Source organism: Loxodonta africana, chromosome 9, assembly GCF_030014295.1.
Source record: "Loxodonta africana isolate mLoxAfr1 chromosome 9, mLoxAfr1.hap2, whole genome shotgun sequence".
NCBI classification, from domain to species: domain Eukaryota; kingdom Metazoa; phylum Chordata; class Mammalia; order Proboscidea; family Elephantidae; genus Loxodonta; species Loxodonta africana.
This window is the reverse complement of record NC_087350.1, coordinates 122,435,087-122,573,273: the sequence shown is the minus strand read 5'-3', so window position 1 is coordinate 122,573,273 and position 138,187 is coordinate 122,435,087. Positions and strand designations below refer to the sequence as shown.

The 138,187-nt window shown below is 55.0% G+C and overlaps 7 protein-coding genes across 11 annotated transcripts; 6 read left to right on the top strand and 1 right to left on the bottom strand.

The window, feature by feature from the left end:
• Positions 1-39,101: 39,101 nt before the first annotated feature.
• Positions 39,102-41,587, top strand: TMEM141 (transmembrane protein 141). Its single transcript, XM_010602236.3, has 5 exons — positions 39,102-39,210; positions 39,506-39,572; positions 39,796-39,879; positions 40,331-40,438; positions 40,763-41,587. Exons 1-5 carry the CDS (start codon positions 39,157-39,159, stop codon positions 40,774-40,776), a joined length of 327 nt encoding a protein of 108 aa, XP_010600538.1. The 5' UTR covers positions 39,102-39,156; the 3' UTR covers positions 40,777-41,587.
• Positions 41,588-50,337: 8,750 nt separating this feature from the next.
• Positions 50,338-57,533, top strand: CCDC183 (coiled-coil domain containing 183). The gene is made up of 14 exons (XM_003423041.3): positions 50,338-50,896; positions 51,300-51,421; positions 51,876-51,953; positions 52,129-52,296; positions 52,664-52,768; positions 53,034-53,156; positions 54,007-54,132; positions 54,245-54,299; positions 55,291-55,391; positions 56,069-56,229; positions 56,536-56,704; positions 56,788-56,898; positions 56,979-57,075; positions 57,315-57,533. The coding sequence occupies exons 1-14, from the start codon at positions 50,641-50,643 to the stop codon at positions 57,431-57,433; spliced, it is 1,791 nt and encodes a 596-aa protein (XP_003423089.2). The 5' UTR covers positions 50,338-50,640; the 3' UTR covers positions 57,434-57,533.
• A 455-nt stretch (positions 57,534-57,988) lies between these two features.
• Positions 57,989-90,063, top strand: RABL6 (RAB, member RAS oncogene family like 6). Of its 5 annotated transcripts, none has more exons than XM_064290721.1 (15): positions 57,989-58,185; positions 71,093-71,227; positions 74,306-74,353; positions 77,036-77,088; positions 78,273-78,364; positions 81,058-81,198; positions 81,597-81,702; positions 83,091-83,194; positions 84,874-85,202; positions 85,466-85,610; positions 86,791-87,006; positions 87,211-87,499; positions 88,003-88,174; positions 89,067-89,122; positions 89,242-90,063. In XM_064290721.1, the coding sequence occupies exons 1-15, from the start codon at positions 58,056-58,058 to the stop codon at positions 89,428-89,430; spliced, it is 2,205 nt and encodes a 734-aa protein (XP_064146791.1). In that variant the 5' UTR covers positions 57,989-58,055; the 3' UTR covers positions 89,431-90,063. The 5 variants fall into 5 exon arrangements, with proteins under 5 accessions (XP_064146791.1, XP_003423099.2, XP_010600537.2 ...); XM_003423051.4 differs by having other exon boundaries at positions 89,239-90,063; XM_010602235.3 differs by lacking the exon at positions 74,306-74,353 and having other exon boundaries at positions 89,239-90,063.
• A 3,457-nt stretch (positions 90,064-93,520) lies between these two features.
• AJM1 (apical junction component 1 homolog) lies at positions 93,521-96,681 on the top strand. Its single transcript, XM_064290720.1, has one exon. The coding sequence runs from the start codon at positions 93,733-93,735 to the stop codon at positions 96,679-96,681; it is 2,949 nt and encodes a 982-aa protein (XP_064146790.1). The 5' UTR covers positions 93,521-93,732.
• Positions 96,682-99,568: 2,887 nt separating this feature from the next.
• On the top strand, positions 99,569-101,252 carry PHPT1 (phosphohistidine phosphatase 1). Its single transcript, XM_003423040.4, has 3 exons — positions 99,569-99,803; positions 100,299-100,423; positions 100,976-101,252. Exons 1-3 carry the CDS (start codon positions 99,644-99,646, stop codon positions 101,066-101,068), a joined length of 378 nt encoding a protein of 125 aa, XP_003423088.2. The 5' UTR covers positions 99,569-99,643; the 3' UTR covers positions 101,069-101,252.
• A 721-nt stretch (positions 101,253-101,973) lies between these two features.
• Positions 101,974-111,170, top strand: MAMDC4 (MAM domain containing 4). The gene is made up of 28 exons (XM_064290870.1): positions 101,974-102,139; positions 102,526-102,672; positions 102,783-103,073; positions 103,262-103,390; positions 103,468-103,641; positions 103,717-103,842; positions 104,021-104,332; positions 104,515-104,640; positions 104,861-104,998; positions 105,123-105,211; positions 105,298-105,471; positions 105,856-105,940; positions 106,013-106,159; positions 106,328-106,429; positions 106,558-106,689; positions 107,288-107,404; positions 107,488-107,622; positions 107,703-107,833; positions 108,140-108,359; positions 108,439-108,576; positions 108,700-108,818; positions 108,892-108,982; positions 109,083-109,229; positions 109,453-109,587; positions 109,685-109,812; positions 109,915-110,023; positions 110,476-110,660; positions 110,774-111,170. The coding sequence occupies exons 1-28, from the start codon at positions 101,974-101,976 to the stop codon at positions 110,816-110,818; spliced, it is 4,038 nt and encodes a 1,345-aa protein (XP_064146940.1). The 3' UTR covers positions 110,819-111,170.
• A 1,379-nt stretch (positions 111,171-112,549) lies between these two features.
• Positions 112,550-116,934, bottom strand: EDF1 (endothelial differentiation related factor 1). Its single transcript, XM_064290719.1, has 5 exons — positions 116,786-116,934; positions 114,533-114,584; positions 113,896-114,056; positions 113,493-113,586; positions 112,550-112,779 (listed from the first exon to the last, which is right to left on the bottom strand). The coding sequence occupies exons 1-5, from the start codon at positions 116,861-116,863 to the stop codon at positions 112,718-112,720; spliced, it is 447 nt and encodes a 148-aa protein (XP_064146789.1). The 5' UTR covers positions 116,864-116,934; the 3' UTR covers positions 112,550-112,717.
• Between the last annotated feature and the right edge of the window lie 21,253 nt (positions 116,935-138,187).

Below are 138,187 nucleotides of genomic sequence, written 5' to 3'. Positions count from 1 at the left end.
CAGACTCACCGTGCCCCCAAGGCCCCAATCTGAGCTCTGCTTGTACAGTACCCATTTCCCATACCTTGTTTTCTCCCCACTAATCTTTATAATCTTACCTTGGGAGCCAGGTGGGAAACAAAATCACAAAGCTCCCAAGCTAAATTCACACAGCAGGTTTTTCGAGACTTCCAGCTTCTTTCATCCTGCAACGAATCTTTGACTGTACCCCAGTTGATTCACATCAATTCTAGTATTCCCGATGGCCCCAATAAGAATCTATTCTTATGTGCTCCACCACGGTATACCCCTTTATGCGGAGGGAGACCCTACCCCAGCAGTAAAGTCCCAGTCCCTAGGCCGTCACCTTATACCTGGGCCATTCAGTGCTTAACAGGAGTTCACTTCTAATGACAGTGTACTCTAGGATTCCAGACTTTCCCAGCCAAAGTTCATCCATTGTTTGCCCAACACACCATGAAGATCCCCCGAAAGAAAAGGGACGTGTTTTCAGTAGATCCTACATCCCTAAGGCTGACAGGGATGGAAAGTAACCCCATCCTAGAGGAAAACATGTTTGGGTTGTGGTTTGTGAAAACAATTATTCCAAGTTTAAGAATGTACCACATAGAGGTGGCCACTAGAAACTTGTCAGACTTTATCCACCTGCTATCCTTCCGAACTGAAAAGGCACTGAAAGCCCAACAAACGTCTTTAAACTCCTTGGCAGACGTGGTCTTAGATCATAGGATAGCCTTCGATTTCTTACTGGCCAAATTGGGAGGAGTGTGTGCTGTGATTAACAAAAGCTGTTGTGCCTGAATAAACACCACTGGAGAGGTAGAGGTAGGACTGGATGCTATCCACAAGGTAACCAAATGGACTGACCCAATACCTAGGCAAGGGAACACATGGGATTGTTCACTAACCTTTCCCCCACCTTGGGATCCTGGTCGACCCCTTTAATAACTTTGGGAGTAATAGTCACTTTGGTCTGCGTTTGTGCTCCCTGTCTAACAAAAGTGGTTGCCGGGGTGCCACCAGTACCCTCAAGGCTAGAGAGGTTTTTGCCCTGGTAGACCAGACTACTTCTTCCCCAGATGTGTGTCATTTAATCCAATGAGATATTGCCCAATTTCATCTTTTCAAACCACCATCTGTGTGTGAATCCCAGTAAATGTCAGGCTTCTCTCCCCAACTGACGCCCCCACCCAGCAGGAAATAGCTAGAGAGACATGGTGCCTTGTTTCCCAAGATTGAGAAATCTACAACAAAAAGGGGAGACTGATACAGGCTGCTCAGCCATACCTTGAACAGTACCTGAGCCTTTTTTTACTTTCTTTCTTTCTTCTTCTTTCTCTTCTTTCCCTTCCCTAGCCCATCTCTGTCTCCAAGTAAGATCCTGCTGTTAGCTCTTCCAAGAGGTTAAGTGTTAACCAATGTTTCCTCTAGGACCATGGAAAACAAGTGATATTGATCTAAGTCTGTCAAACAAGATGAAGGATGGTGCCAGCCACCCCCCTACCCAGCCGATGGGATAATGGCAGGAAAAGATCAACATGTTTGAGATACAACCACTGAAACCAAACAGAAGAAAGAGAATGGGGATGTGCCAGCAGTCAGGGCCCCTGACCCTTTTGGGCGTGCCTGGGCTGGCTGTGGTGTTCAGCCTGGTCCCACCCCACCCTGGCCTGTGCCCCCAGCCACAGTGCCCTTGCTCTGTGTTTGCCCTCCTCCCTACCTGGCACAGCTGACCCCTGTGGGTGGGGCCAGGGTCACCCACTCTCAGTTTTCGTGGCAGTCTTGAGTCCCCAGGTGGCCTGGGCAGGCTATAGGCAGGGCTTTGGGGTCTACACTCACCCTAGGGCAGGTAGGCTCCTGCTCAGACCAGGTTCACCTTCACCAGGCTGACCTGAAATGGGGGGTCCTGAGGTGACCAGGGGCAGAGCAGACTGTGAATGGCACCCCCAAAACGATATGTCCATGTCCTGACCCCCGGAACATGTGAATGGGCCTTATTTGGAAAAAGGGTTCCTGCGGATGTGATGAAGGTGAGGAACTCCGGTGAGGTCATCCAGGTTTAGCTGTTGTTAGTTGCCGTCGAGTTGATTCTGACTCAGGACGACCCCATGTGTGCACAGCAGAACTGCTCCATAGGGTGTTCAAGGCTGTGACCCTTTGGAAGCAGGTCGCCAGGCCTGTCTTCCGACACCTCTGGGTGGGTAGTCAAGCACTTAACTGTTTGCACCACCCAGGGACTTACTGAAGTCCCTGACTAAATCCATGGCAAGTGTCCTTACAGGAGACAGAAGAGGAGACACAGAGAAGACGTGGCACCGTGTGAAGACAGAGCAGAGATTAGAGAAATGCGGCCACAAGCCACGGAACAACTGGGGCTGCCAGAAGCTGGAAGAGACAAGGAAGGATCCTGCCTAGCGCCTGCGAAGAGCGCCACCCTGCGGACACTCGGGTCTCAGACTTGTGGCTCCACAGCCGGGAGAGGCATTCCTGTGGTTTTAAGCCCCCCTTTGCAGTACTTTGTTGCCGGGACTGCAGGACATCCACACCGCTATTGTCCTATATTCTCCGCATGATTTCTGAATAACCCTTGGTCCCTTGGCTGCGCCCCTTCTGTGTACCCCTCACCTGCCCTCCAGGTAGACAAATGCAACAGCAGGTTTGGCAGTGGGGATTTATTCAGAGCTGAGCAGGCCCACCAAGGGCACAGGCGGCCCCTCCAGCTGGGGAAGCTCAAGGAGAGGCCAGGTAGGCAGCGGTCTTGGGGGTGGTGTTCTCCTAGATCAGCTCCTGTGGCAGGAAGGGGGCTCAGGCCCTGCGTATGACTCTGTGGGGCAGGGGTTAGGGTCCAGGCTTAGGATTGGGAGTCCTAGCTCTGTGGCTTCAGGCAAACCCTGAGCCTCAGTTCCATTATCTGCAAAATGGGGCTACAGTCCACCTCTCGGGGCTGTGTTGAGGTAGCATGAGGTTCTGCAGGTAATGGGTTAGCCCGGCCGCAGGGACCCCATGACCCTCCCCACAGGGCCTGTGCCCCACCAAGCCCAACCTGGACGGGCCACCCCTTCTCTCCCTCCGTGTGCTCCAGCCAGACCCTCGGGCTCCTCACCAAACCACAGAGCAGACGCACCCCTGGCTTCACCCCGTCTGTTTTGTTGCTTGTCCCATTTACAGGAAGGGGCAAAGGCTCCCCCCCGTCACCCCAGGACTGGGCTTGGTAGGTGGAGACTAGCCAGGGAGAGGAAGCGGACATCCGTGCAGACCCAAGCCGGACACTCATCTCCTTCAGCAGCTGAGCACACCTTCCTGCAGGGGGTGAGGGGAGCAGCTTGAGGGGCAGCCAGGAGAATCTCACCACAGGCCCAAGGCCAGAAGCCTCACCTTGCCGGGCCACCAGGTACAGCCCAGTGTTAGCTGTCAGCTCTCGGAACTTCCAGATGCTGGGCTGGTTCTAGTCCTGGAGGCTGCGACCTGTGAGCAGAGGCAGCTGGGCCTACGGGCAGCAGGCGGGAGGCCCAGGGAGGCAGGCAGGCAGCAGGGCCGTGGTGTCCCACCCCCGGCCAGCTTACTGAAGTACTTGAGCACCTCGAAGTTGCTGCCCCGCCAGTGCAGGGACACCCTCAGGATGGCATAGCGCTTGTAGTCTGTGTCCAGCACCTGGAGCTCCCTGCGGCCTGGGGCAAGCAAGCAAGAGGAAACATCTGCAGGAGCAGGCCTGTGGGTGTCCCCCACCCTCATCTGCCTGAGCCCAGGCCCTCCCATGATGCCCAGGGGATGATGAGAACCTAGGGCCAGGTCTGCAGGTACTAAGCACACCCAGCGCAGTTGCAATACTCGGGAGGTACCCCCTGGGCTGGGGCAGAGCTGGGACCCCCCATGATGCTCTGGTGAGTGGGGCTCCAGCTGCCCTTGAAGGACGACCTGTGTAGTGGGGGGAGAGGAGGACTTGGGACATCAGTGCAGGGAACAGCGAGGTCAAGCATAGCTCCTGTGCAGGGCCAGGGGTAGGACAGGCAGCAGCTCTTACCAGGAAAAATAAATTTCCCTGAAACATCCATTTCTGAGCCCACAATTTTTTCAGTCTCACAGCTTCCTCAGCTGAAAGGCAGCAAAAGCACATTAGGAAGGAGACAGCCTACACCTCACCCTGCAACTCCTGGGGCTGCTTCTCTGGGGAAGGACGCTGTCCCCACCCCCAGGAAAGCCTGGGGGTCGTGAGGTGCAGGGCAGGCCATTCCCCACGTGCCTCCCAGGGGGCTCCGTCTCCTGCAGGGAGCCACCAGCCCTTAGCCGTCTTACTCTTACAGAATGATGGGGCTGCATGGATTTCTTCTGTAGGAAGAAAATGTCACTTCTTATTTTTTTCTTGCAGAACTACAAGACTGGATGTCTGGTTTTCTCGGGGTCTCAAGACTGTGGGCGGTGGGTGCAGGAAGGGCCGGTCCTCCACTCTGGTTTACAAAACCTGAGCACCGACATTATCCATCCATCTCCCTGACAACAGAGCGGGCCCCACTGCCCCATCCACCAGGAGGAGGGGGTGTTGGGATGTGACGTCACTAAAGGATGGCAGCTGGCTGCACCTGGACAGACACCTGCCCACGCCTGGACACCAGGCACACCTGGACACTTGCCCATACCCAGGCACCTGGTTGCAAACTCCATTCCTCTTGGCAGGCACACTGGCAGCATCAGGTGGAGCCCAAGCCCCAGGCACCCCAGCCCCTTACTTGTTGTACACGACCTTCACAGTCAGATTGGCTCCATTCAAGGTCAGGAACAAGCCCTCCAGCCTCTTTGGGGTGTGGAGCGCCAGGTTGTGGTCGGAGGCCACACCTACTTCCCGCCAGAAACCTACAATCTAGAAGGCAAGGCGGGAGCAGCCTCAGAGACACCCCCCAACCTGGCTCCCTGGGGCGGTTCACAGACCCCCACCTACAGGGATCTGCTGGCTTTTGCAAGCTGGCAGTTGCCACAAGGCTTGGTGGCAAAGAACAAGAGCATCTGGGAAACTTCTGGTGGCACAAGGAGACCCCCAGCACAGACGGTGCAACCCCCACCCACCAGGGACCCTGGAGCTCCAGCCTCTCAGAAGAGCCGTCCCCGCTCTAGCCCATAGGATGTGTGGAAAGGGCTGTGGGGACAATCTGGGTCTCCTTGGGGTCAAGACGTGGAAGAGAAGGGTGGAGGATGGGCCTCAGAAGGGGAGGCTGGACAGGCTGAGATGGGCAGGAAGGGGGCATCGTCTCCAGCCTGTGCCCTGCAGGAGGGCCTCCACTCTGTCCTGCCCTCAGAGTCCCATTGTCTGCAGCCCAGGCCTTCTCTTTGAAACTTTTAAGAACAGATCGATTGTGCAAGAGAAGAGTCAGTGTCCCACACCTGTGTCATCCCTGGCCTGGCTCACGCACCTGGCCTGGCAGTAGGCACAGGCTGAGTGGAAGGTGCATGGGCACAGAGTCAACCTGACGGGAGCTTCCAGGTGCCCTCCTCCCCAGGTGCCCTCCTCTCCAGGTATCCTCCACCCAGGTACCCTCCTCCCTAGGTGCCCTCCACCCACGTGCCCTCCTTCCCAGGTGCCCTCCACACCATGGCAGCTCTGCTGGTCCTCAAAGTGCACTGGGATGGGGGAGGAAGCATAGGAGGAAGCCCATCCAGCCCAGGGGCAGGGGCACCCGGCAGACCAGCCAGCCTGCCTCCAGGGACCCTTGGTGAGGGCTGAACCCCGGTCCCTCTGGGTTTCATGCTCACAGCCTGCAGGGAGGCGCCAGGTAGGTGTGAGCTCAGCAACCTCACCAGAACCCTTAGCTGCCTGCCCTCTTCAGCTGACCTGGCCAGAGGGCTGGAGAGAGAGAGAAGAGGTGGACACCATAGCCTTGGCATTGTCCTCCCAGCTGAGAGAGAGGCGCTACCTTCTGGCTGTCCAGGTCTGGCTGCACGGCCATCCTCGCTTGCACCTGGAGCCCCAGGAAGACAACAACCAGGACGGCGCTCTGCAGCCCAGCCGGCACGCCCCCTGTGCTTCCTCGAAGCAGCATGGGACCAGGGTCTGAGTTCTCAATGCCTCCTGCCCGCAGCCCTGGGTTATATTTTGGAGACAGCATTGTGCAATCAACGTCACGGCGTTACTGGGCAAAATTGGGACCAACCAATTCTGCATGGACACCCACCTGGGGGGGCACCAACCGTCTCTGCAGACACCTACTCTCACCTGGGGCCATTAGCCTCGTGACACCCACACCCTCCCCGGGGAGATAGCCAGGGTGACACTGGGTGGCAGTAGACCTTGCAGTAAGGCCTGCCTGAGGGACCTGGTGGCCTGGGAGCAGGAGGGTGAGGAAGACCAGGCAGGAGCCAGGGCTGATTCCGGGACTGTGCTTGTCGCGGGGACCACTGGCCCAGGTGGGTCCCACTGCCTCTGGGGAGTGGCAACAGCCACTGTGTAGCCTCTTCCTCCTCCCTCCCCTTCTCCTCCACCTCTGCCTGATATGCACACTCACATACTCACCCAGCACACTCACAGATATACACACTCACACGCGCAGACATACACGTACGTGCTCACACACACAGATATGCACACTCAGCACACTCACACTCACACAAGAAACACTCAAGCCAGTCAGGTTGTGTTGCCACTGTCACGTGTGTCTCCTGTAGCGGTGGGCTGAGGGGACACAACAGACGTCATTCAGGCTTCCTGCTGAACCCTAAAGTCGGCAGTAACAGGCTGATAAAAACGAAGGCTGTCAGTCCTCCTTTACACCCTGTCGGTCTCCTGCACACCCCGTGTACACAGCCTGCTTGTTAGCTCTCGCTGGTTTAAAGCCATCCACATGGGACGAGGCCCCGATGCCTACGCCCAGCTTGGCCAGGGCTCGGAGCATGACCTCGTATCTGTCCATAGAGGGACTATGCCAAGCCTGCCCCCTTGCCCCCCTGCGCACTGAGCACTCAGTTTACACCCCAGAACTCCCAGAAGGACCAGACATCGTCCGGACAACTGAGCAGACGCTTTGAGGGGGGCCTAGCCCTGCACCAGCTGAGGCAGCCCAGTGGGAGGAGGTCCCTGCCCTCTGGCAGAAAACTTGAGCCAGGGGCACCCCAGTTGGGGGCTGTGGACCGATGGCGAACCTCGAGCTGCACCTTGAAGGAGGAGCAGGAGGGAGGGTGTTCGTGCAAAGGGAACAGCATTCGAGAGGCACTGGAGCGGGGAGCTGGGGGGCGCTGGGGCTAGGAGAAGGCCCACAAGATGGTATAAGCTAGGGCCTTACGCAGACCCAGCACCAGGTCCTTCTGCCTTGTGCAGTCTGTGTCCTCTCCCACACGGAGCTGGGCTGTATGGAGTCCCCATGCCCAGGCCCCCTGCCAAGCCCCTGTGCTTTATCTGCTCAAGCCCCCCAGCAGCCCTGCGGTGGGGACCTGCTGAGAAGCTGGCCTCAGAGAGGCCCCATCCTACCCACATCTGGCAGCTGGGAGGGGGCAGGGCTGAGACTCAAACCCAGGGCACTGCCACCAGCACCTGCCCTTTAGCCCCCAAGCCTCTTCCCCGCCCGTGCCCCAGGACCCCCACCCCACCAGCGTCCACTGTCCCTGCCGACTCCGGGCCAACTACGTGGTTCGTGGGCCCAGGGCAAAATGAAACAAGACTCCTTGCCCAAAATGATCATGAATTTCAAGACAGCAACCAAAACCAAACCCACTGCCATTGAGTCAAATCCCGACTCATGGTGACCCTGGAGGACAGAGAAGAACTGCCCTGTTGAGTTTCCAAGATTATAATCTTTACAGCAGCAGCCTGCCACATCTTTCTCCCAGGGAGCAGCTGGTGGGTTGGGAGTAGCTGGTGGGTGCAAACTGCCAACCTTTTGCTTAGCAGCTGGGCACTTAACCACTCTGCCACCAGGGCTCCTTCAAGATGGCAACAACAGGCATTAAACCAAGTGGCATGCTGGGTGACCTCTCAGCCGACCTTGGCCCTCTGACCCCTCCAGACCTTCATGGGGCAGCCCCTGTCCAGCTTAGATGGTGGACTTCACCAGAGGCGTCTCGGGCCACAGGGACTGGACCAGTGTGGCCAGGGAGTTCCTGGTCAAGAAGCTGTGTTTTCAGTGGGAACAGGCCCAAAAGCCTTGGTGGGAGCCAGGATTGCACAGGGGTCTTGAGTGCCGGCCCCAGGGCCATGAGCAGGGGTGGAACAGACCCTGTGGCCAAGAAGGCTGACTCAGCAGAGGGGTCCAAGGGTGCTCCACAGCACCCTTGCCAAAAGATCAGCACCCCAGCCCTGTGAAAACCCACCCTGAAATAGCTCTAGGCTTTGGTCACCAGAGGCCCTGGTCGCCACCTCTGTCCCCCACTTTCTGTGACTGTGTGCTCACCGGGAGCCTCGGGGGACAGACAGAATGGGGGTGGAGTAGAAGCAGAGGGGCTGGGGGGCCACAGACCTGGCAGAACCCAGCCTCAGGGTGACCATCCAAGGCCCCTCAGGGTTCTGTTGGGCAGGAGAAGGAGGGCAGGAAGCTTGTTGACACAGGTGTCTGGGAGACGAGGCGGAATGAGGACAATACCCCTCAGGGCTGACTGCTCCTGGCCCGGCCCCATCTCCAGAGCCATGACCCCAGGCCTCCCGCGCCTTCCTGCTCCACCACACTGGCCCTTTGAAGTGTGACCACCGAAACCACAGGCCTCAGAGCTCTGGGGGGCTGTGGCAGGCACAGTGTCATGGACAAGGCCACTGCAACGTTGCCTTCACCGCATGTTGAGAGGGAGTTCAGACCCCAGGCCCTGCAGCCAGACCACAGGCGTGTGAACCCCAGCCGCGGGTACCCCACTTCTCTGTGTCTAGTGTCCCGATCTGAGAAAGGGGGGCAGCCCCAGGGGCAGAGCTGGAAGGGTGAGGGCTCAGTGTGCTGGCCACCACCATGACTGAGTTCGGGGCTCCAGAGGCCTAAAAGAACCAAATGTCACTGAGTAGATTCCAACTCATAGCCACCCTACGGGACAGAGCAGAACTGCCCCACAGGGTTTCCAAGGAGCAGCTGGTGGATTCAAACTGCCAACCTTCCAATTAGGAGCCAAGCTCGTAACCACTTTGCCACCAGGGCTCCCCCAGACGTCTAAACAGTGTGCTATAACCTGTGGGTCCTGGGAGGTGAAACCGTGTGAGTCACCACCTGACCCCGTGACCCCACTCCTGGGTCCCAGGAGACCTGAAAACAGGGACAAAGACAGACACGTGGGCACCAGGGTCCAGCAGCTCTGCTCACTATGTCCAAGAGGTGGAGACAACCCGAGTGTCCATCAGCAGGTGGGTGGAGAAACACAATGTGGGCCATCCATTAATGGGCTGTAACTCAGCCGTGAAGAGAAATGACATCCTGGTTCCTGCCACACGTGGGTGAACCTTGAAGACACCATGCCGAGTGAAAGGAGCCAGATGCAAAAGGACACATGTCATGTGACCCGACTTATAGGAAATACCCAGACAGTCAAATCCATAGATTCAAAAGTTATTCGTGGTGACCAGGGGCTGGAAGGAGGGATGGGAGTTTTGCCCAAGGGGCACTGAGTTTCTGTTTCGGGTGGTGGAAAGTTCTGGAAACGGAGAGTGATGAAAGTTGCACAACATTGTGAGTGTGCTCAACGCCTCTGAATTGTACACTTAAAAACAGTTACAATTGTGAGGATGGTATAGGACTGGGCAATGTTTCATTTTGTTGTACACAGGGTCGCCATGAGTCGGAACAGACTCGATGGCACCTAACAACAACAACAAACATTTCACCAGAAACAATTAATTAGTTAATTAAAACACACACTGCACACCCCACGGCCGTATGATGCCAGCCTCCTCTGCCCCTTGCACCAGGGTCCCCACGGAGGGCCATGCCTAGGGCCCATCTTCATTCCACAGGCACCGTGGCCATGGGGACCAGTCACCACCTTCAGTCAGGACCCCACACGTGCCCATCTTGGCTGGAGCCCCCACAACCAGACTCCCCTTCACAACCTGCCTGCCTCGGTCTCCCCTGGAGGTGTGGACAGCACTGCCATCTGTAAGTCATGGGGCCACGATGGGGCCAGTGTGGACGCCTCCAAAGAACCGAGGAGCCTCAGGCTGCAGAATCTGTTTACTGGGTGGAAGGGAGGGGCCCAAGGAGAAGTTCCAGGGGGGATGGACGGAGGAGGGGAAGAAGGGATTGTCCAAGTCTTGGCAGCCCCAGGGGTGAGTCTCACATCCTGGGGGACCCCTTCTTATCCAGGGTAACAAAGGCTGCTGCCCAGACTCTCCCTGTGCAGACAGAAGGCCGTGGTTACCCCCATCACTCCACAAATGCTTCTCAGGCACCCTGACCTGCTCGTTCTGCTGCCTCTCACACTTCACACCTCACCCACAAGTCCACCTCTGCCCCCAAAATGTCGCCAAACGCACGAGTGGATCAGAACAGTGGCGGGAGGTGTCTGTGAAGGGGTGGGAGGGGGCTGGGTGGTAGGGGAAGGAGGGTAAGAGAAGAGAAGAGAATGGGGAGGAGAAGCAGGCGGCTGGGGCGGGGGCAGGGGAGCAGGGACAGAGACCCAGGCAGGGAGGGGAGCCTCAAGGAGGGGGCCAAGGGAGAGTTGTGCTACCTACCTGGGAAGGGCCCAAGTGCGGCCTGAAGGGTCAGGGTGCCTCCTTGTCCCCTGGGGAGCAGGCATCTGTGGAAAGAAGGGGGCTGTGAGATGCTGAGCTATTCGGTACTGCCCACCCGCCTGCTGGAGTGCTAGGGGGCCAAGGGCCATGGAACAGTGAGGCCAAGACACCCTCCCGCACCTCAATCCCAAACTCTCTCTCGGGGGGGCAGCTCCTGGGCAACCTGCAGCAGGGACAGGCGGGCTGAGCAGGTACCCGACTGGGGCAGCGTGACTGCCATGTCCTCGGGGAGCCCCACGGTAGGGTAGAAGTCCTGGAAGGCCTTCATGGCCTCAGAGCTCACGTCCTGGGTCCGGCCTGGGGCAGAGCAGACCACTGTGAACCAGGAGCCCACAGGGCGAGGAGTCCACGGGGGTCGAACTCACAAAGGGCCAACGCCAGGGCTGGGCAGGCTGTGCAGTGCACGAAGCCTTTACTAACCCCACAAAGGCATCCAGGAGGCTGGGGGCCTGGCAGGCACCCAAAGAGCATATTCCCCTGGGCGCCCCTTAAACCTCCTTCATGCAGCTCCCACGCCATTCTGTCCACCAGGAGGAGCCCCTGGCCCTCTCAGCAGAGCCCTCCCTGCTTAGAATTCAGGGTCCCAGGCCTGCGTTTTTCTCAACTTTACTTTCTAACCTTTCTTTTGAATTTATTTTTACTTCCATGTTTTTAATTTCTAAGAACTTTCTTTTTAATTCTCTGAATATTACTGTTTATAGTATCACATTGTTATTTTGGGGTTAGTTTCTTTCCTTAACTTTTATCCCTTCGAAGGCAGGTTCTTTATCAAATATACTCGGTCTTTTTGTACGTACTTTTTTTTTTTTTTTTTAGATTCCTCCTTGTTTTTTCAAACCTCACTTATCTCTTTAATCATTTCAGACATACTGACTTCATGTCCTATGAAATGTAATCCCAATGTCTGGAGTCCTTTCAGGTCTGTGTCTGTGGTATCTGTCATGTCCTGCTCCCATACGTGGTGTTTCGTTTCTTGTGTATTTTCTAATTTTTTACTGGCAGCTCAAGTTTCTGGGAACTTTGTTGGGGAATGCTTAGAGGCACAGCTTGACATTGCATTCAACAGATCAGAGTTGTGTTTGCTTCTGCCAGCTGCCTGGAGCACCACCAACCTAGGGCACTGTCAGCAAACCCTCCATTTGAGCGTTTCGATCACATAGGTGACTTTGGGGGCAGACCCACATGAAGGTCAGCTTGTGCTGACAAATGCTAAGGGAAACTGTCCCTCTCCGCCAGCACGGAGTCCAACGTGGCAAGTGTCCTTCGTGTCTCCTGCGCGGTGTCTGTCTCTTGTTGACCCTTGCACCGAGGGCGTGGCTGGAACTCATGCAGGGATCTCATGCTGGACGCCCCTTTTCTCGACTGGCCTCTCAGATTTCCCCTGCTCCTCCTCCGCCGCTGCCCCCACTGCTGTCTTCCAGTGGAAGCACAGACTCACCGGGGTCCCACAAACACCCTCTGGGAGAAAGGTGGCTCCTGCTTGCCGCCTTCCCAGTAACCACAAGAGCTGAGCCACACGTTCACTCCCCCTCGGCCACCACCTCCGTATTTTGAGGTTTCAAACCTATAGAACACGCTCAAGCAGAGCGAGACGAACAACCGCGTATTCCTCACCCAAGTTCACAAACGGTGCGATGCACTGATCGTTTTCTAAATGTTTTATTGGCTTTTCAGCCGTTTTTAGAGGGAGGGACGTTCAGGTTATCTGCTTCATCGCACTGACTGTAACAGAAGCTGACTGTTGTAAGAGCCATCCCTAGCCTGGCGTCCTGGTTCTCACACATTAAAAGCATCCTGATCTAAGAGGAACTTCTACTGCTGGTTTATGTTAATTTTGTCCCTAAAGAGAACTTTTATCACCCCATAAACTTGGTATTTCCCTTCTCTTGTGCTGCTAGGCCTTTAGGACACTGACGACAGCTCAGCGAAGGTGGGACTCCTCGTCTCCTCATTACTTTAAAAGGGTGGCTTCCTATGTTTCTTCATCACACACAGATTTTGGTTGTTGTTGTTGTTGTTAGGTGCCGTTGAGTCAGTTCCGACTCATAGCGACCCTATGCACAACAGAATGAAACACTGCCCGGTTCTGAGCCATCCTTACGATCATTATGTTTGAGCTCATTGTTGCAGCCACTGTGTCAATCCACCTCGTTGAGGGTCTTCCTCTTTTCCGCTGACCCTGTACTCTGCCAAGCATAATGTCCTTCTCTAGGGACTGATCCCTCCTGACAACACGTCCAAAGTACGTAAGACGCAGTCTCGCCATCCTTGCTTCTAAGGAGCATTCTGGTTGTACTTCTTCTAAGACAGATTTGTTCGTTCTTTTGGCAGTCCATGGTATATTCAATATTCTTCACCAACACCACAATTCAAAAGCGTCAACTCTTCTTCGGTCTTCCTTATTCATCGTCCAGCTTTCACATGCGTATGATGTGATTGAAAATACCATGGCTTGGGTCAGGCGCACCTTCAAGGTGACGTCTTTGCTCTTCGACACTTTAAAGAGGTCCTTTGCAGCAGATTTACTCAATGCAATGTGTCTCTTGATTTCTTGACCGCTGCTTCCATGGCTTTTGATTGTTGATCCAAGTAAAATGAAATCCTTGACAACTTCAATCTTTTCTCCATTTATCATGATGTTGCTCATTGGTCCAGTTGTGAGGATTTTTGTTTTCTTTATGTTGAGGTGCAATCCATCCTGAAGGCTGTGGTCTTTGATCTTCATTAATAAGTGCTTCAAGTCCTCTTCACTTACAGCAAGCAAGGCTGTGTCGTCTGCATAACACACGTTATTAATGAGTCTTCCTCCAATCCTGATGCCCCGTTCTTCATATAGTCCAGCTTCTCTTATTATTTGTTCAGCATACAGATTGAATAAGTGTGGTGAAAGAATACAACCCTGACGCACACCTTGCCTGACTTCAAACCAATCAGTATCCCCTTTTTCTGTTCCAACAACTGCCTCTTGATCTATGCAAAGGTTCCTCATGAGCACAATTAAGGGTTCTGGAATTCCCATTCTTTGCAATGTTATCCATAATTGGTTATCATCCACACAGTCGAATGCCTTTGCATAATCAATAAAACACAGGTAAACATCCTTCTGGTAGTCTCTGCTTTCAGCCAGGATCCATCTGACATCAGCAGTGATATCCCTAGTCCCACGTCCTCTTCTGAAACCGCCCTGAATTTCTGGCAGTTCCCTGTCGATATACTGCTACAGCCATTTTTGAACGATCTTCAGCAAAATTTTGCTTGTGTGTGATATTAGTGATATCGTTTGATAATTTCCACATTCGGTTGGATCACCTTTCTTGGGAATAGGCATAAATATAGATCTCTTCCAGTCAGTTGGCCAGGAAGCTCTCTTCCATATTTCTTGGCATAGACGAGTGAGCGCCTCCAGCATTCCATCTGTTTGTTGAAACATCTCAGTTGATACTCCATCAATTCCTGGAGCCTTGTTTTTCGCCAGTGCCTTCAGAACAGCTCGGACTTCTTCCTTCAGTACCATCGGTTCCTGATCATATGCCACCTCTTGAAATGGTTGAACATCGACTAATTCTTTTTGGTATAATGACTCTGTGTATTCCTTCCATCTTCTTTTGATGCTTCCTGTGTCGTTTAATGTATTTCCCATAGAATCTTTCACTATTGCAACTTGTGGCTTGAATTTTTTCTTCAGTTCTTTCGCCTTCAGAAACACCAAGTGTGTTCTTCCCTTTTGGTTTCTATCTCCAGCTCTTTGCACGTGTCATTATAATACTCTACTTTGTCTTCTTGAGATGCCCTTTGAAATCTTCTGTTCAGTTCTTTTACTTCATCATTTCCTCCTTTTGCTTTAGCTGCTCGACTTTCGAGAGCAAGCTTCAGAGTCTCCTCTGACATCCATCTTGGTCTTTTCTTTCTTTCCTGTCTTTTCAATGACCTCTTGCTTTCTTCATGGGTGATGTCCTTGATGTCATTCCACAACTCGTCTGGTCTGTGGTTGCTAGTGTTCAATGCATCAAATCTATTCTTGAGGATTGTCTCTAAATTCAGGTGGGATATACTCAAGGTCATATTTTGGCTCTCGTGGACTTGCTCTGATTTTCTTCAGTTTCAGCTTGAACTTGCATATGAGCTCTTGATGGTCTGTTCCACAGTCGGCCCTGGCCTTGTTTTGACTGACGATATTGGGCTTTTCCATTGTCTCTTTCCACGGATATACTCAATTTGATTTCTGTGCATTCCATCTGCCAAGGTCCATGTGTATAGTCACCGTTTATGCTCGTGAAAGAAAGTATTTGCAATGAAGAAGTTGTTGGTCTTGCCAAATTCTATCATTCGATCTCCAGCATTGTTTCTATCACCAAGGCCATATTTTCCAACTACTGATCCTTCTTTGTTTCCAACTTTCACATTACAATCACCAGTAATTATCAGTACATCTTGATTGCAAGTTCGATCGATTTCAGACTGTAGCACCTGATAAAAATCTCCTATTTCTTCATCTTTGGCCCTAGTGGTTGGTGCGTAACTTTGAATACTGGTTGTATTAACTGGCCTTCATTGTAGGCGTATGGATATTATTCTATCACTGACAGCGTTGTACTCAGGATAGATCTTGAAATGTTCTTTTTGACGATGAATGCAACACCATTCCTCTTCAAGTTGTCATTCCCAGCATAGTAGACTGCATGATTTTCCGATTCAAAATGGCCAATACCAGTCCATTTCAGTTCACTAATGCCTAGGATATTGATGTTTATGCATTCCATTTCATTTTTAACGATTTCCTAGATTCATAATTTGTACATTCCAGGTTCCGATTATTAACGGATGTTTGCAGCTGTTTCTTCTCATTTTGAGTCGTGCCACATCAGCAAATGAAGGTCCCGAAAGCTTGACTCCATCCACCTCATTAATGTCGACTCTACTTTGAGGAGGCAGCTCTTCCCCAGTCATCTTTTGAGTGCCTTCCAACCTGGGGGGCTCATCTTCCAGCACTTATGTTCTACTGCTATTCATAAGTTTTTCACTGGCTAATGATTTTCAGAAGTAGACTGCTAGGTCCTTCTTCCTAGCCTGTATTAGTCTGGAAGCTCAGCTGAAACCTGTCCTCCATGGGTGACCCTGCTGGTATCTGAATACCAGTGGCATAGCTTCTAGCATCACAGCAACACGCAAGTCCCCACAGTACAACAAACTGACAGACACGTGGCGGGTGGGGAGGAGAGGAGCCTAAAATTGTTGTTAAACTCATTGCCACACAGAGTAGAACTGCCCCATAGAGTTTCCAAGGTGACAATCTCTAAGGAAGCAGGTGGCCAAGTCTTCTTCACGCAGAACCACTGGATGGGTTCAAATCACCAACCTTTTGGTTAGCAGCCAAGCACTTAGCCACTGTGCCACCAGGGCTCCTGATACAGCTCCACGCCTGTAGAAAGGCTAAATTAAAAAAAAAAAAATGCTGACAACACCAAGTGCTGACAAGGATGTGGAGCAACTGGAGCTCACAGGCATTCCTGGGGGGTGGGGGGTGCAAAGTGGTACAACACTTTGGAAAACAGTTTGGCAGGTTCTCATAAAATTCATCACTCAATGGCCATATGATTCAACAGTCCCCCTCCTAGGTATTTAGCTAAGAGAAATGGCAGCTTCTGTTTACCCAACGCTCTGCGTGTGAACGTTTACACTGACTTTATTCATAATCACTAAAGCTGGAAGAGCCCAAACGCCCTGCAGAGGTGGAGGGTGAACAAGCTGTGGTCCGTCCCTGTGGTAGACTCTGCTCAGCAGTAAGAGGGCACAGGTCGGCACTGATGCACACAACAGCACAGCGGATCTCAAAGGCACTACGCGGAGTGACAAGCCAGGTTCAGAAGGCTCCGTGCTGTGTGGTTCTGTCTCTACTACATTCTGGAATGAGCACAACTCCAGGGACAGAAGACAGCGAGTGGCGGCCAGGGGCTGGGGCTGAGGGGACTTTTGGAGGGGCAGAATTGTTCCATGTCTTGATTGTGGTGGTGGTTACGTGGCTGAGTGCGTCTGTCTAAACATGTAGAACTATACACCAAAAAGAGTGAATTTTAATATATGTAAATTATACCTCAATATTTAAAAAAGCTTAAAATATATAGAGATTGAGAGAGAGAGAAAATAGACGATTGATAATAGGTAGGTTCATAGAAAAGTAGGTAGACAGGTAGACAGACAGACAGGTAGGTAGGTAGATAGAAAAAGTAAGTCTTCCCCCAGAAAGCCGTCTCTTGGATTTAGGGGCTGGGCACCCTGAGTGAGCACCAGATTCCCAGGCTCTGAGGCAGAAGGACTCAGGCCAGCTCCTGGAACCAGGGGCCAAGTCCAGATGATGCTGCCCCACCCAGGGCTCCAGGAGAGGACAAGGGCCAGTGGGCCCCTGGGTCCGAGCAGCTCTGTCCTTGCTCCGTCTCATCCCCAGCCTGGGGGCTCTGGCCACCACTGACCAGTGGCAGGTAGGACTGGGCGTCCCTGTCTCGGGGCCCCACCACCCCGCCTGGCCACCAGTTGGGCTCCCAGCAGCCACATCCAGGACACTGGGGGGCCGAGCCAGGCACTTAGAGGATTATGGCCTGGCCACCCCTTATCGCCAGTTGCATAAGTGTGCTGGTGAGCTGGCGCCGGGGAGGCACTGTGGCTGGGGGAGCAGGAGGGTGAGGAGCAGGACAGAAGCCACCACCTCCAATGACAAGACTGGTGGGCAGAGAGTGGTGCTCCAGGAGAAAAGACATGGGTCAGCAAGGACAAAAGGACAGACTATTGCAGCCCGCAGGGGCAGAGGCCCCAATCCAATCTTCGGCAAGCACTGGCTGAGCCATGAGCCAGGCGCCTGGGGGTGCAGGGTGGCCCCCACTGAGCCAAATGCCCCACTTCCAGGCTTCCCTGGCCTTGGCTGGGGGAAGCTCCACCAGGAGCCTACAATGTGGCCTGTAGTCTCGCTGGTCTCCCTGCTCCCTGTTGGTCCCCCAAGAAGAGACTCCATGCGGTGCCCTGAGGGAACCCGAAAAGATTTCTAACTGCTAGCATGTTCCCAAATCCTCATTATGCCTAGTGAAAGCCCAGCACCAACCCCACCCCTGCCAGTGGTCCCAGGCCCTGTGTAGGGACCCGGCTGGCCCTCCCACTTCCTGCTGGCAGCCTACGAGCGTCCACCCTCTGGTCGCTTCCTCCCCCAGCACCTAAATGCCACCGACTCCAAGAAGCCTTCCCCAAACTACGTACACCCAAGCCCCACCCCCCATCCCCCTGTCTGTTTCCTTGCTAGAATTGAACGTAATCCGTAATTGTGTCTCCTGGGCTTGTTTAAAGATCCTGGGTGCGAACAGTTTGCACTCGAAAACCACCCTAAATGTTGGTGATTCACACCCACTCAGAGGCACCTTGGGAGACAAGCCTGTCAATCTGCTTCCTAAAGGTCACAGGCTCGGGAACCGCATGGAGCCATTGTGCTCTCTCACATGGGGTCACCACGAGTCAGAATCGACTCTGCAGCAGCAGGTTTGGTGTTCTTGGTTTGGGATTTGTTCGGGGCCCACTCCCCACACAGACAGTCTAGCTCCACGAGAGCAGAGGCTGTGCATAGCCTGTTCACGTCTGCTTCCTCAGCCTAACACGGGCCTGGCACGGGCTGAACCTCTGACTGTATGCGTGCTTGAGTGTGTGTGTACGTGCGTGAGTGAAGCCACGCTGGCCTGCAGGCTGCTGAAGCCTGTTCCCTACAGAGCGCCCCGTCTGTTCCCGGGTGCAGGAGGCGTCCAGGCAGGGCTGCGCTTCCACCCAGTGCCCAGCCCAGGGAGCGCCGCCAGGACCGCGCAGGTGGGGTGTGGGTAGTGCTCGCATCACACCAGCAGCCTCGGCTCCCCGCAGGACAGGGCAGGCAGGATGCACCCGGCAAGGTGTGAGCCCGTGAGGGGTGAGTGTGAGTGTACCCACTGTGGTACCCAGGCTAGATGTGTGGGAGGCTCAAGGGCAGGGCTCGGGTCTCGCATGTGGCCCCTGGTGGGACAAGGGCCCAAACCCAGAGCTCACAGAGATTTTGGACAGCTACTGCTCCACCACCCAAGGGGGCATCAGGACAGGCTCCCGTCCACCGAGCGGCGGTCGAAAACTGCAAGTGGCTTTAAGCAGCTCTGAGGCAGATCTCCGTCTCAACCTCCCACCGGTTCAGAGAAGACTCAGGTGTGGCACCCTGAGAGGGAGAGACGTCTTCTCAGGATACATTAAGTATCTTGTCTTGGTTCCAGCTGCCACCTAAAGGTTTCCCGGTGATCCTCAGGTGGCCCCTCAGGGCCTCCAGGGGCCTCAGCAGTGGGTGACTGTCCCTCTCTGCATCTCCACTCTATTCCAGGCCTCCAGGGACTCTCCAAGAGGTCACCTGGACTGGCCGTGTCCCCACCCAAGGGTCCCTGCTGTCTCTGTGCAGCTCTCCTCTGTGCTCCAAACCCGTCCCTCCCCTTCACCCTCCACCTGGGAGTGGCCTCACTGCCTCTCTGGGCTCAGCTCTGGCCCTGTGGTTCCCTACACCAGCCCACATCTGTGTGAGCAGCTTCCTCACAAACTCTCCCACATTATCCTAATCCCAGTCCCTTCCATTCCTACTGAGCCCTGACTGAGTGACTGGTCACAGGAATCGCTGGGTCCCTGGTGGAAATCAGCTCAACAACTTTGTATTCTAGTGACAATCCGAAATGCCACAGCATTTCAATTTTTAAATTTTTTAATGAGGTAAAAGATGGTTCTAATTTCACATGACAAAGCACACTTGGAATAAAAGCCAAAAAATTCTGCAAGTCAAAACAGACAAGTCACAAGACATTAACACTAGTAAAAAATAATGACTAGCAAGAGCGTAATATTCCATAAACAGAACATGGAAGAATCTAGAGAAAATGGGGATAGTCATGGATCACCTGGGAATCCAGCACATGATAACGGAAACCCTAGAGGCAGAGAGAAAAGGTTGATTATTCACAGAAGAAGCCATCACTGTTAGGAACCATGTAGAAAAATGTACATAGCTGGATCCCTGCCTCACTCCTTGTTGTTGCTGTTATTGTTAGGTGCCATTGAGTCCATTCCAACTCAGAGAGACCCTACGTGCAACAGAACAAAACACTGCCCAGTCCTGCACCGTCCTCAAAATTGTTATTATGCTTCAGCCCATTGTTGCAGCCACTATGACAATCCATCTCATTCATGGTCTTCCTCTTTTTCGCTAACCCTCTACTAAGTATGATGTCCTTCTGCAGGGACTGTTCCCTCTTGATAACATGTCCAAAGTATGTGAGACAAAGTCTCGCCATCCTCACTTCCAAGGAGCACTCTGGCTGCACTTTTTCCAAGACAGATTTGTTCATTCTTCTGGCAGTCCATGGTATTCAACATTCAACATTCTTCGCCAACACCATAATTCAAAGGCATCAATTCTTCTTCAGTCTTCCTTACTCATTGTCCAGCATTCACGTGCTGTCGTGGATTGAATTGTGTCCCCCCAAAATATCTGTCAACTTAGCTAGGTCATGATTCCCTTGTATGATTTTATGATTGTCTACCATTTTTATCTTCTGACGTGATTTCCCTATATGTTTTAAATCCTATCACCATGATGTAATAAGATGGATTAGCAGCAGTTATGTCGATTAGGTCTACAAGATTAGGTAGTGTCTTAAGCCAATCTCTTTTGAGATATAAAAGAGAGAAGCAAACAGAGAGACATGGGGACCTCATATCACCAAGAAAGCAGCACCGGGAACAAAGAGCGTTCTTTGGACCTGAGGTTCCTGCGCTGAGATGCTCCCAGGCCAAGGGAAGACTGATAACAAGGACCTTCCTCCAGAGCCGACAGAGAAAGTCTTCCCCTGGAGCTGACGCCCTGAATTAGGACTTATAGCCTACTAGGCAGTGAGAGAATAAATTTCTGTTTGTAAAAGCCATCCACTTGGGGTATTTCTGTCACAGCAGCACTAGATGACTAAAAGACATGCATGTGAGGTAACTGAAAAAACCATGGCTTGAGTCAGGTACACCTTAGTCTTCATGGTGATCTATTTGCTTTTCAACACTTTAAAGAGGTCCTTTGCAGCAGATTTGCCCAATGCAACTTGTCATTTGATTTCTTGACTGCAGCTTTGATGGGCGTTGATTGTGAACCCAAGTAAATGAAATCTGTGACAACTTCAGTCTTTTCTCCACTTATCATGATCTTGCTCATTGGTTCAGTCGTGATGATTTGCCTTTTCTTCGTGTTGAGGCGTAGTCCATACCCAAGGCTGTGGTCTTTAATCTTCATCAGTAAGTGCTTCAAGTCCTCTTCACTTTCAGCAAGGTTGTGTCATCTGCATATCTCAGGTTGTTAATGAGTCTTCATCCAATCCTGATGCCTCACTCCTTGTATCTAAATGAATTCCAGACCTATCAAAGACCTCCACCTAAAAAATAAAATTGAAACAATGCTGGTAGAAAACAAAGATTTTTTTTTTTAATTTGCCATGCACCAAGCCTTTCTAAGAAAATTAGAAAAGGTAAAACAGATAAAGATACCTTTCCACAGGAAAATTTAGAATTTACTTTTAGTAACAACAACAAAAAATGTATAAGAAAAATTACCTGAAACTAAAGCAAGGCAGACAAAGGGCTGGTTTCTGCATAAAATCCCGAAGGGACTCTCTCTCAGAGCTAATTTCAGGGGGAATGAGTCTGAACTCAGGCTCCCAGAAATTTCTCCCACCTCCCTTTCCCAGTTCTGTGTTCCTTCCCTGCCCAGCACTGCCCTGGCCACTGCTAGGGAAATACAATGAAAACCAAAATCTACTCCCAACCCACATTTGTGGAAAATCTGTCCACAAAAATAGAAGGGAAAGCAAATAGTTTTCTTCTCCCATAAGCATGAAAGCAGAATGTGATACATCACAGGCGATCTGCTAAAAAGATTGTAAAGGCAGAAAGAATCCTCACCCTTCATATCGTCGGGCAGCTAGGACCCAACTCATACCTGCACTTCAGGTAAACAATAACTAGCCCTCAACAAGAGGACCTGACAGCACCATTTGTCAACCATTGTTCATCCTAAACTCACCTGGCTATTGGGGTAGTCACTAGTGTTCATTAACTGCCTTTATCCAAAAGAAAAACAAACCCCTCCTATACACCTCAACATACAGAAAACAAAAACCCTCACAACTAAGCCAATAAGCAACATCAAGATAAACACAGAAAATAGCGCAGTTGTCAAGGATTTCATTTTACTTGGATCCACAATCAACACCCATGGATGCAGCAGTCAAGAAATCAAACGATGCATTACATTGGGCAAATCTGCTACAAAAGACCTCTTTAAAGTGTTGAAAAGCAAAGATATCACTTTAAGGACTGAGGTGCATCCAACCCAAGCCATGATGTTTTTAATCACCTCATATACATGCAAAAACGGGGCAAGGAATAAGGAAGACTGAGGAAGAATTGATAGCTTTGAATTATGGTGTTGGCAAAGACTGTTAAATATACCACGGACCACCCGAAGAACAAAGAAATTGGTCTTGGAAGAAGTACAACCAGAATGCTCCTTAGAAGCAAGGATGGCAAGACTTTGTCTCACATACTTTGGACTTGTTATCAGGAGGGACTAGTACCCGGAGAAGGACATCATGTTTGTAAAGTAGAGGGTCATAGAAAAAAAGGAAGACCCTCAACGACATGGATTGACACAGTGGCTGCAGTAATGTACTCAAGCATAACAATGATTGTGAAGATGGCACGAGACCAGTCAGTGTCTCATTCTGTTGTCCACAGGGTTGCTGTGAGTCAGGACCAACTCAATGGCACCTAACAACAACACATCTTTACGACAGGAGGCAGTTTTACAGCTTGGAGTCACCTGAAGTTAGGCTCTTACCTCCCCCTCCACAGAAGCTGAGAAACAAAAGGGCTGTCTTGCTCATTGATTACATTTTTTAACCCTAATCCTAGCCCTAAACATGACTCTAGAGTTAACGCTAACACTAACCCAAAACCTTAAACTAAAACGTAACCTAACACTAACCCTAACCCTTACAGTAACTCTAAACCTAACACTAATGTTAACCTAACCCTAACCCTAAAGTTAACCTTAACACTAACCCTAACCACTAAGCCTAACCTCGCCTTAAATTGAACCCCAACACTAATCATAACCATAACCCCTAAACCTAAAAAATACCCCTAAGCTATTTCTAACACTAACCCTTTCCTTAAGCAAACCACCCAACCCTAACCCTAACACTAACCAAGCTTTTACTGTAACCTAGCAGTGACCCTTACCATAAACTTCACCTTAAACCCTAACCCTAAACCTGATTTTTTAAATAATACTTTACTGTGTCCACCCAACCCCATGACAGAGGCCAGATCCAGAGTGAATGCACAGGAATACCTGCGGGAGGCAGGAAGGGCTGGCCTGAAGGACCCCAATAAAGAGAGGAAGCCAACCTGAGACCGCACCCCCAGGGCCAGTGCCCAGGAGCTCTGCAGGGCCAGCAGCCTCAGGGTCCCTCCTAGAAGGTCCTCTCCCCACTCAGTGGTGGGTCCTCTCCTGACTTCACCTGTGCGAAGGGGCAAACAGCAGCGGCCACCCCTTGCACTGGTTCTCACCCCTTTCTCCCACCTTCTGGATTGCAGGGCGGGGGAGCCTAACCTGCAAACAGCCCCTCCCGCCATGGAGTCCCACGCATCCCCACCTGCTGCCACAAGGTGGTGCACAGAGCAGCTGCCCTGCTGCCCGCACTAGGGGTCCCCAGCAGAAGGGTCCCCCCTGCTGAGAGCAGAGAGGCCCTGGAAGAGGCAGGGGCCAGCCCAGAAACCCTTCCCATCCCCAGTGCCCAGGAAGAGAAGCCAAGGCTGCAGGAAAACGGAGAAGCCATGGTTCCGTTTGCCTGGTCCTGGGCATGAGGGACCCTGCCTTCAGGGAGCCCTGGTCTGGTGGTGATGGGGAAGCTCTGGAGGGCGTAGACGGGGCGCCTACCCCAACTTGGCTCCAGAGAAGCTTCTTCCAGCAGATGGCATGTCGGGTGGGGTTCTGAAGGCCATGGGGATCCCTCCCTGGGTAAGGAAATGTGGGAGGCCTTATGCAAATCAAGGAGTCCGGAAACGGCGAGACCCCACCTCAGCCAGGACCTCCAGCAGCTGGTTGGGAGTGGCAGACATGGAGGCTGGCAGAAGGCGGGCTCGGGTCTGCTTCCACTCATTTCATGCAGTGCTTGAGAGCTAGGGCAATCTAGGGCTGCTCACCAAAAGGTCAGCGGTTCACATCCACCAGCTGCTCCTTGGAAACCCTATGGGTTAGTTCTATTCTGTCCTATAAGGTCGCTATGAGTTGGAATCCACTCAAGGGCAATGGGTTTGGTTGGTTTTGGTCTCCCCACCCAGGGCTCCTCTGCAGGGAAGTTGTCCCCAAGGCCCGTCTTCCAGAGATTCTAGTTGAAGCTCTCAAGGGTCACAGCAACTCCAGGTCCCCTGGAAGGCTGCTCACCCTCCCCAAATAAGGTTTCCACTGCAGCCCCTGGATGCTCTGCAGAGATGGGGCGGGGCCGTGGGGAACCTGAGCAGGCACCTCGGTTTCCAGAAGTTCTCTGGGAGGCCTGAGGCTCACCCACGGACTTTCTCCCTGGTTTGGGACACACCCCTCCCCTCTGCTTCTTCATATGTAAAGCAGGGACTGATCTTGAATACCTCCCCTCTGCCCTCACCAGGCTGTTGAGCCCTAGACAGAACACCATCTGGGCTCCCGGAACTGCCAGGGGTAGTTGTGGCTCTTGATCTGGGTCCAGCTTTTGGAACAGGAAGTGACTGAAGAAGAGATTCTGGGAGGAATGACACTGCAATGTGAAGGCCAGTGTGCATGTAATGACCCCCCAGGGGGAAGAGTACTGCAATATGAAGGCCAGTGTGATGTAATGACCCCCCAGGAGGAAGAGTACTGCAATATGAAGGCCAGTGTGCATGTAATGACCCCCCAGGAAGAATGATGCAATTTTGAAGACTTGGGCACACAGTCCAACTTGCTTGATACTTGGAAACCAGAAGCATCATCATGGCCACACTTAGAGTGAGGGCAGATGGAGTCCTAGCCACGATCTGGCTCTCGGTGGGTCCACTGACTGCTCAGATCCACTCAGTGGTCATTTCCCAATGCCCAAGTGCATGCCTGGGATACACATATTTGGTAGTTAGTGAACATCCACGTTGGGTCCTTAGCCTATGGAGCAAAAGCTACTCTCATGGGAAAGGTAAAATTGCCCTGCCCACCCATTCCAGTCAAGATACTAAATCGAAAATAATCATTGCATCGCAGAGGGTGTGGTGGTTATCTGTGCCCTCTTAAAGATCTAAATCATGCAAGGGTGGTGCCATGGATTGAATTGTGTCCCCCTAAAATGTCTGTCAACTTGGCCAGGCCACAATTTCCAGTATTGTATGGTTGTCCACCATTTTGTGATCTGATGTAATTGTCCTATGGGTTGTAAATCCTAATCTCTGCCTGTGATTAATGAGGCAAGATCAGGTTATGTTAAGGAGGATTAGGTGGGATGCAACAATGTTACTCAGGTCATAGCCCTGATTCAATGTAAGGGGAGTTTTCCGGAGGTATGGCCTGCATCACCTTTTATCTTACAAGACATTAGAGGAGAGAGAAGTGAGCAAAGACATAGGGACCTCATACCACCAAGAAAGAAGCACCAGGAGCAGAGCGCATCCTCTGGACCAGGGGTCCCTGCACTAAGAAACTCCTAGACCCAGGGGAAGATTGATGACAAGGACCTTCCCTGAAAGCCAACAGAGAGGGGAAAACTTCCCTTGGACTGGCACTCTGAATTCGGACTTCTAGCCACCTAGACTGTGAGAGAATAGATTTGTTTGTTAAAGCCACCAGCTCGTGGTATTTTCATTACAGCAACACAGGATATCTAAGGCAGGTGGTGATCCCTGTCATCTCCCCAGTTAATTCTCTGGTCTGAGCCCTGCTAATGCCAGGTGCCTTGCAGAGACAGACAGTTCACTACTGCATACCCAACCACGTGATCTCTTCAATGCCAGATACTGGGTCAGATGTGATCTCTGCTACAGCAGATCCATGCAGCCTTATATGTGGTATCCAACATGGCCACTGAGCCGGCAGGTATGTTCTTTTCTATCCCTAGCTGCAAACATCCATTAATAATTGAAACCTGGAACGTACGAAATATGAATCTAAGAAAATTGGAAATCGTCAAAAATGAAATAGAACTCATAAACATCAATATTCTAGGCATTAGTGAGCTGAAATGGACTGGTATTGGCCATTTTGAATCAGACGGTCAAACAGTCTACTATGCCAGGAATGACAACTTGAAAAGGAATGGTGTTGCATTCATCGTCAAAAAGAACATTTCAAGATCTATCCTGAAGTACAATGCTGTCAGTGATAGGTTAATATCCATACAAGTACAAGGAAGACCAGTTGATACAACTATTTTTCAAATTTGTGCATCAGCCACTAAGGCTAAAGATGAAGAAACTGAAGATTTTCTTGGCTTCTGCAGTCTGAAATTGATTGAACATGCAAACAGGATGCATTGAAAATTACTGGGGATTGGAATGCAAAAGTTGGAAACAAAGAAGAAGGATTGGTAGTTGGAAAATATGGCCTTGGTGATAGAAACAATGCTGGAGATCGGATGATAGAATTTTGCAAGACCAATGACTTCTTCATTGCAAATATCTTTTTTCACCAACAGAAACAGCAACTATACACATGGGCCTCACCAAATGGGACACACCAGAATCAAATCGACTACATCTGTGGAAAAAGATGATGGAAAAGCTCAATATCATCAGTCAGAACAAGGCCAAGGGCCAACTGTGGAACAGACCATCAATTGCTCATATGCAAGTTCAAGGTGAAACTGAAGAAAATCAGAGCAAGTCCTCGAGAGGCAAAATACTACCTTGAGTATATCCCACCTGAATTTAGAGATCATCTCAAGAATATATTTGACCTGTTGAACACTAATGACCGAAGACGAGACAAGTTGTGGGATGACATCATACGTGAAGAAAGCAAGAGGTTATTGAAAAGACAGGAAAGAAAGAAAAGACCAAGATGGATGTCAGAGGAGACTCTGAAACTTGCTCCTGAACATTGAGCAGCTAAAGCAAAAGGAAGAAATGATGAAGTAAAAGAATTGAACCCAAGATTTCAAAGGGTGGCTTGAAGAGGCAAAGTAAAGTATTATAATGGCATGTGCAAAGAGCTGGAGATGGAAAACCAAAAGGAAAGAACACACTCAGCATCTCTCAAGCTAAAAGAACTGAAGAAAAAATTCAGACCTCGAGTTGCAATAGTAAAGGATTCTATGGGGAAAATATTGAACGACACAGGAAGCATCAAAAGAAGATGAAAGGAATACACTGAGTCATTATACCAAAAAGAATTAGTCGATGTTCAACCATTTCAAGAGGCAGCATATGATCAGGAACCGATGGTGCTGAAGGAAGAAGTCCAAGCTCCACTGAACACATTGACAAAAAAAAAAAGCTCCAGGAAACGACAGAACACCAACTGAGATGTTTGAACAAACCGATGCTGCAGTGCTGGAGGTGCTCACTTGTCTACACCAAGAAATATGGAAGACAGCTTCCTGGCCAACTGACTGGAAGAGATCCATATTTATACCTGTTCCCTAGAAAGGTGATCCAACCGAATGTGGAAATTATGGAGCAATATCATTAATATCACACACGAGCAAAATTCTGCTGCAGATCATTCAAAAAGCAGCTGCAGCAGTATATCCACGGGGAACAGCCAGAAATTCAGGCCAGGTTCAGAAGAGGACGTGGAACCAGGGATATCATTGCTGATGTCACATGGATTCTGGCTGAAAGCAGAGAACACCAGAAGGATGCTTACCTGTGTTTTATTGACTATGCAAAGGCATTTGACTGTGTGGATCATAACCAATTATGGAAAACACTGGGAAGAATGGGAATTCCAGAACACTTAATTGTGCTTATGGGAAATCTGTACATAGATCAAGAGGCCGTTGTTTGGACAGAACAAGGAGTGGTTTAAAGTCAGGAAAGGTATGCGTCAGGGTTGAATCGTTTCACCACACTTATTCAATCTGTATGCTGAGCAAATAATACGAGAACCTGGACAATATGAAGAAGAATGGGGCATCAGGATTGGAGGAAGACTCATTAACAACCTGCATTATGCAGATGACACACCCTTGGTTGCTCAAAGTGAAGAGGACTTGAAGCACTTACTAATGAAGATCAAAGACCACAGCCTTCAGTATGGATTACACCTCAACATAAAGAAAACAAAAATCAATCCTCACAACTGGACCAATGAACAACATCATGATAAATGGAGAAAAGGTTGAAGTTATCAAGGTTTTCATTTTACTCAGATCCACAATCAACACCATAGAAGCAGCAGTCAAGAAATCAAAAGACACATTGCATTGGGCAAATCTGCAGCAAAGGACCTCTTTAAAGTGTTGAAAAGCAGAGATGTCACCCTGAAGACTAAAGTGCACCTGACCCAAGCCGCGGCATTTTCAATCACATCATATGCATGTGAAAGCTGGATAATGAATAAAGAAGGCCGAAGAAGAGATGATGCCTTTGAATTGTGGTGTTGGCGAAGTATATTGAATATACCACGGACTGCCAAAAAAACGAACAAATCTGTCTTAGGAGAAGTACAGCCAAAATGCTCCTTAGGAGCAAGGATGGCGAGACTGCGTCTTACATACTTTGGACATGTTGTCAGGAGGGATCAGTCCCTGGAGAAGGACATCATGCTTGGTAAAGTACAGGGTCAGTGGGATGACCCTCAACAAGATGTATTGACACAGTGGCTGCAACAATGGGATGAAGCATAACAACAATTGGAAGGATGGCGCAGGACTGAGCAGTGTTTCGTTCTGTTCTGCATAGGGTGGCTAGGAGCCGGAACCAACTCGACAGCACCTAACAACAGCAACAACAATCAATAAAGAGGATTTGAAAGTTTGCGTTTACATAGAAAGACAATAGTACACAGTTACAGATTTGCCCCAAATGGCCCCAGCTCCCATGTCGTCCACCACTGTTGTGCCAGCACCCCTCCCTCAGCTCACACCTATGGATCTACAGGGGAATCCCCCAATTCAGAAGGGAAAAGCTGTCTCATAAATGGTCAGGTCCATATGTGGGGGCAAGCCACACATGGACAGCAGCTGCAACACAGACACATTCAGGGGTGCCCCTGACAGACTGCAGAGGAGACGTCTTCCCAGTGAGCAAAGGTCTGGCTCTGCACTTGGTCAACCACTTTGTGTGGAAGAAATGGCCAGATGAGGCTCCCCAGGGTGTTGGGAACCCTTGACCTTTCCTCCCAGGCTGGCAGGCCTACCCTCTCACCCTCTTAGCTTTGGGTCTCAAGGCTCCCACCTTTCCTGGACTCCTCAGGGCTGGGATGGGGGCCTATCTCCCCTGCAAACATCCAAGAGACAAATGCCATCTCAACTCACTCCAATTCGTCTCCTGCCATCCCCCTGGATCCCTCCAGCCCCGCCTTCTCCTCGGGGCACAGCTCTGTCTCCCACCCAGGAATACACCAGTGAAAGGGAGTTTCTGAGCCCCAACTCTCCCCACTCCATTTATGGGTGGGAGCACAGCTTTGATGCCCAGCTCCAACAGGGCCTGCACTGTAACCAGGCTGGGCCCACGTCTGGGTATGGGGCCTAGGTATGGTGACCATGGGAGCCCTACCCTTCCACTTTGGGCACTGTATGCCCCCAGAGAGTTGTGCTGTGCTGACCACACGCACTGCAGCTCTGTTGCCAAGTGTGCCTGGAAGGTCTGGTTCACCCAGGGCACCCATCTAGGAGCCAGGGTAGAGCTCAAATCTAGAGCCTCAGCTAAGGGTTTCCTGATACCCAGCAGAGGCTCCTACTTCCCCATGGGGTGGGGTGTGATCCTGAAGGAAGCTGCCGCTTGACTCTGCCATACAGGGCTTGTTTTCGGATTCCAAACAGGAAGGGCAGGCCAGCATTGGCAGGAATCTTGGTTTAAGGAAGGAAGGCTACAGATGAGTGGTGGGGTCCCAAGGGAGGGAAGTGAGCCTCGGGGCTGAGGACATGGTGGGGGACAGAAACACAGCTGGGGTCCACAGCTGCACCCTTCCTGCTGTAGGGGCAGGGTGGTGCCCACAGACTGGAAGTGGGCTGCCCACGTGGGGAGTGGGCAATGAGAGAAAGGCCCTTGGGATGAAAAGGGAGCATTAGAGGCCCCTTACCTGTCCCTGTGATAAAATGAACAAACCTGTGTGGTCGTATGCATTTTCCAGCTCCTCTATGATGTCATGTCTTATTTTCAAAAATAAATCTTTATTTTTATAAGTGACAGATTGGGGCAATGGGGAGGTCTGCCCAAGGCTCTGGGTCAGGCTGGCAGATGGGTGGGGAGACAGGTGCAGTGGGCACAGGCGTGGACACAGGTGTGCTGACACAGGTGCAGTAGGCAAGGCAGAGTGGGCAGTGGTGTGCTGACACAGGCACGGTAGGAACAGGTGCTGTGGGAGCAGCTGTAATGGGTACAGGTACGGCAGGCACAGGTGTGCTGACTCAGGTGCAGCAGACAGAGGCGTGGTGGGCACAGGTATACTGACACAGGAGCGGTAGGCACAGGTGCAGTGGCCACAGGCACAGTGGGCACAGGTGTGCTGACACAGGTACAGTGAGCACAGGTGCACTGCTGTCTTAGTCACCTAGTGCTGCTATAACAGAAATAGCACAAGTGGATGTCTGTAACAAAGAGAAATCTATTGTCTCACAGCCTAGTAGGTTAAAGTCCAAATTCAGGGCGTCAGCTCCAGGTGAAGCTTTCTCTCTCTGTCGGCCTTCTCATCAATCTTCCCCAGGACTAGAAGTTTCTTCACGCAGGGACCCCAGGTCCAAAGGACGCGCTCTGCTCCTGGAGCTTTCTTTCTTGGTGGTAGGAGGTCCCCCGTCTCTCTGCTTGCTTATATCTTTTATATCTCAAGAGATTGCCTCAAGACACAATCCAATCCTGCAGGTTGAGTCCTGCCTCACTAACACAACTGCCACCCGTCCTCCTTCATTAACATCATAAACCCAGTGCCATCGAGTTGATTCCGACTCAGCAACCCTATAGGACAGGGTAGAACTGTCCCTCAGAGTTTCCAAGGAGCGCCTGGTGGATTCGAACTGCCGACCCTTTGATTAGCAGCCGTAGCACTTAACCACTACGCCACCAGGGTTTCCCATTAACATCACAGAGGCAGGATTTACAACATGTAGGAAGATCACACAATACCAGGAATCATGACTCAGCCCAATTGATAACACACATTTTTGGGGGGACATAATTCAATCCGTGACAAGTGAGCACAGGTGCAGTGGGCACAGGTGTGCTGACACAGGTGTGCTGGCACAGGTGTGCTGGGCACAGGTGTGAGCCCTGTGGGTCAGGACTCACTCAGCACATGTGGGATGAGGTAAGGGTCTCGTGTGAAGGCCATCACCCTCCTATAACAGGCCGGTCCCTGTCAGCCTCTGGGTCAGCTGGCCAGGGGCCTGGAGTGCTGGAAGCTCCTTCAAGTTGATCAGAAGCCCCCAGGCCCACAGTCTTCTCCTCTGCATCGAGAAACCCCCCACGCTCTGAGCTTCATTTAAGCCCTTGCAGGCCCTGTGGGGCCAGGACCCCAGAGCTGACACTGATGGGCAGGGCCCAAGGTCCACCTGGCCGCAGCACCCTCCCTCTCCCCTGTAATCTCCGACACAGAAACCTTAGGCCCCTCCAAGCTTCCTGCCCAAGCAGCCTGGGCTCCTTCCAAGCAGATGGGTTCTGATGGGCTCCCTGTCCAGGGGGCTGGGAATGCCCAATCCCAGCATTCTGGAACCTTCTACCTCGGGCAGCACCAGGAGGCACAGGAGCTGCAGGAGCTGCCCGAATCAGGGTGAAGGTACCGGCTCCCCTGTGTGTGGCTGGCCTGGGCTGACACGACCCATCTGCTGGGCAGACATGGCCACACCTGGATGCCCAGCACCAGCTCCTCCAACCGCCCGTGAGACAGGCTACGCTGTTACTCTGCTGACAGATGGGGAATCGGAGACCCAGGCCTCCTGCCCTGAGCACTGACAGTCCCAGCCAAGGTCAGCACATGTGCAAGTGATTCTGGGAGAGAGCCGGTGGGGCGGGTGGGGGTGCCCACCTGTCAGAAGGGGGCGCTGAGGTGGAGGAAGTGGCATGTGGGCCACGTTTCTGGGAAGAAAGGCTTGCAGTGGGGGCAGACAGGCCAGATGCAGCCCACCTTGCCCCCTCTGAGCAGGGTGACATGCCTCATCAGGGAGCCAGGGTGCCAGGGAGGGTGAAGATCTGGTACAGAGAGTGGGGCACATGCAGGTGGTCTGCCCTGTGTACCCTCACAGCTCACCTCATCCTCTTCTCCCCTCTGGCCCTGGGTGAGAGGGGCCTGTGGGGCTGCAAGGCTTGTTCCGGGGAGAGGGCCGCTGGAGGTGGAAGAACGTGTTCAGGCTGGGTGACCACAACGGGAGGGTCACTCAGGCCACCCAGGAGCTGGGGGCGGGGAGGCTGAGCAGCAGGGTGAGCAGAGCCCCAGGGACCACCACGCAGCGTGCCCCTGACTACGCCTTGCCAGTAGGACTTTTTCTGGAAGCCATATACCCTGGGAGCATTGATGGGCAGCTTTGTGAGGGCCTCCTGCCCTATGCAAAAGCTCCTAGCAATGGCTGGCAGCACTACAATCTTGGCCCAGGCCTCTGTCCGGCACAGCCGGCTGGGTGGGAGCTGTCATTGTCCCAGAGCAAGGAGCAAGTTGAGGCTGAGGGAACAGAGAGCCTGCAAAGGCCATACAGCTGGTGGGCAGGGTGCCAGGGCTACGGGGCCTGGCCCAGAAAACCTGGAGCTCTGCTGACCACTCCACACATACACAGACACACACACACGCACGCACGCACGCACACAAATGCACACACCCACATAGGCACATACAGATACCCACACAAATGTGAACATGCCTGTACATATGTGCACATGCCCACATGTACATATGTGCATACACACAAGTGCACACTCACACAGGCACACATGTGCACAGACATGTATGCACACACACACCCTCCAGCCCGAGCAGTGGGAGGCAGCACCGGGAAGGACGAGAGGCTGGTCCTGGTGGAAACCTCCTGGGCTGTGGGCTGACACAAGACAACCTTCATAAAGTGGTGGGGGGCAACCTGCAGCCCCACCTTTGTGTGAAGAGGTGAAGATGGTGGATGTGGGGGCCCAGGATAAGGGCGTCGTCCTCCAAGGCTGCCCTGCTCTTCCTGGCCCGCTGGTGTGAAATGTGGGCAAACCCTCCCCCTCCACTCGCCCTGAGGCTTCACCTGTCCACTTGAACTAGGTGATGGGCTGCGGGTCCCTGCGCCCTGGTTAGCCCTCCCTACCCCACCCAGTGGGCAGGGTCAAGTGGGTGCTTGTGTTTACAGGAAAGCGAGGTGCCGCAGGCAGCCCAGGAAGATGGGGCCAGCCAGGCCCCCGTCAGTCTGTCTGCCGGTCTGCCCATGTGTCCCAGGGCCTGGCGGGAGGTGGGGGAGCAGAGCTGGCTGTCCCTCGCACCCCATCTTCCAGCCCCTCCTCCACCCAGGCCCGGCCAGCTCTGTCCCTCCGTGTCCCAATAATCAGGGTGCATGGGCGCCCTCCCACCACCCCTGCACACACTCATGAACACATGCATGCACACACAGTACACTCCCACACGTGTGCACACGTACACACATGAAGATGCATGCACACACGCACATGTGCACACCATCACACTCACACAGACACATTTACTTCCTCGCACACACACACATACAACTCACCCATGTTCTGCAGAGGAGAGGAGGTGGAGGCGGCCCCTTCCCAGGAGCTAGGTGCCCCCTCCTGGCAGGGCCTGCACCGGGAGAGCCCCCTTCTGCCCACATGAGCGCCAGGGGCTATGGGCAACCCTGGAGTCAGAGGGGAGCCTTTGGCCAAGGCCACCCCCTGGGGTACAGAGGGGCCAGGAGAGACAGCTCAGGGGACAGGTCTCAGGTAGAGGTATTGTCTGCTTCAAAGGGAGCCTTGAGGACAGAGAAGGAGATGGTCTCTGGACCCCCCCACCTAGTCCATGTGAAGGGGTCTCCCAGCAACACAACCCAGAACTTCTAAGGCTCCAGAGGCACAGACAGGAAGGGGCTGCAGCCCAGCCCCGCCCAGGCCTCCTCCCATGTCAGTTCTGGGGCCTATGGCCTAGAGGGGGCCATGTGTCCCTGGCAGACAGGGGGGTGTGATTGTTAAGGTTGTGTGTCAACTTGGCTGGGCCATGATCCTCAGTGGTCAGCAGTTCTGATGTAATCTGGCAGTTATATGATGATGTGATCACCTCCATGATGAGATTTGATATAATGTGATCACTTCCATGATGGGATCTGTTATAAGCAGCCACTCAGTTGAAAGGGAGTTTCCTTGGGAGTGTGGCCAGTGTCCTAAATAGGTGGACTTTCTGGCAAGGCTTGTGGGCTTTTGCTCACTCTGGATTCTGCGGCTGGCTCCTGTTCACCTGACCTCCAGTTCTTGGGACTTGAGCTAGGAGCTTACCTGCCATCTTGGTGTCAATCTTGGCATTCATCAGTCTTTGAAGCCTGTGAGCCAAAGCCTTGTTGTCTGACCTGTCGATCTTGAGTTTGTCAGTCCCTGCAGCTATGTGAATCAGGAGAAGCCTCCAGCATGATTCCTGACCCAGGGACTTGGGATGTTCCAGCCTCCACAACCTTGTGAGCCATTTCCTTGATATGAGTATATATATTTATACACTTTACTGCTTTTGCTTCTCTACAGAACCCAGCCTAATATGAGGGGGAGGTGCCACATGACCAGACTAGCACCATGTTCTCTGCAGGGGAGAACAGTGGCAAGGGCGATGCAGCATGCTGGGTGAGTACCACTCCAACCCGGGACCCCTGGAAGGCCACAAGTTCGTTTCCTCATGGGGGCCCCAGGGACTTGGGCTGTGAAACAGGAGAGCAGGAAGGACCCATGGCCAAGGAGGCCCTGAAGGGAGCACTCAGTCCAGCCCAATCCGCAGCTCTGGAGGGGATCCCTGGAGCAGGCAGTGGCAGGGGGAGAACAGGTGCTGACAGGGCCAAGCAACCAGTGTGGGGGTGGGTGGTGCACTCATCATGCAAGGGAGGGCTATAGGGCTGTCTTGGGCTGGGTTCCCTGTTGTCGTTAGGTGCCATCAAGTCAGTTCTGACTCACAGCAACCCTATGTACAACAGGGTGAAACACTGCCTGGTCCCGCACCATCCTTACAATCGTTGTTATGCTTGAGCCCATTGTTGCAGCCACCATGTCAATTCATCTCGTTGAGGGTCTTCCTCTTTTGTGGTGACCCTCTACTTTACTGGGTTTTTTTTTTTTTTTTTTTTTTGGTTGGGCTACTTTACCAAACATGATGTCCTTCTCTAGATAAGGAAAACCAATGAAGCACATATATGTATATATACAGAGATTATCTCAAGGAAATGGCTCACGCAGTTGTGTTGTTGTTAGGTGCCGTCAAGTCAGTTCTGAGTCATAGCAACCCTATGCACAACAGAACTAAACACTGCTCAGTCCCGAGCCATCCTTACAATCGTTGTAGTGCTTGAGCTCATTGTTGCAGTCACTGTGTCAATCCACCTTGTTGAGTTGTAGAGTAGTAGAGGCTGACAAGGCCCAAGTTTGTGGGTCCGGCGTCAGGCTGGAGGCTTCTCTTGACTCAGGTAGCTGTAAGGGCTGACAAACCCAAGGTCAGCAGGTAAGACAGCAGGCTGCTGGCTCACAGGCCATGAAGACTGATGACTGTCAAGATCAACAGGCAATACACCAGACCACTGACTCAACTGCCAAGAACTGGAGGTCAGATGATGACGAGCCAGATGCAGGATCCAGAACAAGCAAGCGAGCTTTGCCAGAGCGTCCATATATATTGGATGCAGGCCACATCCCTGAGGAAACTCCCCTTACAACTGATTGGCTGATCATAATCAGAGCACCTCATGGAGGATGATTACATCATTGTGTAACTGCCAAATTACATCATTACATAACTACCAAACCACTGAAAATCATGGCCCCGCCAAACTGACACACAACCTTAACCTTCCCAGGGGCATTCATGCCATGGTGCCATCTGCGGCTGTGGAGGGTCGGACAGAGAGAAAGTCACCAGCTCTCCTGCCCAGGTGAGAAGGAACTGCAGAATGTGATGTGTCAGAAAGGTGAATTACCCCAGCTCCCCACCTGAACCCCAGGGCTCAGCCCACCCTGGCCTCTACTTTTGCCCCACATGACTGTTAGCTGGAGGCTGGACCCTTAGGGCCAGGTGCAGGGGGACCCTTTCCCAAGCTAGCGCACCCCAGGCCCTCCCTGCCACAGGGCCCTGCAGCTGCAAGGATGTGCTGGCGTGCACAGTACCCTGACTGGCTGGCACACCATCCGCCTCCCTGACTGCTGGCTGTAAGAAGTTCTTGGGCATGGGCGCTGATGGCAGCAGCTAGACGGTGAGGGCGCCTCGAAGCCAAGGGCGGGAGGGCTTCCTGTGGCCCCGCTTGGTGGAGCCAAGGTAGGGGAGTGGCCAAGAAAACGGGGACCTGGCAGCAGGGCGTATGCTGTCCCCCTGCAGCCTCACCTGGAGCAGCAAGCCCCCAGCAGCTCTATGGCCAGCAGGGCCTCGCCCCTGCCCCAGACGCTGCCCTAGCCTGTGCCCCAAGCCACTGTCCCCCACCAGGTAGGGTGCCCAGGACCACTCCCTGGGATCAACAGGTTCAGGGACGGCACGTACTTCTCCTCCGCCTACCTGGCCCCTAGCTCAGAGCCGGTTCCAAGCAGGGGCATAATATGCCCAGTACAAATTTGCTAAAAGAAATTAATCGCGGCCTCCATGGTCGTTTTCAAGAGATTTAATTCCTTGCTGTGGTACTTAAACAAATGAGTATTGTGTCTGTGTGCAAGCCCCCTCCCATGATAAGAACGGTTGCTGTTGTTAGGTGCCGTCGAGTTGGCTCCAACGCATAGCGACCCTATGCACAACAGAACGAAACACTGCCCGGTCCTGAGCCAACCTTACAATCGTTGTTATGCTTGAGCTCACTGTTGCAGCCACTGTGTCAATCCACCTTGTTGAAGGTCTTCCTCTTTTCCGCTGACCCTGTACTCTGCCAAGCATGATGTCCTTCTCCAGGGACTGATCCCTCCTGACAACACGTCCAAAGTGTGTGAGACGCAGTCTCGCCATCCTTGCTTCTAAAGAGCATTCCGGCTGTACTTCTTCTAAGACAGATTTGTTCGTTCTTTTGGCAGTCCACGGTATATTCAATATTCTTCGCCAGCACCACAATTCAAAGGCGTCAATTCTTCTTCAGTCTTCCTTATTCATTGCCCAGCTTTCACATGCATATGATGCGTTTGAAAATATCATGGCTTGGGTCAGGCGCACCTTAGTCTTCAAGGTGACACCTTTGCTCTTCAACAGTTTAAAGAGGTCCTTTGCAGCAGGTTTAGCCAATGCAACGCGTTTTTTGATATCTTGACTGCTGCTTCCATGGCCATTGATTATGGATCCAAGTAAAATGAAATCCTAGACAACTTCAATTTTTTCTCCCTTGATCATGACGTTGTTTATTGGCCCAGTTGTGAGCATTTTTTTCTTTATGTTGAGGTGTAATCCATACTGAAGGCTGTGGTCCTTGATCTTCATTAATAAGCACTTCGAGTCCTCTTCACTTTCAGCAAGCAAGGTTGTGTCATCTGCATAACGCAAGTTGTTAATGAGTCTTCCTCCAATCCTGATGTCCCGTTCTTCTTTATATAATCCAGTTTCTCATGTTATTTGCTCAGCACACAGATTGAATAGGTATGGTGAAAGAATACAACCCTGACACACATCTTTCCTGACTTTAAACCCATCAGTCTCCTTGTTCTGTTCGAACACCTGCCTCTTGATCTATGTAAAGGTTCCTCATGAGCACAATTAAGTGTTCTGGAATTCCCATTCTTCCCAGTGTTATCCATAGTTTGTTATGATCCACACAGTCGAATGCCTTTGCATAGTCAATAAAACACAGGTAAACATCCTTCTGGTATTCTCTGCTTTCAGCCAGGATCCATCTGATATCAGCAATGATATCCTTGGTTCCACGTCCTCTTCTGAAACCAGCCTGAATTTCTGGCAGTTCCCTGTCGATATACTGTTGCAGCCGTATTTGAATGATCTTCAGTAAGATTTTGCTTGTAGGTGATATTAATGATATTGTTCTATAATTTCCACATTTGGTTGGATCACCTTTCTTGGGAATAGGCATAAATATGGATCTCTTCCAGTCAGTTGGCCAGGAAGCTGTCTTCCATATTTCTTGGCATAGACGAGTGAGCACCTCCAGCGCTGCATCTGTTTGTTGAAACATCTCAGTTGATATTCCATCAATTCCTGGAGCCTTACTTTTCGGCAGTGCCTTCAGAGCAGCTTGGACTTCTTCCTTCAGTACCGTCGGTTCCTGATCATATGCCACCTCTTGAAATGGCTGAATATCGACCCATTCTTTTTGGTAGAATGACTTTGTGTATTCCGTCCACCTTCTTTTGATGCTTCCTGCTTCATTTAACATTTTCCCCACGGGATCCTTCACTATTGCAACTCGAGGCTTGAATTTTTTCATCAGTTCTGTCAGTTTGCCCTACTGTGGGTGCTTGTGTGTTACTGTGAAGCTGAAAGCTATGCCTCTGCATTCAGGTAATAAAGCTAAGTGCCTCCTTTTCTGGGAAGAGTGGAATGGGGCGGTAACTGAGGCCGCCCCACCCATAGGCTCCGCCCCTCAGCTCAGGCCCCGCCCCCTCTCATCCCACCCATCTACAGGGTCGGGACCATACCAGGCTCTGCCCCCTCCTCCCTTCTCCGACCTCTCCGTTGACACTGTGCAGGCTCCGCCCCGGCTCCGCCCCCTCCCTTCTCCGACCTCTCCGTTGACACTGCGCAGGCTCCGCCCCGGCTCCGCCCCCTCCTCCCTTCTCCGACCTCTCCGTTGACACTGCGCAGGCTCCGCCCAGGCTCCGCCCCCTCTTCCCTTCTCCGACTTCTCCGTTGACACTGCGCAGGCTCCGCCCCGGCTCCGCCCCCTCCCTTCTCCGACCTCTCCATTGACACTGCGCAGGCTCCGCCCCGGCTCCGCCCCCTCCCTTCTCCGACCTCTCCGTTGACACTGCGCAGGCTCCGCCCCGGCTCCGCCCCCTCCCTTCTCCGACCTCTCCATTGACACTGCGCAGGCTCCGCCCCGGCTCCGCCCTCCCGCCGCCCCAGCCCTCTCCGCTGGCTTTACGCTGGCCCTCCTGCTCCCCGCGCGCCGCCAGCCATGGTGACTCTGGGGCTGTCCAGGGTGGACGACGCCGTGGCCGCCAAGCACCCGGTGAGAGAGCCGAGCTAGCCCACGGGCCCCGGGCCTCAGACGCTGAGCTGGGCGGGAGGCTGGGTGTGCGGGCGGTGGGGTGCCCCCGTCGGGGAGGAGGGAGGGAAGGGAAACCCTCTTGCTGTAGGGTCGGGTGTCCTTGGTGGGTATAGGGGGAGGGGAAGGTATCCCAGCCCCCAAGGTGTCACTGCGGCAAGTCCTCGCCCCCCACGGCCAGAACGTGCCCAAAGGAGGGACAAGGGGCGGTGAAGGAAGAGGGATCGGGGACCTGAGCCTTCCCCCTCCACACCCCCAGGGACTCGGGGAGTATGCTGTGTGCCAGTCAAAGGCCTTCGTAAAGGGCGTTCTCACCTTTGTCACAGGTACGCTGGGTCCAGGTGTCGGGGGAGTGGAGCGGCCTCGCCCTCCTGCCTTACCCTGACTTCCCAGGAGGTGGCGCCAAGTCACCTGGCCGCAGGGTGGAACCGGGTTGTACGGGGGGCCGACGGGTGCCCTCAGACCGCACCAGGGTCCCGAGCACCAGGGTCCCGAGCACCAGGGTCCCGAGCCGGAAGCGGCTGGCTGACGGGGCCTTGGTCTTGGCAGGCACCGGTGCAGCCTTCGGCCTGCAGATGCTTATACACAGGAAGTTTGCGTGCCCCTTGCGGTGGACCGTGCTGGTGGCCGTGGGTGGGTACCCGACGGCCGGTGCCTGGGGCCCCTGGACGGCACCCGACTTGCCAGTGGTGACTCTGGCTCTTCAGCGGGGGTGGGTTCTCCTCGGGGTGGAGGGCTGTTGTTGGGGCATCCCTACCCTCCAGGGATGGGTCCCCAGTCTTAGTGCTTGAGCCCACCCACCACTGTCTGCAGAAGTAGTCTGTGCCCAGGCTGAGGCCTCCAGCCTGCCTGCCCCCAACTGTCCCCACTCCTACTGTCTCCACCTGCCCCTACCTGCTCCCAGCTGTCTCTATTTGCCCCCACCCGACCCCACCTGCTCCCACCTACCCCCACCTGCTCCCACCTGTTCCCAATTGCTCCCATCTATCTCTATGTGCCCCCACCTGCTCTCAGCTACCCCTACTTGCTGCCGCCTGTTCTCACCTGTCTCTACTTGTCTCCACCTGCCCCCAACCTCTCTCAGTCACAGGCTCAGTGGCCAGCTACGGGGTGACACGAGTGGAGACCCAGAAATGCAGCAACCTCTGGCTCTTCCTGGAGACAGGGCAGCTCCCCAAAGATGCAGGCACAGGTGAGATGGCCGGGGGAGTGGGGATTAGCACCTGAGGCTCCGGTGCCCAGGAGCCCCAAGCTGGACCTTGCCCCTTAATGGACAACAGAGTAGAAGGAGGCAGACCCAGAGGGGGTGGGGTACAGAGTACAGGCAGGGTCACGTAGCCATTACGGACACCCCAAGAAGACCAGCTGGGGGGTGGGGCTCTGTGTCAAGCACCAACAGGACTGATTCAGACCTGGGTCCGCTTTCTGCTTTTCTTCTTGCCACAGAAAAATTGGTACTGGGACCCCTAACTCTGGGGTCCATGTGATCCCAGCTGCCTCCCTGTGTCTTTTACAGATCAGCACAGCTAGGAGAGACCCAGTGGGGGTTCAGAAGGTCCAGAGAGAGAATCCAGGAACACAGCCCTCAGCACCTCCTGCTGCCCCAGCCTGGCCCTCCCTACCTCGCACAGACCCTCACCATGCCCTATGGGCCCCACGAATGTCCCCTGCACACACACGTGGCCAGGTCCCACACACCTGTGAAGACTCCTGTGGCTCAAGCCGGGTTCCTGCCCAGGAGATCAGACCAGAAAGGGCTGTCCCCTGGGGTGGTGTTGGCCTCCAGAAACATGGTCGACATCTTGAGCCAAGACTACCGTGGCCTGTGGTGCTTCTGGGGGCAGCAGCTCTGGGGAGCGGTGAGGGGGCCTTCTGCAGTCTCCTGTGCCTCTGGTACCCCCATCTGGCTCCTGCATCCCCAGGAAGTCAGAAGTGACAGCTGGTGTTGGGGGTTTCAGGGCCAGTAAACAGCTTCTCTATTTTCCAGCCTGAGCTCTAAACCAGCAGAGAAACAAAAGAGTAAGATTACGACGCCGTTGCTATTGCAGGGTATCTGTCTTAGTCATCTAGTGCTGTTCTAACAGAAATACCACAAGTGGATAGCTTTAACAAAGAGAATTTATTCTCTCACAATCTAGGAGGCTAGAAGTCTGAATTCAGGGTGCCAGCTCCAGGGGAAGACTATCTCTGTCTGTCAGCTCTGGGGGAAGGTCCTTGTCATCAATCTTCCCTGGTCAGGGAGCTTTTCAGCACAGGAGCTCCAGTCGAAAGGTTGTGCTGTTCTCCTAACCCTTGTTTCTCGGTGGTATGAAGTTCCCATGTCTCTCTGCTTGCTTTTTTCTCTTCTATCTCAAAAGAGATTGGCTTAAGAGACAATGTAATCTTGTAGATTGAGTCCTGCCTCATTAATATAACTGCTGCTAATCCCACCCCATTAACATCATACATACGTATGACGCGAATATGTTTTACATGTGGCAAGGGCAGAATTTTGGGGGCCAAAGAGTGGAATGTCATGAATTGAATTGTGTCTCCCAAAAATGTCAACTTGGCTGAGCCGTGATTCTCAATATTGTGTGATTGTCCACCATCTTGTCACCTGATATGATTTTCTTATGTGTTGTGGATCCTACCTCTATGGTGTTAATGAGACAGGATTAGAGTTATGTTAATGAGTTAGGACTCAACCTGATTAGATTGCGTCTTAAGCCAGTCTCTTGAGATACAGAAGAGAGAAATGAGCGGAGAGACACCAGACCTCATACAACCAAGAAAGCAAGTCCGGAGCAGAGCACATCCTTTGGACCTAGGGTTCCTGCATGGAAAAGCTTCTAGACCGGGGGAAGATTGATGACAAGGACCTTCCCCCAGAGCCAACAGAGAAAAATCCCTCCCCTGGAGCTGGCACCCTGAATTCAGACATCTAGCCTACTAGACTATGAAAGAATAAATTTCTGTTTGTTAAAGCGATCCACACGTGGTGTTTCTGTCATAGCAACACTGGGTAACTAAGACACATACGTGTAGATACCCATTGACGTTGAGTTGATTCCAGCTCACAGTGACCCTATAGGACAGAGTAGAACTGTCCCACGGAGTTTCCAGGAGCAGTTGGTGGATTTGAATTGTCAGCCTTTTGGTTAGCAGCCCATTGCTTAACAACTGTGCCACCAGTGCTAGTAGGATTTACAGCACATGGGAAAATCACATCAAATGACAAAATACTGGGAATCGCGGACTAGCTAAGTTGACACATATTTTTTGGCGGAATACAATTCAATCCATAGGCTGAGTTCTCTAGAGAAGCAAAACCAGTGAAGTGTATAGAGAGAGAGAGAGAAAGAGATTCATGTCAGGAAATGGCTCACATGGTTGTAGAGGCTGTAGAGTCCCAAGTTCATGGGTCAGGCATCAGGCTGGAGGCTTCTCCTGACTCACGTAACCGCAGGGGCTGATGAACCCAAGATCCACAGGTTAGATGGCAGGATGCTGACTCAAGTCCCAAGAACTGAAGGTCAGATGATGGTAAGCCAGATGCAGGATTCAAAGCAAAGCAAAAGCCAGTGAGTGAGCTTTGCCAGAAAGTCTGTGTGTTGAATACATGCCACATCCCCAAGGAAACACCCTTTCGGTTCATTGGCCGCTGATAGCATATCTCATCATGGAGGTGATTATATCAGATCTCATCGTGGAGATGATTACTTCATTACATAACTGCCAAACCACTGAGAATCATGGCCCAGCCAAGCTGACGCACAACCTTAACCATCACAGAATTGGACACTCCCACCTGCTCAGGTAGCCCTGTTGGACACTGAGGCCTTTCTGCATGGCGGTCTGTGTCTGTAAAGGTGGCATGGAGGAGCAGAGCAGAATGTATGTAGCCCCACCTATAGCCTGGTTTCCAAGAGACAAGGGAGAAGGAGTGGCTGGGCTAACCCACCTGGTTATTATTCCAAACTCACCAATCAGATTAAGGCACTTCTCTCCAGGGGAGGGGCGGGTGAGGAGCACAGAGAAACCAAAAAACCTGTTCATGTGCTGCCATGCTGACCCCCTGTGTGGGCCAGTTTTTCAATGGTTGTGACCTTGGAGAAGTAAAAAAGTAAACTTTTTGCTCAAGCCCGTCTAAGTGGATTCCAATGGCTAACCCTTTTTTTTTTCCTTTTTTCTTTTTGTGTGCTTTAAGTGAAAGCTTACAGCTCAAGTTAACTTCTCACACAAAAATTTCTACACATATTGTTTTGTGACGTTAGTTGCAATCCCTGCAATGTGACAGCACTGTCCACCTTCCACCCTGGGTTCCCTGTGTCCATTCAGCCAGTTCCTGTCCCTTCATGCCTTCTCATCCTGTCTCCGGACAGGAGCCACCCATTTGGTCTCCTGTATCTGATTGAACCAAGAAACACACTTCTCACAAGCATTATTTTCGTTTTGTTTTCCTGTCTAATCCTTGTCTGAAGAGTGGGCTCCATGAATGGTTTTAGTTCTGGGTTAACAGAGTGTCCAGGGGCCATAGTTTCAGGGGTTCCTCCAATGTTTGTCAGACCATGAAGTCTGGTCTTTTTACATGAATTTGAGTTCTGCTCCACACTTTTCTCCTGCTCCGTCTAGGATTCTCTGTTGTGTTCCCTGTCAGGGCCCAACCACCAACCTCTTGGTTAGTAGCCAAGTGCTTAACTGCACCACCCAGGGATGCCAACAGAGCCAGCCTTTTGGAGCTCTGCATATAAAATGCAAACTCAAGAGCCGGCAAGACTACCCCGCCTCACCTACACCCTACAAGAGGAAGAGGCAGAGATTGTACAAAATCTTGGCAAACCCAATGTCCCTTACAGCTGATGTCTACAGGCACACACAGCTCAGGCCCGTGCTGCTCCAGCCCCTGCTTTGTCCCTATTCCTGTCCCTCAAAAGAATATTTATTGGGGCACCAGGGAATCTGTTGAAAGAAGTGCAACATGAGAGAAAGTCCACTATAACAGTGGCTTAACCAAGCTAGGGTTTTATTTTTCTTTCATGTAGAAGACCAAGTGGGCAGTCGAGGGCAGATGCGCGTTCAGGAACTCAGGCTCCATTTAGCGTGTTCTCCACTGTCACATCGTCCAAGATGGCTGCAGCAGCTGTCACATGGTCACTTCTGATGCAAGGAAGCCTAGGAAATACGGCCCTGTATCCCCCCAAAACAAGTATTATAAATCCTAACTCCTATGTCTGTGGTTGAAGGAGCCCTGGTGACGCAGTGGTTAAGCACTCACCACTAACCAAAAGGCTGGCAGTTCAAATCCACCAGCAGCTCCATGGGAGAAAGATGTGGCAGTCCACTTTCATGAAGATTACCAAACCCTTAGATGGGCAGTATCACAACAGACCCAACTGAAATTAAAAGAATCATAACAGAATACTATGAAAACTCGTACTCCCAACAAATTTGAAAACCTACAGGAAACAAGCAAATTTCTAGACATGTACTACCTACCTAAACTAACACAATTAGGTAGAACAACTAAATAAACCTATAACAAGAAGAGATGGAAAACGTAATAGAAAAAAGCCCTGGCCCTGACAGCTTCACTGGAGAATTCTATCAAACCTTCAGAGAAGAGTTAACGCCACTACTACTAAAGGTATTCCAGAGCATGGAAAAGGACAGAATACTCCCAAACTCATCCTATGAAGCCGGCATAACCCTGATACCAAAACCAGAAAAAACACCAAAAAAAAAAAAAAATTGCAGACCAATATCCCTCATGAACATAGATGCAAAAATCTTCAACAAAATTCTAGCCAATAGAATTCAACAACATATCAAAAAAATGATTCACCATGACCAAGTGGGATTCATACCAGGTATGCAGGGATGGTTCAAAATTAGAAAAACAATGTAATCCATCACATAAATAAAACCAAAGACAAGAACCAATTGATCTTATCAACTGAGGCAGAAAAGGCATTTGACAAAGTCCAGCACCCATTCATGAAGATTGTTGTTGTTGTTAGGTGCCGTTGAGTTGGTTCCAACTCCTGGTAACCCTACATACCACAGAAGGAAACACTGCCCGGTCCTACACCAGCCTCACAATCATTGTTATGCTTGAGCCCGTTGCAGCTGCTGTGTCAATCCATCTCGTTGAGGGTCTTCCTCTTTTTCGTTGACCCTGTACTTTACGAAGCATGATGTGCTTCTCCAGGGACTGATCCCTCCTGACAACACGTCCAAAGTATATAAGATGCAGTCTAACCATCCGTGCTTCTAAGGAGCATTCTGGTTGTATTTCTTCCAAGATGGATTTGTTCGTTCTCCTGGTAGTCCATGCTATATTCAATATTCTTTGCCAACACCACAATTCAAAGGCATCAATTCTTCTTCGGTCTTCCTTATTCACTGTCCAGGTTTCACATGCATATGATACAATTGAAAATACCATGGCTTGGGTCAGGTGCACCTTAGTCTTCAAGGTGACATCTTTGCTTTTTTTCAATACTTTAAAGAGGTCTTTGCAGCAGTTTTGCCCATTGGAATGTGTTTTTTGATTTCTTGAATGCTGCTTCCATGGACATTGATTGTGGATGCAAGTAAAATGAAATCATTGACAACTGCAATCCTTCCTCCGTTTATCATGAAGTAGCTTTTTGGTCCAGTGGTGAGGATTTTATGTTGAGGTGTAATCCATACTGAAGGCTGTGGTCTTTGATCTTCATTAGTAAGTGCTTCAGGTCCTCTTCACTTTCAGCAAGCAAGGTTGTATTATCTGCATAACGCAAGTTGTTAATGAGTCTTCCTCCAATCCTGATGCCCCATTCTTCTTCATATAATCCAGGTTCCTGGATTATTTGCTTAGCATACAGATTGAACAGGTATGGTGAAAGAATACAACCCTGACGCACACCTTTCCTGACTTTAAATCACTCCTTGTTCTGTCCGAACAACTGCCTCTTGATCTATGTACAGATTCCTCATGAGCACAATTAAGTGCTCTGGAATTTCCATTCTTCACAATGTTATCCATAATTGGTTATCATCCACACAGTCGAATGCCTTTGCATAGTCAATAAAACACAGGTAAACATCCTTCTGGTATTCTCTGCTTTCAGCCAGGATCCATCTGACATCAGCAATGATATCACTGGTCCCATGTCCTCTTCTGAAACCGGCCTGAATTTCTGGCAGTTCCCTGTTGATACACTGCTGCAGCTGCTTTTGAATGATCTTCAGCAAAACTTTGCATGTGTGTGATATTACTGACATTGTTCAATAACTTCCGCATTCAGTTGGATCACCTTTCTTGAGAATAGGCATAAATAGGGATGGCTTCCAGTCAGCTGACCAGGTAGCTGTCTTCCAAATTTCTAGACATAGACAAGTGAGCACCTCCAGTGCTGCATCTGTTTGTTGAAACATCTGAATTGATACTCCATCAATTCCTGGAGCCTTGTTTTTTGCCAATGCCTTCAGTGCAGCTTGGACTTCTTCCTTCAGTACCATCGGTTCCTGATCATATGCCACCTCTTGAAATGGTTGAATGTCGACCAGTTCTTTTTGGTATAATGACTGTGTGTATTTCTTCCATCTTGTTTTCATGCTTCCTGTGTCGTTTAATATATTTCCCGTAGAATCCTTCACTATTGCAACTTGTGGCTTGCATTTTTTCTTCAGTTCTTTCACCTTCAGAAACGCCGAGTGTGTTCTTCCCTTTTGGTTTTCCATCTCCAGCTCTTTGCAAATGTCATTATAATACTTTACTTTGTCTTCTCGAGCCACCCTTTGAAATCTTCTGTTCATTTCTTTTACTTCATCATTTCTTCCTTTTGCTTTAGCTGCTAGATGTTCGATAGCAAGTTTCAGAGTCTCCTCTGACATCCATTTTGGTCTTTTCTTTCTTTCCTGTCTTTTCAATGACCTCTTCCTTTCTTCATGTGGTTGAAGGAGTATGGTGTCCTTGATGTCATTCCACAACTCGTCTGGCCTTCAGTCATTAGGGCTCAACGCTTCAAATCTATTCTTGAGATTGTCTCTAAATTCAGGTGGGATATACTCCAGGTCATATTTTGGCTCTTGTGGACTTGCTCTAATTTTCTTCAGTTTCAACTTGAATTTGCGTAAGAGCAATTGATGGTCTGTTCCACAGTTGGCCCCTGGCCTTGTTCTGACTGATGACATTGAGCTTTTCCACCACCTCTTTCCACAGAAGTAGTCGATTTGATTCCTGTGTATTCCTTCTGGCGAGGTCCATGTGTATAGTCACCGTTTATGTTGGTGAAAAAAGATATTTGCAATGAAGAAGTCATCGGTCATGCAAAATTCTATCATTCCATCCCTGGCATTGTTTCTATCACCAAGGCCATATTTTCCAACTACTGATCCTTCTTCTTTGTTTCCAACTTTCATATTTCAATCACCAGTAATTATCAATGCACCCAGATTGCAAGTTTGATCAATTTCAGACTGCAGAAGCTGAAAAATATCTTCAATTTCTTCATCTTTGGCTTTAGTGGTTGGTGCTTAAATTTGAATAGTAGTCGTATTAACTGGTCTTCCTTTTAAAAGTATGGATATTATCCTATCACTGACAGCGTTGTACCTCAGGCTAGATCTTGAAACGTTCTTTTTGAGGATGAATGCAACACCATTCCTCTTCGAGTTGTCATTTCCAGCATAGTAGACTATGTGATTGTCCAATTCAAAATGGTCAATACCAGTCCATTTCAGCTCACTAATGCCTAGGATATCGATGTTTATGCATTCCATTTCATTTTTGACGATTTCTAATTTCCCTATATTCATACTTCGTACATTCCAGGTTCTGATTATTAATGGATGTTTGCAGCTGTTTCTTCTCATTTTGAGTCATGCCACATCAGCAAATGAAGGTCCCGAAAGCTTTACTCCATCCACATCATTAAGGTCGACTCTACTTTGAGGAGGCAGCTCTTCCCCAGTCATCTTCTGAGAGCCTTCCAACCTGGGGGGCTCATCTTCAAGGACTATATCAGACAATGTTCTGCTGCTATTTATAAGGTTTTCACTGGCTAATGCTTTTCAGAAGTAGACTGCCGGGTCCTTCTTCCTAGTCTGTCTTAGTCTGGAAGCTCAGCTAAAACCTGTCCTCCATGGGTGACCCTGCTGGTATCTGAATACCAGTGGCATAGCTTCCAGCATCACAGTAACACTCAGGCCCCCATAGTACCACAAACTGACAGACACATGGGGGATGAAGATTACCAAACCCAAACAAACCAAACCCACTGCCATAAAGTTGATTCCAACTCATAGTAACCCACAGGGCAGAGTAGAACTGCCCCATAGTATTTCCAAGGCTGTAATCTTTACAGCAACATCTTTCTTCCACAGAATGGCTGGTGGGCTCAAACCATCCACCTTTAGGTTAGCAGTGGAGCACTTTAACCACTGCACCACGAGGGCTTCTTCCATAAAGATTATTACAACCTTGGAAATCCTATGGAGCTGTTCGGGGCTTGAACTGGGTTGTTCCAGTTCGAACACCTGCTGAGAATTTGTATTTCTAACAAGCAAGCATGGTGAGACTTGGTCTCGTGTATTTGGACTCGTTATCAGAAGGGACCAGTCCCGGGAAAAGGACACCATGATTGGTAAAGTAGAAGGCCAGAAAAAGAGAAGAAGACCCTCAAAAAAGTGCATTGACATATTGGCTGCAACAACGGGCTCAAGCATAGCAACAATTGTGAAGATGGCACAGGACTGGGCACTGTTTTGTGGTGGTGTACATGGGGTTGCTATGAGCTGGGACCGACTCCATGGCATCTAACAACAATAACAACATGTTTATGTTGGCAGTATTAGTGTAGTGTGTCTTAAATCAGTCTCTTCGGAGATATAAAAAGAGCAGGTTGCGAAAGCGAGGAAGCAAGCTAGGAGAGATGGGGAAGAGAGACACCAAGCCATAGGAAGGTGCCTGAGGAACAGAAGCTCTAAAGAGGCGAGGACCTTCTCTGAGAACCAACAGAGAGAGAAAGCCGTCTCCTAGAGCTGGCATCCTGTATTCAGACTTCTAGCCTCCTAAACCATGAGAAAACAAATTTCTGTTTATTAAAGCCACCCACCTGTGGTGCTTTTGTTGTAACAGCGCTAGATAACTAAGACACTAACGTTCAGGGGTTCTGTATCTGAGGAAGGGGACAATGGGTATTGAGGGACAGTGAACAGACTGCCTCAGCCTCACACCAATCTATCCTGGGGAGGACAAGAGAGGAGGAGGTGGGCTGACCACACCCAGGGCAGAGTCTTCACAACGCAGGAGGGTAGAGCCTGGGCTTGGATTGTTGGACCAGACTGGACTTTTTTTTTAAATAGACTTTAATTTTTACAGCATTTTTAGGTTTACAGAAAAATTGCACAGAAAGCACAGAGTCCCCATATAAGCACGGTTCCTGCCATTATTAACATCTGGTATTCATTTGTCACAGCTGGTGAACCAACACTGATACGTTCTCATTGACAAATGCCCATAGTTGACATCAGGCTCATTCTGCCTGTACAGGACTGTGGGTGGTGATGAATACACAATGTCTTATACCTGCCATTACAGTGTCACATAGTGTCACTGTCCTAGAAGCACCCTGGGCTCCACTTGCTCATCCCTTGGCTCCCACCCCTGGAGCCCCTGGCAATCACTGTCTCTTTAGCTTTGCCTTTTCCAGAGTGTCCAGTGCTTGGACTCACACAGTGTGTAGCCTTTTCAGACTGGCTCCTTTCACTTAGCAATGTGCATTGAAGCTTCCTCCGGGTCTTTTTATGGCCTGAGAGCACATTTTTTGTATCGCTGAATGAACTGACTTTTTAAAAATGGAAAATGACCAGAAAAGTAAGGGACTTGTGCATGAGGTCACTAAAAGGCAAGGCGGGTGCTGTAACAGCACACCATTGAAGGCCATGATTGGGGAAAAATAACCCCAACCATGTATGCCCCTAAAGTCCCAGGAAGCTGGAAGTGCACGGAGATGAGGAAAACACTCTTCTGGAGTAAGTGCCATCTGAACCAAGGCCCAGGAGCCCCAGGGAGGCAGGGGGACAGGGCGGGCTGCCGGTAGCTGGCAGAGGTCAGGATGGGGAAGGGGTAGGGTATTGAGGCACAGGCTGGGGTCTCATGAGCCAGGTCACCCAGGGCTTCTGAGTTTGAACATGGGGGTGGGCAATGGAGAGTCCCTGAGGCAATTACGGTTGGAATAGTTAGGAATTTCTGTCTTGCCGATTTGTGGAGGAGAGCCTGGAGCTGTGGTGGGGGCGGGGCAGGGAGGCACAGGGGTGCGGATGTGAGGTGCGGTGCCAAATCATCACACGAATCACCCCCATGTGGAAGTAAGAGGCACCTCAACCGAGGCAGAGCTCCTGAGCAGTCTGTACAGTGTCCTGGGTATGACCCCAGGTGTGACTCCTGGGAGCAGAGGGTGGGGGTGGGGCAAGGCAGGCCTGGCATTCCAGGTTCCCTGGGCGTGGAGGACCCGGCACACATCACAATGGGCTGGAGAGGCCCGGGATTATCTGAGCCAGCAGAGCGGAGGGTGGGCGTGCAGAGAGCACTTGAGGACCCCGGGAGCCGCCATGAAGATGTATAAGGAAGGGGATATGGAGGAACAGATCCAGGAGCTGAAGACCATCACACGGCTCCAGGGTAGGCCAGCTGCTGGAATTGCCCGCTGGCTGCTGCCCCAGGCGCAGGACTTTCCATTGTAAAGCTGGGACGGCCCGGGACAAGTGGGGCTAGTGGGTTACCCTAGCGCCCTCCCCAAAACAGGGCAGGGGGTGATCAAAGGGCCCTGCCATGTACAGGCTCTGGGGAGTACTGGGGGTTCAGGCGGGCCTGTGAGTTTAAGAGCGTTACGGTCCCAAAGGCAGAGAGGACAGGAAGGCAAGCACCTGCTTCTGCAGAGAGGATGACATCCTGACCCCCCCCCCAGGCCAAGTCCTCCCAGGACACCCAATTGCTGGGTAGTGCCCCTAGTCCCAGTCGTCTCCACACCTGGGAGTCCCTTGCCAGGCCCTTAGCCCACACCCTGTCCTCTCCCTGCCCCCAGAGCAGTGCCGGGCGCTGCAGATTCAGTCCGTCAAAGAGAAGACGGTCAAGAACAAGGCAACCATGGCGCTCCTACGTGACAACATCCGCCACGGAGCCCAAGAGTGGGCTCTGGCCAAGAAGGTGCTGACCCCTCACACCCCATTGGCTGGGGTGGGGCAGGCACGTGCAGAAGCAGCCGCCCATACACACACACAGGGACGGCAGCACCTCATTTCTGGAGCCAGGGCATCTCGGGGAGAGGCTCCTTAGCATTGGTCCCGGGGCTCCAGTCACTCCCCGGACGACCCAGCATCCGTTAGGGCAGGCTGGCCGAGAAGCAGTCCCGTCCTGGGCCACCCCCTACAGCAGGGCCCCTCTGGCTCTGTGGTCAGGAGGGGAGGCCTGGGCCCTCCTCTCCGGCCGTCAGCTCTGAGCCGGAATGGCCGGGATGGGATCCTGTAGCTGTCTGCTCCCTGCGGCCCCCGGAGCAGAGGTTTAGCCGCTGGGCTGGCAGAGAACAGACGAGCCCCTGGGCAACAGGCGCAGGGGTGCGACGCAGAGGGCCCTCCCTGGCTCAGCCGCCGCCTTTCCGCAGTACGACCACTGGACCATCTCCAAGGCCTGCGGGACCGACCTGCCCGTGCGGCTGGCTCACTGCCGCTGCACCATGGAGGCAAGGAGACAGGAAGGGGAGCCCTCAGCCCTGCGCATTCCGTGCCTTCCGCCCCCCGCAGTGGGGGTGCGGGGCAGCCCCCGACCTCAGGGATCCCTGACGCCCCGCGGCTTCTTCAGCCGGGGCCCTCAGCGAGCGCCGCGCACCATGAGCGGCCGTGCCCTCCTCGACCCAGGTGGCGCGGGAGAAGCTGTGCAAGTACGTCTTCGACCGCGTGAACGTACACAACGTGCTGGTCCACCTGGTGCGGCGGCGCGGGCAGAAGCTGGAGAGCATGCGGCTGGAGCTCGCCAGTCTGGAGGGCCAGCCCGACGCCACCAAGGAGGAGCTGCGGCTGCTGCAGGTGCGCCCGCGAGGGTGGGGCGGGGCTCCGGAGCAGGGGCGGGGCTCCACGCGCAGGGGCGGGGCTCCGCGGGAGGGGAGGGGCTCCATGAGCAGGGGCGGGGCTCCGCGGGAGGGCGGGGCTCCGGAGCAGGGGCGGGGCTCCACGCGCAGGGGCGGGGCACCTGGAAGGGCGGGGCTCCGTGGGGCTGGACGGGTACGACCCCCTGGGAAGAGCGCCGAGGTCGAACGCCCTGTGGCTCAGTTTCCTGCTCCTCCCTGGTAAGTGCCCCCCGAGCATGCTGCCCCGCGCCCTCGGCACCCCCATCGTGCTCCCCCGCGCCCTCGGCCCCTGGAGCGTGCTCCCTCGTACCCTCCGGCCTCCCCAGATCATCCGCCAGCTGGAGAACAACATTGAAAAGACCATGATCAAAATCACCACAAGCCAGAACATCCACCTGCTGTATGTGGGCCTGCTGGAATATCTGAAGAAAGTGAGCCCCCCTTACCGGCCACGCAGCCCTCCTCTGCACCCCAAATCCCAGGGAGCCCCTCTGGCCATGAGAAGTGGGGGTCTCAGGCCCCAGGCCTCCAGCCCTTGTCCAGGGAGCACCGCCTAATTGGAGTCCCCACCACTATCCTCAACGCTCACACAGTCTGGGGGAGGAGGGTAGGGGGCAGGCCAGGTCCCCTGAGTGTGGGATGGTAGAACTGCAGGAGGGCCAGCTCTGTGCCCACCTACCTGGCCTTTCACCATAGGAGCTGGCAGAATACCCCACACAGCTGGACAAACTGCAAAACCTTGTGGTCAGATACTGCTCGGAGCTATCAGACATGACAGTTCTGTCCCGAGATGCCATGATGATCACGGACGAGGTCAAGGTGAGCTACAGGTCCTAGTGCTGGAGGCCTCCAGGGTCATCCCAGATCTGTCCAGCATGGGGGAAATGTAGCGGCTGCCCCTCAGCCTCTGCTCAGGCACCCCCGCTCCCCATAACCTGGACAGAGGATTCTACTGGGATCACACAGGAGACATCACACAGGAGACACGAGGCAGGGGTAGGGTGGAGAGAATGGGTCTGGCTGGGGATGGGGTCCCTCACTCACCCACTGTGTGCCAAGGCCCCTGCAGGGCTCCGCGGAGACGGCAGCGACCGAGGCAGGCACGGTCCCTGTTGACATGTCCTGGGGCTGCCGTAACAAAAAATACCACAAGCACGTGGCTTTAAAGGACAAAAATTTATTTTTTCACAGTTCTATAAGTTTCACGTCCAAATCGGGGTCTCAGCTGTGTCGGTTCATTCTGTGGGTACCTCTTCCAGTTTCTGGTGTCTCCAGCAACCCTTGGTGTTCCTTTGCTCATAGGTGCTTCTGTGTCTTCCCCTGCGTGTGTCTGTTCTGCTGTTTTTATAGGACACCACTCAGAAGCGATTAGGTTTAGGACCCACCTTATTCCAGTATGACTTAATTAACATAAAAAAAGAAAACCCCTATTTTTAAGCAGTGTCATATTCACAGGTACAGGGTTAGGACTTCAACACATAGTTGGGAAGAGGGGGACACAATTCAATCCGTAGCAGCCAGTGTTTCATGAGTGTATGAGCGTTTTAGGAAGAAACAGTTGGCTGACAGTGAAGATGAGGTCTGACAGCTGGCTGCTGGACTTTGTGCCCTGGGAGTCCACTGGTCACCTTGGTGGGACAGACCACCCCACACTTCCCTCTGTCCCCAGATGAACATGAGCCAAGCAGAGGCATCCTTCATCGAAGAGCGGAGGGCACGGGAGAACCGGCTCAACCAGCAGAAGAAGCTGATTGACAAGATCCACACCAAGGAGACCAGTGAGAAATACCGGCGGGTGAGGCCCAGCCCCTCACCCCATGCAGCCAGGGAGTGAGCAGACTCAGCTCAGGGCACCCCTGGGTCCACTCCCCTGTGGGGACTGCTGCTCACTCTCCTTTCCCCTGCAGGGCCGGCGGGACCTGGATTTCCCCTCCAACTTGATGAGCACAGAGGGCCTGAAAGGTGAGTACTTGGCTCTGCCCATCCCACGAGCATCTGGAGAGGTCACCCAGCCACATCCCCCAGAAGGCCAGGTGTAAGCCATGGTCACCAGCAAGGGAGACAGATAAGCCCCTGCTTCTCCCTGGCTGCACCCAAAGAGGCCAGAGCCAAATGGCCACACACACACTGGGATGCGACTGCTCCCAGGCTCTGGGCCACATGTGGCTGAGCTTCAGGCATATGTAGATACTGTCCACCAGCTCCCCAGGGCCCGGTCACCCAGTGAGTCCTCAGAAAGGATGAGTTCCTTGGGCCCCGGGCCTGTCTCCAAGCAAGAAGCACCAAGCTGACCTGGGGCATTCCTGAAGGACTGGACCGAGGACAGGTGTCTTAGCCAAGGTTCTCTAGAGAGACAGAATCAGTGAGATGGATGAATAGGCAGACAGACAGATAGATACATAGACAAAGACTGATTGATTTTAAGGAATTGGCTCACACGATTATGATTGTGGGAATTCTGGCAAGTCCAAAATCCGTAAGACCAGGCAACAGGCTGGAGACTTCTGCAGGCTTGTGTCACAAACCCATGGGTCAAGTGACAGAAAGAGTGAACAGAGAAATTCTACCAAAGTACCTATTTACAGTCTGGAGGCAGAACACACCCTGAGGAAACTCCCTTTTTGCTCTAAAGGCTTCAGCTGACTGGATGAGGCCCACCCACATTGTAGAGGGTCATCTGCTTTACTTGAGCCCAGATGATTAAATCACACATAACTGCTACAGAACAGCCACTAGACTAGCGCTTGCCCAAACAACTGTGCACCAGAGTCCAACCACGTGGACACATAAAACACCATCACAAGGAGGGCAGGTCACCTGGCTCCTAGGTTCCAGGACCTTGGGGTGTCCTCCCTGGAAACCCAAGCACGTATGGAAGCTTCTGGGGGCCTGGCGCCTGTGCCCTTGCAACATCCCTGCACACCAGCTGCCCATTGCACTCTGCTCTGCCCAGTGAAGCGAAAGGAGACCTCCAAAGCTGACATTGAATACCAAGCGGATGTGACCACGATGGTGGAGCGTGTGAAGAGTGCCGTGCGCTGCTCCCACCTCTGGGTAAGGCCCTGGCTCTCCCTGGGTGGGGTGAAGGGCCAGTGAGGTCTGGCCCAGCCCCAGGCCCCGGCCGATTGGGTCTGCAGGTCCTCTGAAATGGGCACAGAAAGCTGCACCCTCTGGGCCTCTCTGGCATGCAGGAAACGGCCAGTGGGGCAGTTCAGCATAGAGGCTACCCCGGGACATGTTTGGGGCACCTGAGCACCATTCCAGGGCCACGCAGAGCTTGCTCAGTGGAGGCTCCAAGCACCGAGGGCCCAGCCTTTCTCTCCCACTCTGGCCTTGTCCCAAACTGCTGGAATCACAGGAGCAGCTGCCTCTCCATCCCTCCCCGCCCCTCTTATTTTTGTCGAGTCTGGGTTATCACCCTTACACCCTGAGTTTCCATTGCCGGCCCTGACGTGAGCTTGTCCATGCTCGGACAAGCGACCCAAAGCACCTGGATGTCTCAACGTAGTCTCCTCATCTGCGAGAGGCCATCTGCCCTCTCTGAGGTGTTAGGAGCCTCTCGTGCAGTGGCACATGGGAGGCACCCTGCCAGGGGCTGACCCCAGCAAGCCCTGGGTGCGCGGCAATGGGTGACCCCGTGACCCAGCCTGGAGCACAGAGGCAGCCCTGGCACTGGAGAGGGCCATGCCTCCTCAGCTCATTCCTGCTTCTCTCCCCGCTGGACTGGCCAGGACATCGCTGGCCGGTTCCTGGCACAGAGGAACACGGAGGAGAACCTGGAGCTGCAGATGGAGGACTGTGAGGAGAGGCGGAAGCAGCTGGAAGCCTTGATGAAGAAGCTGGAGCTGGAGCAGGCGATGCTCAAGTTCCGCCAGATGCCGGGCTCTGTCAGGTACCCCAGGGAGGTGTCCCGAGGGTGAGGGCTGACTGCTAGCACCCGCGGACAGCCCCTGTGGCCAGGGACCAGATGCCGGGCTCCGTCACGTACCCCAGGGAGGTGTCCCAGGGGTGAGGGCTGACTGCTAGCACCCGCGGACAGCCCCTGTGGCCAGGGACCAGGCTTGCTCCTTGCGAGCCTGTGAGCACCCTGTGAGGGAAGCCCAGCCAGGGACCCGCACTGGCCTACACTGGGGCTCCTGAGCCCCTAAATGTAGCACGGCATTCACCCTCAGCTCCTGCACCCCCACCGTCCTCACAGCTTTGCGTCCCTTGAGAATAAGATGAAGGACATGCTCAAAGAGGAGGAAGATCGGCTCCAGCTGGCCCTCAGCAACGTTAGCAAGAGCCAGAAGCTCCTGCTGACCATCCAGACTGGCGTCGACAACCTCTACATTCGGCTCATCGGCATCGCCACGCCACCTGGCCAGGTGCCTGCCTGGGGAGGAGCCACCCCCACCGAGAGGGTCGTGGAGTGGGCCCAGCGGGCATCAGACCCTCCTCTTGCCCACAGAAAGAAGCTGTGGTCTCCAACCCCCTAGATGTGTACAGCAAGCTGGCGTATTGCGAGAGGAAGCTCATGTACCTGGTGGACAGAGTGCAGATGCTGACCAAGACTGAGGAGGTAGCCTGTCTGGGAGGTGAGCCTCGAGCCCACCACCCGCTGTGGACCTACAAAGCTGAGGGAGTTCTGCATGCCTGCAGGTTGGCACGAAGGTGAGGGACATCCTGGAGTCCTCCACGCTGAAGGAGAAGCAGAACACCAAGATCAGCTTTGAGGACCTGGAGGAGGATGTGATAGGTATGGGCCGGCCAGAGCGAGGCCAGGGTGGGGGGCTCGCGGCCGGGGGCGGGTTTGGCTGCCTGCAGTCTGGCCGGAGCGTGGACCAGGCTGGAGCGGGACGAGACCCCGGGTCACAGCGGCACAGGCTTTGGTGGTGGCCTCGCCCTGTCCCGCGGGGCAGCGGTGGTGGGAGGGGGCGCCAGGGCCCGGGAGGGGCTTCGGGGTGCCGGCTTCCCGCGCTGCCCCTTCCCTCCTAGAAACCTTCCAGTTCGCCGACGTGGACCACAGCTACGTCCCCTCGCGGGCCGAGATCAAGAGGCAGGGCCAGCGGCTGATAGAAGGGAAGCTCAAGATGGCCAAGAAAAAGAAGAAGTAGCCCCTTCCCCTCTCCCGCGCCCTCCACCCCTTCGCCTGCGTTTTATTATCCAAATAAACGTTTTTCCAGGACGGACGGGGGTCGATGGGTGAGACGAGACTCTCAGAGAAAATAAGAATTGGGGAGACACAGGTCTTGGGGTCACGCTGGGAAGTTCTACGGGGAGCTGTGTGTCTGGGCCAGGGCTGGGGGCGAGGGCGAAGTGGGTGGTGTCGGGGCTGAGACGCGGACGGGAGTGTCCGGGGCGGCTGGAAGCTCGGGGGGCAAACGGCCTGCAGGGGTGCGGCGACGCCCCCCAGCCCCCCCCCGCCCCCCCACGCCCCCCTGCACCCGGGGCGCATGCGCGCTTCGTCCCGCGCGTGGCCCTCGCGGCGCCCCGTAGCCGTCGCCTCCCTGCGGCCCCCGCGCCAGCGCCAAGATGGCGGCGCCGACGAGCGGGGAGCGGCCTCGCCGGAGGCCGCGGGGCCCGGAGCCGAGCCGCCGCGCCTGAGGCCGCCCTCCGCCGCCGGGAGCCCAGCCCAGCCCAGCCGGCCGCCGGGCCATGGTGCGCGCCGCCCCACGCCGCCGCCGCCGCTGCTGAGCTCGCCGGCAGCGCCCGGGCTCGGGCGTCCGAGCGGGGAGGATGTTCTCCGCCCTGAAGAAGCTGGTGGGGTCGGAGCAGGCTCCGAGCCGGGACAAGAACATCCCCGCCGGGCTGCAGTCCATGAACCAGGCGCTGCAGAGGCGCTTCGCCAAGGGGGTGCAGTACAACAGTGAGTGCGGGGCAGGGCCGGGGCGCCCGCGCCCGCGGCCCCCGAGACGAGCTGTAGAGACCCGAGCCGGGCGTGCGGGGAGAGCGGGGGCTGTGCAGACCCGGAGCCCGTTGAGCCTCCGGTGGCCCTCGTTCAGACCCGGCCAGTCCGTAGACGCTGGTCCGCGGGGCGCCCCACGAGCGCTGGAGAGTTAGTATGAAAAAGAAAAAAAGAAAGATGTCGTTTGAGGGGGCGTAGGGGTCGCGCTGTGCCCCGGGAAGCCAGCAGGACCAGCAGGCGCGGTGCCTTCTAACTCTGCCGAACCTGGAAAGGCTGGCCCTGCCCTGGTCGCCGCCCAGGCGCCAGAAAGTGTCGGAAACGCTGGTTCTTGGTCTGCGGCGAGAGGTAACCGCGCCTCCTCGCCTCGGGAGGTTTTGGCAGACTTTGTTTTTGAGATTCGCTGAGCCCTTACCCTGGTCGCTGTGAGTCGGAATCGACTCGACGGCACCGGGTTCGGTGCCCTGTGCCAGGGCTCTGCAGGCAGGAACCCTCAGGGACGAGAAGGGATGCCCCGCCGGGGTCCTCGAGGACCCGACGAGCCTGGAGGGGCTGCCCCTCGTCTCCTGGCGCTCTCCTCTGCACGGTGACTGCTTCCTGAGCAATGCTCACACGGTAGGAAACCCGTTTGTTTAGTTTTAAACAGTGAAATTCGTGGAAGGAGATCTCAGGAAGTGCTGGAGCTCCCTGCTGGCCTGCGGTTCTCCGATCTTGCCTTGTCTGAGAAGGGATCGTTACGTAACGGCAGAGGGGAGCTGTTTCGGCTCTGACAGAAGGGGTGCTGGGGTTCTGAGCCGGTGAACTGTGTCACCACCTGGAAGAGGTGCCCTAAAACCCAGGCGGCTGAGGTCGTCTGAGCTAAGGGGTTTCTCTTTGTTGACGTGGCATTGAGTCTGAAGACAGATAACAGCTTTGCCACAGTTCTTGCCTTCTTGGAGCAGCATTTGTAAGGGATATATTTAGAAAAGCCCCAGAAGGCATGAGATTCTTGCTTGTTATCGTGGGAGACATCTCTTCCGGCCGGGAAGGAGGAGTTACTCACAGACGCCCAGAGAGCCAGGCTGTTCCCATCCAGATGGTATAAATTATGTAAATCCCAGCTCCCAGACACTGACCGTGCTCTTGACCTCTTTTGAGTTTTCTGTCTCCCTTGCTCTTTCCTAGCAGTATTTAAAGGCTTTATGCTGCCCTCTGCTTTGAAATTGTTTCCCTGGTGCTGCTGAGAGATTTTGGACTCTTTCCCCTGCTTTGTGCACTTGAACGGGGCCCTCAGAAATGGGTCAGGAAGCCTTGTGTGCGTGTCAGACAGCTTGTCTCTGCCGTGCTGTGCTTGGAGTTCTGAACACGTTTCTTACACGTTCAGAGAAGAGACTATTAAGTTAAAATGCTCAATTACACAAATCTTTACAATCTATGTTTGGATTCCTTATTTTATTTAATGTTATCACTTTTAATAATATCTGAGTGGTGCAAACGGCTAAGCACGTAGCTACTAACCCAAAGGTTGTCCATTCAAACCCGCCCAGAGGCAACTCAGAAGACGCCTAGCAATCTGCTTCCAAAAGGCCACAGCCTTGAAAACCCTGTGGAGCAGTTCTACTCTCTGCACACGTGGAGTCGCCCTGAGTCAGAGTCAGCTTGACAGCGACTGACAACAACTTTTAATGTTGTTTAAAACTTAATTACAGTCTCTTGGAAGTTAGACCTGGAGACCGTTCACCTCATCCCAGGTGGGCTGGGACTGAAAGGGCAGCGGAGTTGTCCCAGAGTAGAGGACCACATCTGGAGTGCTTAGGGCAGGTCATGACCTCCCAGAAGCCAGCGAAGGGTGCTGAGATGGAGAGAAACCTAGATTTGGCACCTATGTTACATCTTAGAGGGATGTTGTCCCAAGAGTTGAATAATAAGCAGTTTTGAAACTTTTTGGTTTCCTGTATTAGTCTGTAGACAAGAAAGTTCCTAGCATTTGTTTTCCCAAATATCTTACTTAGAGGAACAAACCCGCAATATACCAAGTATAGATTCAGGAATTTTATAGCTAAGAGTTGTATTAACTGTTACTCTGGGGGTGGGGGTGTAACTCGTTTTCCTGTAGATTGGCTGTGTTAACAGGAGCAACTCCTGTCACAAACGCAGAGTCCAAGCACACCTGTTACATTTAGAATAAAAAATGTGGCGAGTGGGCCTGTCCCTCCCTGCTGTGCCCGGACGTGGCTTCCCAGGTGGGGACGTTTTAGCCAGAACAGCCTGTTGCAGAAGGGAATGCCTCGCTCACGGACTGCTCAGTAGACTCGCTCAGGACCAGGGTGCTCGCGGACTGCTCAGTAGACTCACTCAGGACCAGGGTGTGGCCACAGAAAGCTCCTCCAGACATGGGACAACAGGGTCCTTTCTGGTTAGAGAGCAGTGTTACGGTTTTAAACCGGGAACTTTTGAACGGCCAATGTCAGTGTGAAACAGCCTTCCCTGTAGGAAACAAGCAGATGTGTCCAGCCAGTGACTCAACCTGCCCCGGCTGGCCCGCTGGCAAATCCCCAAGCCTTCACTGCCTGGACGTGCCACATCTTTGTGGGTTTTCCTTCTTTTGCGTTTGTTCGCTCTGCAAATACTTACTGAGTGCTCATCATTGAAAAACCAAACAAAAGTCTCTGCCCCTGTGGTGCTTACATCCTGGTGATGGGGCGTAGACAGTGAGCAATAAAGATGATAAAGGAGAGGATTTATGGTCTGTTTGAGGTATTATGTGCTACATGGGATAAGGGCTTGGGCGTGCTCAGGGAAGGCAGAGGGATTGCAGTTGTGAGTGGAGGATCAGGGTGGACCTCGCTGAGCAGCAGCAGAGCAGAGACTAGAAGGACATGAGGACGTATGCAGCTAGGCTCTCTGGGGAGGGCTCCTTGTGGGTACAGAGTGGCGGGAACGTGTGCCCACGAGAAGGTGGAAAGGTCGGAGTGGACTGAGGTAAGGAGAGAGCAGGAGGCAAAGTCACGGAGGTGGGGGTGACGGGGGGCCATGGAGGGCTTTGAACAGAGGAGCTGTGTGACCTGACCACGCTGACTGCCGGGCTGAGGACAGGCTGCCGGGGTAGGGAGAGCAGTGAAGAGCCTGCAGCGGCGACTCCTGACCCTGCCTGAGAGGCTGGGCACGGGGGCGCATAACCTGTTGCTGTCGAGTTGATTCCGACTCATAGCGAACCCTACAGGACAGAGTAGAACTGCCCCACGGGGTTTCCAAGGAGCAGCTGGTGGATTCGAACCTTATGGTTAGCAGCCTGAGCTCTTAACCACTGCGCCACCAGGCAATATGTTGATGCAGGTATTAGGAACGAAGAAGTGAAAAACAGTCAACCTGAGAGTACAACTTCAAGAAAAGGGCAACAGAATAAACACAAAGAAACCAGAAGAAAAGAAAGAAGCTGAAATAGATGATTAAAGAATCAGTTGAGGTGTTCGACAAAACACGTGGTGTGTACGTGTGTAAATGACTAATAAAGTAATAAATGCAAACCCCGAATGGATTCTGGTGGTCCCTCAAGAACAGACACCCTGACACCAAAGCAGATGAGGATGGTCCGGGGAGGAAGGAGGCAACAGTCCAGGCTCATCTGTGAGCATAGATGGAAAATCTCATCAAAGATGAGCAGATGGAATCAAGCTACTTATTAAAATGTTAATTATAACAGTAAAAATACATGACTGTAATGGGACCAAGTTGGAATACCCCAAGAATGCAAGAACTGTAACATGCTTGTATGATTTACCAAAAGGTGAGAGGAGAAAACACACTGTCATCTCAATAGGTGCATTACAAAGTCAGATAAAATTCAGGACCCAATTCAGGATTTTTAGGGGGAAGAAAGCACACAAACTTATGAACAAACTAGGAATAGAAGAGAATTTATCTGTTAAAAGTTATCTACCAAAATCTGAAAAGCATTAGCCAGTGAAAACCTTATGAATAGCAGCGGAACATTGTCTGATATAGTGCTGGAAGATGAGCCCCCCAGGTTGGAAGGCACTCAAAGGATGACTGGGGAAGAGCTGCCTCCTCAAAGTAGAGTCGACCTTAATGACGTGGGTGGAGTAGAGCTTTCGGGACCTTCATTCGCTGATGTGGCACGACTGAAAATGAGAAGAAGCAGCTGCAAACGTTCATTAATAATTGGAACCTGGAAGTACGAAGTATGAATCTAGGAAAATTAGAAATCGTTAAAAATGAAATGGAACACATGGACATCGATATCCTAGGCATTAGTGAGCTGAAATGGACTGGTATTGGCCATTTTGAATTGGACAGTCGTATAGTCTACTATGCTGGCAATGACAACTTGAAGAGGAATGGTGTTACATTCATCATCAAAAAGAACGTTTCGAGATCTGTCCTGAAGTACAGCGCTGGCAGTGATAGGATGATATCCATATGCCTAAAAGGAAGAACAGTTAATACGACTATTATTCAAATTTTCGCACCAACCACTAGGGCCAAAGATGAAGAAATAGGAGATTTTTACCAGCTGCTGCAGTCTGAAATTGATCGAACATGCAATCAAGATACATTGATAATTACTGGTGATTGGAATGTGAAAGTTGGAAACAAAGAAGGACCAGTACTTGGAAAATATGGCCTTGGTAATAAAACAGTGCTGGAGATCGAATGATAAGAGTTTTGCAAGACCAACAACTTCGTCATTGCAAATACCTTCTTTCACCAGGATAAATGGCGACTGTACACGTGGACCTCACCAGACAGAACACACAGAAATCAAATTGACTACATCTGTGGAGACAACGGAAAAACTCAATATCATCAGTCAGAACAAGGCCAGTGGCCGACTGTGGAACAAACCATCAATTGCTCATATGCAAGTTCAAGCTGAAACTGAAGAAAATCAGAGCAAGTCCACGAGAGCCAAAATATGACCTGGAGTATATCCCACCTGAATTTAGAGACCATCTAAAGAATGGATTTGACACATTGAACACTAGTGACCGAAGACCAGACGAGTTGTGGAATGACATCAAGGACATCACCCATGCAGAAAGCAAGAGGTCATTGAAAAGACAGGAAGGAAAGAAAAGACCAAGATGGATGTCAGAGGAGGCTCTGAAACTTGCTTTTGAACACTGAGCAGCTAAAGCAAAAGGAAGAGTTGATGAAGTAAAAGAACTGAACAGAAGATTTCAAAGGGTTTCTCGAGAAGACAAAGTATTATAATGACATGTGTAAAGAGCTGGAGATGGAAAACCAAAAGGGGGGAACACACTCGGCATTTCTCAAGCTGAAAGAACTGAAGAAAAAATGCAGGCCTCGAGTTGCAATAGTGAAAGATTCTATGGGGAAAATATTAAATGATGTAGGAAGCATCAAAAGAAGATGGAAGGAATACACAGAGTCATTATACCAAAAAGAATTAGTCGATGTTCAACCATTTCAAGAGGTGGCATATGATCAGGAACCGATGGTACTGAAGGAAGAAGTCCAAGCTGCTCTGAAGGCATTGGCGAAAAACAAGGCTCCAGGAATTGATGGAATATCAACTGAGACGTTTCAACAAACAGATGCAGCGCTGGAGGTGCTCACTCATCTATGCCAAGAAATATGGAAGACAGCTTCCTGGCCAACTGACTGGAAGAGATCTATATTTATGCCTACTCCCAAGAAAGGTGATCCAACCGAATGTGGAAGTTACATAACAATATCATTAATATCACACGCAAGCAAAATTTTGCTGAAGATCATTCAAAAACAGGGAACTGCTAGAAATTCAGGGCGGTTTCAGAAGAGGACGTGGAACCAGGGATATCATTGCTGATGTCAGATGGATCCTAGCTGAAAGCAGAGAATAGTAGAAGGATGTTTACCTGTGTTTTATTGACTCTGCAAAGGCATTCGACTGTGTGGATGATAACCAATTATGGATAACATTGTGAAGAATGGGAATTCCAGAACACTTAATTGTGCTCATGAGGAACCTTTACATAGATCAAGAGGCAGGCATTCGGACAGAACAAGGGGATACTCATTGGTTTAAAGTCAGGAAAGGTGTGCGCCAGGGTTGTATCCTTTCACCATGCCTATTCAATCTGTATGCTGAGCAATTAATCCAAGAAACTGGACTATATGAAGAAGAATGGGGGATCAGGATTGGAGGAAGACCCATTAACAACCTGCGTTATGCAGATGATACAACCTTGTTCGCTGAAAGTGAAGAGGACTTGAAGCACTTACTAATGAAGATCGAAGACCGCAGCCTTCAGTATGGATTGCACCTCAACATAAAGAAAACAAAAATCCTCACAACTGGACCAATGAGCAACATCATGATAAACAGAGAAAGGATTGAAGTTGTCAAGGATTTCATTTTACTTGGATCCACAATCAACAGCCATGGAAGCAGCAGTCAAGAAATCAAGAGACGCATTGCATTGGGCGAATCTGCTGCAAAGGACCTCTTTAAAGTGTCGAAGAGCAAAGATGTCACCTTGAAGACTAAGGTGCGCCTGACCCAAGCCATGGTATTTTCAATCGCATCATATGCTTGTGAAAGCTCAACAGTGAATAAGAAAGACCGAAGAAGAATTGATGCCTTTGAATTGTGGTGTTGGCGAAGAATATTGAATATACCATGGACTGTCAAAAGGACGAACAAATCTGTTTTAGAAGAAGTACAACCAGAATGCTCCTTAGAAGCAAGGATGGCGAGACTGCGTCTTACGTATTTTGGACGTGTTGTCAGGAGGGATCAGTCCCTAGAGAAGGACATTATGCTTGGCAGAGTACAGGGTCAGCGGAAAAGAGGAAGACCCTCAACGAGGTGGATTGACACAGTGGCTGCAACATTGAGCTCAAGCATAACAACGATTGTAAGGATGGCGCAGGACCAGGCAGTGTTCCGTTCTGTTGTGCATGGGGTCGCTATGAGTTAGAACCGACTCATCGGCACCTAACAACAACAACAACCAAAATCTGTGTGTGATGAAGAAACATAAGAAGCCACCCTTTTAAAGTAAGGAGGAGACGAGGAGTCCCACCTTCGCTGAGCTGTCGTCAGTGTCCTAAAGGCCTAGCAGCACAAGAGAAGGGAAATACCAAGTTTATGGGGTGATACAAGTTCTCTTTAGGGACAAAATTAACATAAACCAGCAGTAGAAGTTCTCTCTTAGATCAGGATGCTTTCAATGTGTGAGAACCAGAACGCCAGGCTAGGGATGGCTCTTACAATAACAGCTTCTGTTACAGTCAGTGCGATGAAGCAGATAACCTGAACATCCCTCCCTCTAAAAATGGCTGAAAAGCCAATAAAACATTTAGAAAACGATCAGTGCATCGCACGGTTTGTGAACGTGGGTGAGGAATACGCGGTTGTTCGTCTCGCTCTGCTTGAGCGTGTTCTATAGGTTTGAAACCTCAAAATACGGAGGTGGTGGCGGAGGGGGAGTGAACGTGTGGCTCAGCTCTTGTGGTTACTGGGAAGGCGGCAAGCAGGAGCCACCTTTCTCCCAGAGGGTGTTTGTGGGACCCCGGTGAGTCTGTGCTTCCACTGGAAGACAGCAGTGGGGGCAGCGGCGGAGGAGGAGCAGGGGAAATCTGAGAGGCCAGTCGAGAAAAGGGGCGTCCAGCATGAGATCCCTGCATGAGTTCCAGCCACGCCCTCGGTGCAAGGGTCAACAAGAGACAGACACCACCCAGGAGACACGAAGGACACTTGCCACGTTGGACTCCGTGCTGGCGGAGAGGGACAGTTTCCCTCAGCATTTGTCAGCACAAGCTGACCTTCATGTGGGTCTGCCCCCAAAGTCACCTATGTGATCGAAACGCTCAAATGGAGGGTTTGCTGACAGTGCCCTAGGTTGGTGGTGCTCCAGGCAGCTGGCAGAAGCAAACACAACTCTGATCTGTTGAATGCAATGTCAAGCTGTGCCTCTAAGCATTCCCCAACAAAGTTCCCAGAAACTTGAGCTGCCAGTAAAAAATTAGAAAATACACAAGAAACGAAACACCACGTATGGGAGCAGGACATGACAGATACCACAGACACAGACCTGAAAGGACTCCAGACATTGGGATTACATTTCATAGGACATGAAGTCAGTATGTCTGAAATGATTAAAGAGATAAGTGAGGTTTGAAAAAACAAGCAGGAATCTAAAAAAAAAAAAAAAAGTACGTACAAAAAGACCAAGTATATTTGATAAAGAACCTGCCTCCGAAGGGATAAAAGTTAAGGAAAGAAACTAACCCCGAAATAAGAATGTGATACTATAAACAGTAATATTCAGAGAATTAAAAAAAAAGTTCTTAGAAATTAAAAACATGGAAGTAAAAATAATTTCAAAAGAAAGATTGGAAAGTATAGTTGAGAAAAACTCTGGGAAAGGGCACCAAGATGATAGACAATGAGAGGAAAAAGTTGGAGGACCAGTCTGGATGGTCTCCTATTCAAATGATGAACATTCAAGAAGAAGAGAAAAGAGAAAAATATCCATGAAAATTCAGGAGAAATTCCCAGAACTAAAGGACAGGCATTTTTAGATTGTGAGAGCCCACCAGCAGCCAGTGCCATGGAGTGGTGGCAAGTGGGTGAGGAGGGGATGGCACATATCCAGGTCCATTGTGGTGGCACCTTGGAACACCAAAGCGGGGCGAGGGACAGGGCCCAGGACGGCGTCAGTGCCTCGACAGCCATACTGCGTGCTGGCGGCAGCGGGCCAGCGCCGTCTAGATTCTGAAGGAGGAAGACCTCCAGCCCGAGATGCAGACGTAGCCGAGCGCAGTCAGGCGTGAGGGCAGTGTGAAGATGTTTTCAGTTGTGCAGGCTCTCAAATTTTTTACCACACTTCTCCCTTTTTCAGGAAGATATGAAAGGATTTGCTTGTCGAAAATGATGAAAAACTCAAGGGAGAGGAGTGCGAGGTTTAGATTCCTCATCAGAGGCAGGTGCAGGGGCTCCTGGCTAATGGTGGCACTCATCCTCACCCTCACCCTCACCTGGATCACCCCAGAGTGGCAGATCAGAGAGGCCTTTTCAGGAAAGGGAAATTGATGGGAAATCACTGCTTCTTGACAGCTTTAGAGAGTTAGACTAGTCAGCAACAGAGCTGGCGTTGAATTGGTGAAAAATTAGCAAGGCAAAAATAAGACATTTATTACCTCCAGGGAAGTAGTGTGCAGGAAAGGAAGAGCAGTCATGTTACATGTAGATCATTTGTGTCCAGCATCACAGAGGCGCAAAACGGCGTGCAGCGACCCTTACTCCAGCCAGGACTGTGACGGGGACAGGGTGGGGCGGCACATGTGGGCAAGCATGGGACAGAGGGTAGCATTCTGGCATCCTCAGGAAGTTCATAGCAGTTGCCTCAAACTGGAAAATGGAGAAGTACCAACCTAAGAATTTTATTTGGAGGCGTGGAAACAGATACCCTAGTAATTAATAAAGTCAGAGTAGTTGTCTTTGGGGAGGAAACCAGCTTTTATCACCTGCCAAACGTTGAGGGCCCGTGTGATAAAGTGCATGTAGAACTCTGACAACAGTAAAACTTAAAAACCTGGCAGTCTAGAATGGGGCTTTCGAGAATGAAAGCATTTACAGAGGAAGAAAAACAGTTTAAAACTGGCAGATCCTCATGAAGGAATGTTCAGGAAGACGACCCTTCCAGGAAGGTATAAAATACAAGAGGAACAGTGAGCACATGTAGTGGGAGGTGTTGGCTTAAACAGAACAAGGTCTAATTTGTGTGAATAAAAAATACAACTGGGCCAGAACTAAGATGCTGGCAGAATTTAAAGCCTTCTGAAGAGTTTATGTTACATGTAAAGAACACCTTCAGCGTGCCTGTTATGATATCCCACCCAAGATCTGACAAGTGTGGACAGTAGAAGGAGGCAAATGGACTCGGGAAGAGTCAGCTGAAAAAAGCACAAGGAAGGGAGTAAGTAGGCAGGAAAGAGGAGGCCAGCACCAAGCAAGGTGGCAAGAATGCATTCCAGAATACCAGCAACCACAAAAATACGCAGAGACTCAGGCTTGACTGAAGACCCAGCTGACAGGCTGTCCACAGGACACACCACAACACGGGAACACAGGAGGGCTGGAAATAAAACGGTTGACAAAGACACATCAGGAGAGTTCTAACTGAAACAGAGTCAACCTGGCTGTGTTAATGGTGGACAGAATGGACCCTGGGGCTAAAAGCATTAGGAGAGGAGGATTACTAAGAGTGATTTTTAATGTTGGTTTCAGTAAGTAGGAGGGCAGCTCTGACTGCATGGCACCTAGCAGTGTGTTCTGGTCCACATGCCGGAAAAATATCAGGTCTACGGGAAGAAACCGACAGCTGCAGCGTTAGGGTAGAGAACCTTAACCCGGGTCATCGAGGGCTAAGCCGCAAGAATTCAGCACAGACGAAGGAACTAGGATGACCACCCTAACCAGCATGAGCTGATTTACACGGAGCAGGTGTGTGCAAAACAGTTCAAAAACATACATTTTCTCAACCCCACGTAGAAAATGAGTGAAGTTGGCCATAAAGCGTGTTTCCATAAACTTCCAGGAATTGGTGCCCTGCCACATTCTCTAGAAGTCAGTAACAAAAAGGCAGTCAAAAATTTTAAAATCTTACGTTTGGAAATTAAATAGCATACCTTTAAAGAAGAAATATTGGAAATGAAGATATACTTAGAATTGGATAACAAAAATCCCACATATTAAAACTTGTGGATTCCTGACAAAGCAACCCTGTGGGGAAATTTATAGCTAATGAATGCTCACCTTAGCAAAAAAGAAAAGCTGTAAGTAATAAGGCAACTTAAGACGCCTTTAGAAGAAGAGTGGAATAAACCCAAAGAAAGCAGGAGAGACCATAGAGCCAAGAGCAGGAAGTGGCTCTTTGAGAAGAGCAGGAAGTGGCTCTTTGAGAAGAGCAGGAGGTGGCTCTTTGAGAAGAGCAGTGAAGCTGACACATCCAACAAGAAGTGAGACAAGGCCACGTGTACAACCAAACTTTAAGAACATTTAAATGAACATAACTGCAGTTGCTCCAGAGATCAGAAGGATTGGAGAATGTTTTAAACAACTTTATGCCAGTAAGTTTGGAAAAATTAGACGTAATGATAAATTCTTAGAAAAAATAAAACTTGCCCAAACTTACTGAAAGCCTAAAGTTCTGTAACCATGAAATAAATGGAATCGGTAGGTAAAGATCTCACAAAGAAGCCACCAGGTATTTTCTCTGGTAAGTTCTACCAGACATTCAAGGAGTAAGAAAATCCAGTCTTAAGGAGCCTGGGAAGACAAGTCCTTCTGGAAAAGAGAAAAACAGAAAAGGAACACTTGCCAACTCATTGTCACCTTGATCCTAACCAAGCAGGGATCATTTAAAGGAAAATCTTGGCCAGGCTCACCCTTGAGTTGAGACGCAAAATACTGAAGCCTGAGCACCTCGAGTCCAGCAGTGTTCCTGGGCTGCTGTCTCCCAGGAAGATAGGGTGGGCTCGGCACGAGTCCAGCAGTGTTCCTGGGCTGCTGTCTCCCAGGAAGATAGGGTGGGCTCGGCACGAGTCCAGCAGTGTTCCTGGGCTGCTGTCTCCCAGGAAGACAGGGTGGGCTCGGCACTAGAAACCCATTAGTATCATCTGCTTCACGAAATCAGAGGGGGAAACCGTATGACCAGTTAATATCCATTTGTGGAAACAACAAAAACTTAGCTAATCAAGAGTTGACAGGACTTCCTTAGTGTGGTGAAAGACTAAAGACATCTCCGGAATCCACAGGGCAAACCTTGGTGCTCCTTGGTGAACGTGCCCTTTTAAGCTCAGCAGTGGTAGGTAGTAGGTGCTGTTACCGTTTATGGTTAGATATTGTACCTGAGGCCCTAACCAGTGCCTCATGACAGACAGTAAAAGGATAAGGACTGGGAAGAACCAGATGTCCCATTGTTTGCGGACAGTATGACATCTGCATAGACAGCCTTGGACCTGGCTGGGGCAAGTAAAACTGGACAACTGACTGGGAAGCTGTTTGGTAATATCCAGGTAACCTTTAAGGCTCACACAGCTTATGGCCTGGTGCTTCTGCTCCTAAGCATACGCGCTAGGGAAAGGCTTACACCTGTGTAAACATGTACAGGAAATTCTCAGCAGATAACAAAAACCTGGAAACATCACACATCCAGCAACAGCAGTATAGATAAACAATGCTTCAAGCTGCTGTGGCCTCGGCCCTGACTCGTGGTGACCCCACGCACAACAAAACAACACACTGCCTGGTCCTGTACCATCCCCGTGATTGTTTGCAGATTGGACCGTTGGGACCCATAGGATTTTCACTGGCTAATTTTTGGAAGTAGATAGCCAGGCTTTTCTTCCTTGTCTGTCTTAGTCTGGAAGTTTGACTAAAACTTGTCCATCGTGAGTGATCCTACAGGTATTTGAAATACCGGTGGCGTAGCTTCCAGCATCACAGCAACACACCAGCCACCACAGCACAACACTGACAGACAGATGGGGGCCAAGGGTAAGAGCAGACCACTTAAAATCTGGGGCTCTGCCCCGGGTGTGGTGGAGCCTGGACCCTGGGGGGCACTCACCCCAGGGAACCCTGAGCAACTTGGCCTCCATCAGCACAGGAAGAAGTGCCTCGTGCCCTGTAAACGGCTAGCTTTTCCGGTGCTTCCTGTCTGCTCAGGTGGACCCTGTGCTGCATGATAGCTTGTCCTGGGTCGCTGGGAGTACATGTGGGCGAGGGCAGCCTTGGCATGTCTGTGCCTCCCCACTTCCCAGCACTTAGTAATTGTTGAGAGTCACGTGTGACGGGAGGACAGACTAAACCTTGTGACATTGGCTTGTCTTTTCTTTCTGGCTCTGCCTGCCCCAGTGAAGATCGTGATCCGTGGAGACCGCAACACAGGCAAGACGGCCCTGTGGCACCGGCTGCAGGGGAAGAAGTTCGTGGAGGAATACATCCCCACCCAGGAGATCCAGGTCACCAGCATCCACTGGAACTATAAGAGTAAGGCGGGCGTTTGCTGGGAGGGGTCTCCTCCCACAGGACGAGGCTTGGCCCTGTTACCCTTTCTCTGCATGGCCCCTTGGAGGATCCCCTGACCCAGTGTCTGGGGAATAAGCTTATCTGGGTGAAACCTGTATGTGGGGGGTGTCCCCAGAGACTTGGGGAGCTAGTGAAGGGTCCTGCCGAAATCCAGGGACTCGGGGCTGTGAGGGGGTCCTGCTGAAAGCAGGGACTTGGGGGACTGATGAGGGGTCCTTCTGAAAGCCAGGCACTCGGGAGGCTGACGAGGGGACCTTGCTCAAAGCCAGGGACTTGGGGGGCTGGCGTGGGGGCCCTGCAGAAAGCCGGGGACTCGGGGGGCTGGTAAGGGGGTTTTGCTGAAAGCTGCAGACTCGGGGGGCTGGTGAGGGGCTTTTGCTGAAAGCCAGGGATGTGGTGGGCTGGCGTGGGGGCCCGGCTCTAAGCCATGTCTAAAGCAGCTTGCGCACTGGTTTGGGATTCATAAGAGGCCTGCTCAAGGGTCGGAGCCTCAAGGTGGTGGCCCAGCCACTGCTGAGAGCCAGACACTGAGGGAGCCATGGCGTGCAGTGCGTGGGGCCGAGGGCCAGAGGCAGGCCGGAGCAAAGGCCTCTGGGGCAAGACCCCTCGGCGTACGCAGAGGCCTCTTCAGGTGACAGGCCCTGCTGCAGCTGGCTGGACACAGGTGCCCACCACCTGCTCCTTGCAACCTCAGTGCCCTCGTCTGTTGATGAGTTAGATGTCCTCCCAGGATTGTTGGGAGTGGTTTTGTCGGTCGGCTGATTAGACAACTCCCTGTACTCCCTGCAGGTAGCATGGAGGCCCGGGCAGGTGTAGGGTGGATGCTAAGGTTCTAGACTGGGCATGTCATCCAGGCAGGCACAGGGCAAACCATCAGGCTCTCCGCCGGGCATGTCATCCAGGCAGGCGCAGGGCGGGCCATCAGGCTCTCCACCAGCCATGTCATCCAGGCAGGCACAGGGCGGGCCATCAGGCTCTGAGACGGGCATGTTGTCCGGGCAGGTGCAGGGCAGACCATCAGGCTTTCCGCCGGGCATGTCGTCCGGGCAGGCGCAGGGCAGACCATCAGGCTCTCCGCCGGGCATGTCGTCCAGGCAGGCGCAGGGCAGACCATCACGCTCTAGGACGGACGTGTCGCCAGGCAGGTGCAGAGTGGACCACCAGGCCCTGGGCCAGGCATGTCCAGGCAGGCTTGTAGTGGGCCATGGATGGTGGCAGGGAGGCCCTGGTACTGCTATCCATTCAGCCTGCTTGGAGGCAGAGGAGCTGCTTTGCATCTTAAGGAATCCTGACAACAAAAGTACTTTCAGCCATTTTAAATCTTCTTTTCATTAAGAAAATGAAATGACATCTAGCATGTTACCAGTGGGACACGTGGGGACGTTTTTGAAGGCCAGTTCCAGTTCCCTTTAGCAACATCCATCTTTGTGTGATCACCCACAAGATCATCCATGTGTGAACACCTCGTGTCAACATCCTGTGTGACCACCCACATGTGAATGCCCATGTGTGAACCTCTGCATGTGACTGCGTGTGGACGCTGACGTGAATGGCCACATGTGAACACCCACGTGATTCTGTGAATGCTGACATGTGAATGCCCATGCGTGAACGTGTGTGAACATCCCATGTGAATGCCCATGTGTTACCATCTGTGTGTGAATGTTGACGTGAGAATGTCTGCAAATGACCATCCTGTGTGACTGCCTGTATGTGAACATCTGCGTGTGACTGTTATGTGTGACTGCCCATGTGTGAACATCTGTGCATGACTGCCCATGTGTGAACGCCTGTGTGAAAGTCTGTGTGTGACTGCCCGTGTGTGAACGTCTGTGTGTGACTGCCCATGTGTGAACGTCTGTGTGTGACTGCCTGTGTATGAACGCCTGTGTGAACATCTGTGTGTGACTGCCCGTGTGTGAACATCTGTGTGTGAAAGCCTGTGTGAACGTCTGTGTGTGACTGTGTGTGAATGCCTGTGTGAACATCTGTGTGAGCGTCTGTGTGTGACTGCCTGTGTGTGAATGCTTGTGTGAACATCTGTGAATGCCCGTGTGTGAACGGCTGTGTGTGACTATCCCACGTGAACACCTGTGTGTGACCATCCCATGTGAATGCCTGTGTATGAATGCTCGCATGTGTCTGCGTGTGAATGTTTGTGTGTAAACGTCCTTGCGTGAACATCCCACGTGAACATCCGTGTGTGAATGTCACCATATGAGTCCTCAGCCTCCACGTAATTTGGCGTCACCTCTGTGCCTGTCACGGGGCTCTGCTGGCTCCCTGAGGAGCCAGGGAGTGGTGCCGGGCTGGCAGGGACCCCGAGCCTACAGGGCTGACACAGAGGCACCCACTCTGCTCCAGGGCTTCCTTCTTGGTGCCACGTGGGTGGGGTGAGGTGGCTTCCTTTACCCTCGGGAGGCCAGGTGGAGCTCACTTCTCTCCCTCCGACCCTCTCCTTTTCCTCTGAGACCTCAGGGAGCGTGGATGGGCGGTCCCATCATCCCCACACATGGGCCCATGACCAGGAGACGCCAGGCTCATCCCTGCAGGCAACCCAGGGCACGGTTGCTCTGGACGGAGGGAGGAGATGGGATGGCTGGGAGTACTTCCACATGAGGCAGCGAGAAGGGGCAGACACAGGAGGGGCTGCCGCAGGGGACAGAGGGGTGAGCACCAGGTGGGGCTATAAGGGGTGCACCATCTGTGGGCATCTTACCAAGAGAGCTGCATTCCAGCAAGAGCCTAAGGAGGAGAAGAGAACGCGTCAGGGGGCCTGGGGGAGTGACCCAGGGCACGAGAGGGGTGTCACTCAGGGCACAGGACAAGGGGGGCAGATGAGGGGATGTGGGGGCAGGCAAGGGTGGCAGACGAGGAGATGTGGGGTGCAAGTGAGGAGACGTGGGGGCAGGCAAGGGGGGCAGGCAGGGGGATGTGGGGACAGGTGAGCTGGTGGGGGGGCTAGAGGATGAGGCAGGAGACTCCCAGAAGCCAGCAGCTTACTCCAGGTGTTAATCTTAAGAATTTTTCCCATTTCAGCCACTGATGACATTGTGAAAGTCGAGGTCTGGGATGTGGTTGACAAAGGTGGGTGGCATGTTTCTGTAAGTCTTTCTCTTTACTTTTTCCTTCACACACATGCCCCCACCATGAGGACAATCCCTCACACCGTCCTGTAGAACGGGTATCCTGGTGCCTGTTCGGATCTCCCTCGATAGCCCCATGGAGAGCTGTCCTGACCCCCCCGCCACGTCATCACATGGAGAGCTGTCCTCACCCCCCCCCGCGTCGTCCCATGAAGCACCGTCCTGAGCTCTGCCCCTTCAGCCCTGCGTGATCTGGAGCTGTGTCTCAGGGCAGCTGCTGTCCTCAGGGCTGTAAGGGAGCGTACTTTGTTGGGTGCTGGTCCTGTCCACTGGGATGGGCTCGACCTGCCTTGGCCTCATCCCTGAGCTGCTGAGCGCAGGCAGGCAGGCAGGCAGCAGGAATGTGGGGGGCGTCGCAGAGCTCCCTGTGCCAGCTACCCTCACTTCAAGGGAGGCTCCCGTGGGTGGACGAGGTCTGTGATGACTGTCGTGGCCAGGGTGGGGCAGGGAGCAGGGTGTCTGCGCCTTCTCAGGACACATTCCAGACGTGCAGTGCAGCCCCTGGCCGCAGCTGTGTGTCCTTGTTGGTGGGAGTTCCAGTCCCACTCGTGGGGGTGGCCACATCTGTCCTTATGCCATCATCTCACCCCCATGCTGTTCTCTCCTTGCACTCAGGCCACAAGTTCCTTCTCGCTAACACTCTGGGTGAGCGCTGGCCCCGGCTCTGAGCTGCGTGGTGTGGTGCGTGTATTTGCAGTGTGCGGACCGGGTGAGGGTGTGGCCTCCCGTGCAGGGCCCCACCCGAAGGGAGCCTGCACCTCTGCCAGCTGGGGCTTTCCGGTCACAATCCCTGTGCCTCGCTCCCCACGCCGGGCCGGGCCCGTGAGGCAGGATTTGGGTTAAATAGCCCCAGTTCCGCAGGTGAAGGAGAAGCCAGGCTGGAGGGCACTGCAGCCCCGACCCCAGCTCCGTTCCTGCCCTGAGCCCAGCCTCAGGCTGCAGCGCCAGGCGGAGGCTCGGACCTGACGGGCCTCGCAGGGACCTGCTGCCCTGCGGACAGTTCTCCCGCGGGGGTCCAGGCAGGGGGGGCGGGCTCCAGGGGGTGTGCGTGTGTGTGTGCGCGTGCGGTGTGTGTGGTGTGTGTGTGTGTGCAGTGTGTGTGCGTGCGGTGTGTGCAGTGTGCGTGTGTGTGCGCATGCGTGTGGTGTGTGTGCGCTCACGCATGTGTGTGCGCGCGTGCGTGTGCGGTGTGTGTGCGTTCGCATGCGTGTGGTGTGCGTGTGCGCGCGCGTGCGGTGTGTGCGTGCGTGTGCGCGCGCGTGCGGTGTGTGTGGTGTGTGCGCGCACGTGTGCGGTGTGTGTGGTGTGTGTGCGCGCGCACGCGTGTGGTGTGTGTGTGTGTGCGTGCACGCGTGCGGTGTGTGTGGTGTGTGTGTGTGAGGCACATGGGAGCTGGCCCGCCCGCAGCAAGCCCAGTCCCCTCACAGAGGTGGGGGAACCATGAGGTTCGGGCCTGGCCACCTTTCCATCTGCACGAGTAGCCGGGAATCTAGGAGGCTGGGCCGGGCCTCAGGGGACACACACCGTGTCTGACCACAGGCTGCTTCCTCTCTGGTGCAGCAACTGCCCAGACCACAGCATGACCTTGGCTGGCATGGCTGCTGCTTTCTGAGTGTGACGGGTTGAGGTGCAGTGTGGCTTCCCGACTTCTGGGCCCTGTGGGGAGCTGAATTCCACCTGGGCCTTTAGTTTGAGCTGTGCCAGCCATCTATGCTGGTTCCCTCTGGGCGGAGATTTGTGCCCTCGGCTGGTGGGCCGGCTTAGCAGGTGCAGAGGCAGACGGCTGCCCTGCGGCTCGGGGTGTGCTGGAACCCAGTGGGGGCTAGGAGCACGTTTCTCCCAGGTGAGAAACTGACGCTGGAACGCTGCCGGTCACTCGACTCCAGACTGTGTTCGGGTACCCCAGTTTGTCCTCCAGGTCCTCTTCCTGCCCCGGGTCCTGGCCAGAACTCCTTCCGCCCCTCCTTGCCCCCCTATCCTGCTCCTTGGCCCCTTAGGGCTGCAGCAGTAGTAGCCGGCCTTCCCTTCGTCACCGCCCTGACAGAGCCAGGGCTGCTAGGGCTTGGTGACCGCTTCCCGTGTGGGTGTGTCAGAGGTTTCCTTGAGGTCAGTGGAGGATGGGCTGGAGGGAGGCCTCAGAGGTGAGGGGTCTTCCTCCTACATCAAGGCTGGGGTACAGGGTGTGATGCTCACCGGGGTCACCTAGACCAGATCCTAGATGGCCACCTGCCCAGGGCTGCACAGGTATTGCAGCTACTTGAGAGCGCCCGTGTTCTAGCAGCCGCTTGCCCCCGCTTGGCCTGTGCTACGGCTCCAGGCCCAGCTCCCCAGAGCCAACCACACCTCATCCCTGCCCCAGCTGCTGCAGAGCGCCCCATGCATGCCTGTCCCCCAGAGTCACCTGTGGGCAGTGGACACTCAGGCTTCTTGCCCCCGGGGCCCCTGTGGAGCCTCCCTCGGGCCATGGCTGGGCAGGTGGTCCAGCGCAGGCTCTGTTTCCCTGAGGGACACCGAGACAGCAGGGGGCCAGGGGAGCGTCGGGTGGGAAGGGGGCTGCTCCTCTGGGTGGCTCTGGGCCCAGCAGTTCTACCACATAACTTTTGTTTGTCTTTTGTTTAACAAGGAAAATGTAAAAAGCGAGGCGATGGCTTGAAAATGGAGAATGACCCTCAGGAGGTAAGTGCATTCCTGGGGGATGCAGGGACCCTTGTGTGGAGGGGCTGCTGACAACACAGTGGCCCTCTGGTGTGAGGTGGGGGTCATCTGTGCTGTCTGCCACATGGCCACCCAGGGATGACCCCTTGTGTAGACTGGCGGCCTGCGCAGTGTTCATGTTAGCTGGCAGGTTCTGCCTCCCCCACCACAGGCCAGGCAGCTATGAGTTGTCTCTAGGCCCACAATCGCGAGTGCCACCTCTGAGGGGGCGGCTCAGGGTGCCTGGGGTTTGCTCTGTGTATCCCTTTTCCCCCAGGGGAGACAGGGTCCTCAATGGGAGTTGGGCTGGCCTAGGGCCAGTGCTGCCCTATGGCCTGTCACCAAGGGGCGCTGACAGACTGCCTGTTTCCATACCGTGACCATCACCCCCGTGATGCAGGAAAGCTTTTCTGTTGTTTGGGGGCTGTTGGCTGTGTCCCTCCTGTCCTGACAGGTAGTAAGGCTGTGCCACTGTGTTCCCTTTGGGTGGGAAAGATGAAATTGGAAAGGTCCAGTGAGGGCCTGCCTCTGGCAGCATCACACCTAAAGAAGGCCTCCTGGCTCCCGACACGGTTCTCCCTGTATGCGGCCCCACCCCAGTCCTGCTCCCAGAAAGTTCTCTGCAAGTGCTTACCCCGAGTCCAGCACACAAGTCCCACTGTGGAGCAATGCCTGCTCCTGCTCCCTGTTTCTCTGAGTGGTGGCTTTGAGTATCCCTGTGTTGGTCAGTGGGGCAGACCTGGAGCTGCGGACCACTGAAGGGCTGTGGGAGCTGGCCACGCACCGCTGCCCAGTCCCACAGCCTACCCCACACCGCTGCCCGGTCCCACAGCCTACACCACACCGCTGCCCGGTCCCACAGCCTACCCCACGCAGCTGCCCGGTCCCGCGGCCTACCCCACGCAGCTGCCCGGTCCCGCGGCCTACCCCACGCAGCTGCCCGGTCCCGCGGCCTACCCCACGCCGCTGTCCGGTCCCGCGGCCTACCCCACACAGCTGCCCGGCCCTTCAGAGGGAAGTCCCTGAGTTCGGGTTCCTCTGGCAGTGTTGTCTGCTTGGCCCATTTCTTTCCCAAATGGAATCGGCTCTGTTTCTTTCAGGCTGTGTTGAGCCTTCTAAGGTGGTTGTGGGACCCAGTCGTTCTGTGTGTCTCCACCTGTTCCTAGGCAGAGTCCGAGATGGCCCTGGATGCTGAGTTCCTGGATGTGTACAAGAACTGCAACGGAGTGGTCATGATGTTTGACATCACCAAGCAGTGGTAAGGGGACATCACCAAGTAGTGGTAAGGGGGCAGCAGGGGCCACACGGGCTCCTTGCACCTTGTAACATGAGGGGCCGTGCTCTCTGTTCAGGTGATGGCCCATGTGACCTTCCTGCAGGCCACTGTGGGCAGGCAGATAGAGGGAGTGTGGCTGGGCACAGCATCGGTGGACACAAGCTCACTTTTGCAAATGGGCCGGCTGGGCAGGTGATAAGCCCAGGCAACACCACCAGGCCTGTAAAATGTGGCTGAATCGGGCAGCTACTTGTGTTGGGGGTCCCCAAAACCACCCCTAGGTTCAGTGGTTGAGTAGGAGGACTCCCAGGTCTGATGATCCCAGGAAAGGACCCAGAGCCTAGTCTCAAAGGGGGAGGAGGTGTGTTGAGGCAGGATCTGGGACACCAGGCATGAGCTCCAGAATCTTCTCCCTGTGGAGTCACGGGACACACTTCAGTCCCCAGGAATGAGCTGTGACAACACTTGTGACTTGTTCCCCGCTAGAGACCAGCGCCCAGAGTTGTCATGGGGGTGGTCACGTGGGCACCTTGCCTGGCACGTCTGGATCCAGATCCAAGGGGAAACAGGTGCTCAGCCTGAGCCGTGCGCTTGCCTGCTCCACGCCCACACCACAGTGCAGGCAGGGCCGCTGTCCCGGGCAGAGCACGTGGGGCCCTCCAAAGTCCCTGCTGCACACCTACACATACAGTGCAGGCTGGGCTGCTGTCCTGGGCAGGGCACGTGGGGCCCTCCAAAGTCCCTGCTCCACGCCCACACACAGTGTAGGCTGGGCCGCTGTCCCAGGCAGGGCATGTGGGGCCTTCCAAAGTCCCTGCTCCATGCCCACACACAGTGCTGGCTGGGGCCTGCTGTCCTAGGCAGGGCACGTGGGGCCCTCCAAAGTCCTGACACCGCACAGCCCTGAGGATAGACCTCTTAGAGACATGGAACTGGGAACCGCAGGTGGCTTGTTTGAGAGATGGCAGGTGGGGTGTCTGCCCTACTGTTCTTTGTTGGTTTTTTGTATTTACTGTTGCGTATGTCATCCGTACCCAGTGTAGGAAATGAGGAAAGTGCAGCCGTGTTCCCCAGAAGCGGTCCCTGGAGCATCTTGGTGACCCCTCCCAGATTGTCTTTTGCGTGTTACACACACACGGAAAACGCAGTGTTTCCGCAAACTAGAGGTCTTCCTGCGTTGCACCTGTGGGCACACTGCTGCCACGTGGGAACACCCACCACAGTTACTGTACTGTGGCGTAGACACTGGCTGCAGCACACTACACGTAGGGACTGCAGGCCTAGACCCTGATCTGCTGCAGCCGCAGCCGGGGCCAGCGTACAGGCCGCCACCAGCCCCAGCCCAGCAGCTCTCAGGTAACACCTACCTCAGCCGCGGCACTGTGCCCTAAGTCACTGTGAGCTATGTCCTGTGGCCCCACTGGCCCTCATGTGAGAGGCCTCTGGTGGTCTGGGACGGCGCATCAGAGGTGGACCATTGATGATGCAGCAGTCCACCATGCAGGGTGGGGGTGTCAGCGCACGAGACGTAGGTGTCGGAAAAGCAGCAGCACCCCCTTCTCAGGTGCAAAAGAGGGAGCTCAGCACTTTTCCTGTGGCCACTGTGACCTGTGTAACCAGGGGTCTTCCAGACTTCCGCCTCCGGCTACCATAGTCTAGGCACTTAACGGCCATTCAGCTCTGGGGTGGGCTGTTTGTGTTGTGTCTGTGTCCCCGTTTTGCACCGAGGGAGGAGAGCAGTTTGGAGTAGAGCGAGCCAGTGGTGCATGCCAGCAGGGGGGGAGGCGGGTCCCAGGAGCACTTAAATGAGTAAGAAATGTGGCCAGACAGAGTGCATGGCCATCATCCTGGCCGCAGTGTGAGCGGTGGGCACAGCTGGCAGGTCCAGGCAGGAGCAGAAGCGTGCTCAGTGTGTGGAGCCCATAGGGCCAGGGAGCCGGCTGGTCAGACCTCTGGCAGGGCCTGGCAGCCCTGTAGGCTTCCAGGGCAGCTGCGTGAATCCGGATGAGAACACATGGCCAGACTGCATATCACATGGGCCGTGTTGGAGTCCTGAGTCCTGTTCGGGGCATCGGAGGCCACAGGCCAGGAGCCAATCAGACCCTCTCCTTGAGGGCAGGGCTCCTGGAGGGCTGGAGATGTGCTGGCCTGGGCTAACGATCAGCTTACTTGCTGGGTGTGAGTCAGAGCAAAGCCACACTCACCTACCGGCCTCAGAAGCAAGGTGTCACACTGGGGCCATCATTTGCTGTTTACATGCCATTTGGAAGCTGGTCCAGGGCACCCTGCAAAACCTAACGCCTGCAGTGCCATGCCCGCAGGTCCCAGCGAGCTGCCGCATGTGCTCTGAGCCCGGTGACCAGAGGCCCGTGCCATCCCTCAGCCTCAGCAGCGCATGAGCATCCGCAGTGGGGCGTGAGTCCAGCCGTGCACTTCAGGACGTGCATCACAAAGAGGGCATGAATCCCGAGACTGGTCTTGACGAGCTCATGGCCGTGGGCAGCCGTCTTTGTGGCATGGACACAGGCGGGGTGTGAAACCCTAGGGCAGCAGGGAGGCCCCTGATCTGCAAGGAGAGGGCTGTGGCCTTAGCCCCTTCGGGCAGGTGCTCCACTCTTGTTTCTGCTTTGTGGCTCAGGTGGATGTGCTGCAGCCTCACTGCCCTGTCCCCACAGGACCTTCAACTACATCCTGCGTGAGCTGCCCAAAGTGCCGACCCACGTCCCTGTGTGCGTGCTGGGCAACTACCGTGACATGGGCGAGCACCGGGTCATCCTGCCTGACGATGTGCGTGACCTCATTGACCACCTGGACAGGTGGGTGCAGCTGCTGGGACACGGGTCCCTGTGGTGTGTGAGGTGGGGCCCCTCAGTGTTCTCCCACTTTGTGGAATTGGCAGCCCTCAGGTTCATTAGGGCCTCGGTGAGGCAGCGGGGTGCTGTGCTCAGGATCCTCCATGGGCAAGGGTCTTTGCAGCCCACAGGCCATCAGCCCCTGTGGGCACAGGGCCTGTCGCCTCCGCCTCTCTCTCACCACCACACTTGGCCCCACGGCTGGTGCGCTGGCCCTTGCTGTCTGCCCAGAGCTGTCTGCCTTCACCAGACTGGGTCAGTGGGCAGCCTCAGCTGGTGTGGCCCGTGGTGGCATGGGAGGAGGTCACTGGGTTCCCGCTCTCTGCCTGCTGTCTCTCTCACACCTTCGTTCTTACTGACAGGCCCCCAGGTGCCTCTTATTTCCGCTATGCCGAGTCTTCCATGAAGAACAGCTTTGGCCTGAAGTACCTTCACAAGTTCTTCAACATCCCGTTTCTGCAGCTGCAGGTGGGCCCCGCGGTGGCGGCCCGAGGTCACATCCTTCCTAACCCTGAGGAAGCGGTTGTAGCATTTTGCCTGGGACATCACCAGTTTGGATCTGGGGCGGGAGCTGGTGCAGGGGGCGCCAATCCTGGTGCACTGACAGGACACCCGCCCCCCCGGCCCTCTGCCTTCCCCTGGTGGTGAGGAATCAGTCCCAGGCCTTTTTCATTTCAGCTGTTAACACCTTGTGTTTCTTTAAGGAGTCAGGATGCCTTTAATATGGCCACACGCTTTAGGTGGAAAGCTAATGAGGACACCTTTCATCAAACCTGTGGTGGTTCTCCGGGTGGTGGGGGGAGGCTTTGCTGGCCCCTGAGGTTTTCCCTGTTTGGGTTTGTTCCAGTGGGATCCAAAGACAGATGGCTGACAGAGCACTGCCTGCAGAGCCACACTGTGATCTGGGAAATGGGTCCCTGACTGCAGCGGTGGCTCTGAGCTTTGTCAGAGAGTAACAGGCACATGCTGCATGTCCCTTCTGCAGACGCTTCCCCCACCCCATCTGGGTTTTGTCACTGCACTGCAGGCGTCATCTCGTGGTCAGTGCCAGTGGTCGGTCCCCATGGCTGGTGTCTCATGGTCAGTCCCTGTGGCTAGTCCCCGTGCCAGTGCCTGTGTCTCCTGACCCCTTATCTCCTACACTGGCCGTCAGCGTCATGTCCAGTAGGGCTGTTACAACGGAGAAAGCATGCAGGCCCATGCTATCTAGGGTGGCACCACTCCCCACGGTGGCCCTGGTGTGCTTGGCCAGTGCACCTGAGAAACTGGACTTGCCATATTCTGTAACTTGAATGGTCTGGCAGCTACTGTGGTTGGCACAGGTCTAAATGCCGGGTCAGATTCAGGCTTTAGGACCCGGAGCGGATGCACTCTGTCCAAGGCCTAGCTGGGGAGCAGGGTGTCTCCAGGAGGCTGCCAGGTCTGTGGGTACCCAGTGCTGCACTGTGAGCTCCCCCACAGGCCTTAGGAAAGCAGCGGGACATTTGGCAGTGACAGGTTGTTGTCGTGGGTGCGCAAGCGCCGAGTTCTGACACTGGTCCCCTTGGCATGAGGCTGCGCCCCCTTACATAGGGGAGGGAAAGGATTTTCCCTGTTCAGACACGTGCTGGGGACTCGAAACCCTCAGGAAGCCCATGGGCTCAAACCATGGCAGCTTCTGGGGAGATGCATCATGTTGCCGATGCCCCCTCCAAGTGGCTGTGGCGTTGTGCTGATCGCCTGGGTGACGGGGCTTTGGCAGGAAACCCCACGATCCGTGTGCCGGCCTGCCAAGGCGCTGCCAGGAGTGGTGCCCCACCGTTGTGCTTCTGTGGGCTGTGCGGGGCCTTTGTGCTCAGCTCCCTCCCCTTCCTCAGAGAGAGACGTTGCTGCGGCAGCTGGAGACCAACCAGCTGGACGTGGACGCCACGCTGGAGGAGCTGTCGGTGCAGCAGGAGACCGAGGACCAGAACTACGAGATGTATGTCGGCTGCCCGTGGGGCTGTTCCTGCCCGGTGGGACCTGCAGCCTCAGACCCCAGATGGCCGAGCAGGGGCGCAGCATATTGCCTGCCCCGGCATCCATCAGGCCTCCCTCAGGCTCTGCACAGACGTCCACAAATGGGGAGACACAGGGCTACAAGTCGGGCGGATCCACCAGTGGGAGCGGTGGTGGTGCTCGAGTCACGTGCCGTCTCCACTGGGAGCGCGTCCGTGCTGGGGAGGCAGGGTGAGGTGCAGGGAGCTCTGCCCAGTGGCCCAGCCCAGGCCCCTCGAGAAGAGAGAAGGCAGCCCTCTCGTTCCATAGAGCGGCTTTTATTATTAATGTGCAGCGATGAAATATTTAGGGTCAGATGCCATCTAGGGCAAGATTAAAATGTGAAAAAGAGCAGCCCTTCCTTGGGAAGCAGATACTTGGCTCCTCCAGAGGCTTCTGGTCCCCTGGGGACAGTGGAACAGACTCCCTGGGGATATTAGGGACCCTCAGCATGGCACCAGGCACCGGGGGTCTGTGTCATCTTTATTGCGCTAGACAGCTGATCCCACAGAGCTCACGGGGCAGCTGGGAGTTGGTGGCTGCGCAGGGCTTGGTTGTACGGTGACCTCACCAGTGTGTGCAATGACTGCCCGATGGCCACCTAGGATGTGTGTGGTGAATAATGGAGCAGGGAATAACGTGGCACAGCTGTGCCGGCATTGTGCCCTGACTTGGCTCGCCTTCCGCTGCAGCCCACTGTTGCCTGTGGGACCTGCTGGCCAGATGGCCCAGTGCAGACACCTCCTCAGGTTTGGTGCTCAGGTTCCTTAAATGGACCCCCGCTTAAGATGGGGTTTCAGGGTGCCCGATTTGGAGCTCACTGTGTCCAGGAGGCAGGCCAGCATACAGGGCAGGAGTGGAGGCTCCTGGTCCCTGGAGGCAGAGTGGCTTTTTGGATGGTGTTTTTCTGACAGTCAGTTCATCTTTAAATGCCTCAGCGGTGTGCATGTTTGGAGGCAGGCCTGTTGGAAGCCCCGCTTGGTGTGGTCTCGTGGCCCTGCCGGGAATTGGAAGCTGCTGTGCTGCATGACACCTGGTGCTTCTCTCCACCCATTGCATCGGGGCTCCGTCACATCGGAGCCCCATCACACTGGGGCTCTATTCTATCAGGGCTCCGTCCTGGGCCTGGGAACACGGGAGTTGTTCCCACCAGGAGGTGCCGGAGTGTTCCTTGGAGGGCAGGGAAGGCACTGTCCAGACGGAGGGGGACACTGTCCAGGAGGGGTGCTATCCTGCACTGCCTGCCCAAGGTGTTTGACCATGAGCTTCTCTGCCTGGGCGGTGGGCTGAGGCCTGGAGAGGGACCATGAGCAGCCTCATAAGAGGGCCCTGCCTTGAGCTCAGATGCGCCCCAGTTCCACCCTGTCAGCAGCTTGTCACCGGTGCTTTGCAGGTCTAAATAGTCTTTCCCGCCCCTTTTACAAAATGCAGGACAGAACACTTCAAATACATGGGGTTCCAGTGGGCGTGCCCGTGACCTGACAAGACTGCACAGCTCTGGGGCAGGGCCTGGGAGGCTGTATGTGCTGGAGGGTCACCCCTGTCTCGAGCATTAGCCAAGAGGCACGGGGGAGGGGCAGTGGGATCTCTGCTCCCTGCCCACTCTCTGCCCTCTGCCCCCAGCTTCCTTGAAATGATGGATGCCCGCAGCCGTGGCCACGCATCCCCCTTGGTGGCCAATGGGCAGAGCCCAGCCTCTGGCTCCCAGTCGCCCGTTGTACCTCCAGGCACCACATCCACCGGGAGCTCCAGCCCCGGCACACCCCAGCCCGCCCCGCCACCCCTCGCCATCCCTTCCACCTGCCCCACCCCACTGTCCCTGGCAGCCCCGGCACCCCTGGCCGAGGCCCTGCTGCCCCCTACTCCAGCCCCCGCCCCACCCCAGAGGCGCAGCATCATCTCGCGGCTGTTTGGGACCTCATCTGCAGCCGAGCCAGCTCCCTCACCTCCAGGTAGGCCCTGGGCCCCCTCAGCAGCTCCAGGACAGGTGGGTGCAGGGTCTGCAGGGGGACAACGGGGCCTCTTGCCCTGGCTCCTGCCTTGGGTCTTACCTGCACTGTGGACCCCAAGTATCTGGAAGCCCCCCACCTTCTGGGTAGGGTGGACTCATGGGCCAGGCCCCTCCTTGCCGCCCCAATCTTGGCAGGTACAGCCCCAGGTATGGGCTTGGGGGCAGGGCAAGTGCGTGATGGGGAGCTGTGTCTGCCCCCCACAGAGCCTGCACCATCCACAGAGGCCCCAGTAAAGGTCCCAAATGTGGAGGACTTTGTTCCTGAAGACAGTCTGGACCGTAGCTTCCTGGAGGATGCAGCCCCCCCAAAGGATGAGAAGGCCAAGGCCTCACCACAGGACAGCGACAGGTAGGGGCAGGCAGCTGGACGAAGATGCTCTGCCAGGCAGTGCCACCAGGAGCTGAGTGCTGGGAGAAGACCCACTGCTGGAGACGGGTGCCCCAGTGTCCTTGAGGGGCACCAGGCAGCGCTGTTGGTCCAGGCGAGGCAGGGGCCTGTCAACACGGTCCCCTTGGGCTGCCCCCGCCCTCTAGAGATGCTGCCATCCCTAGAGCAAGCCCGCCGCAGGCGCCCGGGTGCCCTGCTGCTCATGGGGTTGACTGAGAACAAGGACAAGATGAGGGTCTGTGGAAGGGCAGGGGCGTCACAGCGTCTGGCCTTAGGGCCATCCTCCTGCTACGTCCACTTAGAGGGTGTTGTCGCGGCCAGCACCATCAGGCAGGCATGGAGGGGAGCCTGGGCTGCACCTGGGGTCTCCTGGGAGGTTCCAGTCACAAAGCTCAGAGTGGATGTGGGGGCCGGCATCTGCCAGGAAGGGATGCCAGCTCTGCCCCCTACCCTGTTCCCATGCTGGGGCACTCCCTGGGTAAGTCCCTCTCTCCCAGGGTTGTACCACCCCCACCCTACTCCCACGCTGGGGCTCTCCCCGGGTGAATCTCTCTCTCCCAGGGTTGTACACGCCCTGCCTGCCTGTCATACCCCACCTCAGGGTCTGCCCCACCCAGTGGTTTTAAGCATCTCACGTGTGCACCACACAACCCCCCCAAAAAACACATGACATGAGTGAGCCAAGGATCCCCCCCGGCACCCCATCACAAGGCTGGACCTCTCACCCCCGTCCCTGCTCATAGGGTCCCCACATTCTTTCCCCTCTGGCCTGCAGGGGCACCTGCTGGGTCCACCATCTGCTCAGAGCTGAAGGAAATGTGGCTCAGACACGCATTCCCCCTCCCGCTCCATACAGCACAAATCCTGGTGGCTTTCTGCTGCCTCATCCAACCCTGGCCCGGTCCCACTGGCCGGCATACCCTCAGTGCCAGCAACTCCTCTGGGCTGGGATGCCTCAGCAGGCCCCTTCCACAAGTGGTCCTGTGACTGCCCCATAGTAGCCCCCACCATCTGACCCCCACTGGAACAACAATGTCGGGAAGGCTGGAGGCACCGGAGCCCAGGGACGGAGTACTGGGCCAAAGCTGGCAAGGGTCCTGCCCCATCTGGTGATCTCTGACCACGTCCCCACCCTTTGCAGTGATGGGGAGGCCCCAGGTGGGAACCCAATGGTGGCAGGTTTCCAGGACGACGTGGACTTGGAAGACAGGCCACCCAGCAGACCCCTGCTGCCCATGGACCCCCTCCCCAGTAAGCACATCACTCTGTCTAGTGAAGAGGAGGCTGAGGGTCCTGAAAGTCCACCCAAAGCCACCGTCCTGGGCCCCCAGCCATGCCTGGAGCCAGAGATGAAAAGGTATGTGGGGGGATCTGGGCCTCTGGGGGCATGGCCCATAGAGGGGGGAGTATGGGGGCCTGTGTGCCCCTGGGAGGGGAGGGTGACCAGGAAGGGGGCACCTGGGATGGCTCCGTGTTGAGACTGGGGGGCCACCAAGCAGGTCCTGTGCATAGAACCTCCAATGGGGAGGTTCAGGGTCCTGACCCCTTCCTGTCTCCCAAGGTCTTCCAAAAAGACCCTGAAGCCCCAGGCCGAGGCGGCACCCTCACCAGCTCAGGAGCCTCAGGTGCTGGACAGTCCCTTGACGTCCGAGAGGCATGCCCTTGAGATGCCGGCATCCAGGGCCACAGCCGCCACTGGGGGCCCCCTCCGCAGACCCGAGGGGACTAAGGCTGAGCAGGCAGCATCATCCGAGAGCGACACCGAGGGGCCCATTGCCGCCCAAATGCTGTCCTTTGTCATGGACGACCCTGACTTCGAGAGTGAGGAGTCGGACGTACCACGGAGAATGGTGAGGGGACGCCCCCCAGGTCGCCTGCTGGGAACACCTGCTGATGGAGGCACTGCGGGCAGGACAGCGTCCTGGAGGGCGAGTGAGGGATGCGTGGGTGGTGGTCTTTCTGTCGTTGAACACTGTAGATCTAAAGGACACATCCCCCAGACCCAGGGGGACACAGAACCAGGCAGACCCTCGCCAGAGCTGAAGAGGGTACCTCATCCCTCCTGAGGCCCACCGCCCAAGCACACGGAGCAGGCAGGAGGGTCCCAGCCTGCAAGAGCCCCCGCCTGTCTGCCCCAAGAGGAGTGTGCTCGGGGGCAGGGACTCCAGGACACAGGAGAGGTGGGAGGGCAATCTCTAGGCTGGCCTCCCATGCCGGCCTCCCTCCCTCCCTAACCAAGCAGACCCGATGGCCGTGACGCCAGACGGGCAACCACATTCAGGCCCTGAGGGTCACCTGGCTCCACGGAGGTTTGCTGTGACCAGCACTGACCTGTCTGTCCCTCCTCTCCCAGAATGAGTTCCCAGTCCGTGAGGACCTCTCCGACCTGACCGATGAGGACGTTGGCCCAGCACAACCACCCCGACCACTCCAGCCGCCCACACCCTCCTTCAGACCCAAGAATGACACCGACCTCTTCGGACTGGGCCTCAGGGAGCCAGGCCCCAGGGACAGCAGCGATGAAGGTGAGCCTTTCCAGGCTTGAACCAACCCTTGGGTCAAGGCTGGCTGTTCGGGCCTGCCTAGGCCTGCCAGTCCTTGTCCGCATCCCCTACGTGGGCCGTGTGCCTGTCACTCAGTGCACAGAAGCTTTGAGAACAGAGAGGGGGCCAGGCTGCAGTGTCCGCAGGCCTACGTCTGGTCAGGCTGTCCTGCAGGCTGGTCCAGGGCTGAGCCCAAAAGGCCTGCCTGCCCGTGTACGCGCCTGAACCCCGGCTGCCTGTCCCAGGCCCGTTCCAGCAAGTTGCCAGCTTTCAAAGGGAAAGACGAGGGGTACGTGCTGACATTGTCCAGGCGTGCGGCTGCAGGGCCAGATGAACAGGTCATTGGCTGTGCATCCCTGTGAGACACTGGGGGTCACGTGCTGACCTGCCAGTCCCACTGTAGCCACCTCCACATAAAGGCCGGTAGCTCCTGGCCGACTGGGCCAGCCAGCACAGATGCGCATCCAGCCCCCGAAGCCATGTGACCTCAGAAGTGGGGTGGACAGTGCCTTCCTCTGTGGTGTAGCCCAGGTGGAGCCAGTGATGTGGTGCACAGTAGTCACTGTGGGGGCACCCAGGCCCCTGTCGCTTGTCCATGGCACAGTTCCATGGCCAGAGGTCAGCCGGCAGGGGCCCCTTGTAAGGTGGTGGGGTCAGTGGCTGCCTGGGTAGGCGCCCCAGGGCCCTTGTCCTTTGTGGGGGCTGTGGAGACTGGCTGTGTTGAGGGGACAGTGGTCCTGGAAGAGTGTATAGGGCGGGGTGTCAGTCAGAGGCAGGGTCCCCTCTCCGGTTGCCCACTCCTGTACCGAGGGCCCAGCCCCCTTGCGGGGACACAGGGATGCCCTGGGAATAGCAGCCTGTGTTATCTGTGCAGATAAGGTTGGCAAGCCTCCCTCCAGAGAGAAGAAGAAGAAGAAGAAGAAGAAGGAGGTAGGGCTTTGCACTGCCCTGGGGTGGGCCATGTCCAGGGTGGGTGGGTGTCCTTCCCTGTTCCCCCCACCCACCACAGCCCCAGTGACTGCACTCCCTTCCCCCCTCTCGCCCAGGAGGAAGAAAAGGCTGCGAAGAAGAGCAAGCACAAGAAGGGCAAGGACAAGGAGGAGGGCAAGGAGGAGAAGAGAAAAAAAAAGAAGGCACCTCGGAGCAAGAAGGAGGCCACTGATGAGCTGGAAGCCTTCCTGGGGGGCGGGGCCCCTGGTAGCCAGCACCGTGGTGGCGGGGACTACGAGGAGCTCTAGGTCTGGCCGCTGTGGTGGCGACCCTGTGGCGGGCAGCGGGCGGCACAGTTGGCACAGGAAGGCCTGCCTGCACCGCCCCTCCCACAGCCCAGCTTCCTCATTGGAGGGGCCCAGCCGAGCCCCGTGTGCAGCAGGCCCAGGCGGCAGTCAGCCAGGAGAGGCTGGTGCCCAAGGTGGGGTGGGGCAGTGTTTCTCAGGGATGTGACTGAGGCCTGCGAGGGAGCTGCAGGGTCTGTTTACAGGGGGCACTCCGCTTGGGCTCCTCGGTTGCCGTCACCCCAGCTCCCCCTCCTGCTTGCCCTGGGCACACGCCCACCGCCCACTTGCAGCCACTACATGCAGATGGCACCACTTCTAGCACGTGTGGCTCCCCACGACAGACAGTCAGCCCTGGGTGGCTGGGCTCCAGGGAGGACTCACTGGTCCCTCGGAGCAGCCCCCAGCCCACCAGGTGAAGCTGCAGGGGAACAGCAGCAGGGGCAGTGCCTCCTGGGACATGACTTTCCCCAGAGTGTTTCTGTTATGCCACCTGTGGCCACAGCTGCTTCTGTACCCAGGTGGGTGCCATGGGCTGGAGCTGGGTGATTCCCAGTTATCTCATCTCCATTCGGACTATAAAGCTCTCCTGTTTTATGCCGAGTCCTGTTTTCTCTCCCTGCCTTTTGGGCACCTGCAGCCCAGGAGGCCTGGGACACGCCCAGTTCCTCGGCTTGCTCTCCCCCTCCCTGAGGATGCCATCCTTTGGCCCCCCGTTGCTTTGGGTTGGCAGGGAAGTCCTGAGTGCCATACCTGTGGGCCAGGCAGGGCTGTGGCTCTTGGTGTAGGAAACAGCCCAGTACTGCCCCCCACCCCCCGCCACCTGGAGGACACCTGCCCCATCAGTCCCACCTCCTGGTCCCTTGACTTTGGCAAGGGGGCCTGTGCACAGGCAAGGCTGCCCACCCTTCACCCCAGGTGGGGACCCTGCTGCCTGCTACACTGTGGATGGGTTGGGGGTGGTCCAGGGACCAGGGCTGAGACCCCACCAGCTCAGCCAGTAGCCAGGCCTAGCCCCACACACCATATATACACTGTCATACTGAGCGACGTGGCCACGGGCCTGGGGCATGCCCTGGCCCCTAGGCAGGGACTGGGCAGCTGCTCCCCTGGACAACCATAGGCCCAGCCCTGTGGGCAGGTGTGTGCCCCACCCAGGCCACCCCTCCCTTCGCTCTTGGGTACTCCCCTGCAGCCCCTGCCCCTCCAGCTGCTGGCAGCTCCCAGCGCCTCCCACTGCCTCCACTGTTGCCTTGGGAACAGCTCCTGATGCTGGTGCCCGTCCCTCCTCCAGAGGCTGAGGAGCAGGTGCTCTGCCCCAAACCAGAGCGGGGGCCAAGCAGAGCGGGTACTGCCAGGCCCCCTTCTCCCCCCTTTCTCTTTCTGGGGACAGGAGGCATGTACTGAGCACACACAGTGGGCTGAACCGTGCTAAGAGCTCCGTGGAGTTTTCCTTCCAAACCTGCCCCAGCCTGTGACGTCAGGGCTGCCTGCTCACTGATGTGGGGACTGGGGTCTGGAGGAGGTGACCCTGCCAGGACCCATGGCAAACCACCACCCCCACCTTGTCCCGGAGAGTGGCTGCCCCCCTCCAGAGCCAAGAGCACCAGGGCTGCCCCTCTGCCAAGCTAGAACGTCCTGAGATTTAGCGACTCACGGAGCGGGGCTGGCAGGGCTGCAGCAGAATGTCACCCTAGAGTTGACAAAAGGGCCTGATGCAGACCTGCCCAGGGTGGGTAGTGACAGCCCTCAGCTGGGTGCAGGGCCCTGCCCTGGCCCCAGGTTTGGGCCAAGGGCTTTGTGGCCATCTGGCCCCAGAGTGCCTGCTGAGATGTTGGCACCTCAGCCCCGCGGCGGATGGGTCCAGGGGAGCGGATGGGCGGGCAGGGAGCTGCCCATCTGCTCTACGCGGGCCCAAGCTGAGAGGCCAATTCCGGAGCCCACGCCGTCTCGGCAGCCTACCCAGGCCTTGGGCTGCTCCAGGGCCTGCTCCGAGGTCCCGCTCGGTCAGCTGCCGCGCTCGGAGGTGACCCTGAGGTGGGGCCTAGTAGGACCGGCGCGGTCCCCAAGTTAGGCGTGCGCCCTGGGGACCCGGTGGGACTTGGGGCTCTCCGCCCGCGCCGGCCCAGCCCCGAGCGGCCCCACCTGGGGCGCGGCCCCTTTAAGTGCCGCCCCCTCGGCCGCCACCGGGGGCAGCAGTGAGCCGGCGGCCGGTGATCGGGGCCCCTGCCTGGAATCTTCCGCCGGCGCCGGGGACGCGGCAGTGCCGGCGCCGGGGCTGCGCAGCCCACCGGGGCTCGGGCGGCGGAGCAGCGCCAGGTAGGGGGCGGGGGCCGCACCGCGGGAGCGCCGCAGTCGCTGGCCGCCACCGTCCCCTGCCGTCCGCAAGGTGGGGGAGTCCCCGCCCCCGGCGACATCGGCCGGGTCCCCCCCCCCGGGCCGCTCGGGCGAGGCCTGGGGCAGGGTCGCGCGGTGGAGCGGGCCGGCCGAGCGCAGCGGTTCGGGAAAGCCTGGGATCTCGAAGGGGGCCGAGCCCACCCCCGGGGAGGGGCTGTCACCGCGTCCAGCTGCCGGCAGTCTCGGCCGGCAAGGACCGCGCTGCCACTTCGCTGGGGCGGAGCCTCGGACAGTCACCGGCCCTGATTCTGGCCCGGCTCTGAGCATAGGATGGAGGGGGAGGGAAAAGGGGGATGGTCCTGCGAACCTGGGGCACTAGGCTGGGGCGGGGACAGGGACTGTGACCTGGTGGCCAAGACCCTGAGGCCATCCCTACAGAAAGCCTTTACACATCGGGGGCCCAGAGGGCTGACCCAATGAGACCCGAGTCGCTGCGTCCACCTGAGGCCCTGCCAGGTGAGGGGCGGCCTCTGTTTCCCCTCCCTTCGCTCCTTACCCCCAGCATGCTGCGAGGCCACCGGGACCCCTCCCTAATGCGAGCCGGCTGCTAGGGTCGCGTGTGACCGCCTGAGCACCCCGCCCAGCCCGGCGCGCAGGCGCTGTGTGGAGCCCCCTTCCAATCTAGCCCCCAGAGACCCCAGAGGGACCGCGGCCGCGTCTAAGTGTAGCCTGATGGCGAGGGGAGCCGGCCCAGCCTGCAGCGTGGGGGGCAACGGAAACGCGGTTTCCATGGAGCCTTCCTGCGCCGCTGGGGGCGGGCCCTCGCTGCGGAGCGTGGAGGAGGGGGCTCGCCCAGCCTCCCCCTATCCCTCCTGGCTCCCTGGCTGGCGACCGCGGGCCGGGCGCGCGGTGGCCTGAACTCAGCTCACACGTCCCCCTACGTGGTTCTGCACCCGGGCCCGTTTCATGATGCCAGGCAGTGGGCGCGCGCTGTGGGGTGTCCGTGCGTTTATGCAAAACTGTGGGGGTCGCTGTACTGGCCTTGTCTTACCATTCCAACCATCTTGGTGGGTTTCAACCACCCCAAGATCGCTGGGATCCAAGGTTTCTGCAAAGGACATAGGGCTTTAATTCCGTGTATCCTCCTGGGGCATTTTCCTGGCGCGGGCCAGCCTACAGGGACGGAGGTGTGGTGGCCGTCTCCGGGTGCAGGAAGGACTCGGGCTTCCGATGGTGGGGCCGCGGAGTGCAGCCCCCTTGCACTCCTGGGGAGGGTCTGTGCGCAGCCCAGCAAGAGGTGGGGTGAGAAGCGTCTGCGGTTAATTAAGGCCTGGACCACGTCCGGCCTGTGCAGTATCGGAGGGGTCGCTCTGCAGGGGGCGCTGGGAGGGGATGCTGTCATCCAAAGCTGGAGTTTGTAAGTCCTGGAAAAAAGTGCCGGATTATGTCGCCTGTGGGCACCGGGGGCTGTGGCTCTCGGACCAGCCTGCACTCTCCCACCAGCTGGCAGGGCCTGGCATGGGGATGGGCGCCCACCCGAACCTGCAGGCAGGGGCAGAGCCCAGGAACTTGGGGCAGGGTGGGGGGGACGGGGACAAGAGCAGGGAGCCAGAGCAATGGCATCGCCTGCCTGGCTGGCCCTCCCGGGCCCAGCAGCAGGGGCTGGGAGTGGGGTGGTCTGGAGGGAGCGGCAGGGCTTGGGTGGCTGGACCGGTGGGTTCCTCCCGCAGGTGCCTCTGACGCCGGCATGGAGCAGGCGGCCAGGGCCCACTGCCAGGGCTGCTGTGCCCACTGTGCCCCAGGTAAGCCGGGCTAGCGCGGGGGTGGCGGGCAGGCGACGAGGGGTCCCTGACCCGCCTCCTCTCCGCAGGGGGAAAGCCCCGCCAGGCCAAGTGAACTGGAACCGCCGGCCTGGGGACTGCTTTTAAGATGACCCGCACGGACCCACCGGACCTGCTGGTGTCAACCGTGTACCAGGATATCAAGGTAGCGGCCCCGGACCCGGCGTCACGGCGCCCGACATGTGAGCGCTCCATGGCTCGGCCTGCTGCGCCCACGCCTTTCAACAAGCGCCACTGTCGCAGCTTCGACTTCCTGGAGGCGCTGGACGGGCCGGCCATGGAGGGCCACGGAGGGCGTGGGCGCCCGGAGCAGCCGCCCCCGGAGCCTGCCGCACCGCGGCCCCGGCCCCGCGAGGGGGAAACTCGGCGCCGCGCCCGCTCCAAGAGCGCGCCACGCGCGACCCCGGGCCTAGCGCCCGCCGTACCCGCTTCACCCCCGGTGCTGCCGCGCCGAGGCCGGGAGTCCCAGCGAGCCGCACGCATCGAGGTGTCGCCGCGCCGGGAACCCGCGTACCCTGCGCTGCGCGCGCTTGCCAACGAACTGCACCCAATCAAGCTGCAGCCGCAACGAGGCGGTCCCGGCCGCATCGCGCCCCTATGCGCTGCGGCCGGCCGCTGCCCGCCGGCGGAGCAGCCCCCGGGGCCCGCCCCGCACGTCCGCTGCCGCCTGGACATCAAGCCGGACGACGCAGTGCTGCAGCACACCGCCCGGGGTCCGCGGTCCTCCGGGCCCTCAGACGCTGCACCTTGGGTCCGCGGAGCCCCGCAGCTGCATGGCCTCACGGTGCCAGGGCCTCGGAACGTGGCGCTGTCCCGCACGCCCACTCCCAGCGACTCCTACTGTGCGGACCCTCGGGCGTTGTACTGCGACGGGCCCCTGCCTGGGCCCCGGGACTATGCCGAGCGCCGCAGCCTGCCCTTCGCCACCCCACCAGGCCCCACGCAATTCTTCTACACCGAAGAGCCAGAGGGCTACCCTCCCGGCTTTACGGTCAGCCCAGGACCTCCCTTTGACGGCTACTGCCCCAGGCCCTATGCGACTGAGGAGCCCCTTGGGCCCAGCCCTCGGCACGGGGGCGGATACTATGCAGGAGAAGTCCGGACCTTCCCGATCCAGGAGCCACCCTCCCGCTCCTACTATGGCGAGGCGACCCGAACCTACGGCCCAACCTGCGGCCCCCGATATGTCCCCGAGGAGCTCCGGGCCCACCCCGCCGTGCGTCCCTTCTACACCGAGGACTGGGGACGCCACCGTGAACGCGACGCCCTGGCTCGGACTTACCCTCACCCGCGCGGTAGCCCAGCCTGGGGCAACTGGGGTCCACGGCCTTACAGCACCCTGCAAGTCGCGCCACCCCCTGACCCCGGGCCGCTGCTCGCCTCGTGGCATGGCGGCACGGGCACCAGCCCACCGCGGCTGGCCACAGACAGCCGCCACTACTCACGCTCCTGGGACAACATTCTGGCTCCTGGGCCGCACCGGGAGGACCCCCTGGGTCGGGGCCGCAGCTATGAGAACCTGCTGGGGCGCGAGGCGCGCGAGCCACGAGGCGCATCCCTCGAAGCCCGGCGCCCGCCGGTCGTTGTGAACCTGTCCACCTCGCCCCGGCGTTACGCAGCGCTATCACTGTCCGAGACGTCGTTGTCGGAGAAAGGTCGCGCCGGCGAAGGCCTGGGCCGCGCCTGGTACGTCACGCCAGAGATCACCATCACCGACAACGACCTGCGCCTCGCGGAGCGCCCATCTGCCAGGGCCTGGGAAGTGTCTGCGGGCCGCCAGAGGCCGCCACCGCCAGCGGCCGCCGACTGCTCTGCCTCGGGTCGCCAGCGCAGTCTGGAGCAGCTGGACGAGCTCATTACAGACCTAGTCATCGACTCGAGGCCCCCAGCGGGCCCGGCCGGCGAGCGCGCGGTCGACAGTCCGGGCCGCCAGGTGCGCCGCTTGCTGGATCTGCGGCCCGCGGGACCCGGGGCCCCCACGCCTGCGCCGCCGCGCTCGCCGCCTGCCTCCGCCGGCAGCGCCGAGGAGCCGGCGGGCTCGGGGGAGGCGGCCGACGCGTCGCCGGAACCCAGCGCCGACGAGGACGACCTGATGACCTGCTCGAACGCGCGCTGCCGGCGCACCGAGACCATGTTCAACGCCTGCCTCTACTTCAAGTCGTGCCACAGCTGCTACACCTACTACTGCTCGCGCCTGTGCCGCCGCGAGGATTGGGACGCGCACAAGGCGCGCTGCGTGTACGGCCGCGTGGGCAGCGTGTGCCGCCACGTGCTGCAGTTCTGCCGCGACAGCCGCCCGGTGCACCGCGCCTTTTCGCGCATCGCGCGCGTCGGCTTCCTATCGCGCGGCCGCGGCGTGCTCTTCCTAGGTTTCCCGAGCCCCGGCTCCGCCGACAACTTCCTGCGCTTCGGCCTCGAGGGGCTGCTGCTGTCGCCCACCTACTTGTCTCTGCGCGAGCTGGCCACGCACGCGGCGCCCCTGGGCAGCTACGCGCGCGAGCTGGCGGCCGCCGGGCGCCTCTACGAGCCGGCCGAGTGCTTCCTGCTCAGCGTGTCCGTGGCCGTGGGCCCCAGCGCCGCGCCCCCCGGGACCCCCGCCCGGTCGACGCCCGCGCCCCGCAGCGCCGGCCCCACGGTGCGCAAGTTCGCCAAGGTGGCTCTGGCAGCCGGCAGCCCCGCGCGCCCGCCGCCGCTGCGGGGCCGCGAGCCCGACATGGAGACCCTGATTCTGACGCCGCCGCCTGGCACGGCGGGCCTGGACCAGGAAGGCGAGGCCGGCCGCCGCGCACGGGAGGTGGCCTTCATCCACATCCAGCGCGAGCTGCGCCTGCGCGGCGTCTTCCTGCGCCACGAGTTCCCACGCGTCTACGAGCAGCTCTGCGAGTTCGTCGAGGCCAACCGGCGCTTCACGCCCACCACCATCTACCCCACAGACCGACGCACTGGCCGCCCCTTTATGTGTATGATCATGGCCGCCTCCGAGCCGCGCGCGCTCGACTGGGTGACCAGCGCCAACCTGCTGGACGACCTCATGTGAGGCTCCGGGCGCGCGGGCCGCCCAGGCCCCGCCCCGAGCCCCGCCCCGCCCGCTCAGGCCCCGCCCCTCGCTCAGGCTCCGCCCAGTCCGCTCAGGCCCCATCCAGCCCACTCAGGCCCCCACCCTGAGCCCCGCCCAGCCCGCTCAGGCCCCGCCCCTCGCTCAGGCTCCGCCCAGTCCGCTCAGGCCCCATCCAGCCCACTCAGGCCCCCACCCTGAGCCCCGCCCAGCCCGCTCAGGCCCCGCCCCTCGCTCAGGCTCCGTCCAGCCCACTCAGGCCCCACCCTGAGCCCCGCCCAGCCCGCTCAGGCCCCGCCCCCTCGCTCGGGTCCGGCCCTGCGCCCCGCCCAGCCTGCTTGGGCTCCTCCCCGAGCCCCGCCCAGCCCGCTCAGGCTCCGCCCCTCGCTCAGGCTCCACCCAGCCCACTCAGGCCCCGCCCTGAGCTCACGCCCACGCCCCGCTTCGACTTCCTCCAGTCTCGGCCCAGTTTCCCCAGGTGCTGCTTCGAGCCCCGCCCCGTCTCCCAAGTCCTGCCTCTGCTCTTTCCCCACCCGCCAGCACCCCACCTTGTGTCCCGCAGACCCCACCTCTTCACTCCGACACCCCCAACGACCTCCCTATCAGACCCCTCCTCCGCACCCGGCTCTCTATAGCCACCTCCGCCCGGGTAGGGCCGAGGCCAGTCCTCAGCTGCTGGGCGCTCCCCGCTGGCAGGTGGGGTGGCCCGAGGACCGACCGGGCCCTGCCTTCAGGCCGAGAGGCGGCCCTCCTGCACAGACCTCCGCACGCCGAGCCGGCCCCGCTGGTCCGCAGGGCTCCCGCTCCTCCAGCAGCCGGGTGTTGACCAAAGCCCAGCCTTACCGCTTTAAAGTCGACCACCGGCCCGCAGCCGCAGCTCGGAGCAGGCCGAGGCCCAGGTACCCGGAGGAAGACTTGGTCTCGGCTCCACGCGGGCCCGTTGTCGGCCCGGAGCCCGGGGCCCGCGGGCTCGCCCGCTTTGGTCTGGGGTGTGTCCTGCTGGTAGACCTCTTTCACCGGAGAACACTCGCGGTGTCCTGGCGAGGCCCTGCGAGGCACACGGTGCTGTCCGCTGGTCCCAGTCCTGACCGGGAGGGCAGAGACCAAGTCTGGGCCCTCACATGGACAGTCCTCTTCCCCTGCTGTCCCCTCACCTCTGGCCTTACTTCCGCCTTGGCCTGGGTCTGCAGGGCGCGCGGGGGAAGCGGCAGGGACAGATTCGGAGATCTTCGGGCCAGGGCTCAAGACGCCCAGCCAGAGGGCAGGGGCCCAGGCGGGGGAAGCAAAGGGTGAGGGTGAGGGTGGGGGCGCTGCCGCGCTGAGGCATGGCTGGGCGGGGGTCGGGGTGCAGGTACCAGGGTGGGGCAGGGGACAATGACAGCGCTGAGCCTAGCCCCGCTGGAGGCAGAAACATGTGGGAAAAAAGGATGGACGGGCTGGAATGTGACGGGATGGGGGCCCCTGGCCACAAGCATGGAGGACAAAAGAGGAGACGCTTTCTGTGGGAGCAGGCGCGGGAACGAGCTAGTTGGCCGATGTGAGATCCACTGGAGGTGAGATGACCTATCCCGTCAGGTTCTCCGATTGCACAGACGTTGCCCAGCACTTGCTCTGGCCGTGCCCCGTGCTAGGGCTGGAGACCCGAGTCTGACTTCAGGGCCCCGCCCTGGGGAGCTCACGGGCCCGGGGCTTCACGGTGGGCCGGAGTGATTGGGAGAGGGTTGGACTCCAGGCCAGGAAAGGTGTGAGGCCAGGCGCTACAAGAGGACACTGTGCGCGGCCCCTGCGGGACCCTCCTGGAGCCCCCAACCTTCCATCAGGCCCAGGGAGGAGGGCATGGAAAGAGATAAATCGTGAACGCCCCCAGCCCCTGAAGTCCGCCCGCCCCCGACCGTACCCATCTCCCCCGTTCCTCCGCCCCTGACGCGCCTGGGCGCCCACCCCGGCCCCTGCGCGTTTGCATCGCAAGCTCATTTCCACCGGCCACGGCGCCCCGCTTGTCTCGCCGCTTTCGCGGTCCCCCAAAGTCCGGCCGCCACCCCCGCCCCGCGGCCTCCTGCATCCGGCTCCCTCGCCCGAGGGCAGGGCCAGGGCGACCCTGGAATGACTGTTTCCAGAGGGCAAGTGCTTTCGAACCAAGTAAACTAGAACTTGAATGTAGCCCTTGCTGTCTCCTTTGGGGGTGGAGGGGCGTGGAGGGCGCCTCGGACAGCGTGGGGGGGGGGGTCCCTGGACAGCGTGGGAGGGGGTGCCTGGACAGCGTGGGGGGGGTCCCTGGACAGCGTGGGGGGCGGCCCCTGGGCAGCGTGGGAGGGGGTCCCTGGGCAGCGTGGGGGGTGTCCCTGGACAGCGTGGGTGGGGGGTGTCCCTGGACAGCGTGGGTGGGGGGTCCTGGACAGCGTGGGGGGGTCCCTGGGCAGCGTGGGGGGCGGCCCCTGGGCAGCGTGGGAGGGGGTTCCTGGACAGCGTGGGTGGGGGGTCCCTGGACAGCGTGGGGGGGTCCCTGGGCAGCAGGGGGTGGGCACTCGGGGCCCGTCTCTCAGGCCCCGGGCGACCTCATTCCCATTCCCCAACCTCCCGTGCCGCCTAACTGCTCCCTCCAAAGGCGCCTGCCATCCGCCCCTGCCGCCTACTCGGCCTCCCGACCCTGCTGGAAATGAACTTTTCCGTCGGCAGGATTTAATCACGGCCCGCTCCAAGCTTCCTTGTTCTCCTTTAATTGGGACTGGCGTGTCCCAAGGCTGTAAGGAGCTGGGCTGCAATTGGCCAAGCTGCGACTCGGATCGGCAGCACGATTGGCTGAGGCTACGGGCCTCGGGCAGCATCCGCCCACGGGACTGGCCAGGCTCACCCAGAGCCCGCCCCCGGCGCTACCGACGTTCACCCAGATCGGGAGGGGGCAAGGGCTGCAGGAGCTGGGGGTCCGGGCGCGCGCCGACGAAACATGGCGGCGGCGGACCTCTCCGAGATTCCCGACGTGGACATCGACTCCGACGGCGTCTTCAAGTACGTGCTGATTCGAGTCCACTCGGCACCGCCTTCCGACGCCCAAGCCGCGGAGAGCAAAGAGATCGTGCGCGGCTACAAGTGGGCCGAGTACCACGGTGAGGGCGGGGCCAGCCCTGGGGGCGGGGGCGGGGCGGGGTCTCGCCTTGTGGGCGGGGCCAGGGAGGGGCCGGGCGTCAGTGAGAAGGGCCAAGGTCCAGGGCTGCCGGGGTCCAGGGCTGCCGGGGACCAGGGCTGCCGGGGTCCAGGGCTGCCGGGGTCCAGGGCTGCCGGGGTCCAGGGCTGCCGGGGACCAGGGCTGCCGGGGTCCAGGGCTGCCGGGGTCCAGGGCTGCCGGGGTCCAGGGCTGCCGGGGACCAGGGCTGCCGAGGACCAGGGCCACCCAGCAGCAGGGCGGAGCATCGGGCGCAGAGGAGTGGAGGGTGAAGAGGGTACCATAGCCTGATCCCTCTACGGGTGCATCCCGCTCTTTATCCTCTCCACTGGGAAAGGGACTACTCCAAGTAGAGGTTCGGGCCCCTTCCAGTGCTCCTGGCCTCGGGGGCCTGACCTTCAGGCTCCGTGCACATCCTGAGGCCGCCCTCCCCCCCCAGCCGACATCTATGACAAAGTGTCAGGCGAGATACACAGGAAGGGTTACGACTGCGAGTGCCTGGGTGGCGGGCGCATCTCCCACCAGAGCCAGGACAAGAAGATCCACGTGTACGGCTACTCCATGGTGAGCTGTGGCCCTGGCAAGTGTTGGGCCCCAGTCCTGCCCTCCTCGGCTCTGGCCTGTTCACCTGAAGCGTCCATGAGTCTGGAACTGGAACATGGGCTTAGCCACCTGTCTCAGCACTGGCACCCAAAGGTCTGGTCCTCAGATGTGCAGAGGCCCCCTGCCCCAGAGGCCTGGCTGGGCTCTCGCAGTCCTCTGGCTCTTTGGACCTAGCTCCCCAGCTGGTATTGGGGTCCAGCCCCCAGTCTCTCCTGCTGAACATAGAGTCCTCTTTTCCCTTCAGAAAGCCACCACTGCATATATATGGTGCTCACATGGCCTCACAGTGCTCAACATGCCCAGGCCTCAGCTAGCAGGGTCTGCTCTCAGGGTCTGTTTTCCCATGGAGGTCACCTTGTTCTGGGAGAGCCCCCAGGGTGGTCTGCGGGCTGGGAGGCTTGGCTGCACCCTGAGCCCTGGACCTCTGCTGTCCCCTTCCCCTGGTGCTAGGCCTGGGCAAGGGGTGAGTGGAAGGGCCCAGATGGAGCCAGCACCTGCCCTCTCTCTCTCCAGGGCTGTGGGCGTGCCCAGCACTCCATCTCAACAGAGAAGATCAAGGCCAAGTACCCGGACTACGAGGTTACTTGGGCTGACGACGGCTACTGAAGGTCTGGGCCTGGCTGCCCCCGACAGTCACGCTGAGACACTCTGCCCCTGCCCAGGCAGCCCTCCTGGGGGGTCAGGCCAGCCTTGCCTCTGACCCTGACGGTGTGCTGTCCTTGTCAGGCCCTGGAGACAAGACAGCCTGGGCCCCAGGGCCACCCACAGGAATTAAAAGTGTTGTCACTTCTGCTTGGACTCTGTTTCATGGCTTCCTTGCCCCTGCCCAGCCCCTAAGACCCCAGGTTAGCTGGGACCCCAGACAAAAGCAAACAGGTGGCAGGAAGGAGGGTGCTCTGGCAGCAGGCCCACCCTCGCTGCCCCTCACCTGCTCCCTCTGCCTCCAGAGGCCCTGGGCTGCTGATGCATACTCAGCCCTTTGGGTCTGATGATAAGGAGTCTAGGACTGCAGCTGCTCTACCCCAGTTTATGGCCTGATTGCCCTCCTCGCAGCTGCTATCCCCAAGGACATCTGGGAGAGGCCTTGTGATCCTTGCTCAAGGGGTCAATGCAGGCTGGCCCCTCGGGCCTGCTGTCGGTCAGGTCTGCTCCACAGCCACGTGAGGCCTGGCTGGTGTCCCCTGAGGTCCCACGGGAATGGGCACCACAACCCCCTGCTTCTGAAACCAGATTCCAAGGCCCCTCAGGCTTCACGTGGAGCGGGAAGTCAGGGATCCAACTGTGGCTGGCCCACCTGCTCAAGCCCTTCTAACCCCGGTCAGCCTTCCCCTGCCCCATGAGGGCCCCCACACATGCTGTGGTGCGGTGGTTGGTGATGGCTTCTCAGCCCTCCAGCAGCACGGAGGGGCAGCCAGTGGTGGCTAATGGAGGGAGGCAGGAGAGATGAGCTCTTGGGGGGAGGGGAACGTAGGCAGAGTGACGGGGTGACTAGAAATGAAGTGGGGCACCATATGGAGGGCCCTCGGAGGATCCAGTGCCTGTACCTGACATTCGTTTGCCGTGGGTGGTCAGTGTACCCTCGGCAGGTAGCACCGGTCCAAAGGCTGGGTTCTGCGCTGGGCTCACTGGAGTCCTCAGCCAGCCCTTGTGCAGCGCTGTGTGACCTGCCTTGTACAGGTGAGGAAACTGAGGCCCTGAGGAGTGAAATCAGGTCCCATCGCAGAGCCTGGCTCCTGTACCCTGTGCTCACGACAGCCTAAAGGGCCTCCCCACCAGAGTGGGGGTCTGCGGGCAAGAAGCAGACCCCACCTGGCAGCTCACAGGAGCAGCTTCATGCTAAGTGAACCGCGCCTGGTGCGTGGCGTGCAGGGGTGCGGGCTCCCCAGCGGGGACGCAGGGCAGGCTCTGGGTTTTACACATGGCTGGGTCCTGACCTCGGCGCATGGGTGGTGGCACAGGAGCAGCAGCTGCAGTCTCTGCCCAACCCCCACCCTGCCCTCCCTGCCCAAGTCCTGGTTTGTAAGAAACCTGGGCCCCACCAGGTTCCCGTGGGTCCCCACCAGCTGGGCGTCTGAGGAGCAGGCAGGTGGGGTTGGACCCTGGCCGGGGCTCCCTGGGCATTTATAGCCGGATGTGGGTGTTGAGCAGTGTCAGCAGGGGCGATCGAGAGGGCAGGGGAGCCTCAGGCGTCTGTGGGGCCCAACTCCACAGTGAGCAGAGCCAGTCTTGGGGCTGCAGGGCTGACAGCAGACCGAGTCCCCACCGCCTCCGCGCCTCACTCCCTGCAGCCCAGCCATGCCTTGGCCCGGTCACCTCCTAGCCACCCTGGCCCTGCTCATGGGTGAGCTGTCGGCCCTCCACCTGGGCAGGGGCTCGCGGGCTCGGGGACTGGGCCTTACTGCCAGGAAGAGGCAGGAGCTCTGCCCTCCCACCTCTCCAAGACAAGGGGGCTGGAGGCAGACCTGGAGGGTGCCCTCCCAGGTCCCTGGGTGGGTGGCTGGGGAGGGAGACTTGGCCACCTACAGATGCACCTTGGGGCCTTCCCACAGCCCCCAGCTCCTAACTTGGCAGCACTATGGGGTCCTGCTGCCTTCCCCGGTCACGTCCCACGGTAGGGCCTTGTCCCCCTTGCATTTGCCCAGACCTGTTGGGCCCAAGGCTCCGGAGGCCCCTGATACGGAGTTCTCAGCAACAGCACCACCATTCTGGGTCTGGCCCATGGCAGAACGGCCTCCAGCTGTCTGGAGTTTCCCAGGGTGTCCTGGGCAAACCAGGGTAGCTGATGGCCCTGCCCTTGAGCCACCTGGCTCCCTCTGCCAGCAGGGTCCCTGGGCTGGGCCTGGGTCCCCAACTACTGTGGGAGCCCCTGGGAAGCCATGTGCAACTTTGTGTGTGACTGCATGGACTGCTGGGACGAGCTCCAGTGTGGTGAGTGGGGCCCAGGCAGGGGGTGCCGGCAGGCGGAGGGTGCCCCAGGGCAACCGCCAACCCTCACTCTTCCCCAGGTTTCCACGGGGCCGCTCCTGCCCTGGGCATCCCATTCACCTGTGACTTTGAGCAGGACTCTTGCGGCTGGCAGGACGTCAGCACCTCGGGCTACAGCTGGCTTCGGGACCGGGCAGGTGCCTCACTAGAGTGGCCTGGGGCACGCACGGACCACACTCTCGGCACTGACCTGGGTGAGGTCCAGCAGCCCCAAGGCCCCTCCCTGCCCCCTGTCTCCTGCCCTGTCCCCTGACCCTCTCATCCGGCAGGCTGGTATGTGGCTGTCGACACCCACCGCGGGAAGGAGGCGTCCACAGCAGCCCTGCGCTCACCCACCCTGCATGAGGCTGCCGCCACCTGCCAGATCAAGCTCTGGTTCCATGCAGCCGCAGGAGGTGTGCTGCCCAGGCCCCACTACAGGGCGGATGCCTGAGGCGAGGGCACGGTAGCCCCAGGGAGGGCCTGAGATAGGATAGACCGCTGCGGAGAGCGGGGGTCCCTAGAGGAGGGGCTGGGATGGGTCAGGTGGGGAGGTGCTGGGTACCGTGGCTGCCCAGGGACCCCCTGCTGCAGATATGGCTGAACTGAGGCTGGAGCTGACCCATGGCACCGAGACTCTGACCCTGTGGCGGAGCTCAGGGCCCTGGGGCCCCGGTTGGCAGGAGTTGGCAGTGGCCACAGGTCGCATCCGGGGCGATTTCCGGGTGAGCTGGGGGTGGCCTGGACAGGCGATGCCCTCCTGGGCAGTGGGCGGTCAGGCTGGGCCGGGCTTAGGCCCTAAGGCTTTCTGCTTTCCTAAGGTCACCTTCTCTGCCACCCGAAATGCCACCCACAGAGGCGCGGTGGCCTTGGACGATGTGGAGTTCCAGAACTGTGGGCTGCCCAGTAAGCCGCAAGCCCGGGGTGGGACCTGCACCTCAATATGTGGTCTAGTACCACCCATCCCCCTGGGAGGGGCAGGGGTTAACAGGCACCCCTCAGTCCTGTCTGGTCCCTCTCAGACGCTCCCACCCAGTGTATGCCTCTCAGGGTCTTGGGGCCAGGGTGACGGGGTCCCCCTCCCCCAGCCCCCAGGGCCAGCTGCCCACTGGGTCAGCACCACTGCCGAAACAAGGCTTGCGTGGAGCCCCACCAGCTGTGCGACGGGGAGGACAACTGCGGGGACCGCTCGGATGAGGACCCGGACACCTGCAGTGAGGCTGAGATGACAGCGGAGGAGCGGTCCTCTGCTGGGGGCTTACAGGGAGGGTGGGGCTTGGCCTGGTCATCCTCAAAGCCACAGCTAGTATCTTAGCCAGAATCGGAGCCATAGCCATGGGGACAGTGGCAAGGGCCCTGGGTTCGGCTTGGCCTGGGGATGAGGCTCGGAGGACCTGCTGAGGGACCCTGAGCTCCCTCCATTCCCCACCCTAGGTCACCACACAGCCACTGACTTTGAGACGGGCCTGGGTCTGTGGAATCAGTCAGAGGGGTGGTCCTGGGATCACAGCACCGGAGGCCTCGAGCACCCCGCCTGGCCGCGCCGAGACCACAGCCAGAACAGTGCAAAGGGTGAGCACCCTGGGGTCCGGCCACTGCCACCCACCCACCCAGCTACAACCACCTGCTCAGCCACCACCACTGCCTCCCTACAAACACCCACCCAGCCACCAGGTCCACACCTGTCGTCCCCCAGGCTCCTTCCTGATCTCCGTGGCCAAGCCCAGCGCCCCCGCCATCCTCTCCAGCCCCGAGTTCCAAGCCTCTGGTACCTACCACTGCACGGTGAGTCAGTTGGTGGGGGTGCAGGGTCACCATCCTGGGTGCCCAGCACTGGGGGACGGTCTCTGACTGTGGCTCTATACCCCTAGTTGGTCTTCTACTATTACCTGCATGGGTCTGAGGCTGGCAGCCTCCAGTTATTCCTGCAGTCTCAGGACCCTGGGGCCCCCCAGACCCCCATCCTGCTGCGGAGCCGCCGTGGGGACCTGGGGGACATCTGGGTCCGTGACCAGGTGGACGTCCAGAGCATGCACCCCTTCCGGGTGAGGACTGGGGGCCACGTGAGGGTGGAGGCTGTGCAGGGGCCAATGGAGGAAGGCAGAGTGGGGGGTGTAGGGAGGGCCGTGCAGAGGGCCATGGGAAGGTGGTGGAGCAGGGCGCCAGAAGGGCCGGAAGGTGTGGGGTCGTCGGGGGGCTGGCAGGCAGGGAGCTGAGGGGGAGGCCAGGCAGGGGATAGAGTGGGGGCAGGAGCTGGGGCCCAGGGCTCTGGCTCAGCACTACGGGTGCTTGCTTGGTTGTGAAGGAAGCACCCTGAGCTGTGGGGAACGGGGTGGGGGAGGGTCTATAGGGAGAAGAAGGGCGAGGAACTGGTTTCTTTCGGGGGTGGCGAGGGATACTGGGTGCCCCCTGAGCCCCTCTGCCTGCAGATCCTGCTGATCGGGCAGACGGGCCCAGGGGGCGTCGTGGGCCTGGACGACCTCATCCTGTCAGACCGCTGCGCCCCAGTACTGGGTGAGCCTACCTCGCGCTCCCCCTACCAACTCATTGCCCCTCCGTACTCCTGACCTAGTTCTGCCCCCACAGAGCCATCTGCCCTGCAGACGCTGCCCCCACAGCCCCAGGACTCCTGCGAGCCAGAACACCTCTCCTGTGGGGACCTGTGTGTGCCCCTCGAGCAGCTGTGTGACTTCCAGCAGCAATGTGCAGGAGGAGAGGACGAACTGCAGTGCGGTGAGGGCACCAGGCTCTCTTCCTCTGGGCTGGTGGAAGGCAGGGGGGCGGTCCCCAGGAAGAGGGCTGGGGAGGGGTGTGTCCCAGGGAACAGCACTGCGGGGGGGTCCTGGGAGCCGCCCAGGTGGGGGTCCTGGGTTCATTCAGCAAGCACCAGCTCCCTTGCAGGCACCACGGACTTTGAGTCCACAGCAGGGGGCTGGGAGGATGCCAGCGTGGGGCAGCTGCAGTGGCAACGACTGGCGGCCCAGGAGAGTGGGAGCCCTGCCGGTGAGGCCCATGAATCTCCCCACCTGCTTCTCTCAATAGGGAGGGTCCCTTCACTGGGGTCTCTAGTGGGGTTCCCTCTGAGCCCCAGGAGGGCTGACTCTCTGAGGAGTGCTCTTCCTGCCCCTCAGGGCACTTCCTGTCCCTGCAGAAGGCCTGGGGGCAACTGGTGGCTGCAGCCAGCGTGCTCACGCCACCCCTGGGCCCCTCAGGCCCCGCCTGTGAGCTCCACATGGCCTACTACTTCCAGAGTCACCCGCAAGGTACCTGGCCCCGGGGGCCAAGCTGGCAAGGCACGGTGCCCCCTGGAGGGAGGGAGGGGTTGGTCAGGGACAGTGTGGCGACACCTCCTCACCAGGCCTGCTGGCGCTGGTCACCGTGGAGGATGGCTCCCGGGAGCTGGTGTGGCGTGCTCCTGGCAGCAGCAATGGTAGCTGGACAGTGCACACAGTCCCCCTCGGGGAACACCGCCGGCCCTTTCGGGTGAGGAAGGCAGCCTGATGGCAGGGGGCGGGGGGGCTGAGCTGGCCCTTTAGGGTAAGGATGGCAGCCTGGTTGCGGGGAGGGTCCTGAACCGGCCCCTGAATGACCATCACCCCCCACAACTGTTTCCCTCTTCTGGGTGAAGCTGGAGTTTGTCGGCCTGGTGGACCTGGACGGCCCTGGCCAGCAAGGTGCTGGCGTGGACAATGTTACTCTGAGGGGCTGCAGCCCCACGGTGACCACCGAGAAGGACAGAGGTACCCCGCGGCTCTGTCCTGCTCTGTCTCCACCCTGGCCCCGCACTGCAGACCAAGGTGGGTGGGTGGATGGGGTGGGGTGAGCTGGGATGGAGCTGACCCTCCTTGGCCCCACCCCCAGAGATCTCCTGTAACTTCGAGAGGGACATGTGCGGCTGGCATGCTGGTCACCTCGCAGGCACCCGTTGGCACAGGGTCAAGAGCAGCGGCCCTGGTTATGACCACACTACTGGCCGGGGTAGGGCCTGGGCCTCCCAGAGCTGGCCACCTTCCCTGAAGCCTGGCGTCCACCAATCAGCCCACCATCCCATCTGCACGCAGGCCACTTCATGCTCCTTGACCCCGCTGAGCCCCTGGCCCGAGGCCCCAGTGCCCAACTGCTCACCGGGTTCCAGATGCCGGCAGGACCGACAGAGTGCCTGTCCTTCTGGTACCACCTCCACGGGCCCCAGATTGGTACGTGACACCTTGGGGGCACCTGGGGGCTGAGCGGGCCTTGGACTGGCCAGAAAGTAACTCAGAGCCCCTCCCTCCAGGGACGCTGCTCCTGGCCATGCGGCAGGAAGGGGCAGTGGAGATGGCCCTGTGGTCACGCTCAGGCTCCCATGGCAACCGGTGGCACCAGGCCTGGGCCACCCTCACCCACCAGCCTGGCTTCAAGTACCAGGTGAGCTGGTCCAGCTGTGAGGCATCACTGGGGGCACACCAGCTGACCCCTCCTCCCGGCAGATCCTTTTCCAGGCTGACCCCTCCTCCCGGCTGATCCCTCCGCCCTGGCCGTGGGAGGTGGGTGCTGCGGGCCCTCCTGCTGGCTCATCCCTCCACCCCAGCACTGGAAGAGAGAAGCTGGGGGTGCAGTCCCCCACCAGCTGACCCCTTCTCCCAGCTGGCCCCTCCTCCCAGCAGATCCCTCTGTCCTGGCCATGGGAGGGGGGTGCCGGGGGCCCCCACTAGCTGAACCCTTCTGCCCCAGCTGCTGTTTGAGGGCCTGCGGGACGGCTTCCAGGGCACCATGGGGTTAGACGATGTCACCGTGCGGCCTGGTCCCTGCTGGGCCCCCAGGCGCTGCTCCTTTGAGGATTCGGCCTGTGGCTTCTCCACGGGCGGCCAGGGCCTCTGGAGGCGCCAGACCAATGCCACAGGCCAGGCTGTGCGGGGCCCCTGGGCAGATCACACCACTGAGACACCACAAGGTAGCAGGTGGACAGGGGCTTGAGGGGCTCAGGGGGCAGAGGTGGCCAGGTGGCAACCCTGACGTTGGCATTGCCCCAGGGCACTACATGGTGGTGAACATGAGCCCCCAGGCCCTGTCCCATGGCCACGTGGCCACCCTGACCTCGGAGGAGCACGGGCCCCTGGCCCAGCCAGCCTGCCTGACTTTCTGGTATCACCTGAGCCTCCAAAGCCCAGGTGAGGGGCTCTGGAAGGCTCCAGCCCGTGCCCTGGGGTCCAGACACCCCTCCCCCCAGGCCTGGGCTAGAGGTCTTGGGGAGCATCCCCCGTGACTGAGCTGACCTCGGCCCCATGTGACAGGCACTCTGAGGGTCCACGTGGAAGAGGGTGAGCGGCACCAGGTGCTCAGCATCAGTGCTCATGGCGGGCTGGCCTGGCGCTTGGGCAGCATCGATGTGCAGGCTGAGCGGGCCTGGAGGGTGAGTGGGCCAGCAGGGGCGGGGGCCCCACCTGGGCCAGTTCGAGGCGTGGCACCATGCCCTGTGTCCCCAGGTGGTGTTTGAGGCGGAGGCCGCGGGTGTGGAGCACGCGTACATTGCGGTGGATGATCTGTTTCTTGAGGACGGGCCCTGCCCTCGGCCAGGTGGGCGGCCACTGCCTGGCACCGGTGCCCCTGGGGCCGTGGGCAGACCATGGAGGCTGGGGGCCATGGAAGGGGCAGTCACCACTGGACCTCCTTGCAGCATCCTGTGACTTTGAGTCTGGCCTGTGTGGCTGGAGCCACCTGCCCTGGCCCAGCCTCGGCGGGTACAGCTGGGATTGGAGCAGCGGGGCCACGCCCTCCCGGTACCTCCAGCCCTCCGTGGACCACACCCTGGGCACCGAGGCAGGTGAGCCCTGCCGAGCACAGGAGGGGCTCAAGCCTGGGAGGGGGGACCTCAGAACCAGAGCTGACCCCAGGGGCCAGACACACCCCCTCACAGCGCCTGCCTGGCACCCTCCACGGTCCCCAACCTGGGCTGGGTTGGGGGTTCGGCCTCCCACGTGCCCAAGCTTCAGTCCTCCATCAGCCAGCCAGCACCTGTTGGCACCCTGCTGCCCCCTCCTGTCCAGGCCACTTTGCCTTCTTTGAAACCAGCGTGCTGGGCCCAGGGGGCCGGGCAGCCTGGCTGCGCAGTGAGCCACTCCCTGCCACCGAGGGCTCCTGCCTCCGCTTCTGGTACCACATGGGCTTCCCTGAGCACTTCTGTGAGTAGGGCTGCGGCCAGCGGGGGCCTGAGGTGGGACAGCCTGTGTCCCCACCTCTGGGGAGCCCAGGCCTGACTGCCTCGTCCTCTGCCCCCAGACAAGGGGGAGCTAAGAGTACTACTGAGCAGCGCCCGGGGGCAGCTGGCTGTTTGGGGTGCAGACCGGCATCAGCGGCACCAGTGGCTGCAAGGCCAGGTGGAGGTGGCCAACCCTGAGGAGTTCCAGGTGAGGCTGGCCACAGGAGCAAGGGGGGTTTCAGGACCCCAGGCAGGGTGCAGGGGCAGGGTCCCTCCCTGGGATCCTCTCAGCCCTGGTCTCTCCCATTAGGTCATATTTGAAGCCACTCTGGGTGGCCAGCCGACCCTAGGACCCATTGCCCTGGATGACGTAGAGTTCCTGGCTGGGCAGCCCTGCCACGTGCCTGCACCCAGCCAGGGTGAGCCGGGCCAGATCATGGATGGATGGGCAGTGGGCCTGCACCTGCCCTCCCACCTCCACCCCTGTGCCCATGGACCCAGCCCACTGCCTGCCTCACCCTCCCTCTGCTTCGCCCTCCCCGTCCCAGGCTGTGCCCTGCCTTGGAGCCCCTATTTTGCAGGGTCCCCTCAGCTGCCTGGGGCCCTTGCCCCTCCACCCCAGAGCACAGCTGGGCAAGGGCAGGTCAGGGAACCGAGGGTGGGTCTAGCCCCGCTGTGACCCCCAAAGGCCACAACTGCTGGGCTGTCAGGTGCCAGCCTCTGTCCCCTCCCGGGAGTGTCTAGACATGGGGGGCAGCCTGACTGACGCCCCCTGGCGTTTCCCCTCGTAAAGAGGGTGGCCGGGGGCCAGGAGCCAGGGGGCCGGGCTGGGACACGAGGCTCAGGCCCGGTCCGTGTCTGCCACCTGCAGGGGACAGGCCCGTGCCCGTGTCAGTGCCTGTCGTGGTCAGTGGCGCCCTCCTCTTCCTGCTGCTCCTGGGGCTGCTTGGACTTGTGGGGCGGCGCTGGCTCCAGAAGAGAGGGTGCTGCCCTTTATTGGGACGCCGGGAGACTGGGGCAGCACCGCCAGGCTTCGACAATGTTCTCTTCAATGCGGTAGGAGGGCGGGCCAGGGCCGAGCAACCATTCTTGTCAGTGCCGTAGGGGTGGGAACCTGTGGACTACTGGGGGACAGACCCTTACCCCTCACCCGCTCCCTTTCTCCCCAGGACTGCGTCACGCTCCCTACACCGCCCATCACCAGCGACCCGTAGCTGCTCGCGGACTTGCTCCTGCCTCTCCAGGAACAGCCCCAGGCCAAGTACAATCAGCCTCAGGGACAGCTCTCAGGCCCTGGGGCTATACCGGACAGTTCCCACTGGCCCCTCACCCCTGAGCCAGAGCCGACGGGATCTGGAGGGGCCACGTAGCCGCCACCTCTATCACCAGCCCAGGGTCCATCTGATCACCGGGGGGGATGGTGGTCACACACCCCAGAAATAAACAGCCTGTGCGGTCCCCACTTCTGGCTCGCGGACTGTGGTTACTTCGCCCATTCCCTCTCTGGCCCCCGCAGAGCTGGCAGGCTCTCAGGAGTGACCTCACACCCCTAACTCAGGAGACAGATAGGAGAGAACATACTGTCTTAGATGACCAAGGGGATAGGAGAACCAGGAGCCACAGGTCAGACAGGGCTGGGAGTGACCCCAGGAACAAACAGCAGCAGGACCACGAGAGGGCACCAGCCAGGTTAGGCGGAAATGACCACAAGCAAGTGGCCCCACGAGGGGTCCAGCAACCCCAGTGAAGGTCCCCCACATCCCCTGTCCATCCTCCACAGTGACAGTCCCCATATCCACCCTCCGTGGACAAGGTCCCCAGAGTCCCTGTACCCACTCTCCACAGCGGTGGTCCCCATGTCCACTCTCCATGAACAAGGTCCCCTGAGCCCCTGTACCCACCCCCCACGGTGGCGGTCCCCGCGTCCCTGTACCCACCCTCCACGGTGGCGGTCCCCGAGTCCCTGTACCCACCTCCACGGTGGCGGTCCCTGAGTCCCTGTACCCACCCTCCACGGTGGTGGTCCCCATGTCCACTGCCCCAGTGACTGGAGTCTGGAATGGAACATCTCCATGTGGTCCTCACACTCGGTGCTGCTGCTGGGCACTCCTGAGCATGTCACAAAGCCAAGCCCTGAGGTCCCTGTCCCCTCCCCTCACAGGCTGAGGCCAGCCCCCTCCTCATGGGATCGTGCCCTGGTCTAAGGCACCAGGCGCTTGCTCCGTCCAGGGCTGACCCTCACATGGGGAGCTGGACATGAGGATCTGGGACTGCCTCTCCTGCGCCCCTAGAAGCCTCCCTGAGGGCGGGCTCCATGCAGCCTTCTTCCAGGCGGAGGGGCCGTCGCTTAGCACCTAGTGGGCATCTGCAGACGACAACGTTCCCTGAGACTCCAGAAGCACAGCCCCTCATGAGCCCGGCAGGGCCTCATAGCACCATTCCCCTACCACTGGCAGGGTGCCATAATAGGGCTCCCCTCCCAAGGGAACGGTGAGGGTCAGGCCTGCAACCACTAATGCCGTCCTGGGTCCTCCACTGGTGCTGAGCAGCAGACCACCACCACCCACCGCCCCGGGTGGATGTGGGGCCCAGGAAAGGACCCTGCCAAGGAAAAGGTGGCCTTCAACAGCCCCAGCCCCACATGGGGCTCCTCACAGAAATCCTGACTTCCTTCCCAACGACCAATGTCCAGGGAGCCGGAAACCTATTAGATTAATGATCTACCACAGCAGACACGGCAGCAGACACGGCAGCAGACTTTTACTAGCTTTTCTAAAAGCTCAAGAGGGGGAGCCTGTGTGAACCACCAGCCGCCCTCCACCCATCCCCGAGAGAAGGCCCCACCTCAGACCCCCAGGCCTCAAAACTAACAGGCCGGTGCATGTCCGGGGAGGAGCGCATGCCATCAGGACCGGACGGGGGAAAAAACAGGCAGGAGAGCCAAAGACTTTGCAAGGTTTTGTTTGTTTTACAGCAGGTATGGGGTGAGGAGGTTCTCCAGCAAGTCCGGCACCCCACGCACCACTGGCAGGGTGAGGAGACCCACGCTGGTTCTGGTGGTCGAGAACCAGCCAACGAGATCAGCTGCAACAACTGATTTCGAGGCTTTGTGTTCATTTCGCTCTCGGCCCCTTCTCGATGGGCTTCCCAATGTCCTTGCCCCGGAGCTTGAGGCCTGCAAGGGATGGCGGCCTGACTCTGCAGTCCGCCTGACTCTGCAGCCCCCCAACCTCCCCCTAACTCTGAGGCCCCCCAGCTCCGCAGGCCCCCAGATTCCACAGCGCCCCCCCCGCCAGGACTCTGCAGCCCAACTTCAAGGAACCCCCAGCATGGCAACAGGTATTCTCCCTGCCACAGCAACAGCTCTCTTCTCCTCCCTAGTGATGCCCCTTCAGCAGCTGCTCAGAGACCTGCCCAGTGCTTCGATCCTCCCAAGGACTTCCAATAGGAAGGAGGGAGGAAAGCCAAGACTCTGTTAGCAGCAGGGTGTCATTAGTTGCCAGGTCTCATCTCGTCAGAGAAAGCAAGCACCACTAGGGGGCGAGAGTGGGAACCAGGTGGGTGTGTGGCTGACATGCTGTGGGGTGTCGGGAGGACACTGGGTCTGCGCACAGAGCCCCTGAGGCCCTCTGTCCTCAGGCTGAGGAGATCACTGACCAGTACAGAGAAGCATGAGCCAAGGCACCATCAGCTCATGGGCGTTTCCTCATGGCCACGGAGCCCCACCACGCTCCTGCCAGCCGGCCGTCTGCAGGAGCAGAGCTCTTGGGGAGCACAGCCGGTGGCTTTAGAGGACTCAGTGCCCCGAAGGCCGCCTCTGTGTCCCGAAGGCCGCCTCTGTCCCGAGGACCAGGAGGCAGTAGCCAAGACCTCAGGCAGGCTACTCACCAATGGCTCTTTCGATCTTGCCCAGAACCTGGTTGTTAGGGATGGCCCGTCCACTCTCATAGTCAGCGATAACTTGTGGCTTCTCGTTGATTTTCTAGGGAGAAGATGTGCTTTATACACAGCAGTTCGTGAAGACATGCTATGAAAACAGGACACACCCCAAGGGAGACGCCCGGGCAGCCGCCCCTGCCGCGCCTCAGCCCAGTGCTGCAGCAGCAGGGTTCCACACAAAGACACACCCACTTCGGTACCAGAGGACCACACGGCTGCTCGAGAGGCTTGCAGGTCCTGGGACAAAGCTGGCTGAAGCCTCCAAGGTCACCCAGCTCACAAAGTGCCTTCCGAATACTGGCCACCAGCCCCCAGCCCCAGACACAGCAGGGGACTGGTGGGAGGGACTCACCGTGGCCAGGTCCTTCTGTGTGAGCCCCTTGCTCTGCCGACCTTGCTGGATCACCTTGCCCACCTCCAGGGTCACCCTGTCATGGTGCAGCTCCTCTGTCTCCCGGTCCAACTTGGCAGTGTTCTTGGTGATCGAATGCTGTTTATTCTGGCCAGCAGCCCCTGGGGCAGGAGCAAGGCAAGAGTAAAAGAGAGGGTTTGAAAAACATCCAAAGGAAAACCATTTCAGAGTGCTAGTCTCGCTGGACAGACTCTCTAGGCCCCAGAACACTCCTAAAAGGGAAGCCTGGCTGTGAAAGTCTTCTTCCACAGACAGCCGAAGGGTGGGGAAACTTCACAAAGCTAAGAGCATGCAGTTCCAGAATGTTCTCTCAGTTATGAGAAGCGGGCAGGCAGTAGGTAGATAACAAACCTCCTCATCTGCCACCAACCAGGGCTGCCCTGGTAAGATCACAACTATTGCCCACCTCTCACCCGTGAGCCGCCAAGCAGGCATCCTTCCAAAGGTGAGGACATGTACTCCTCCGCCTCGTCGGGCCTGACACCAGCCTCTGGGAGGCATTGTGCACCCGCGTACACAGACACGTGTAAACCCCAACAGCACAGCTTCCTTTTGTAACCGGGAACATGGTACCTACATTTCTTGGAAGTCTCCACATCTTCTCCTCGTCTCTGAGCTGCTAAGATGGCCTAGAAAATAAAAGAGGTTTTCTGGTTAAAATGAGCTTCAGCGGTGTCTGGCTTACACCAGTTGAGCCCTGTTAGCCGATCAGCACACCGCTGATGACTCGTGCTTTGTGAAGAAGGACGTGTGGAGCTTGGTTTAGTAGCCCAGCCTCGTACAAAAAGCCTGTTCAGTCAGATAGCCAAGCAACTTGTAGCAAAGTGCCACCAAAGAAAATAGCACACTTTTGTTGTTGAGAAAAACATGGTAAATGATCCTTTTCAGAAATTCATATGCAAAACAATTATCTACCCCACCCTACTGCAAAAGCAGAAAAGTCGAGCATACACCTGACTTTGACCTTAGTATCGGGCTCCCTCCTAATGAATTCAGGCATAAAGCTTCCCTGGGAAGGCTGGGCCTCTGGGGACAAGCGTGATGCCCTTTGATCTGTAATAACTGAAGATTCACAGAGTGCTTTCTCTTGACGTTTCCATACTTCAAAAACGTGACTTGTGAACTCTAAATTGACTTGCTCAAAGATGCTGTCCGGCCAACTCACTCACAAGACTACAGAACCTGTGGCCAAGACAGTGTTTCCCTACAAAGAAAAGGGGCGGGGGGTTGGGTTTTACAGGCGCACTGCTAACTGCCCAGGTTGAAGAGTGTCTCATCTACGGCAGGGGTCCTGCACCTGTGTCTCAGACTCCCGCTCAGGGCCACCTGAGGAGTGGAAACAGAAGGACAGGCGACTGAACTGCCTCCCCAAACACATTACACTGGACTCACAAATGAAGCTCAGTCGGGTCAGCAGTGCCGGGTGGCCACTTGCCCACAAGTGTCTACTGGGCACGTCCATCTTCTACCCAGCAACACGGAAAGACAAGGTCACCACCAGGTAACTCTGGTTCACGGGCTCGGTGGGCTCCACGACATGTCTCGCCCTGTCCCCAATGCCCACACCCTGGGGCCTGTCAGCACCCTCACCTATCCGTCCCCTCCCCGACCTGCCCCCTCCCCAGCCTGCCCTCCTCCCTGGCCTGTCCCCCTCCCCGGCCAGTCCCCTACCGGCCTGTACCACCCCCTCCCCGGCCCGTCCCCTCCCCGGCCTGTACACGCCACCTCCCTGAGCTGTCCCCTCTGGGCCTGCCCCCCCCGGCCTGCCCCCCTCCCTGGCTTGTCTGTGCCCCTTCCCCGGCCTGCCCCTCCCCGGCTTGTCTGTGCCCCCTCCCCGGCCTGCCCCCTCCCCGGCCTGTCTGTGCCCCCTCCCCGGCATGCCCCCTCCCCGGCCTGTCCCCTCCCCAGCCTATCCCCTACTGGCCTGTACCTACCCCCTCCCCGGCCTGCCCCTTACCAGCCTGTCTATGCCCCCTCCCTGGCCTGCCCCCTCCCTGGCCTGTCCCCCTCCCAGCCTGTCCCCTCCCTGGCCTGTCCCCCTCCCCGACCTGTCCCCTCCCGGCCTGCTCCCCTCCCCGGCCTGCCCCCTCCCCGGCCTGTCTGTGCCCCTCCCCAGCCTGCCCCCTCCCGGCCTGTCCCCCTCCCCAGCCTATCCCCTACCGGCCTGTACCCGCCCCCTGTACCCGCCCCCTTCCCGGCCTGTCCCTTACCAGCCCGTCTATGCCCCCTCCCCGGCCTGTCCCCTCCCGGCCTGCCCCCCTCCACGGCCTGCCCCCTCCCCGGCCTGTACTCGCCCCCTCCGCGACCTGTCCCCTCCGGGCCTGCCCCGCCACCTGCCCCCCCTCCCCGGCCTGCCCGTGCCCCCTCCCCGGCCTGCCCGTGCCCCCTCCCCGGCCTGCCCGTGCCCCCTCCCCGACCTGTCCCCCCCCCCCGGCCTGTCTGTGCCCCCTCCCCGGCCTGTCTACCCCCGGCCTGCCCCCCTCCCCGGCCTGCCCCCCTCCCCGGCCTGTCCCCCCATCCCCGACCTGCCCCCCCTCCCCGGCCTGCCCCCCCTCCCCGGCCTGTCTGTGCCCCCTCCCCGGCCTGTCTACCCCCGGCCTGTACTCGCCCCCTCCGCGACCTGTCCCCTCCGGGCCTGCCCCCCCACCTGCCCCCCCTCCCGGACCTGTCCCCCTCCCCGACCTGTCCCCCCTCCCCGACCTGTCCCCCCTCCCCGGCCTGTCCCCCTCCCCGGCCCCAGTCACGCCCACGGCCAGGCCAGTCCCCCCCGCCCCGCCCCACCACGGCTGGCCGCCCAGGCCCGTCCCCGGAGGCCCGCGGCACCGCCCACCTGCTTGGACTTGGCCTGGGCCGCCGTGGGGCCCTTCTTACGCAGCACCGTCACCGTGTCCCAGTCGCTCTCGGCCATGGCGGATCGGGCGCGGTCGGCGGCTCAGTCCTGCGGCTCCCCGGCGGCTGCTCGAGAGCCGGCGCGGCGTCGCGACGTCGCTCGGCGGGAGGCCCCGCCCCCAGCCCCCATTGGTTCTCGGCGCGGGGGGCGGGCACTTCCCGAGGACCTGGACCAATCCGGGAGCGGCTCGCCTCCGGGCGCGCCGGGCCCCCAGCGGCGCAGGACGTCGGGCCGCGAGGGGGGCTCCGGGGGCGGGGGGGCTCCGGGGGCGGGGGGCGCCGGGGGTAAAGGGCCGCTGGGAGGAAACCGGGGCAAGGGGGGCTCCGGGATGAGGGGGCGCCAGGGGTAAGGGGGCTCTGGGAGGAGATGGGCCAGGAGAAAAGGGGATCCCCAGGGGGAAGAGGGCCGCGAGGATAATATGGGGCTGCGGAAAGTGTAGGGGAGCTGGAGGGAAGGGAGGCGCTGAAAGGAGGCGTCAGGGAGAAGATGGGGGTGCTGGGTGAAAAAAGGGCACCAAAAGAGATGGGCGCGTGTTGAAAGGGGCTATGAGACAGGGGCGCGCCGGGAGAAAAGGGGGCGCAGGGAGAAAAGGGGGTGTCGGGAGGAGATGGAGCCGTGGGGAGGAGGGGGATGAAGAGAAAGGGGCACGTGGAGTAGAGAGGGTGTACTCAGTGTGAAGTTCTTCCCCCGTTTCTCTGGTGTTGTGTTTGCGGGATGCAAAAGTGTTGGGCATAGGGGTAGGTTTTGTGGGCCCTGTACAATTTGGAGGGCTCTCTTTAAGAAATAGAATGCACAATTGGTCTCAACCCACCTGGATCAAAGGAGAATGAAGAACACCAAGGTAACAAGGCGATTATGAGCCCAGGAGACAGAAAGGGCCACATGAACCAGAGACTACATCAGCCTGAGACCAGAAGAACTAGATGGTGCCTGACTACAACTGATGACTGCCCTGACAGGGAGCACAACAGAGAACCCCTGAGGGAGCAGGAGAGCAGTGGGATGTAGACCCCAAATTCTCATAAGACCAGACAACGGTCTGACTGAGACTGGAAGGACCCCGGTGGTCATGGTACCCAGGCTTTCTGTTGCCCCAGGACAGGAACCATTCCTGAAGCCAACTCTTCAGACATGGATTGGACTGGACAATGGGTTGGAGAGGGATGCTGGTGGGGAGTGAGGTTCTTGGATCTGGTGGACACTTGAGACTATGTTGGCATCTCCTGCCTGGAGGGGAGGTGAGAGGGCGAGGGGGTTAGAAGTTGGTGAAATGGACACAGAAAAAGAGAGCAGAGGAAGGAGCGGGCTGTCTCATAAGGTGGAGAGTAATTGGGAGTGTGTAGCAAGGTGTATCCCCCACGTGTCTGTCAGTTTGTCGTACTGTGGGGGCTTGTGTATTGCTTGTGTGGTGCTGGAAGCTATGCCACTGGTATTCACATACCAGCAGGGTCACCCATGGAGGACAGGTTTTAGCTGAGTTTCCACCCTAAGACAGACTAGGAAGAAGAACCTGGCAGTCTACTTCTGAAAATCACTAGCCAGTGAAAACCTTATGAATAGCAGCAGAACATTGTCTGATATAGTGCTGGAAGATGAGCCCCCCAGGTTGAAAGGCCATCAGAGATGACTGGGGAAGAGCTGCCTCCTCAAAATAGAGTTGACCTTAATGACGTGGATGGAGTAAAGCTTTTGGGACCTTCATTTGCTGATGTGGCAGGACTCAAAATGAGAAGAAACGGCTGCAAACATCCATTAATAATCAGAACCTGGAATGTATGAAGTACGAATCTAGGAAAATTGGAAATCGTCAAAAATGAAATGAAACATATAAATATTGATATCCTAGGCATTTTTTTTTTAGTGAGCTGAAATGGACTGGTATTGGCCATTTTTATTCGGACAATCATATAGTCTACTATGCTGGGAATGATAACTTGAAGGGGAATGGCGTTGCACTCATCGTCAAAAAGAACATTTCAAGATCTATCCTGAAGTACAACACTGTCAGTGATAGGATAATATGCATATGCGTACAAGGAAGACCAGTTAATACGACTATTATTCAAATTTACACACCAACCACCAGGGCCAAAGATGAAGAAATAGAAGATTTTTATCAGCTGCTACAGTCTGAAATTGATCGAACATGCAATCAAGATGCATTGATAATTACTGGTGATTGGAACGCGAAATTTGGAAACAAAGAAGAAGGATCACTAGTTGGAAAATATGGCCTTGGTGATAGAAACAATGCCGGAGATCAAATGATAGAATTTTGCAAGACCAAGATCTTCTTCATTGCAAATACCTTCTTTCACCAACATAAACGGTGACTATACACACGGACCTGGCCAGATGGAACACACAGAAATCAAATTGACTACATCTGTGGAAAGAGATGATGGAAAAGCTCAATATCATCAGTCAGAACAAGGCCAGGGGCCGACTGTGGAACAGACCATCAATTGTTCATATGCAAGTTCAAGCTGAAACTGAAGAAAATCGGAGCAAGACCACAAGAGCCAAAATATGACCTTGAGTGTATCCCACCTGAATTTAGAGACCATCTGAAGATTAGATTTGATGCATTGAACACTAGTGACCGAAGACCAGATGAGTTGTGGAATGACATCAAGGACATCATCCATGAAGAAAGCAAGAGGTCACTGAAAAGACAGAAAAAAAAGAAAAGACCAAGATGGATGTCAGAGGAGACTCTGAAGCTTGCTCTTGAGCATCGAGCAGCTAAAGCAAAAGGAAGAATTGATGAATTAAAAGAACTGAACAGAAGATTTCAAAGGGCATCTCGAGAAGACAAAGTAAAGTATTATAATGGCATGTGAAAAGAGCTAGAGATGGAAAACCAAAAGGGAAGAACACACTCAGTGTTTCTCAAGCTGAGAGAACTGAACAAAAAATTCAAGCCTCGAGTTGCAATAGTGAAGGATTCCATGGGGAAAATATTAAAGGACGCAGGAAGCATCAGAAGAAGATGGAAGGAATACACAGAGTCATTATACCAAAAAGGATTAGTCGATATTCAACCATTTCAAGAGGTGGCATATGATCAGGAACCGATGGTACTGAAGGAAGAAGTCCAAGCTGCTCTGAAGACACTGCCGAAAAGCAAGGCTCCAGGAATTGATGGAATATCAACTGAGATGTTTCAACAAACAGATGCAGCGCTGGAGGTGCTCACTCGTCTATGCCAAGAAATATGGAAGAGAGCTTCCTGGCCAACTGACTGGAAGAGATCCATATTTATGCCTATTCCCAAGAAAGGTGATCCAATTCTGAATGTGGGAGTTATAGAACAATATCATTAATATCACACGCAAGCCTAATTTTGCTGAAGATCATTCAAAAACAGCTGAAGCAGTATATTTACAGAGAACTACAAGAAATTCAGGCCGGTTTCAGAAGAAGACATGGAACCAGGGATATCATTGCTAATGTTAGATGGATCCTGGCTTGAAAGCAGAGAATACCAGAAGGATGTTTACCTTTGTTTTATTGACTATGCAAAGGCTTTTGACTGTGTGGATCATACCAAACTATGGATAACACTTCGAAGAATGGGAGTTCCAGAAAACTTAATTGTGCTCATGAGGAACCTTTACATGGAAAAAGAGGCAGTTGTTCGGACAGAACAAGGGGATACTGATCGTTTGAAAATCAAGAAAGGTGTGCGTCAGGATTGTATTCTTTCACCATACCTATTTAATCTGTATGCTGAACAAATAATATGAGAAGCTGGACTATATGAAGAAGAACGGGGCATCAGGATTGGAGGAAGACTCATTAACAACCTGCATTATGCAGATGACACGACCTTGCTTGCTGAAAGTGAAGAGGACTTGAAGCACTTACTAATGAAGATCAAAGACCACAGCCTTCAGTATGGATTGCACCTCAACATAAAGAAAACAAAAATCCTCACAACTGGACCAATGAGCAACATCATGGTAAACGGAGAAAAGATTGAAGTTGTCAAGAATTTTCATTTTACTTGGATCCACAATCAACAGCCATGGAAGCAGCAGTCAAGAAATCAAAAGACTTATTGCATTGGGCAAATCTGCTGCAAAGGACCTCTTCAAAGTGTTGAAGAGCAAAGATGACACCTTGAAGACTAAGGTGCCCCTGACCCAAGCCATGGTATTTTCAATTGCATCATATGCATGTGAAAGAGTTGACGCCTTTGAGTTGTGGTGTTGGCGAAGAATATTGAATATACTACGGACTGCCAAAAGAATGAACAAATCTGTCTTGGAAGAAATGCGGCCAGAATGCTCCCTAGAGGCAGATGCTCCTTAGAGGCAAGGATGACGAGACTGCATCTTACATACTTTGGACGTGTTGTCCGGAGGGATCAGTCCCTGGAGAAGGACGTCATGCTTGGCAGAGTACAGGGTCAGCGGAAAAGAGGAAGACCCTCAACAAGGTGGATTGACACAGTGGCTGCAACAATGAGCTCAAGCATAACAACAATTGTAGGGATGGCTCAGGACCGGGCAGTGTTTCGTTCTGTCGTGCAGAGGGTCGCTATGGGTCGGAACCGACTTCACGGCACCTAACAATGACAAGAAAGGTGTATATGGGTTTCTGCGTAAGAGACTGACTTGATTTGTAAACTTTCACTTAAAGCACAATAAAAATTATATTAAAAAAAAAGAAATAGAATGCAAAACTGTGAAAACAAAATTAGTTATGTAAATGAATATTTTTGTATAAAGCATTGTATATTTTGTATAGTGGATACGTAGGATAATGAGAGGAGCCCTGGTGGCGCAGTGGTCAAGCAGCCACCCTACGGAGAAACGTGGCAGTTGGCTTCCATAAAGATTCAAAATAAAACAAAAAAACCGATAGTCGATTCCAACTCTAGGACAGGGCAGAACTGCCCTGTAGGGTTTCCAAGGAGCCGCTGTTGGATTCAAACTGCCAACGTTTTGGTTAGCAGCCAAGCTCTTAACCGATGTGCCACCAGAGCCCCACTGGAGCAGCCTACTCTGTCCCCTAGGGCGGCTGAGTCAGAATGGACTCGATGGCAATGAGTTTTTCAATATAAATATGTATACATTATTTTATAAATAATTTTCTACAATGTATGTATTTTGAATAAAGAAAAAAAGATTTTAAAAGCTGACAAAGCCCAGAAGCATTTCAAAATTCAGAAAAATTACATTTTTATAAATGTACGGATGCACATCTTTAATGCTTTGCTAACATCTTCTGGCAGCGTGTTCTTTGTCTCATCGCGATTTTGTAGAATTGTTTTATAAGAAGAATAGAAAGCTGATTCAGACTGGTACCTCACTGTTAGCATTGATACTGGTTTGCATGGAACAGAGAGCTTCACACACAGAATTTAGTAATTATGGCACTACTACTGGTTTGTGCTCCACGCATGCAGGAATTCTGATAAAACACGAGTTGGAGGCCAGCGTGATGGCAGTCAACAATTCTTGAGTCAAGAGCGAATCTGCAAAAATCTTCCAATCGTCCACAATGCACATGGTAAGCGGAGTGTTTGGTTCTCCCAGTTCCTTAGTGAAATCAAAGCTGTCTCCTCTTGGAATGTATCTGACAAGGCGGTAGGTGCGATATAATATACTACAGTATTATTACTAATATTAACACTGGAATTCTGTACTAATACTATATATGTATTTTCAGAAGTAGATTGCCAGGCCTTTCCTCCTGGTCTGTTTCAGTCTGGAAGCTCAGCTGAAACCCGGCCTACATGTGAGCCTCCACTGTCAGATGGGTGGTGGAAGCGCATGAGTTTCCCTGGCTGGGCCTCCACCCTGGGTCTCCCCTGCTAAGGGTGAGAATCCTGCCTCCTGACCTGGTACTGTACCCACAAACGGTGTTTCTCCTCGGCTCCCCACAGGCATTCAGGACCAGTGCCTCAGTCATCTGGTCTTGCCACAACAGAAGTACCACGGGTGGGTGGCTGTGACAAGCAGAAATCTGTCCCTCACAGTCTAGGAGGCTAGAAGTCTGAATTCAGGGCATCAGCTCCAGGGGAAGCCTTTCTCTCTCCGAGCTCTGGGGCACAGTCTTTATTCCTGAGCTCCTTGGTGACATTCTTGTGGCATGGTGTCTCTCTTCTCCCAACTCTGCTTGCTTGTTTAATCTCCTACCTCAAAAGAGATTGATTTAAAACACATCCTACTCTACCACGGTCTCACTGACATAACAAAACCCATTCCCAAATGGGATTATAACCACAGGTGTAGGGATGAGGATTCACGACACACAGTTCAATCCATAGCAGCTGACACCGTGCAGGTGGGTGAGTCACCAGGCGAAGAAGCCATTCCTGCCCCAGAACAGCAGTAAGGACCTGACCGAATCACATGCCCACAGCCTGTAAACACCAACTGAATGCGTCCCAACTCGATCTCTCCTTTGTCGGATCCCAAAGATGCCTGTGGCCGCTGCAATACCACTGTATCCCAGGGACAGTGATGAAGGGGAGCAGTGGCACCACTAGGGTCATGTCACCCCGCCTCAGCTTCCTCCTGTACCAGGCCACACAATACTTAGTAACGTTTTTTGTACTGTGACTCGTAAATCGTAGTTCCTGTACATCACTCCTTTTCCTTTAATTACTCTTCATCCTCAAAAAGGTTATTGATATGGTTTCACAAATGCTAATTAGCAAATATTGTAGCTAGAACACCAGAATATTTGACAAAATCAGCAACTATAAAAATACTGGCAGCAAGGAAAATAACAGCACCTGCTTGTAGTGTGTGCGGACGAACCCACGAGATTCAAAGTGTCACTGTAACTGAGCAATAATGACAGCTCTGACCACAGGTAGGTCGATACATGTAAGCTGGGCTTACGAAAAATGTTTTCGCTGTTATAACTACAGGAATATTTTTATAAAAAATAATACATTTCTGCTGAAACACTGCACAAAAATTTTATAGACAGTCATTTTGGCGCCACCCCCTCTGACAGTGTCGCCTAGTGCGGTCTGCACCCCTGCCGCCTTGGTGGTACCACTGAGGGGGCGTCTGAGTGGAAAGAGGCTGTGATCTTAGCCGACTGCAGGTAGAACACCCTGCATCTGCAGACTGGACTTGACCGATGAACTGGTTTTGAGGCCTCTCAGAGCCGAGGCAGGTCCCTGCCAGTGAATCCACACAGCTTGTGCTTTATCAGCCCTGATTGGCTCTGGGGCAAGTGTCTTCTTCCTGTGCAGGACAGCCATCGATCCACCTGGCCCTCGGTCAGGAGTCCAGGCCTGTTTCCACCAGGGCAGTCTGGGGGCAGGGGTCTCCGAGGCCTTCCCACCTCACAGCCACGCCCTCTCTGGGGTCACCTGTACACATGAGCACCTGGCTCTGGGATTCTTCACGTTTACGTGGGGTCCAGAGGAGGAGACTAGTCATCGCACAGAAAAAATAGCCAGTTTGGGGGGACAGCATCTGCAGAGATGCCACGGGTGTCATTTTAATGGCTCTGCCGTCTGAATCAGTTCAGATAAACAGTCTCCCAGAATTATCCATTTATCTTCATGCAGGAAGGGAGAAGAGAAAATTCCAAAGCCTTCTGGAAAACAAAGAAAAAATGGCTGTTTCTATAATAAAGACCTTAATTTGAATGTTGTATCCATGATGAAAAGTTAACATTTAAAGTCATTAGAAGTTAAAAACTAGTAAAATCTGGTAAATCTAAGATTCCTTTTTTTTATGGTTATGGAGGCAGACAAAACTTAAGTTTGCCTTCAGGTGGCTCCCGTGATCCCTGCCTTCTGATAGTCAACCCTTTGTGGGATCCCTTTCCCTTAAGTGTGGATGGGACCTGTGACTGCTTCTAACCAATGGAATATGGCCAGTATCTTGAGATGTACTCGGCTATGCTCACATGATTACACAAAGTGTCCTCTTGCTACCCTGCCCTCTCCTTGCTGAACAAGCAAAGTGCCATGAGCCCTACAGCCGTGTCATGGATTAAATTGTGTCACCCAAAAATATCTCTCAACTTAGCCAGGCCGTGAGTCCCAGTATTGTGTGATTGTCCACCATTTTATGTGGTTTCCCTATGTGTTGTAAATCCTATCACTATGATGAGATGAGATATGTCCACGGCAGTTAAATTGATGAGATACACAAGGATTAGATAGTGTCTTAAGCCAATCTCTTTGAGATATAAAAGAGAAAAGGGAGCAGAGAGATGGGGGAACTCATACCACCAAGAAAGCCATGCCAGGAGCAGATCGCGTCCTTTGGACCAGAGGTTCCTGCACTGAGATGCTCCCAGACCAAGGCAAGACTGATGACAAGGACCTTCCACGGGAGCCGACAGAGGGAGAAAGCCTTCCCCGGGAGCTGGCACCCTGAATTCGGCCTTCTAGCCTACTGGGCTGTGAGAGAATAAACTTCTCTTTGTTAAAGCCATCCACTTGTGGTATTTCTGTTATAGCAGCACAAGATGACTAAGACAAGCTGGGAGGAACTCAATGCCGCTAACAACCGTGCGAGCTTGGAAGCAGATCTTTCCCAAGTCAAGCCTCCGTAAGATAAAATGTCCCAGCTGATACCTTGATTGCAGCCTAGTGAGACGCTGAGCAGAGGACACAGCTAAGCTGTGCCTGGACACTAGACCCACAGAAACAGAAATGATAAATGCATACTCTCTTAAGCCACTAAGTTTGTGGCAATTCGTTACACAGCAGTAGAAAACTAATACAATTGCTAAGTGTAGGACAGGATCTAATTTTTTCCACCTTTTTGGAAGTATAATTTAAATAACACAATTACATTATTTAAATTAAATAACATAATTATGTTTAAATAACATAAAGTTTCTTAACTTTGTCTTTGAAAGAGTAGAAGTTTTTATATTTACGAAGTCCAAATTGCCAATGTTTTCTTTTGTGGTTCACACTTTTTATGTCCTACCTAAGAAATCTTTTCCTAGCCCATCGTGAAAATTTTCTCCTTTGTTTCCTTCTGAGAGTTTTATCATTTTAGCTCTTACACTTAGGTCCTAAGTTATCCCTGCCCTGAGTTAACTTTTGTGCATGGTGATGGGTAAGGGTTGTTGTTCATTGTTCTCGTACGCCCATCCGGTTGTACCAGCCCCATTTGCTGAAAAGACTTCTCTTTCCCCCATTGCGTTACCTTTACACCTTTGTTGAAAATCATTTGGGCATAATGTGCTGGCCTATTTCTGGACTGTCTATTCTGCTTCATTGATCTGCATATCTATCCCTATGCCAGTGTCATATACACTGTCTTGATTACTGTGGATTTATAATAATTTTTGAAATCAGATAGTTTAATCCTTCACTATTATTCTTTTAAAAAATTACTTTGGCTATTCTAGGTTGTTTGCATTTTCGTATAAATTTTAGAATCAGGTCTTCTATTTCTACAAAAAAAAAAAAAAAAAACCCTGCTGGCATTTGGCCTGGGGTTGCCTTACATCCTGGGGTCAGTTTGGTAGAGAACTGACCTCCTAACAGTATCAAGTCTTTGAATCCACAACACTGGGCTCTCTCCGTTTATTCAGATCATCTTCAACTTCTCACAGCAATGTTTTTAGTTTTCAGTGTAAAGATCTTGCATATCTTTTGTTAAATTTATTCCATAACGTTTTTTATGCTATTGTAAATGGAATTTTTGTAATTTCATATTCTGACTCTTTGCTCCTAGTATATGAGAATACACGGGTTTTTATATATTAACTTTGTATTCAGTGAAAAAAACTTTGTATTCAATTCAGTAGCGGTCTTAAATTCCCTTATCGGTTCTGAGTAGTTGTTTTATTGATACTTTAGAATTTTCAACATAAACAATCAGCATCTGCAAATAGAAACAGTTTTACTCTACCCTTTGTGATCTTGTGTACCTTATATATTTTTTCTTGTTTTACTGCAGTGGCTAGTACCACCAGTACAATTTCGAATAGAAGTGATGACAGCAGGCATGCTTGCCTTGACCCCAATCTTACAGAGAATGTGTTTAACATATCACCATTTAGAATAATGTCACCTATGGGTTTTTGTTTTTTGTTTGCCTGTTTGCTTTTTTAGATACTGTTTATTACATCGAGGAATTTTCTCATACTAGTTTGCTGAGTTTTTTTTTTTTTTTTTTTTAATCATGAATGGATGTTTAGCTTTGTCAGAAGCTTTTCCTGGATCAGTTGATATGATCATATGATTTTTCTCCTTTAATCTGTTATTATCTACTGGTGGCTATGCAATGTGAAAACTTAGGGTGAGCCATAAACATTTTGTATGAGATTTGGAGGGCATAAATGAAGCACCAGCTATATGGTTATTTTTATGCTCAGAAGTTGTCTTTAGTTGTCTAGTGCTGCTATGACACAAATACTACAACCGGATGGCTTTAACAAACAGCAATTCATTTTCTCCACAGTTTAGGAGGCTAGAAATCTGAATTCAGGGCACTGGCTCTAGGGGAAGGCTTTCTCTCTCTCTCTGCTCTGGAGAAAGGTCCTTGTCTCTCTGAGCTTCTGCTCCTGGACGATCTTCATCTGGTTTGTCATCTCTCTTTCTCCGTTTCTGCTGCTTTCTGCTTATTGTTGTTTTATATCTTAAAAGAGATTTACTCAAGACATACCCTACACTAATTCTGCCCATGTAGCATAACAAAAAGGCAACCCATTCCCAAATGAGATTATAACCACAGGAATAGAGGTCAGGATTTACAATGCCTGTTTTGGAGGGGCACAATTCAGTCCGCAGCAGAAGGTCAGGCTAAGGTGCTGTTGTAGATTACCCGCGTCACCATCGATCAGCTGACTCAGCTCGTTGGCATGGGTAGCTGCTGAGCGTGCAGCTGCTCCACTTTGCCCTGAATCCTCCTTCAGCTTTTCCAACCCTTGGGCCCAGCGTGTGTTTAACTCTTCAATGAGGGATGCCAGTTCTTCAGTAGGGCATTTACATCCTCAAGGTGAGAGGCAGTGAGAGACTGACATGAGTTTGAGCCTGTCCTCATGGCTCTCAGTTCATACTCATAGATTCCTGCTTGCCTTTGCTGCCCCTCCGTTTACTTTCATCTCTTCCCAGCTTGCCTGCCCTGTGGATTTCAACCTCAAACATCACATGCTAAATAGTCTTACAAAGATTGTTTAACTAGCCCCTACAATAGTGTCAGGTCAAAACTCTGTAACGAACCCCTTGATGTATCTCTTAGTAGTTCAGCTTTCTTATTGAACCCGGTCTGATACGTATGTTGAGTAACATTGATTCTTTTTTTTTAATGTCAAACCAACCAACCTTACTTGATCATAACGCATTATCTTTCCTTTCTACCTACCTAGCTACCTACCTATCTATCTATCTAATTGGATTTAGTTCCAGCCTCTTAAATGGAGTATTTAGTCCATTTCCATTTAATATAGTTATTGGTATGGTTAGTTGAAGCCTACCATCTTTCTAGGAGCGTGGGTGATGCAAGCAGTTTGTGATCAGCGGCTAACCTAAAGCTTGGCAGTTTGAACCCACCCAGCAGCTCCACAGAAGAAAAGCCTGGCGAGCTGCTTCCATAAAGATTACGGCCAAGAAAACCCTGTGGAACAGTTCTACTCTGTAATACACGGGGTTGCCATGAGTTGGGGGCTGACTCAATGGCAACTAACGGTAACAACAACCATCTTGATATTCAGTTCCTATTTTCCCGATCTGTTTTATGTTCCTCTACTTTTCTTATTCTGCCTTTTTAGGGGTTATTAAAGTATTTTTCAGTATCCTACTTATTTCTTCCATTGGCTTTATTAGATGTACCTCTGTCTACTATTTTGTAGTGGTTGCTCTAGGAATTACAGTATGCATCCTTAATGTAACACAGTCTATTTAGAATACGGATCGTACCACCTCATACTTCATTCTTCACACTTCACAAATGTAAGAACCTTACAACAGTGTAACTCCATTCATTGATCTTATTCTTTGTGCAAGGTCCCTGAGTGATGAAGATGGGTTAGCACTGGACTACTAACCCAAAAGTTGGAAGTTCAAATACACCTGATAGCACCTCAGAAGTAAGGCCTGGCAATCAGCTTCTGAAAAGGTCACAGACTTGAAAGCCCCATGGAGCAGTTCTACTCTGCATATGTGGGGTCACTAGGAGTTGGAATCGACTCGATGAACAACAACAGCAGCAGTTCTTTGTGCTATTCTGTCCCGATGTTTGATTTCTACATACAATATCAACCCCGTTCTCTGATGATATTAGTTTTAATTAGTCATTTGTGTTTTAAGGAAATAAAGAGAAGAAAAATATCTAGTTTTCTTTATTTAACCACATATTTTCCATTTCTAATGCTCTTCATTTCTTTCTGTAGATCTGAGTTTCTCTCTGGTACACCTTCCCTTCAGCCTGAATAATTTTCTTTAGTATTTTTTGTAATACTATCTGCATTACAAATGAATCCTCTCATCTTCCATTTAACTAAAAAGATCTTTATTTCACCCTTGATTTTTAAGAATATAAAATTTTATAGATGTTATCCCATTGTCTTCTGACTTCCATTGTTTCCCATGAGAAGTCAGCTATTCTTTGTATCCGTTTGTGTCATTTTTTCCCCTTGTATGTAATGTGACTGTCATCATTCTTCTGCATGTAGTACGATATGTTCTCTTGATTTTCAGGAGTTCCTATTCGTGCCTAAGTGTATATTACTTTATATTTATCCCGCTTGGGTTCACTGAGATTCTTGGATCTGTATATTAATTTTTTTTTTTTTTACCAAATTGGAAAATTTTTACTATTATTTAAATACATTTTGTCCCATTCTCTTTCTTTTCTTTTTCTGGAACTCCAGTTAATGTGAATAATGCCACTTGATATTGTTCTACAGTTTTTCCCCCAATCTTTATTCTTTCCATTCTTGAAATCAGATAATTTCTACGGATCTATCTTTAAGCTCACTGATCCTTTTTTTTTTGCCATTTTCAATATAATATTAATCCCCAAGCCTTTTTCATTTCTGATGTTTTACTTTTTTACACTTTTCAGTATTGCAATTTCCATTTGATTTTTTTCTATAGTTTTTATTTCTCTGCTGAGATTCTCCATCTGTTTACTCATTAAAGCCATATTCTCTTTTAAATCTTTGGACATATTTATAATACGGATGCTTTAAAATCCTTGTTTTCTATTTTCAACATCTGGGTCAACTCGGAGTCTTTTGTAAGGATTGCTTTGCTCCTTGATTATAGAACACATTTTCCTGATTCTTAAAATATCTAGTAGTTTTTATGCTGGACATTGCAAATGACACATTGTAGACAGTCTGGATTATGATGTCTTTCTTCATAGAGTTTTATTCTGGCAGGAAGTTTATTTTTTATGGCTTTCCTTGGTCCTATTGAGGCTTGGTTTAAGCCTTGTTAGGCCAGGTCTAGAGGAGACTTTCATTTAGGACTTGGTCCTTATTCCCAACTTTTCTGGGGACTCAGCTGAGTTCCTGGAATGTTAACAAGGGCTCTCCAACATCTCCAGCACTGTCAGCATTTCGTATTTTTATTCCACTCTCAACACTGTAGCAGCCACTCTATGCTTGGAGTTTCACTCTGCTCATGTGCAGCAAGATGGTCATCCAGGAATCACAGGGAATCCCCACAGAGACTTCTGGGACCCTCCTGTGCAATTACCTCTTCTCCGTGACTTTGCTGATTCTTGCTACTTGGGCTGCCTGAACTCTGAGTTCTGCCTCCTCAACTCAGCAGGACTGCGACACTCTGCTTGGTCTCCGCTTCCCTGTGCCAAGGTTGGGAAATTGTCCCCAAGCAGAAAGCCAGAGAGAATGTGGGGCAACCTCACGTGCTTCCCTTCTTTCAGATTCTCAGTCGTACGCTGCCTGTTGCTCAGTGCCTAGATATAGTCCCTTCCTGTATTTTGTCCAGTTTTGTGGTTCTTTGCAGTGGGAAGGCAAGACCAGGGCTAGTTACTGTGTCACAGCTAAAACTGGATTTAAATGTCCAATGTCACCTAAAATGCTTCTTGTAGAGGACTTACTATGTAAAATTCTCTCTCTGTCTGCCCCTGTATTATTCCGTCTGGAGTTCCTCTTTTTCTACAACTGACAATTGAGAAGTCCTGCAGTTCCAAGGGGAATCCCTGGGTGGTACAAATGGTTGATGCGCTCAGCTGCTAATGGAAAGATTGTAGGTTCAAATCCATCCAGAGGCATCTCAGAAGAAAGACCTGGCTATCTACCTCTGAAAAATCAGCCACTGAAAACCCTGTGGAGCACAGTTCTACTCTGATGTATATGGTGTCACCATGAGTCAGAGTTGTCAGCAACTGGGCAACAGGCAGTGTAAGACTGAGATTTTTTTTGAGAGATACAATTCAATCTCTAACATCATTCATCCATTTGTTCATTCAGTGCTCATTGATGGAGCCCTTGTTTTGCTTGAGGCAGTGTGCAGGTGCTGGGGATGCAAAGATAACTCACACAGGAACCATATCCATTGAGCTCATATTCTGGGGGGCAAAAAGGTCACGAAACATTAAATCTCCACCCAAAGTCACTAGCTTTGTGAGAGTAGCAGGAACAGGCATTGTAGGAGCACAAGTGGCCCAGGACAATGTCACTGCAGCTGACACCTGAGCCCAACCTCTAGTGAAGAAGATGACGTGAGGAGCTGACAGCTGGCTCCATCTCCAGTAAGGAAGGCATCACAGGGCTTCAAAATAAAAAGCTTTTTCCTTTCAAAAGGAACTTTTAAGATAACACTATATTGAAGTTGTCAAGGATTCATTTTACTTGGATCCACAATCAACACTCGTGGAAGCAGCAGGCAAGAGATAGAATGACATATTGCATTGGGCAAATCTGCTGCAAAAGGCTCGTTTAAAGTGGCGAAAAGCAAAGATGTCACTTTGAGTACTAAGGTGCACCTGGCCCAAGCCATGGTGTTTTTCATTGTCTCATATGCATGTGAAAGCTGGACAATAAATAAGGAAAACAGAAGAAGAATTGATGCATTTGAATCATGGTGTTGGCAAAGGATATTGAATATGCCGTGGACTGCCAGAAGAACGAAGAAGTCTGTCTTGGATGAAGTATAGCCAGAGTGGTCCTTGGAAGCAGGGATGGTGAAGCTTTGTCTCATGTACTTTGAAAATGTTATCAGGAGGGACCAGTCCCTGGAGAAGGGCATTATGCTTGGGAAGGTAGAGGGTCAGCAAAAAAGGGGAAGACCCTTGACGAGATGGATTGACACAGTGGCTGCAACAATGGGCTCACACATAGCAACAATGGTGAGGATGGCGCAGGACCAGGTGGTGTTTTGTTCTGTTGAACATAGGGTCACTGTGAGTTGGAACTGACTCTACAGCACCTAACAACAACAACAAATGACCAGTTGCACGCCAACAAATTAGATAACCTAAATGAAACGGACAAAATTCTTAGAAACACAAAACTACCAAAACTGACTGAAGAAGAAATGGAAAACCTGAAATGTCCTGTCCTGCATCATCTTCATGGTTATCGGTATGTTTGAGTCTGTTGTGACTGTTGTGTCCGCTCACCTCATTGACGGTTCCCCTCATTTTTGTTGGCCTTCCGTGTTACCAAACATGATATCCTCTTGTAGTGACTGATCTTTCGTGACGATGTGTCCAAAGCAAGTGAGCTTAGGTCTCACCATCGTCACTTTTATGAAACATTCTGGTTGATCAGTATGAACTCATGTAAACGTAGCTGACAACATCTTCAATGACTGTAAAAATGGTGTGACAGAGGCGTGCGACCTTCTCCTCTAACTTCACAAGGGGGGAGGAGAATCAGATCAACTGCCCAAGGCTGATTCCTATGAGGCAGAGGTCGGACATGCCTGCTCTCTCCAATCTTTTTACCAATTCCCATGGCACTCTCAACCTCTCTGTTAGGTTCAGTAAATCATTGCAATGGCCATACAGAACTCACAGGCCACACTCACAGTTAGCGGGTTTCTTAGAGAAGGAACAAGTTATGATTTAGGTTCAGGAACCCTCAGGATACAGTTCTTCGATCAGGACAGCCACTTCTCAGCCATGCCATCAGGCCAGTCTCTCTCATTCCCCTCAGCCTAGCCTCTGCCCTGCTCGTGCAAGGGCTACAAAGCTCTTTTAACTCTGCCGATGAGTACCTCAAGACACCTACTCCACCAGCAAGCCTCCTGCTCAAAGGCACTCAGCTTTCTTGCTTTGTGGGCCAGGAAACCCACTGCACCGTTTCCTGCAGGTCTCCTGCCTCTGCTGCAGTTGTTTCTCTGCCACCTCTTCTTGCCATCTTCAGTGTAACAGCTCTCTCTCTCTCTCTCAGTCTCCTGGATCCAGGAGCTTCTCAGTGCAGGGATCCTGGGTTCAAAGGACATGCTCCATCCTGACTCCTTCTTCCTTGATTGTGATGAGATTCTCTTTCTGCTCTGGAATTGGCTCTTTTAAGCCTAGCAGTTTGGCAAAACTGACTAATCCCCTCGTTAGGGGTCCATACACCTTATTTGCATGGTCCCACCCCGACAAGGCCTACATTTTTTTAAGTAATTTTTATTGTGCTTTAAGTGAAAGTTTACAAATCAAGTCAGTCTGTCACATATAACCTTATATACGCCTGACTACATACTCCCGTTTACTCTCCCCCTAATGAGTCAGCCCACTCCCTCCTTCCAGTCTCTCCTTTCGTGACGGTTTTGCCAGTTTCTAACCCTCTCTACCCTCCCATCTCCCCTCCAGACAGGAGATGCCAATACAGTCTCAAGTGTCCACCTGATACAAGTAGCTCACTCTTCATCAGCATCTCTCTCCAGCCCATTGTCCAGTCTATTCCATGTCTGATGAGTTGTCTTCGGGAATGGTTCCTGTCCTGGGCCAACAGAATGTTTGGGGACCATGACTGCCGGGATTCATAAGGTCTACATTATTAGCACACTATCCAACCCCCTTGGTGGGCCACAAGCCCTCATCTGCATAGTCCCACCTAGTCTTTTGGTAGGAATTACAAGAACATGGCTAGAAAAAGGCTATATAGAAATGATCCATCATACCACAAAGACCCTATTGCCAAACATGGTCACATTCGCAGGAATAGTTAGGACTTCATAATGTTTTTTTTGTGGGATACAATTTAATCCGTAAGAAGATGTAAACTTCACACTAGCAAATTTTAAATACTCATCCTTTTATAAACATTGCATTCTACATGGAAATCAGTGGCTCACTTTGTGTCTAGAGTAGTTTTGTAGGATTTGGAATTGTCCCAGCTCCCTGGGCAGTTTGGGTTTCCAGCCCTGTGGCACTACCCGTTCCTGCGGTTACACAGCAGAACCGACGTCAGCACGGTGCTGGCCAAGATGAAGACACAGCTTTACCTGAGCTATTTCCACTCTGCCACTCTATGTTTCTATGTGACTACTTGGAGATTTCATCTGAATTTTAAATTTTCCAGCTGCAGAAACACCTGAAAAGCCACCAGAATTGATCCTGAAGAAACAAAAACACAGACAGTATCACAATTTCTAGAATTTACTGTGAATTGGAAGTTTTCGGAGTTTCCACCAAACTCATCCTATATTAGGGCTCTCCCTAACTATTTGTACACTTGTGGCTTTGGGTGAAAATTTTTCAAATTTAAGATGCATTAAAAACTGTTCTTTGATCAACTATGAACAAAAAAATAGATGGGCAAGCCTGGCTGGACCATCTACTGACCATGAAAACGAGAAGCAGATCAAAATCACTGCCTGATTTGCAGGTGTTAAGACTCAAAAATGGAAGCTGAACTACATTGTTATTCATTACAGTGAAAAACCAATATATTGGTATAAGTGCCCCTCTTTTTGAAAAAAAAAAATTCAAGTAATTAATATTTTAATTCGCCACTTTTTCCTCTTTTTTTGGTACTGTAAGTTCATCTGGAGTCCCTGCTTAGTGCAAAGGTTCCTGAGTGGCATTTCCACTCAACTGCTCACTTAAAAGGAGCCCTGGTATCACAATGGTTAAGCACTCAGCTACTAACCAAAAGGTCGGTGGTTGGAACCCACTAGCCGCTCTGTGGGAGAAAAGACCTGGCAATCTGCTCACATAATCTACTTGACGGCACGGAACAACAACAATTCTGTTGACACTGAGTCCATTCTGACTCATAGCAACAGATCCCCCCAACCAGATAGGACAGAGTAAAATGCCCCATAGGGTTTCCGAGGCTGTAAATCCTTATGCAAGCTGACTGCCGCACCTTTCTCCTGTGCCACCAGGGCTCCTAACAACAACAATAACTAAGCTAAAGGTTGGGGGTTTGAACTCACCCAGCAGCCCTGTTTTCACTGGCTAGTTCTTTTCAGAAGCAGACTGAGGGGTCCTTCTTCCTAATCTGTCTTAGTCTGGAAGCTCAGCTGAAACCTGTCCTCCATGGGTGACCCTGCTGGGATCTGAATACTGGTGGCATAGCTTCCAGCATCACAGCAACACACAAGCCCCCACAGTACTACAAACTGACAGACACTTGGGGGTCGCTATGAGTTGGAGCCCACTTGACAGCACCTAACAACAACAACAACAAGCAGCACTGTAAGAAAGACCTACAGATCTGCTTTTGTAAAGGTTACAGCCAAGGAAACCCTATGGAGCAGTTTTACTCGGTAACATGGCGTCTCCATGGATCGCAATTGACTCAACAGCAGCTGGTTTGGTTTTGGTTTGGTGGGTGCTGTGAACAGTGAATGCACCTGGTTGCTAACTGAAAGGTTAGAGGTTCAAGTCCACCCTGAGACACCCTGGAAGGGAAGCCTGGTGACCTTCCTTTGAAAAATCAGCCGTTGAAAGCCCTACGGAGCACAGTTCTACTCTGACACACACGGGCACGCCATGAGTCAGACTGAGCTCGACGGCCGCCGGTTTAATATTTATTTAAAGGATTGATCTATTGATTTTACTTGTGGGATTGTATACATGAAGTTTAATGACAGAGTATTTCATGATTGCACTTCCTTTCAGACCATTTTCCTTACTATTGGACAGACTTCTGTCGTGATAGAGGTGGGAGATTCAAAAAGGCTCACTTGGGTGTCTGAGCCTCTGGGTGCCCCAAGTAGAGACAAGGTGGGTTTGCAGAAAGAGAAGGTGTGAGTTGGTCTCCAGGGAGGGTGAGTGAGGGGACCAGGCAGTGGAGGAGGGTGGCCACTGATGTCAGGGAGCCTGCTAGGCTGGGGAGCAATGTCCTTCAGCTGCAGCTGAGAGAGAGGTGGGCTCAGCCAGGTGTGGGGCCATGAGGGGGCCAGGCCAGGTGGAGGGGAACAGGGAGAGGTAACAAGGATGGGCCTGGAGTCCAGGGAAGCAGGGAAGGATGAGGGACAGGTGGCAGGAATGTGTTTGAGGTCCCAGGTGGGCCAGAACATGGTGGGGACCGAGCACTGAGCCAGAGAGGTGGGGGCCGGTGGCCAGAGCCCACTGCGGGGCAGCAGTGGTTGAGGTCGGGGCGCCAGCTGCGGAGGGGTCGAGGGGGGACCGTGGGAGGGCCACCTGGACACAGGACTCAGAGGCCCGCGTGCCTGGCAGAAGGCTGCCCCGAACCCCTCCTGGGGCTGCGGCGGACGGCGGTTGTCGTAGGCCCGGTCGGCAGGCGGCGCTCGTGCGCTCTCGGCGCTGCGCCCCCGCCTGCAGGTCCTCCCGCGTCCGCTGTCGCGCTGTCTGTCCGACGACCGTGGGGCGCACGGCCGAGCCCCCAGGGCTGCGAACAGGGGAGGAGAAACGTGCACGAAACCGTCCTGTTGTTTTTGTTACGTGCGGTCGAGGGGGTTCCCACCCATGGCGACCGCAGGTAGGACAGAAGGAAACGCTGCCCGGTCCCGCGCCATCCTCATCATCACTGTTAGTGACGTCAGCCGCTGTGCCAGTCCACCTCCTCCAGGGTCTTCCTCTTTCTCGCTCACCTTTTACCAAGCATGATGTCCTTCTCCAGGGACCTGTCACCATAAATACGCCCAGCGTGACCCAGGCACGGATCCAGGCTGGGGTCCGGGAGGTGGGGACCCACATGAGTTAGGACCACCCTGGGGCCCGTGGCTACTGGGGGGTGCCCAGTGCATCAGGTGACACTGTCCCAGGGAGAGACACCAAAATGACTATAAAATTTTCGTGCAGTGTTTTAGCAGAAATCCATTATTTTTTATAAAAATATCCCTGTAGTAGGTTATAACAACAAAAACATTTTTTGTAAACCCAGTTTACGTATATCAGTATACCCACAAGGCTAAAACGCTCTGCTAATTTACCTTTTGCTCAGGTCAGCCGTTGTTACCCAACGACAGTGACGCCTTGAATCTCAGGGCTTCGCCTGGCCCAGCGACAAGCACGTGCTGCTGTTTTTATAGTTGTTGATTTTGTCAAATTTTCTGGTGTTTTAGCAACAATATTTGGTAACTAGTATCGACAACTTTTCTGAGAATGAAGTAGTAAAGGAAAAGGAGAAAAAAAGCCTTCCCACCCAGCTACTAATAGTATAGTTAGTAACGTAGTTCACTGTAGAAAGATTTTACAATTTTGTTGTTAGTATTCATATAATCTAAGAAATATTACACTTAAGCACTTTACAACCATATTTATCAAGTATTATTCTATGATTGAAATTGCTAGTAAGCATTACCAAGGATTCTGTATGTTCTGGTATGGGACGAGGTCCATGGGGGGGTGACACCATGAGTTAGTGCACTGAGTGACATCAACCCTAGTGACGCTACCGCCTAAGAACCTAACACCTAAAAAGGTCACGGCCATGCCGCGAGCCCGGGATGGCAGGGAGTGTGGCCCAGGTGAGGGCTGGCTAGTGCAAAGTCCCTGGGGCCAGCCAGGCCTGCAGGTGGAGGCCAGAATGGCCATGACAGCTTGGCACCCTGAGTTATCTGAATGAGAAGTCGTTCCCTGGGCCCCTGCCCAGGGATGTGGGATGCATGTGTGTTCTGGAGGTGGCTCAGCAAAGGCAAATGGGAAAATCAGTATCGCAAGTGCTGCCAGAGTTTGTCTTTGGGTGGGGGAATTACGGGTGATCTTCGTTTTCTTTTTTGTACGTCTCTGTGTTTTCCAGAGTTTCTGAAGTGAAGCAAACAAACTAAAAAAAAAGTTGCCGACTCATGTGACCTCGCGTGCATCAGCGTAGAACTTCGCTCACTCCATAGGGTTTTCAATGACTGGTTTTTTGGAAGTAGAACACCAAGCCTTTCTTCCAAGGTGTCTCTGGGTGAACTTGAACCTTCAACATTTTGGTTAGCAGCCAAGCAACTGCTTGCACCACAGAGGGACTCCCGTTGCTTAAAACACAAGCATTTTCGAAGTAGTGACATCATCATATGTTAAAAAA

Coding starts and splice junctions, on each gene's coding strand:
- TMEM141 (XM_010602236.3), top strand. CDS start 39,157: ATGGTGACTCTGGGGCTGTCCAGGGTGGACGACGCCGTGGCCGCCAAG. Junction 39,211..39,505: donor CCGTGGCCGCCAAGCACCCG/GTGAGAGAGCCG, acceptor CCACACCCCCAG/GGACTCGGGGAGTATGCTGT. Junction 39,880..40,330: donor GACCGTGCTGGTGGCCGTGG/GTGGGTACCCGA, acceptor AACCTCTCTCAG/TCACAGGCTCAGTGGCCAGC.
- CCDC183 (XM_003423041.3), top strand. CDS start 50,641: ATGACCCCAGGTGTGACTCCTGGGAGCAGAGGGTGGGGGTGGGGCAAG. Junction 54,300..55,290: donor GAGCACAGAGGGCCTGAAAG/GTGAGTACTTGG, acceptor TGCTCTGCCCAG/TGAAGCGAAAGGAGACCTCC. Junction 56,230..56,535: donor CAGATGCCGGGCTCTGTCAG/GTACCCCAGGGA, acceptor CCGTCCTCACAG/CTTTGCGTCCCTTGAGAATA.
- RABL6 (XM_003423051.4), top strand. CDS start 58,056: ATGTTCTCCGCCCTGAAGAAGCTGGTGGGGTCGGAGCAGGCTCCGAGC. Junction 81,703..83,090: donor TCCCGTTTCTGCAGCTGCAG/GTGGGCCCCGCG, acceptor CCCCTTCCTCAG/AGAGAGACGTTGCTGCGGCA. Junction 88,175..89,066: donor CAGGGACAGCAGCGATGAAG/GTGAGCCTTTCC, acceptor TTATCTGTGCAG/ATAAGGTTGGCAAGCCTCCC.
- AJM1 (XM_064290720.1), top strand. CDS start 93,733: ATGACCCGCACGGACCCACCGGACCTGCTGGTGTCAACCGTGTACCAG.
- PHPT1 (XM_003423040.4), top strand. CDS start 99,644: ATGGCGGCGGCGGACCTCTCCGAGATTCCCGACGTGGACATCGACTCC. Junction 99,804..100,298: donor CAAGTGGGCCGAGTACCACG/GTGAGGGCGGGG, acceptor CTCCCCCCCCAG/CCGACATCTATGACAAAGTG. Junction 100,424..100,975: donor ACGTGTACGGCTACTCCATG/GTGAGCTGTGGC, acceptor CTCTCTCTCCAG/GGCTGTGGGCGTGCCCAGCA.
- MAMDC4 (XM_064290870.1), top strand. CDS start 101,974: ATGGAGGGCCCTCGGAGGATCCAGTGCCTGTACCTGACATTCGTTTGC. Junction 105,212..105,297: donor CTGGTACCTACCACTGCACG/GTGAGTCAGTTG, acceptor CTATACCCCTAG/TTGGTCTTCTACTATTACCT. Junction 107,834..108,139: donor AGCCTGGCTTCAAGTACCAG/GTGAGCTGGTCC, acceptor CTTCTGCCCCAG/CTGCTGTTTGAGGGCCTGCG.
- EDF1 (XM_064290719.1), bottom strand. CDS start 116,863: ATGGCCGAGAGCGACTGGGACACGGTGACGGTGCTGCGTAAGAAGGGC. Junction 114,585..116,785: donor CCCAGGCCAAGTCCAAGCAG/GTGGGCGGTGCC, acceptor TTTATTTTCTAG/GCCATCTTAGCAGCTCAGAG. Junction 114,057..114,532: donor TGTGGAGACTTCCAAGAAAT/GTAGGTACCATG, acceptor CTCCTGCCCCAG/GGGCTGCTGGCCAGAATAAA.